This window comes from Nelumbo lutea, chromosome 4, assembly GCF_056320005.1.
Source record: "Nelumbo lutea isolate HS-2025 chromosome 4, American lotus-T2T, whole genome shotgun sequence".
NCBI classification, from domain to species: domain Eukaryota; kingdom Viridiplantae; phylum Streptophyta; class Magnoliopsida; order Proteales; family Nelumbonaceae; genus Nelumbo; species Nelumbo lutea.
The window spans coordinates 93,773,108-93,917,286 of NC_142687.1; the positions used below are offsets into that span (position 1 = coordinate 93,773,108).

Consider the following 144,179-nt stretch of genomic DNA (forward strand, 5'->3'; position numbering starts at 1 on the left):
TGGATTGGGCTTTCATTATAGAAACCATGAAAAAGATGAATTTCCCAACAAAATGGTGCAGTCTAATATGGCAATGCATAACCACACCAACCTACTCCATCTAACTGAATGGAAGTGCTGGAAGTTGCTTCAAAACCCAAAGAGGTCTGCACCAAGGTGACCCACTCTCACCATACCTTTTCATCATTGGCATGAATGTCCTCTACACTGGCATCGCATGAAGGGTCCCATGGTGAAGCGAATGAATCAGGCCAAGCCAGTAGTTTCCACAATCAATTCCAGTGTCGTATCAAGGTAAAGCTTCCTCATTTTGATGGTACAAACCTGGATGGATGGTTACTCCTAATCAAAAAGTATTTCCAGCTTCAAGAGGTTCTCAAGGAACAATGGATTGTAGTAGCTAGCCTTGGTTTTGAGAGTCGAGCCATCAAGTGGTACTGTTGGTTCAAAGATTTCCAACCAACACCCACTTGGCGACAGTTTGTAGCTGTGATTGATAGCCCTTTCAACCGGCCATTGGGATCTAACCATTCTGGTCGATTGGCAAAGTGTTCTTAGGCAGCTACTGTGCAAGCTTACATAGAGGAATTTCAATGTTCGTCTAGCAGGGTGAAGGGATTATCGGAGGAATTCCTTGTGGGGTGTTTTGTGGCAAGCCTTAGGCCAGGTTTGAGGGTAGTGGTAGAAAAGTTTGAACCAATGACAATTGCTTGTGCTACCTGTCTAGCATTATTGGAAGAAGAAGAGTGGTCTGCTAGGAGAAAACTCAGTCGAGGAGAAGTTACACGACCTAAGGTTGTTACTGTGATTGGCCAAAGCACGAAGATACTAAAGGTGAAGAAGTTAACTCAAATGAAAGCTAGAGAGCGCAGAGCGAAGGGACTTTGCTATACTTGTAATGATGAACCTTACCACCGTCAACACCAATGTAAACACCAGAAGTTGTTTTGGATAGTTGGACCACCTGTAAAAGAGCAACAAGCAGAAGGGGCATCAGACAACAGCGCCCTAGAGGAAGAGGGCCCAAAACATATACCTAAAATCTCTTTTCATGCCTTGATTGGATCAAGCTCATCCCAGACAATGTGAATGCAAGGTAGGATTCTTAACCATCCTTTGCACATATTAATTGACAGTGGATCCGCCAATAATTTTTTGGACCCTAGGGTTGTCGAGAAGGCCAACCTTGTTCTCTCTGTAGAGACCAAGCTTTGATGTAATGGTGGCCAATAGCCAAAAATTGCACGGGTTTGGTAAGTGTTTACAGGTTCCCATTCAGACTCAGGGTACCACCATAACAACAAACTTTTACCTCCTCAACTTAACTGGGTATGATGTCATGTTAGACACCTAGTGGTTGAGTACCTTGGGTCTGTTCTCAAGGATTCTTCAACAATGAAACTTCAATTCAAGGACCAGTCAAGCACCTACACTCTGAAGGGTATGTGGCCAATTGAACCCAGACTTATTGACGCTGAGCCAATAGCTAAGGCCCTAGGCTAATCCCCTCAGATTTTCCTCCTATAGATGATGCAGTAGGTTGAAGGCCCACTACCAGTAGTTAATGAACCCAGAATTGAAGCGTTGCTAACTAAGTTCGAAGGAGTGTTTGAAGAACCTAAAGGCTTGCCCCCATCTTAACACAGTGATCATGCTATCACATTGTCTGAGGGAACCGGACCTATTAATGCCAGGCCTTATGGGGTTTTGGCTTAACCCTTAATTCAGCTTCTAAAGAAAGGTAGTTGGGAATGGACAAAACAAGCAGAGCACACTTTTATTAAGCTAAAACAAGTTATGACAACCGCTCCATTCTTGGCACTTCTTGATTTTACAATCCCATTTATAGTAGAGTGCGATGCAAGCGGTTCGAGTATTGGGGCTATTCTCTTTCAATGAGGTCGGCCCATAGCCTATTTTAGTAAGGCCTTAAATGACAAAAACCTGAATTTGCCAACTTATGATAGAGAGTTGTTGGCTATGGTGTTAGCTATTTGGAAGTGGAAACCTTATCTAATGGGCCAAAAGTTCACTATTCAAACTGACCCCTGTAGCTTGGATCTTTTGCTTGAACAGAAGATGCATACACCATCCCAACAAAAGATAATAAGCAGGATATTTTTAGGCTATGTTTGGTTTGAAGGAAAGGAAGGGAAAGGTAGAGAAACCTTTACAAATCTTGTATAGGTTTCCTATTTTTTCCTTCAAACCAAACATATAGGGGAAAATCTATGATTCCAGAAAGACATAAATGCCAATATATATTTGGCTTCATGTCCAGATCAACATGTGAAAAACCTAATCTATTTATTTTCCCCCATTCCCCCCTCTCCATTTATATTTCTATCTCCACATTTTGTTCATCCCTTCTCTTGCATGTGACACTTAATTAGTACATTTTTCTATTAGCTAATAAACTCATGCAATGCATTGGCTGATGAATTAAAAAATTTAGGTTCCGACAGACAAGTTTGGGTTTTTGACATGGGTATAAGCCATGGTCCATGTTTTTGGTTGGTCTGGTCATTAACCCAACCCTCTAACTTCCTCCAATTCCGACTGCAAAACAAACTGACCCTTAATTCATAATCCGAATCTGAATCAGAATCGCAATCTATTGGAATTAAAATTGGAAAGGTCTATTCTCATAGTCTATTCGGCTCAGATAGGAATTAGAATTAATCTAAATGATAATTCATTCCCAAGGGAGAGGGAACCATTCCACCAGAATGAGATTCCGGTTCCACCCAAATAAAGAGTCGGAATAGGAATGACCCATTCGAATTCTGATTCGAGACCCCATTCCCATGAACCAAACGCCCAAAAGGCCATAGTTTTTAGTTGTAATACACATAATTTAATTCATACGCTTTAGCATTATTTTATGGCATTTATTAAAGGGCTTGATTGATATTCTTTAGAAATTTCCACCTGTCCTGTATAAAAGTAGTGCATTATTGACATTTTGAATTGAGAAAAAAGGTAAAAGTAAAACAAAGATCTCACTGTTAACGAGCTTTGGTCTATCATGGCCAATTTCAATCTTACAGAACATGGGCCGGATTAGGCATAATATTACAGCCCATTTTGAAGCAGTATTGGGTAAAGCTGAGAATGGCCAAACCCAAGCCTCATCATGTGAATAGTGAACTATTCTGGAACCCAGCTAGATATTCAATTATTCATTATTTGTTGTAGACTTGTAATCTTGTAGATGGTTTATGAATAAGGGTCCGTTTGGTTTGTAGTTAGAATTAGAATCGGAATTTATCCATTCCCATAGTGTGTTTGATTCAGACAGGAATGGAAATAAAAATGGGAATCAGCAGGAATGGGATTTCATTCCCAAGGGAGGGGTAGAGAATGGCCATTTCCTCACATGGGGGAATGCCATTCCAGTAGGAATGGGAATGAGAATGGGATTCTGACTCTGCCCAACCAAACAGTTGGAATAGGAATAGCCCATTCTAATTCCGAACTTAGACCCCTATTCCCACAAACCAAATGGGGCCTAACTTCATAAGCTTAGTGAGTCCTACACAAAATCAAACCTCAGCCTTTCCAAGCATGTCTTGAGTGTTAGGCTTAGACCCCATTTGGCATGTCTTTCCGTGCGGTTGTTCAACTGTTTACAAGTCGGACAGACCGTGCCATGGTCTTTTTTCTATTTGGTTCGTAACAGATCTAGTCGCCAAAAATTGATGCACCAAAAAGACACGAGAAGCCATTTTGGGCTAATTTCGGGAAGCTCCAAATGGAGCTTTTTGCATCTTTCTTGCTTTATTCTTATGCAGAAAGACATAGAAAGATGTGTGGTAGCCAAAATAGCTTCTGTCTATTCAGATCTTCATGCAAAAGCTCAATGCCTCTTTTGATTATCAGAGCTACCAGAAGATCTTCCCAAAAAGACTTATCAAATGTCCCCTTAATTTATTTAGGATGCAATTTTGTTTGACTGATGTAAAAATATGGGAGTGCAAATGAGTTGAGCAAAAAATCCTGTTCACCAATTTATGGGTTTTACATTGTTTTGTTTGATTGCATTGCAAATGAAGTAAAGCCTGAAGCAAAGTAAAACCCAAACAAAAAAAAGAATCAAAACTTGTAATCTTATCATTTGCACTCCCCTGTATTTTTTTGTACAAGTGCAATTAAATGGAGCCTTATAGTAAATTGTATTGATGTGTTTGTGTGTGGGTTGGTGAATTATATTATAATAATTATAGCCATTTGTATTACCACAAATCTTTGAACTTTTAAGCCAGAAGGATCAATTTGGAAGAACCACAATATGCAGAGACTCCCTCTGGATAAACTGAAAATCTTTGTAATTGTATTCTCCAACCACAGCAATAGAATAAAGTATATTATTAGAACCGTATTGCTTATACGTTAATGGAAGCAGAGAGTAGAGAATGGGCCCAAGGATCGTGACGTCTAAATGGGCAAGCTGGATTATGGTTATTGCTTACTGAGTTTGTGCTGGATTGATCGATTCCTCGAGATAATGAGCTGGGCCAGTCTCTGAGCATTTGGGGTTGGACAGCAGTGGGCCAAGCATGGTCTCATCTATCTTAGCTGACCAACTTGACTGACGGGCAAGTGACCATGGGAAGGTCAAAAACTTGAGCACAAAAATATTTAGAGAATAAAAAATTCGGTAGGTACTTCATCTAATAGTTCAAGTTTTAGGTTGAATGGCATTTTACAGAATCCTATTGCCAAATTGCACCCTCAAGAAGAGAGGCTTAAAAAAACAGTTTTAGGTCGATTGGTTTCTTGAAATAGTATTAGAGCTTGTTTGATTAAGTTGTCTAGTGTTCAGTTCCCGTTGTCTTTGTTATAATTGGTTATATTTTAGCACAAGATATGAGTGGGTTTATGATTGTTCACGCTTCAAGTCCCTTGGGCTTTGGTGTAAAGGGGCATTGTTAGAAAATAAAAAATATATTCATGGACCTCACCTAACAACTTAAGCTTTTAGGTTGAATGATTCATTCATATGGAATCAAAGCCTACTCAACATAGTGGTTTAGTATTCAATCCTTGCCACCCCATTATAATAAGTAGTTAAATTTCATCACAAGGTATGATGGTTTTGTGCTTGTCCATACTTCAAGTCCATTAGGCTTTTGCATGAGAGGGCATTTTTAGAAAATAAAATCCTATTCAAGGACCTCGCCCATCAACTTAATGACATAGGAGTGTCTACATACAAAGAGCGAACTTATCCAAAATTGAATTTGAAATCAAAATTCACCTGGAAACTATTTAGTCATGCAGGATTTTTGTTCAACTTTGCAGCCAATCTCATAGATATATCGCATTGAAGATGAGCATTTTGCATAGCCATATGAAAAGATTTAGAGGTCTACTTTCCAATAATGCACCAAACCGAGTTGGATTTGGAGTTCTCTAGGCAAAGTTATGGGCCAATTCTTGTTGAGGGTGCAGTTTGGCAATACGATTCTGTAAAATGCATAATTCCAGGATTTTTGAGTGTCTCTATGCTTTCTCTAGCTTCTAAATCTGAATCTTCTAGAGTAATTCATGAATCTAGTTAATTACTCAGCTTAGGGGGTTATTCCAAGCAAATCTATATAAGTCCTACAGTCTGTTGGGTAAGCAAGTTCAGAATTTTGGGTTGAAGACAAGTAGGTCTTAAGATTTTCTCAGAAAAAAAAGGAAGATTTTTTCTACTATCTTGCTTTTAATATAATTCTTTGGTGGATTCCTTATAGTGGCTAACTTCCTCGGTTCTCGTGTCTTTCTTCTCAGTGCCGTTTATAAGATTTTTCCGATATCACTTAAACTTTTAGATTGAATGATTCCTTGACAATTCTTAATCTAAACATTAACAAATCAAATTCAGGTCCAGGTATATTGTTTGATTGAATTTATTTACAACCAAGGTTTGAAAGACTGCAAAGTATCAATTTGTATGTTACAATAGCTGAACACCCGAGCTTGATGCTGTGTAAAATATTGCACCATTATTTATAACCCTTTGTTCATGGCATACAATATAAAAGTTATTTTTTTAATTCATTCTATATTAAAGAAACATCTAACATGATACCTGAAGGGTTTTGATCAATCAAAACCTTTGTGAATTTTGATAAAATTCCACCTGATTAATTACGACTTTTATGACGATGGATTTTTATGGTATCATGTCTTTGTGGCATCATAGTCAAATAATATGTAATAAAAGGGTTTGAATATGATACCAAAAATACATGATACGTGATACGGAAAAAAAAGCATATAGCTATTCAACTAAAACCATAAAAGTGATAATGTAGCAGATTACATTCAAAATGAGATATTTCAAATAATCAAATTTGAATCTAATCAAACACACCACCCTAAAAAGATTCCAGGTTGGCTTTATTTTCTAGGAAATTTAGTAGGAGATCTAGCAGGTATATACAGTACACTATTAATTTACTGATTCTCTAGGTCCAACCTTGTCTGTACGGCGAGGTATGAATAAAGTCAATAAACTCATTATTTACTATTTCCCTTTTTATTCAAGCAAGAGAGAGATTTGTTTAAAGATCAATTCTTACATGTGAACAGTCAGTACTCAGTATTGTCAAAGCAATTAGCTAATTTTCCTATTTGAATCCCCATGGCTCCAAAGTTTAGAAATCAAACGCGCCCGATGCAAACCTACTTATACGGTTAAACCAGTAAACAAAAGTGTCGTAATGGTCAATGGGGATTGGTACCAGAGGCCAAAATGCATATCAATATTGCAAGTTTGCAGCCATGTGTGGCTACAATCTCTTATTCTCTTGTACGTAAAAGAGATGGTTCTGCGAATAAAATCCTACAATGTTGTCTCATCCATTCAACGACCCATAAGTCATTGATTGATGGCAAATGAATCAATCCGCAACAAAAGACAAATACAAGTTATGTTTGTTTCATGTTCACGTAACAGCCCACAACACTTGTTCTTCACTTCCTCCCAAAAGAAAATCATCATCTTTCATCTATCAACCTTCTTTCCAAGTAAGAAGTGGCACAACACATAATAGATAAATAGAGTGAAACAATCCATATAAAAGCAATACCCAAGAACAGTAGAGTCCTATCATATCTTGTTTCTAAGATACACCATAAAAACAAAATAATAAATAATAACACCCGGCCAGTTGGAAGTAAATACGTGTTTACTTCTGAATATGTATTATTAGCCCATGTTACATATCTTTTTTCTAGCATATAGCAGCCCTAGCAGATGTTAGATAACCTTAGATGGCTTGGAGAAAGAATGCCACAAAAAACACCAAACGTGTGCTTTTGCAGTTTCAATTTCCAATGCCTGTCATATGTGTGCAAAAGTTTTTCATGTGTGTACAAAAGTAATGAATTCAATCCATTTTGACTTTGTCATTCTTGTAACAAAACCCGACACAAATTCCTAATCGCTCTGTAACTGCATGTCTACCATTCTTCTAGGTAAATAATTAAAATAACTAGAGAAGTCTCCATTCTTCCATGTAAATAATTAAGAGAGAGAGAGAGAGAGAGTGAGAGTAGACAAAAAGAAAAGAGTCTTCAAACTTTTATTGTGAATAAATTCAACAAGTCATAGATTCCCCAGAGCTCCAATTAAGCTTCAATTCTCCAGAAATAAAGTAATTAAAGTAAACCCCATGGAGATTTTCTTAATGGCCTCCCCCCACCCTCCCCTACTGAATTTCGATGCAATGTTCGTCGTTGCCATCACGGTATCGCATTTCCTATGTACGGATGCACCCTCACCCAAAACGTAGACTAAAAGAGGGAGTCCACGAATAAAAAAACACGAGACAACGTGCACACCATCTCATACCCCGCCTGCTACGTCGTCTCCTTTTATCTATCTTCCTTCACATTCTCACATTTTGATTGAGGAGCCTTCAACCCACGCAACATTTTTATATTCAAATTCACAGAAGTTTTCTATGTTACCGTTATTATCCTCCAGCAGCAAACCAGCGATATTGTCAAATGTACTCTTTTTTTTTTCTTGTTTCTTTTTGTTTTCAAAACCTTTGGGATGCTGAGACGTGGCGTCGTCTCATCTGAGGAGTAGTGACGACGGATACGAGTCCTCCCAGTGGCGGTCTCATCTTTGACCTGTAAATCATCACGTCGTATGGTCTCCGGTAGAATCTCAGAAAGGGCAGGAACGACTCACGGGCCTTCTCGGTCCTGTTAACACTGTCCTTCCGCAGGAACATGGCGGGTGACTGAAGGAACGACGGTCTTGGCGTCCATGGGTGTTTGACGCAGTTGTTGACTTTGGGTCTTGGTACTGGGGTCGAAGGGAAGTAGTCATTCTTCCGAGCCGGTGGACAGCTACCTCTCATCTCACCACGTGGCGTTCTAGCAGCCGGTGATGCAAAAGAGTAGGAGCGGGCTCCCGCATTCAGTGGGGAGATCAGAGCGGGACCCAGCAACGAAGGGGATGGGCTGGTGGGTCCCATCTTGGAGGCTGAAATCTCAGTCAAGCTTAGGTACCAAGGCTTGAGGGAGTCGAAGTGGTGGGACACGGTGAACGCAAACCGAGTAGACGCAGAAGCGCCAACCTTGGCCGTTGATGGGGTTGTCGACGGGTCGTATCGGAGGGAAGAAGCTCGTGGAGGGAAGGCCGAGAAGTCGTCGTAGTTCTGTGAGTCTTCGAAGTCTAATGTCGAGACCACCGTCGTCACGGTCGATAACTCGACGAACGACCGAACGCCCTGTTGCAGAAATAAACCGTTATGGGCCACCAGTTGGTTGGTCCACTAACCTTGGTTTAGAACCAAATCAGAGCGTTGAAATTTTACCTTCCAGAGGTAAAAGAAAAGCCAGGGAGGGTCGATGACGAAGGCCTTGTGGAGACGTCCTGGGTAATATTCCGATACGATCTTTAGTGTCGCCAGCAACAAGTTCATAAAAGCCGAAGCCGATCTGAAAAAGCCTGCATTTGCACGCGTTTGATATCAATAAATGAGCTCACTGCTCACCCCAGGGCCAAGAAATAAAGAAGATTAATTATAAAAAGAAGCTTTAATTTGTTAAATCGGGACTCAGGATTCAGGGATCAGGAGCTCCGGAGCTCCTACTTTTTCTCTGAAAATATTATCCATCTGCAAAAGAAAATCCCTTCTGCTCTGTAGTTCCGTACTGCTCGGGCGGAGAGTAAACACTCACCATAGTCGCGCTCGGACCAGAAAACTGACCTAACAGGAAATTCCAATCATACCCCTAAACGAGTAAATGCAAATGCCTCTCATTACTGTTAACTGAGCAATAAGCCAATAACACGGTGACACCTCGGGGGTACTCTGGGAAACATAAAAGTCATAGCACATGCCGGGTTTCCGACAATGTCGTACGTCTAACACGGTACACCTTGCTCTCAATTATCACGTTTTGACTAACGTGCGCTGAGGGAGTTGTACAGAAAAGAGATTCACTTCTCGTTAATCAGGAATTAAGCGTAACTGAAACTGAAAGAGATTAAAGGACGCTTTAGATCAGCCTATCGGGAATCTTTTTGGTCTTTATTTAATAAAGCAAGGTTTTCAGAGAGGCACGTTGAGAATTTCAGACTGGTTACCAGTTGAGGCACTGCTTTAATTACCGTCAGAGAATAAAAAGCTGCAGGTCTTATGAGGTTGAAATTTGATCGAACTAGACCAAATAACCAGATGACCCTGAATGTAACAAAATTGGATAAGCAGTGTTGATCAGCGCATTTGCGCAGAAAATCATTCGCGGAAGAACTGAGAACTCCCAGCCATCCGATCTGCTTTCTAGAATTAATTAAGAATCGGTGTTATGGGAGCCACTGACAATCGATACATGGAATTGGATCTGAATGTCATCTGAGATGAAAAGAATGGACGACTGTGCCAGGGCTAATCATGGTGCTTTGTGTGCGTATCATTTCCCACTATTGGATCTCTCTTTTTCACAAATCACAACTAATGTAATCAAAATCAGGAGGATATCTACACACTACACTTACTCGCATCGAAGAGGAGTACGAACTGTTCGACATTTCTTGGCATGGATGCGATGGCTACTTCAAGTGTAAAAACCAGTAGGCGTATGTACCTGTAGTGGAATAAACAAGTAATTTATCAAGTTACAGAAAACACATTCAAAATTTATTTTGCTTTTCTGTGTTTTCTTTAGGTTTTATCTATGACTTACAGTTTTTGTGAATGAAACTTTTGATAGTCTTGCTTAATCCGGAAAATCTGCAGGCACGAAATGTAAACAAAAATGTCTTGATTTGTTCTCCTTCCAACTTATATTTCTCGAGTAAGAGAAGCGACGAGAGAGAGAGAGAGAGAGAGAGAGAGAGAGAGAGAGAGAGTACCACAACAGGCCTCGATTCGTCATCGTGACCAGAAACGTAGGCGAAGCCTTCTGCGAGTTCAGCTGAGAACTCATCTGCTATTAAGTACTCTTTATTTACAAAGTGCAAGCAGATAAGAAAGCACGGATTATTAGTTTAGTATTCTTCTGAACAATAAATCAAAACTTAGTTCAATCTGCACGAGCTTTGAATCCTATTATTTTTAATGGTTTCTTGTTCAAATGAAAAATAAATCTTCCGACTTCTTTCAGCGTTTCAAAACAATATTCTTCTAGTATGGGGAAAAAATTAATAATAAGAAGAATGAAATACCAGTGCCGATACTCTCTCTCCAGGAGAGGCAAGCTCTCAAATGCTTCGCAGCCTTCTTCACGTTATCTCCTTTTGCTTTCAAAAATCGTTGCACACAGGCGTAGTTGCAGAACTTCTCCTGCAAGAGTAAGCGAGAAACATAAAACTATAAAGATCAGATAAAAAAAAAAGAAAAACAAAATCTAGTTTTAACACTCAACAGCTAGGTTGCAGTGAGAACTCAGAAGCGAGAGAAGTTCCTCGTAAATATCAAACCCTAATCAAGCTTCTCATAGAAAATACAGCAGGATCATGGACAAAGAAACCTTCAGAAACTATTCAACTGTAATGATCGTAACAATATAACCAACAATGAACAGTGGATTAACAAGATCTTAATGATTAAAAAACAGGTAAAAAGAATGTTCACTGTGTTCACAATTTCACAATCGGCATCATTTAAAAATTTAAAAAGAAAACAAGGAACCAGGAAAAAAGAAAACAACAAAGTAGAAGGTTCTTTCAAATCAGTCGGAGAAAATCGTTCAAATAAAGACTGTACAAAGAAGATCCATGACAAAAAGAGTCATGATTCAGCGAAGAAAACACTGTTTCGCACTCACTTGTTTCACTGTAAGCGGAGCTTGTTTCCTTAGCAGCTGAAGAACGGCATCGACTCTCTCCTTATAATCTTTGTCTCTTTGATCCCCACTCCCCATTCCGACAACAACAGTTTATCAGAGAAAAACAAATATTAAACGCTTGCTTCTTCTTCACTCAAACCATTCGACGTATGCCACTAAACCAACGGTAGAGAACGAGCGAAGACAGGGTAAGTTGCAAGCAAGCAGGATTAGAGCCTAAAGACTAAGAGCTCGCATTTATAGCAAAAATCCGGCAGCGATGACTGACGGAATCCGTTACATCACGGACCCACGAAAAGCCATAAAGAGATGTACGCCAATAGCGATTCGTAACGGAAAACGTCGCCTGGCTGGCCAGCTTTTCTAGCTTGAGGGCACGTTCCATCGATATACTTGACAGATTTCCATTTTTAACCTCATTCTTCACCTTTATAAAACTGGAGATATCGTCCAAATCGGGGTTGATATTGTCATGAGACCCATCCGACACTGTAGTTTATTTATAACAAGCTCACAACAGACAAGTTCACAACAGTCAAAACCTATTGTTTGCTCTGTTTGTCTGCCTCCGTTGGCATTTCCCTTAAATGCTATTACCCCTTATATTTATACATCGGATCGTTTCTTCATCGGGTAGTAAATTGGTACGGAATCGTAGACTTTGTTAAGCCCGACCCGCACCTTGCGTACACGAGAGCCGCAAGGGATTGGATGGACAAGATGTATAGACCTTGTTTGTTTTGGGTATTTTTTTTTTTTATCTATGCATTGTTCCAATTTCATGGGATGTATAAGAAGAGATGGATAAATATAGGTGGTGTTTGGAATTGATATTGATTTTTCAGAAACCGGCACTACATCAGACCAACATCATGAATTCGAAAATTGATGATTATTTTGGTCTTTGGTTGGCCGATTTATGAGAAATTTCATAAATCAATTTGGAAATGATTATTACAATTGGGTTGAAAAGAGAAATCATCAAATTCGATAATTTCTTTTTGGAGTCAATTCCAATTATTTGTTGATGATGTAGCATTTGACATAGATAGGTGAGATATTTCTTGTAAACACAAAAATCACTATCAAACAAATTCATAACCGATCTAAGAAATTCGTCTGGCATAACAATAATTGTATCAAATCAAACAAATAACATAATCGGAAGAATCATCATCCGTCCCAAACATCTCCATATTTATTAGAGGGAGAAAATACTCATCTGAGTAAGTGTATTTGTACTCTTATTTTTCGGATGGATTTTTTGTATTACCATTTCTATCTTTTAATCTTTTTATTTCTAAAATCACTCATTAATCTTAGCAATTTTTTTCTTTAGTGCTGTGTTTGGTTTGAAGAGAAAAGTAGGGAAAAGAAGGGAAATATAGGAAAATCTTGTATAGAGTTTCCTACATTTCCCTTCCTTTCCCTACATTTTCCTTCAAACCAAATATAGCTTAAGTCAACAAATAATTTATTCACCTATTAATATGAGATGGGTATCAGTTGCTGGGATAAGTGACATAGAACATAGAAGACTAGAAGAGAATGATTTTACTGTGTGACCTACATTTACCGAAAGGTACAAAGTTAAGAACGCGAAAAATTAAATTTAAAAACAAACACTCCCGTAGAGTGAGACCCAGCACGTGTGTGGGAATCGACAATCATTATCGTCATCACATACTAATGCTATAAACAAAAGCATGGATCATAAGTCAAAACATTGAAATTTACCCCCAAAAAAACAATGCAAGTGCGTAATCGTTACGGCAGAGAACGGTTTTACAGCACACAACAGTAACCCACAAACACGCGAACATTCTCCACGTGTCAAGTTACTGGGACTAAGCTATCTGAGATTTTACTCTCAAGTCTCTACCACGGCTTTGCTTTAAATAAACAAAACTATAAAAGAGCTTCTCGTTTGGAAGGGGGCTAGCCGTTTGTCTTCGAATTTCCAAAAGTCCGGAACCCGAAGTCAAAACTCAGAACCCAGAAGACCCAAATTTAAAAAAAAAAAAATGTTCGAAATGTGAATGGATAAATAAGAAATGGTAAAAGTGGGCAGTCGTCTGTAACTGAAAATAGGTTTAGATAAAACCAATCCGGATTTTAGCCGGGTTTCCCAATGCAGAAATGGGAGCTTCATCGTGGAAGCCAATATTCCGAGGTTGGTATTTAGTGAAATATAGGTTTCGTTTGTCACCATTCAAAATGGGAGAGATTCCGTCCATGGAGAGTTGGCGAATGGGCCACAGGCGACTTTGAAATTTGCTTCACCATGGTGTACTAAACAGGTGAAGCTGCACTGAATTTGTCCATCCTCCACCTAACCCCTTAATCTTCTAATCTCACTGAATTCAAATTTTGAAACCCAAACACATCCACACACTCTCTCTCTCTCCATGACTTTGGGGGTTACAGACACCTCACTCACACCCCCTCCACTAATATCAAACACATTATTTGCTAAATCATTGCCTTTCAAATTCAAAATCTTGCTTACCTCGCTGCTCAGCCTCTCCCTCTCTCTCTCTCTCTCTCCGTGGATTATATGTGATGAGGGCACATTGATCTAGAAACTAAAAGGGGTATTGATTATTGTTCCCAAAAGTTTGTATTTTATTTTATTTCTCATTGTGTGAGTGAATGATGAACCATTAGTTGGTCTGACCACATATTGTTTGCTTTTTGCGGTTCAGGCAGAGTGGGTGGGCTGTGGTCTGTTGAGGGCCGTAATATGGGCCCATCTATTTGTTTTTTTTAATCTTTCTGCAAGTGATGGAATGTACTGGGGTTGAGCTAAACCAAACTGCAAGGGGATCTTGTCCATATCAAACTAGGCCAAAAAACCGTACCACACCTGATATTGCTTTGCACAATTGCACTGATTTTGTTGTTTTCTCGAGTATTAAGCCAAACACGATTTTTCTCTGGATGCTGATGATTTGGGAAAATTCATTTTAATGCATTAATTGGCTAATACAAATAGAGAGATAGAGGTGTGTGAATTTAACAATAAAGGGTATGTGCCCAAATCAACACTTTTCTTGTATACGGATTTATTACTTTTCAGACTCCCACCTGCTACAAGCTGGCCCTGTACACAGGGGCTACGAGGTCCAATCAGAAGTAAACACGCAAGTAACCGGTACTGCTATATACTAGATGTACGAGCGACTGAAATGTTAATTCTAGCCCATTGTTCATGTCTTGTTTATATTAGATCCGGTGGGTGCCACTTGAAAGCTACTTTTTCAAAGGATTTGTCTTTAAAGCTACAAACAACACACATCACATTGGATTTCATTTATTTATTTATTCAATGTTGTATTATATTATATATTATATAAGAAAAAAAAAATGGGCTTTAATAAAAGTTTTTAAGGGTCTAGTTGGTTTACAGTTCGAATTGGAATTGCCTGATCCCCCACTTTTTTGGTTTGGATCCGGATGTAGTAAGCGCGTTAGATAAGCATAATGAGTGAGTACATAATAGTTGTATGACACATGTTCTAGTTAATATGTCTTTCATTCAAATGTTTTTATTCCGTTATACAAGAATTATCCATTATTTTATTATCTTTGTCAAAATAATTAAAAATAAAAATAATGAAAAAGAAAAACCTAAACGTGTTATGAGTTGGGACTCATTTACGTTTTCCTTTTTCATTGTTTTTTATTTTTAGTTATTTTGATAAAGATAATAAAATAATGGAAAATTTCTGTATAACAGAGCAAAAACGTTTAGATGAAAGGCGCATTAAGTAAGACATGTGTCACACAACTATTACGTGTTCACTCATTATGCTTACCTAACGTTTTTATTACGTCTGGACCCAATTGGTTTAGATAGGGCAAAAAGAAATAGGGTTGGGGGTCAAGTCATTTGTATTATTTTTACGGACTAAAATGGGGTGGAAGGGGGTGGGGGTGGAGGCAAAAACAGTCATTTCCTCGAATGGGGAATGTCATTCCACGACACGAGGAATGGAGATCGAAATCCCATCCTGTCCAACCAAACAGTTTGACCATTCTAATTCCGATTCTAGAACCCTATTGCAATGAACCAAATGAATCCCTAACTTGCCCCTCCTTTCTCTACCTTTTCTTTCAAACCAAATACAACATTAGCGTTTATATTTTCAAAAGATTTTTTACATCCATGTATGCTTTTGCCTTCAGAGTGCATTTATGCTCCTACCTTTTTTTTAAGCCATGCCCTTACCATTAAATGCAACATACAAATTTTAATTCAAATCATGAAGCAACAAAAGTATCCTAAGGCCTAGTTTGCTTGGTAATGGCAGGGCATTAAAAGCCCTTAGGCTGCATTTGGAAACAATGCAAATGGAGCGTAAATCCCAATTTAGGGTAAATTTGCACTCTGGTTCACTTTTGCCTGTGTTTGGTAATATTACATTTATGCATTAACAAATGACAGGCCAATGCATATTTACATTGATAATAAGATGTAAAAGTACATCAATAAAAAGAAGTAAATTTGCATTCAAGTGGGCTTTTGATAATAAAAAAAAAAGCTATGCTTTATTGAAATTCATGTTTGCATTCATTATAGCTAAAAGTCTATTTGGTAAGAAGGTAAATTTGTCAGTGAAAAACTAACCCAGCTGCAATTTAGGCTGTGTTTGGAGACGATGCAAATAAGTGTGAAAGCAAATATGTAGAGTGTAAAACGATTCATATAAATTGCAAAATTGGGTTAGTTTTGCATTGACAAACTTACCTTCTTACCAAACAGACTTTCAGCTGTAATGGATGCAAATATGAATTCCAATAAAGCATATGCTTTTTTTTTATCAAAATTCCACTTGAATGCAAATTTACTTCTTTTTTATTAATGTACTTTTACATCTTATTATCAATGTAAATATGCATTGGTCAATGCATAAAAGTAATGTTGCCAAACATAGGCAAAAGCAAACCAGAGTGCAAATTTACCCAGAACCGGGATTTACACTCCATTTGCATCGTTTCCAAACGTAGTCTTATATGAACCATTTTACACTCTACATATTTGCATTCACACTTATTTGCATTGTTTCCAAACGCAGCCTCAAGGGCTAGTTTGCTTGTAATACAACTCCATTTGTGCTGGTACTAAAGTATTGGAGTGTTTATTAATTCTTGTTTCTAACTTTTGCTTTGCTTTGTTTGTTTGCATTATAGATCAAGCAAAATAAAACCTAAAGCATAACAAAATAATATTCAGAGCAAAAGTGAAGGAGTGTTTGCACTCTTCTAATTTGTACTCTCATATTACTTTTCTAGTAATGCAAAAAAAAAAAAAAAAGCATCACAAACAAGAGGGCTTAAATCTCTCAAGTTAAAAAAAAGAAAGAAATAAAATCTATTTTATTTGTTTTACAATTTAGAACTCTGCCCTTTTTTTTGTTTCAACATTTCCATTTATTTGTTTAACATGGGATAAATAGTTTCAGGTTTTAAATTGGAAAAAATATGAATTTAAAGATTTCTAAACGAAAATAAAAACTAAGATAAATAGATAGTATTCCATTATGAATTTCAGGTAAACTAAAGGCAATTTTATTGCTTGATCATTTAAATTATTGGTTTTTATTTATGTAAAAATCCCTAACTTTAAATTAAATAATTTGAGTTTAGAAGGAGAGAAAAGGTGATCTGACATTATTTTTTGAAACTCATCTGACATATGGTTTATTAACAAAGTGAAAAGCTGCGTTTTGGTTTGATCTCGTGGGCATTCAAGTAAGGAATTCCCTATGAACTTGGAGGCACAACCCTCCTTTTTTGGTTGAGGTTGTGTTGGACACGACATTTCCATCGGGAGCATCACACTCTTACTTAAGCAGAAATGTTCCATCACCCTTCAGTGGACCATCAAGAATGACTTTGCTGCTCTGATGTGTCCAATCCAGAAAAAGTAAATAAATTGATTAAGACAAGGCTTCGTTTGTGTGAATTGCTTTATATGAATAACAACTTCGTTTCTGAGATCTAGAAGAAAGAATGGATTTGATGGTGTCACCATTAAGTACCATGTCTGTTTTGTTTGTTTGTTGATAAAATAGACTATGAAAATAATTGAGGTCCGTTTGATTTGTGCAGATAGGGATCTGGAAAAATTGGAATTAGAATTTATTGTTTGGTTGGATAGAATAAGAATCCTATTCTTATTCCTAGTGGAATGGCCATTTCCTCACCCCTCCTGAGAGATGAGAATCCATTTCAACCAATTCTAATTCTAATTCCGGTTTCAGTCTGAATCAAACAAGTGAAGGGAATAGGCCTTTACAATTTTGGCTCCAAAGAGTTCCGATTCCAGTTCTACTGTAAACCAAACATTAAAGCATTCCTTGGAAGGAATATAAATGTGAATATGTAGTCTAAAACCTTATATTTTGTATGTATTTATGTTGTACATATTTGCATTTGTACCCTTTCCAAACTAAGCTTAATTGTTTTTTAATGGAATTTGGCTGATGAAAATGCTTTTAAAATAAAGGATTATACCCTATGAAGTTTTCTTGGTTCGCACCAAAATATTGTCCAAATTACAAAGCATTTTCTATTAGGCTGCATTTGTTTTCAGTGTAATTTGTTGATGTAAAAATACATTGATTGACTTTAATACATGATCTGTTTTAAATGAGTGAATCATTATAAAGTAAAAAGGCATAATTGTTGATGTAAATAATACATCTATTTTATTTGATGTTGTATTTACAACAATGATTGATGTAAAACTTTAACATGAGTGAAGTTTACATTTATTTTTATATAAAATTATGTTCAAAATCAAGGAAAAATTTATGATGTGAAAAAGACATGATATCAAAAGAGTTTTGAATAACTTCTGATAAATAATACAGGAGATTGGCCATCACATCCATGATACTAATTGATTGGTCAAAAAATTTTTAGATATTATATCTTTCCGATATCATACTCGAACCCAACAAAACAAGCGCCAACAAATACGGATTGAAAGTGGAGTTTTACGCATATTTACACCGAAAACACATGCAGCCTCAAAGAGACCAAAGAGACCAACTGACCAAGAACCATATGTGTGGGTTCAGTGGTTGATTTGCGAGGAAAGGAAAGAAAAGACTTTTTCTTTTTATTTTCTTTTGTTTGTTTCTTTAATGACCTCAACTGCTACGAAAACCACAATGATTCATTACTGCACGAAAACAGAACAAAATACAAATATCCAAACAAAAAAAACTAGAAAACAAGCTACGGGATAACAGCTAAAGTATCAAACTCCAAAGACTTGTATAACCAAGATGGGAAGTCCCCCACCAAACTCAAAAAAAAAAAAAAAAACTCAGAAACCATGACTACCCAACACATTCTCAGAGGGAGCAATCACTGATCGGAGACGTCTGATCACACGAGGGTTAGAACTTAGAAGCATTTACTTGGGTTTTGGACCAAAAATCTGAAACTGCTTCATCGCTGAAAACAACCGAATCTAAATAAATAGCCTCAGCCCTCAGATATTAACTTCATCTTTATTCATTTTTTACTATTGCATCCGTGACTGGATTATCCTCTTCAATCACCCTTTTCCGTAACCTTCTCAGTACGTACCGAGTCTCCTGACAAAACTATTCTCCCTGGTACTGAACCACTGTATCTCCCTGTTTGATTTTCAATTTGTTATTGGTGATTTCTGTGTTTGTTTGTTCTTTGTTCATTCTGTCCTTGCTGCATAATTCGTGTCTGACCACACTTCTGTTCTTTCAAAGTTGCAATAATTATGGAACAATAATATATAATAGTAAAGGTGGATTTACTGACCTGATCATCTGCTCCTGTGAGCAGGAACCTACGCATAAAATGCCAAACTAGTCGATCAGCTGATTTTGATCATTCGATCCGCTGGGCCCCCGGTTGCTCGCTACCAACAAGTAACAACTCAATTTGGGCTCATCGATGCGATGCTCACTCACATCCTTGTACACACGGAGGGGTGGCGTCAAGGAAGGTTGGGTTAGAATGTCTCCACGAAACGGGCCCAGGTTCAGAATTCGGACAGGGTACTCCAGCTCTCATCATCTCATCTCAATTTTCGAACAGTCGGCACCGTTAGCCGGGTCCCCTTATACCAGGTCGAGAAAGAAAAGGTCAGATTTGGCCCAGCTATGTAGACAAGAGTGAGCGAGTTGACGAGTTGGCGAATTGGCTCATCTCTTTCCAGCTGAAACTTGAGCATTCAGAGTTGATGGTCGAGCAGTTTGATCAACTGTTAAAATTTGTTGATGTTTTTGTGCTGGAATGCATTTCATCGAACACTTAAAAGGCAAAAACTGTAGAGCCATTGAGGCTTTTGTCTCACAGTCCGCACACGTTTGGACAGTAGCAATGAAGAGAAGAAGAGACATGGCTTTGTTCAATCTTCAGTGTATATGTGTCTGCAATTGTACCAACATTAGAAGATATTTTGTCTGTACCCACATCTTTTGGCGGAGCAAGTGGGTGGTGACCGGTGAGCCGAGAGATTTTCTGTCTCTGGGTATATTTTGTTGTTAAGGTTGTTTGCTGCTTGGGTCCAAATTAGTTCTAATTTGTAAATAATTCACCTTCATGACAAAATCGTTGATCCAAATAGTTGGAGACTTCTAGTGTAATTTGATTTGATCTGTATAGACTACAGCTCAATAATACAACCAAATTAGTTTGATCAAGAAAAGAAACAAACAGCTATTTTGAGACCAATGTGTAGGCAAGAAAAGAATGGTGGTGTTTGGCGCGTCTTTGATGTATTTTTCGGTCTACAGGAAATTAAAAAGGTTAAAAAAATAGTATTTTTTCATTAAATATCGCATAGATCGACGGACCCAAAAACAAGTGTGTAAAGGCTGAAAAAAACTAAAAATCGGGAAACTTCAAATGAAACATATGCTCTTTTCATCTCAACTGCTTTTTAACAGACTGGTAGATCATGATGCGAATCAAACAGTCACAATATCCCAAAAGTTCAGTGTGCCTTCTCTTTCTACTGAACTATTAAAAGATCTACATAGAAATAAATACATATGAATAGGACTGGAATAATGGAAAACTAAAGGGATTAGAAGGTCTAGGGCAGACAAAAAGGACATAAATTTAGTAGAAAAATGATTTAGTTGCTCCTAAATTAACAATGAATATCACCATGCTTAGATGATCATGATCATACTTCCACATCACCCCGCAACTCTCCATGCCTCAGCCTCAGGCAACACTCGACCTTGCATATCCACGCCATGCAGCGGGAGGTAGACCGCAGAAACACTTGGACAGATAATACAAGCTCCTCTAGCCACTCGCCCTATAGCGCAAGTGCCCGCAACGTTGATCGTCACAGTGAGGACCCCAAAAGGTATCACGCAGATGGCAGATGGCCCGATCAGACTGTGAGCATCCCCAACTGTCACGAAAGTCCAACTCTTAAGTGTGACCTCGTAGTCACGATGCTCGCAGAAAATCCCACCACTCCGACACTAGAATCCCGACAAAAGAACAACTCAGCTCGAACTTACACTAGTCCCCTCTCTCAATAGCCCCGAAACTGGAGATGTTCACAAACATAGCCCCAGTAGACTTGGACGCTAAGATTAAAAATCTATGAGAACGATTGGCCGAACTGAAACATAGCTCCTCCGAAGACACGACCAACAGAACAATGCCACGGCCCACACCTCGCAAAAGAATCTGCCTTCATCTAGGAGATCGTGGACGATCTCCCTCCAACCGGATGGCGACCCCCTCAGCTTGAGAAGTATGATGGAACCGTGGACTTACTGATCACCTCGAAGGATTCAAGGTGATAATGATGCCGCATGGCTTGTCTGAGGGTCTCATGTGCAAGGCCTTCATAGCAACCCTTCATGGGGTCACCAGAACCTAGTATGCCTCACTTTTGTTGCGGTCCATAACCTCCTGGGAATAGTTGGAAGTGCAATTCCTAGTACAGTTCACCACTAGCTAGAGGCATTGGAAGACATTGGCTAGCCTCATGCAAGGGCGTCATAAGCAAGGAGAGACCTTGAGGGACTATTTAGCCAGATTCAATGCCAAGGCTCTTCAAGTCCAGGCTTTGAACCAGCCAGTGGCTATAGCCACTGTCATGAATGGGCTGCACTCATCTATGTTCATCTTCTCTCTATAGAAGAATCCTTCATATATGAACGCCAAAGAAGCTCAAATACTGCATTGGGAGGACGAAGACCAGCATGACCGAAAGTGGAGAGACCACGATGGTCGAAAGCCAGACTGAAAAGGTAAGAGACAGGACAGCAAAGCTGATAGCACACGTTATAACTTCAATCCACTCGACGCGTTATGGGCCGAGATATTGATGCAAATTCATGATTGTAGCTTCGTCAGGTGGGCCAAAAAGATGAAATCCCAAGGCAACAAGAGAGATCAAGACAAGTACTATGATTTCCACCGGGACCATGGCCACGAAACTGAAAGCTGCCACAACCTTTGTCACCACCTGGAAGACCTTGTCTAGCGTGGATACCTTCGACGCACCCCCAACCCGGGCTCCCCTCGTCAGGGTCATTGCTGTCATCTTGGGCGAGAAGGCGGAGAACATATAGGCATGGAGGACCCACATTGAGAAGATGGAATGTCGAGAAAATAAAAATGCATTAACAGAAACCCACACCAAGCTCTAATGGAGACCAAATAGCATAGTATAAACTCAAAATAAATAAAAAGTTTTCTTCAAGCTTGAACGAGCAAGCGCCCACACATAGTCCGATCAAATTTTAAATGGCCTAGAAACATCGATCCATTGCATGCACATGCTAGGCCGGGCAAACTCCAACGACCGAGGCCACTAATCCACTACACAGTGGTGTTACGTGCGGATGTCGCACGCTGGGGCCCACCATGGCGCGATGGCAACCTTGTCAAAGACCCGGTCGACCTCAAATGGCCGAGGCTTGAAAGTCACCACACGAAAGACTTGATCGACCACAAATGATCAAGGCTAAGTTATACCCCCAATGGGCACCATGAGAACAACGTCCCAACCATATAATGGCAAGAGGATGACCATTGAACTCCGTGCACCCAACCGGCTGGTAGTCGGAATTGAGCGAGTCGATGACCACAACTAGCCCAGTCAAAGAGCGTGAATCTCTCCAAGACTAGGTGCCACTGAGCTCCCCGATAACGTTGAGAGCTTGAAAGCACCTCGACCAGCATAAGACTGAGGCCACGAAGCCGAAAACCTTCGCCATCAAACATCAAGTCCGAGACTTCAAGCAGCATAAGACCGAGGCCATGAACTGAAGACCTCGACCATCTAGCATCAAGCCCGAAACCCTGGTTAGCATAAGAACAAGCTTGAAACCTAGCCTAGAAGCACTTCGACAACCGACTTACCAAATATAAGCACAGCCAAATGCATAAGAGTAGAGCAAAAATTCACATTTCATTACTTAAACAAGTTACACATAAAATGATCTCGACATCCTATACAAAAAAGGGGGAGTTCAGTACAATGCAAAAAGCCCAGCACACTGAGCTAGGAAACAAAAACAAGGAAAGGGTGAAGGATCGATGAGCAGCTCTCCGTCGGGAGGTCGTCAACCATCACAGTCTCGGGAACCCCAGAAGCCTCCTAAGAAGATTCCTTGAGCTCGAAGGGGCTGAACTCCTACACCACCCTCGCCACCTTCGAAAATCGGCGCATCACTCACCTTTGAAAAAGAGCAAAGCCCTCCTGCTAGGAGTTGGTGACTTAATCATCCAACTCATTCTTATGGGACTCTAAAGCCTTATACTCAGCGACACCCTCCTCCTTCGCTCGAACTACCCTCACCTCGACCTCCTCCAACCCCTTTTTCAATTGCTCGCGAGCCTCCTTTAGGTCATGAACGCGACTCCTTAGCTTGCGGACGGTCCCGTCCCTTTCCTCTCGACCTCCTTTAGGTCATGACAGCCCAACCTTTAGTTGAACATTCTCGACCTCCCTCACCTCATACAATTTCTACAGCTCTTGGAGATAGTCAACTAAGCCAACGTCCGAGCACACTGACTACAGACCAAGGTAAAGAAAGCAAAAGAGGAAAAACAAGATAGACAAAACAAGACAAAGCAGTGCTTACCCCCATGATTTGGTGTATGGTCGAACTCTCCAAGAAGCTACTGGTATGATTGTCAGCCTCCCTCCTAATGTTGGGGAGCATCACACCTCGAGCAAGTTGCTCAGCGACCCCCTCGGTCTCAAGGGTGTCGTTTGGCCAAACTGACCACTGTGACACGTAAACATTTTACCACCCTCGACCGAAGCATTTCCCGGGCCATCCCCCCTCTGCTATGGGTGAGAAAAAAAATAAAAAAATGAAATCGACTGAAAAAACTAAAAATAAAATAAAACAACCAAAACCAAACTGAAAAATCGGTTAACCAAACTGGTTGGTTCGATTTTGATTTGATGTTCTCAAAAAACCCAAGGTACTGGTTTGGTTTTGGTTAACCAATATAGAAAACAACGGTTAATCGAACCAATCAGTATACATATATTTCTACGTATTTTATATATATTCATGTATATTATATATTCTATATATTATATTTTTATATAAATTTATAAATCTGCATTATATATAAGTATATATATTTATAATTGATGCGACACGATCCGAGCACTCCTAGCCGGCTGCTGACTGGCAATGGACGGCACCTGAGAAGATGAAATGAAGGATTCCCGGGGATTTTACCCGGTGGGAATACTCTGATGCTTAAGTTAGAACGCAAGAAAGAAGGAAAAGAAGAGTCGGTAGCTAAGAGTGTAGGTCGTGCATTATCACTATACTCGAGAGATTAGAGATCTCCAGAAGAAGCTTCTCTTCTGCCCTGAGGGCTTTTATAGAGGCGCTCTTGTGAGATCGGACATAACCGCCACTGGGCCCCCGCCACAGCCATTACCTGCCAGGACTGCGCAGGTGGTCATTGTGACGTACTCCTCACCCGGGTTAGTGACACGTCTCCAAAGTGACAAGCACGCCTCCGCCTGCTGAGAGATGTGGGTGCAAACTATCGAAAGGACATGGACTACACCGTCAGTAAGGGACGTGGCACAGTCTAATCAGTACGGCTTGTCAGATAGAAGCTTCCCGAGGAATGCTCATGCGGCCCATTCGGGAGCTACTTTGTAGTGAGCTCGGAATACTTCAGGAGTACCCTAAGTAGAACTGGTCCTCGGGATGACTTGTCTGCTTGGGAGCTCGGGCGAGCTGGTTTTCTTAGCTTGCAAGCTAAAGTTGCCTTGGAATATCCCTTTAGAGGTAGCTCGGAGAACCCGGAGCTCGCGTTGGGGCGAGCTCCTCCCTTTGTGCGCTACGATGTAGCGAACTGCTTTATGGGCCCGTTACTTGGTTGTACTGAGCCTCAATGCTGAGCTGTCGCTTATGTTGAGTCAGTGTCTATGTGTCACCATTTCATAGGTTGGGTCAAATCATCCTTCATCAATTGCCCCCCACTCCTTGAGCTAAGAGTACCACCTTAGCACGGGGAGTTTATGAAGTGCGATGGACTGATTTGACCGAAATTCAAACTTGATTGACTGCTCATATTAAATGTGTGCGCGGGAATCAGGAGATTTCTGACTTTTTGAATACCGAAAACACGCTGAAGCAGCTCTTAACTCCGGATGTTGTGTAGCTGCCATTACCTCAATCATGGGAGATGTGCAGCTAGTCACATTTTGGTTTCAGAAAGCGTGCGGTTAGCTTGATTGCGAACCGTCAGATCTGCCTCAATATGGGCCATTAATTTGGAGGCGTAGTGGCTATAAATAGGAGAGCCCCCTAGGCCTCATTTTCCTTCATGCTATCTTGCTGTCTTTGGATTCTGAGGTCGCGTATCCATCTAGTTTACCCAAGCTCTTCCATTCACTTCGTTTTGTCTTTTCTGGTGAGTCTCAATCACTATCAATCATGTATGGGTATCCGTACCATACTTATTATCGGGGCGGTAACTAGGACAACGACGCTCCCTCAAGCTCAGGGGGAGCTTGGGAGCAGGTTCCGGAGGCTCGAGAGACCTCCGGTGATGTGGCCTCTACTTCCCGTGGGAGGGAGCCTGACACCTTCGGTCCCTCCTCTATGACGACGGAGAGACTCATGTCCCTAATTCGCTATTTTCACCTTCCTAGGGATCTTGTCTACAGTCTCCCCACTGGTAACTTCCCTTGGGAGCATGGTCCCAACGATATAGTTATTTTCTAGGAACAGCTTGAGGTTGGCTTGCATCTTCCCCTGCACCCCCTAATAGTGGAGGTGCTAAACCATTTTAAATGTTACCATCGATCAGCTTCATCCCAACGCTATCTGGAACATGGTTGGGACCATTTCTTTGTGTTATGAGTACTGCCTCCCCTTGGACCTTGACATTTTTACTTCTATTCTCTGTATAAAAAATGTTGCTCCTGGGGTTCCTTCGGAGAGGTGCTTTTATTACCTCTCTCCCCGTCGCAGCTATAAGCTCTTGTACGAGCTATCGAATAAGATTCCCGCCTGGAAGCGGGATTACTTTGTGGTCTGTAACCCTGAGGGGTGGCCCTTCCCCATTGCTTGGAGGGGCGCCATCTAGGACCCTGGGGTTGAGCTGGACCCTGAAACTCAGAAAACGATGATGTCATGGGCGTCGGTAGGCTTCCTTTGCTCGGACTACTTGATCGAGGAGAAGCTCGTGCAGGCAGGCTTGAGCCCGGGTAGGTCATCCTTTTAGGTCATGTAATGCCTTGTGACAAAATTGTGTACACATATATTTTGTTTCTTGTCGAACTAATATCTTGTGGTCTTTTGGCAACCATCATGTCCAGTACTGATTCGCGCCGCCTTCTCTTGGGCAGCCAGAGACACCATGCGAAGAGGACGTGCCCCGACCGGACCCCTCCTTCAGGAAGTACTAAGTTCGGGTCTGCTGAGCCGGTTCTACCCTCTCCTCTGCCCGAGGTTCCGATGCCCCCACCTGAGGGGGCTAGTGGGATTAATCCTGGGGGAAACGAGATCCCTCAGCCGGGGGAGGCTCCCTGTAATCCCCATCAGCCCCATCCTTACCCCCGGTTCCTAGTGGGAAACTAGGAAGGGGTAAAAGATTATCTAGTGGCTCACCGGAGGAGTTGGAGGGCGATCACTAATGACGAGATCGCTCAGTGTGGAAACATGGAGCCCGGGGACCTCTCTGCGTTCACCTCTGCTCATTGCATGGTGGTAAGTGACCTTTTTCCCTTTTTTCTCTCTTGTTTTGCCCTTTTCCACTGTTTCTGATCTTTTTTCTGTCGGCAAGTGAATTCCACCATCCATGCCATGGCTCCACAGACGCGCATTCATCGCGTCGACGCCCTCGACCAGCGGGCTGCCAACCAGAAGCTCTAGGGTGAGCTCGACTGGATCCGGGGCAAGCTCCATCACACCCGCAAGGGGAGCGAGTCTCAGGAGCTGCTCGTCCACGAGCAGGAGGCTCAAATCGTCCGGCTTTCTGAAGAGAGCACACATTACAGGGAGGAATCGTCGAGGATGGTGGCGGAGAGGGAGCTCCTCAGGCGGCAGGTGGGGACTTGGAGTCCACTCTTCTAAATCGGACTCAAAATTTTGATCAGATGGTGGAGGTTGAGCGAAAGAAAGCGGTCTAAGATTTTAAAGACTCCTAGGAAGTTCAGGACCTTCAGGCGAAGTACTGCTTAGGTTCGTACCGCTTGGGGTTTAAGCTTTGCCGGTGGCTGGTTCGGAAGAAGTTCTCCGGACTCAACCTCGATGGCATTACTATGAAGGGTCTGTCTCCTAAGACGGCGGACCAAGTGGAGGAAGAGGAGCCTAACTCTCTAGAGGCTGAGGAGGTGGATCCTTGAGGTGGCATTTCTCTGGGCTTCTAGTGGCTTCCGGGTGCCATAAACCCGGTCTTTTACAAGTCTTTGGTTGGGCGGTTGTGCCCTGTGATAGTCAAACTTTTCCTGAGCTGTTTAGCTCGTTTACCACACTTGTTATTTTTCTTCATTCTTTTCTCTTTTTTTCTTTTTTTTTTGAAGTGACAATGGGAGTTCTTTCCTTCTCCTGAGTATGATGAACTCCCTTTATTTTTGCTAAAGCGATCTCATCATTTGAGCTTTTAGGGCTACATGCCTGAAGCAGGACTTTTCGGTAGTCGCTATCCCAATCTGTCCTTTAACGTTTAAGGCATCTCTATGGTATACCACGAAGTGATTACCATGTATGCCCGAACTATGCATTTGTTGGTTACTCTTCAATTCAACCAATGTATTGAGACGAGCTGTGCTTCGTAAGGTTTAAACCCGGGCTGCGTACGCCTTTGATATTCTATACTTTGCCTTTACCACTAAAGTGCCTATGTCTTTCTTGATGCCGAGGTCTTTGTTAGCTCGGTGTTTTGGCCCTTAGGCTGAGGGGGTGACTTATAGTTTGCCCTTGAAATTTGCCCATGCCATGGAGGCGACTGGGTCTTATAGCGTCGAGGTTGTGTTAGCTCGACATTTTGGCCCTTAGGCTCTAGGAGCGGCCCGTGGCCTACTCGGTTGTTACAGGTAGTATTGTCTCAAGTTGACAATATTTCATGCCTGAGGTACTTGTTTCCATTCAAGGGTCTCGAGCTCGTACATTCTTTCCCCGAGTACTCGCTTCACTTGGTAGGGGCCTTCCCAGTTGAACCCGAGCTTGCCAGCGCCGGGCTCAGGTACCATAACTTTACGAAGGACCAAGTCACCAATACGGAGGTTCCGCCTCTTGACCCTGGCATTATAGTACCGAGCTAGTCTCTGCTGGTAGGCTGCGGTTCTGATGTACGCGAGGTCCCTTACTTCATCAAGTAGATCGAGGTTGGTACGTAGCTCATTTTCGTTCGTCTGATCACTGTATGCCTCTAGTCGCAGCGTGGGCACTTCGATCTCTGCAGGGATTACTGCTTCAGTGCCGTAGGTGAGATTGAAGGGAGTTTCTCCCGTGAAGGTCTTCTCTGTGGTCCGGTATGCCCACAGAACACTGGGTAGTTCATCTGCCTACAATCCTTTGGCTCGGTCCAGTCGTGCCTTTGATCCGCGGAGGATGGCTCTATTCGTTACTTCTGCTTGACTGTTTGCTTGAGGGTGTGCGACTGAAGTAAAGTTCTGTCGGATTCCCATGTCTTGGCACCAGTCTTGGAATTTGATGTCTTCGAACAGTTTTCCGTTGTTGGAAATCAATACCCGAGGTAATCTGAAGCGGCATACAATGTTTTTCCAAAAGAAGTTTTGAACATTTCGGGCTGTGATCGTTACGAGGGGTTCGGCTTCTCCCCACTTGGTAAAATAGTCCACTGCTACCACTAAGAACTTCCTTCCACCCATTGCTGGCGGGAATGACCTGAGTAGATCGATGCCCCATTGTGCAAAGGGCCACAGACTAGTGAGATACTTGAGGTCGGCAGCGGGTTGGTGGTGGATATTGGCATGTCTCTGGGATTTGTCACATTTTCTAACGAGTTCAATGGCATCTGTCTTCATTGTTGGTCAATAATATCCTTGTCGAAGTGCTTTTTAGGCAAGGGCTCTGCCCCCCAAGTGCCCGCCGCACAACCCCTTATGAGTGTTGCGGTGTACGAGTTTGGTTTCGATAGGCCACAAGCAATGCAGGGAGGGTCCCGTGTAGCAAGAAGCTCGCGAGCAGGTCAATCCAGCTCGGCTCTGCTTGGACGACGGGAGCGACCTCCTTTGCCCCCCTGAGAATGCTAGGCCGAGACAGGTTCTCTATGTATACGGTTCTCATGGTGATGTCGCTAGTGCTGGCTAACTTGGATAGAGCATCGGCCTCAACGTTCTCCAACCTAGGGATCTGTCTGATGAAGTGTGACTGGAAGTCGAGCCGGGCTTCTCTAACTTTGGTCAAGTAGGCAATCATGGTTGGCTCACGAGCTTCATACTCGCCGGTGACCTGGTTAACCACGAGCTGGGAGTCGCTGCAGATAACAATGTGCCTTGCTTTTACTTCTCTGGCTATGGCTAGTCCAGCTATCAACGCCTCATACTCTGCTTCATTGTTAGATGCCGCGAACTTGAAGCGTAGCGCGTATTCCAGTTTCGTATCGTTTGGGCCGTGCAGAACTATTCTAGCACCGCAACCCTGTTGGTTCGAGGAGCCATCTACGTGAAGGATCCAGGGCTCCTCATCCCAGCTCGCGGTTGGCTGAGCTAGGAGAGGTGCCACACTGGCTGCTACCTCACGGGGTTCGGACTCAACCGACCCGGGAGCTTCAGGCTCATCTAAGGTGGGAGCCTTGCGCTCAACCGACCTGGGAACTTTGGAGCTGAATGTGCATTCAACTATGAAATCTACTAAGGCTTGGGCCTTAATGGCAGTTCGCGGCTTGTACTGGAGATCGTACTCGCTGAGATCAATGGCCCACTTCGTCAACCAACCAGAGATCTCGGGCTTAAGCAATACTTGCCTCAGAGATTTGTCGGTGAGGACGATAACAATATGAGCTTGGAAGTACGGGCGGAGCTTCTAATCTGCGATTATCAGTGCGTATGCTAGCTTTTCCATCTCCGGGTATCTCGTTTCTGCTCCCTGCAATACTTTACTAACATAATAGATGGGTCGTTGGACCCGATCTACTTCCTTTATTAATACCGAACTGACCACTTCGTCGCTCGCCGAGAGGTACAGTTCTAAGACATCGCCCTCCTCGGGCCAGGTTAAGGTCGGCACACTAGCGAGGTATTTCTTGAGCTTGTCGAATGCGAGATGGTAGTCTTGGGTCCATTCGAACCCTTTGCTCTTAATTACCTTAAAGAATGGTAGACAGCGGTCCTTTAGACATGAAGCGGCTCAAGGCGGCTATGCGGCCATTCAACCTCTGAACCTCCTTCAACTTTCGGGGTGGTCTCATATCTAAAATGGCCTTAATCTTATCCGGGTTGGCCTCGATGCTGCGCCGATTAACGATGTATCCTAGGAACTTGCCCGAGGTCACACCAAGAAAGGATTCCTAGGGATTTTACCCGGTGGGAATACTCCGATGCTTAAGTTAGAATGCAAGAAAGAAGGAAAAGAATAGTCGGTAGCTAAGAGTGTAGGTCGCGCTTTATCACTATACTCGAGAGATTAGAGGTCTCCAGAAGACACTTCTTTTCTGCCCTGAGAGCTTTTATAGGGGCGCTCTTGCGAGATCGGGCATAACCACCATTGAGCTCCTGCCACAGCCGTTACCTGCCAGGGCTGCGCAGGTGGCCGTTGTGACATACTCCTTGCCCAGGTGAGTGACATGTCTCCAAAGTGACAGGCACGCCTCCGCCTGCTGAGAGACGTGGGTTCAGACTGTCGAAAGGACAAGGACTGCGCAGTCAGTAAGGGACATGGCGCAGTTTGATCGGTACGACCTGTCAGATAAAAGCTTCCTGAGGAATGCTCATGCGGCCCATTCACGTGCTACTTTGCAGCGAGCTCGGAATACTTCAGGAGTACCCTGGGCGAGCTGATTTTCTTAACTTGCAAGCTAAAGTTGCCTCGGAATATCCCTTTAGAGGTAGCTCGGGGAACCCAGAACTGGCGTTGTGGCGAGCTCCTCCCTTTGCACGCTACAATGTAGCAAGCTGCTTTATGGGCCCGTTAATTGGTTGTGTTGGGCCTCAATGCTGAGTTGTCGCTTATGTTGAGTCAGTGTCTACGTGTCGCCGTTTCATAGGTTGGGTCAAATCATCCTTCATCAATAATATATGATATATATAATTTATTATTTACAATATAATATTATATATATATGTATATTAATAATTTTTATTATATATTTAATATATATATATATATATATATATTAATATTTATGGTATATATTATAAAAATTAAAAAACTGAAAAATTGATGAATCGAACCAATGGTTAACCTAATTGGTCAACTGGTTAATTGATTGGCTTCAGTTTGGTTCCAGTTACTGGTTTTCCAAAACTGGTAATACTCATTCGGTTCCAAAAAAAAGCCCCACGATTCAGTTAATTAAACCATGATCACCCCTATTCTTTGTGACGACTACCTAACTTAAGTAGTGGCCTCCTCAAAATCGACCACCACCACCTCTTTTGTCGACCTTAGCCTCTCCACGGTTTGCATGCATCGAACTCTATCCTCAGTGCTAGCCATGTCAGGATTTGCACAAGCCACGACTACTAGTAAAAAATCAATCAAAAATTGAAAGAAGCTCACCAAGAAGGAACAACACAATCTACATAGACTAGACCGAGGCTAGTCATCCGATGGAATCATCAGCTTAACAAGGGTTAACATCCAAGACAATGTGTTCTCCCCAACATGTACCCGCACTACCCTCCTTATTGCAACCATCTCCTCCTTCGACAGCTCAGCCTGGGAAAGGCCCTTATCCTTTGTCCTCAGAGTGGACAGGGTCTAGGGAAACGATGAACCTCTTCGGCACTTGATAAAGAAGAAGCCCTCTTTCCAATGCTTGATGGAAGAGGGAGCCACGACGAGCACCTTGGTGTTCGGCCTAGCCAATAAGTAGTAGTAATGCTGCTTGTGCTTCTTTAGGTGGAGAAAATACCTAAACATCAGCAGGGTAATCTCATTTTCCTTAAGAGTGTAGTAGCATAGCAGCCTGACTAGGTACTGAAATGAGTTCGACATCAACTGAGTGGGCATGACACAATACCACCTCAGCAAAGCCATTACCCCAGGAACTAGAGGGAACCTAAGGCTAGCAACCAAGTTATGGACGCATACATAGACCTCTCTAGGATGAATCAAAGTGGCCCTCTCACCTATCCCTAAACACCTCAGCTCGAACTCTTCCAATATGCGGTAAGCTTCCTGAATTCGGACCATATTGGTCGAAGACAAAGCCAAGGTGATCCGCTCAAGTAATCTCCTCTTGAGGACTTGTCCTTCCGGCTAGGCTTCGACTTCGAAAACCTCATTGGCACTAACCTACCAAGCACCAATTTTTTGGACCTCAGCATTGCCCCTTTCATCATCCTTGTGCACGTTGGTGTCAATCTCCAGTGCCCTAACCTTGGTCGCTTCATGCCGAGGACTACCCTTGCTCTCATCTCCCAAAGTGTACCTAGTGAAAAGAGAAGAAAGGGAAGACACAATGGAAGATATATTACCGAGGAAAAAAGGAGCTCAAAACACTTGAAACACTAAGTAAGGAAATGGCATGAAACGCCAGCCGAACTCCAAGGCACAAACACTTTCCAAATGACAAAGAGAAATGGCTCGCCTACCTCCCTTTATATAAAAGCAACTAATGCTTCAGATCAATGGCATAGGTTTGTTGTTGCACTTTGCATGTGCATGACCTCGAGGAGACGAAATGACATGACTACCAACTCAGAATGGAAACGGTATGAGTGTTGAACCAACCGGTCCACCCATTAAGTCGGTCTAACCTTGGGCCAACTGGCTCAAACAAATTGGAGTTCCTCAGCCGAGGAGTTTCGAATTCTTCCATCCAGTTGTGATTGAGCACTATACTCTTCAACTTCGAAACTGGAGGAGTAGTGTTCGAGTGGTTGTTGAGCTGGGCAAGGGTGCCACGTGGTGGATTCCGTGGCCGCCCTCTTTGGACCGTGGCAACACCAATAGCATGATAGAAGAGTGAGACCAGGAAGGAGTGTCACACATAGACAAGAACACGAATACTCATCCCGATGACCCTGGAAGTCCAATTCAACTAGAACACAAATACTCAACTATAAATAGGTATTGCCCACTCGAGGTAAGGGACTTTTGGAACTCTCCACTCATTTAACACCTCTTCACACCATCTCTGCAGCTCGGTACTAGCACCATCTTAACCTGCTCGTCCCAACCAACTCTTTTACCCTACTAACTTGAGCGTTAGAGTGCCTACCCAAGGAATAGCTCATCAGGCCTTTGATTCTTCCTATGGTTGTGGATCTGGATGTGCAGCTTCATCCTTCTACCTTGGCGCCATCAAGTTGGTAGAACTATCTACCTCAACCTATATACCCCCACCAATATACTTGGCTTCGTCCTTGTGTGTAGACAAGAAAACAATGGTGTTTGAAGTGACTTTTTAATGTATCTTTCAGTCCAGGAGAAGTTTAAAAGACTGAAAGATGGTCTTTTCCATTTGATTTTATGTAGACAAGAAGACCCAAAGACAAGTGTGCTAAAAGACCAAAAAAGGCAAAAAATTAGGAAGCTTCAACTTCAAATGAAACTTTTGGTATTTTCATGCTGAAAATAGCCTTCTCAATAGTTTTTAACATATTGGTAGACTCTAGACCATGACACAAATCAAATGGTCATGATTTTTAAAGACAATACCCCAAAAGCTCAATGTGTCTTCTCTTCTACTAGGCTATTGAAAGATCTACCTAGAAAGACTTACCAAGCAATCATGCTAGCAATTATTAGCCTTATAGACATCTATACAAATATATACTCTTTTATTCCACTTGATAAAGCATCACGGGACTAGAATGGAGGAGAGGAAAAACAAAATAAAACTAAGGTGGCATTCAATAGTGTGTAAATATCATGGATGGGACTGCTTTAGTCCTGTTCACGGTAAGATATGGTGTTTGCTATGTGTGGATGGTCCCCATCCACAAAATAGCGTGGACAGGGATAGGCCACACTCCAATTTGTCATCCATAGTATTTTCTCGTGGATGGTCCACACTATGATGTGGACAATTTGTAGGAAGCTTTTAGTGTAACACACTTGCATTACATTGGTCCAAATACTCTCATTTCATTTAATCTTTTAATAATTTTTAAATTATATTTTTTTATATTTTATCAATAAAATAATAGTTTTTAATTTTAATTCTAGCACAAATCTAATGATTCTTCCTCTCAACTCTTTTTTCATTATTTAAATATTAATTTTTATCAAAAAAATAATATATATTTTTTATTTTTTAATATTTAAAATAATATTTTTAATTAGAAAATGAAATTATTGTCTACATATTGATGCCTTTTTTTTTCAATTTATTTACCATATAAAATAAAAAATTTAGACATTTATGGTCGACTGTGTAGATCTCCCATAAAATGTATATGAGATACATGGAATCAAAAGTGTGGTGTGGACTGGTCTGGTCCATACAATCTATCCATAATTCGGAACAACTGTGGAGTATGGTGTGGTGTGGATTTGTCCCTACCATAGGGTGTGGTACGGACTAGTCCACACCCACCACTTTCTCATCCATACTACAGAACACCCCTAAACAATAGCAAGTTGGAGGAGTTTGAAGTAGGGGTGTCAATTGGATTAGATTTGGTCCAATGTGAATCCATTATAAATGGATCAGGTCCGATCCGGTCCATTGAATATTTTGGACCAGTGCAATGCAATGTCTGGACCATCCAATATGTTCAAATTTGTTTTGAATTAGATTGGTTTCAACTCAAACCTGGTCCATTAACATCTATATTCTTATCTTATATCAATGAACCAGATATGGCTTAATCCAACCCAATCCAATATAAATTTATTACGAATGAATCTGGTCCAATCCAATGTAAAAAATATTTTGAACTGGATTGGTCCAATCCAATGTCTTATTGGTCCATCCAATACGTCTAAATTGATTTTGGACTGGATGGGGTCCAATCCAAAACCGGTTCAATGACACCCTTAATTAGAAGGAATAGAGAACGACAAAGGGAACATAAGTTGTACTAAAGAAATGATTTAATCGCTCATAAATTAACAATAAATATCAATAATTTTCATAATTTTCATACTTTTAATATCAATAATTTTGGGCCTAAATTGTATTTCTGGTCGATTCATACTTAAACTTCAGGGCCCACCAACCCTAGAAAGCCAGGCCTAAAAGATATGACCAAACCTGATCCATGGACAAAATGCAACTCATCTCAACTCAATCTATAGTGGGCCTGGCTTGATGTTCTGCCAGACCAAGCCAGGTCTGCCGGGCCTAGAAGAACAATGGATCCATGGGCATGGCTAGGATTGGACAGAATACCTAGGCCTAGGCCTGGCCCCTCCCCCCCACAAAAAAAAAAAAAATGAAGCTAAAAACACTGACCACTGACTTAGCATAAGATGCAGACATCCCAATGCAAGTATATCCGATGCTCTCCTAAAGCTGTGGGAAGTACAATAGTGCTTTATGAAGATATTGGTGAGACTTTCGGAAGAGCTACCTATTTCCATTTTTCAATCGAACATGATAATATATCTCTGTATAAAAAAGGGCAAACCAGTGCACGAGATTCTTACCAATGCAGAGGCTGAGGCTGAGGCTGAGGCTGAGGAGGGACAGATGTAACATAGCAGTCCAGTGCACGATGCTCTTGACAATGCGGGGTCTGGGGAGGGGGCAGATGTACCTGAGTAGCCTTACTCCTGCAGATGTACAGAGAGTTGTTTTCTCTGTTTTTCTTCTAATTTGTAACTACATCTGATGATTCTCCTATCCTGTGTGACCCATCCAGCTTCTTATTGTGATGAACCCATTTTATTTCTCTTTTGCAACTTTAGCTGACTATTCCCATGTGTAATGTAATGAAGTGATTATCTTTCTAACAGCACTAAGCTTACCATCTCACCGGCTCAACCATCTGACCGGGTCCGGCTCTGACTGAAATGGGTAGAAATGCTCACTCGAACTAACTCCCATCGGATATGCCATGCAGTCACTTGATGAGAAGCAAACTCTCTAGTTTCAGGGTCATCAAAATTGGACTGGACATCTATGGATGAATGATTGCAAACGCAAACTTAACACTAAGTAAACATACTGCACTAATTATTATATTTCTTTTATTGGGGGTGGGTGTTTGTTAGGGGGATTCTTTGGGCTGTAGTTTGGACGCAAGGCTCGCTTTGGAAGGAATACAAATGCAAATATATAGAGTATAAAACTTTTATTTTTTATATATTTGTATTTGTATTCTTTCCAAACTGAGCCTAATGGATTTATCAATTTATATAACCATTGTCATATACTCGCGATAAAGCTTGGATGATGATGATGATAATCTATTCTAATATCTTTTGGAAGATGACCCAGTTGTCTACTAGCAACTTACCACCCTTTCAGTGAATCGAGTACAATTGCTCACAGGCTGTCTAAATAATTGGCTTACAAGTGGGTCACATTATCAGAGCTTTTTTTTTTTTTGAATAATAAAAATCCATTTTAAATCGCAAGCCTCTTAAGAACGAACATGTTATAAGGCTGATAATTTGAAGAAATTATTCCAATCACATTCTCTTGCAAGTCTTTCGTGTCGTTTTTTAGGTTTTTCAAACCTCGGAAGATAAAAGCTTGGTCTTTTTCCATTTGGAAACGAAAGACAGAAAGTTGGAAAGACCTATTCCCTAAAACCTCATGAAAGTTGAAAATGACAAAAAAATTGAAAGCTTCTGGTCTTTCTGAGCTTAAAATTTTTCATTTAACAGCTTGGTAGACTATGTTGGGTTAGGATACTTATCAAATGGTCTAGATCTTTAAAGACAATAACCCAAAAGTTCACTTTCTTTTGGCCATTTGGGTTGTTTGGAGTAGGGGTAGCAATTTTTCAACCTAACCCGCTAACCCTCCCAACTCAACCTTTAATTGGTGGATTGGATTGTTGTATCCATTTAATTCTGGGTCATGTCAGGTTGGGTAACCCAATAATGGGAAAGACAATGGTTTGGGTGGGCCGGGTCATGGTTATCCAACCCGAAAAAAGCCGGCTTGGGTTAGGGTTAGGGTTGGGTTAATTTGTTCATATGCATGATAATTGTATAGCCACCACCGCATACTATCATTTATTTCTTTTAAGATAATCACTTCACTTAATCCTAATTAGAAATACTAAACCCTTAATAACATATTTTATGTTTTTGAATATTTTATTCTTTATCTCCTCTCTCTTGTTTTACCACCCATAGCTTGCTGCCCATAAAAGATTTATTACAAGTCATAACTCATAATAAATTATAGTCATTTCAAATACTTTTTTTCAGAATTTTATACTTAAACAACCAATAAAAACATCAACAAACAAATACTAATAAAACATAAGATTAATATATCTAGTGAAAGTTGAGTTAAGATATGAGATTAAGAAGTTCTGCAAGATTATAAGGGATGGGAAGAAGCCAACCCGGAGTTGACTTTGAGTTGGGTTAAGGTTGAAGGAATTTAGTTAAGGTTAGGGTTGGATAGGTTGGATTGGGAGTTTAGAACTTAGGGTTGGTCTCAACCCGACTTGCAGCCCTAATTATTAGGCAAATAGAAGGATCTATTTAGAGAGTCCAGATCTCCTGCCAGCAATACACCCTCCAACACCCTACCAATATGATTTGGCACCACATATCTTACTATGAAATTGGAACCCACCATATATGAGATGTACAATGTTAGATCATGTTGATAGGGTGTTGGAATGTATTTTCTTGGGATGAGATCCCAACTCATATTTAGAAAGGATAACTTTTATGAATGCAGCATGCCAGAACGCTTTTAATTTGAGCATTATTATACTTAAGGATTAAAAGAAGCTTCAAGGTATTCATACAGTTATATCAGTTAATATAATACAGGTGGTAGATCAGAGGATGTTCTTATCAAAGTTAAGCTCCATAACCCATTGATAAAGAAAGGATAAAAAAAGATGGTCAAGGCCCATTTCAAAAAAAAAAAAAAAAAAGAGCCGGAAGTAGGTCTAGTCTCCTGCTCTTAACTATCCAAAACATTTTCGCTCATTTTGTCAAAACAATTGAAATCATCAGGGAAATATATTATTTTTACATTGTTTGAAACATTAATACAAATATGCTTTTATTAGGAGACGTTTGAATTGCTTCGTAAACAGATTGCTTCTTGAAACAAAAAGAAAAAAAACATGTTATTGATTTTTTTTTGTGTGTTTTTTTGTTTTTAAAATTGAAACAAAGAACATGTTCTTGAATTTCTTATTTCAGAACATGTTTTCATCTGATTACTTAGGGGATATTTTACAGCATGAATTTTTTTCCTTATTGCTGGTTCTGAAAACAAATGAAAACCATCTTGTTTGAAAACAGATTGTTTCTTAAAACAAAAATTCAGGAAACGTATTTTTGGTTGTGTATGTGTTTTTTGTTTTCAAAACTGAAATCAAAAACACGTTTTTGAATCTGGTTTCAAAAACATGTTTTCTTTTGGTTATTCAACAAAATGTTCCATAAATCATATAATTTCTATGCTAGAAAAATTGTTGTTGTTGTTTTAAAAAACAAAAAAACAGAGTTCAAGAACATGTTTTTGTATTTTTTATGATGTGATGATTCAAAAACAAATGAAAACAAAAATGTTCATGTTGTAGAACGCCCCCCCTAATATCATGCTTCATTAATCATACAATTTATTACACTACAAAATTTGTTTTTGTTTTAAAAATTATTATATCAATGGTTCCAAAATAGCATGCTTTTGCCTTTCAAAATAAAAATAGAGTTCAAGAAAATGTTTTTGTTATTTTGCTGATGCAAGGGTTCTAATCAGGTTGGCCCGAGTTAGCATTTTACACTGCTTTGGCCTTTGGACTTGGAACATTTGGGCCGGCCCATTCAAATTATGACAAATACTCAACCCAAGCCCACTCAAGCTACCCCTACCTGCCACATCTATGTTTCGGAATTCAGACCCACATAATAGGCATAGCAGCAAAGTTTTCCATTATTAACACAAACACATTCACATAGGATAGGAGAAGAAGACCGATCTGGCACAGCTTTCACACATGGAGACATCATTAGTGCTAACACATGAACTTCTCTAGAGACTTTCGTCCACCAAACCCAAATTTGGTGGTACCACTCCCATCACACCCACAATGCAAAACATGAAGGATATATAGATTCTATGAGATCAGAGAGTCCTTGCAAGAGACTCTTCTGGCCTGTTTACTTGACACACAAGAGCCAAGAGGTGGACAAAAAAGGTGAAGAAGGAACCTAGGAATGGATGGGTTTCAATGAAAGAATAGTAATAAAGAAACCCATGTGGCTTGAAACAGAAGGAATGTTGTAGGGGAAGAATACAAGTGTATAAGAGACTCAGGTAGGGTTTTGCCTACTTCTCTCACAAGGGAAAAAGGTATGACAGAGACATCGCACCAAGAGACAAATGTTTGCTGCACGATTGGCCTGCAAGGGAATGAATTTGTGTTAGGAACAGTCATCTAGACTTCACCCTTGTCTAAGCAAACCAACAGTTTTTGCCCTCTTAACTTCTCTCTGCTTCCTTCCATTGTTTCACCTAACATGTGCCACACCCACTTCTCCAAATGGGGTGGCTGCAATCCCTCATCTCCCCATTGAAGAAGCTCTGGGATCGTCTACACTCGCCTCAAAAAAAGAGTAATGTCCTTCACACCCATTTAATCTTCTTTTTTTTTGTTCATCATATGTTCATCTCTGCAATTGCAGTGTTTTTACTTTCCTTTTTTCAAATGATACCATTTTCTCTCCTTCTAATAGCTAGTAGGAATCGTATGCCATTAATCTGATCTCTCTGAGTGCTTCTTTTCTGTCCTAGTTTTCTTTTCTTCTATTCTCTGTCCATGGTTTTCATTAAAAAGGCTTCTCTCCTTCACACCCATTTAATCTTCTTTTTTTTTTGTTCATCATATGTTCATCTCTGCAATTGCAGTGTTTTTACTTTCCTTTTTTCAAATGATACCATTTTCTCTCCTTCTAATAGCTAGTAGGAATCGTATGCCATTAATCTGAGCTCTCTGAGTGCTTCTTTTCTGTCCTAGTTTTCTTTTCTTCTATTCTCTGTCCATGGTTTTCATGAAAAAGGCTTCGCATTCAAATAACTGAAGTGATGACTCTGTGTCTTCATTGTTGCCTCATTGAACTAAGAGCTTTTAATCAAAACCCAGCTTTGAGTACTCATGCTCTTCCTGTAATTGATGTTGCTAGTGCTGTATCCATAGCATTGTTTTCATTGGTGCATCTCCAATTTTCATCCCTTCTTTGCATGTTCCCTCACTCACTGTATAACTGGGGGGAGATCATCAATAGTTTCACGAGTTAAGGAAATGAAGTAGTTTCATCTAACAACCAGAAGCTACTCCAGTTATATTGTCTAAACTTCTAACCATTTGAGGGTGGTTTTTAATTTATTTGGTGATTTGCAGGAAGAGGGATATACATCCTGTATGAAGACGTCAAGTCATGCCCTTATGAAGATGTGCACGTCCTGTGGTCGATCCTAGTGGAGTCGCATACACCATCCTTGCCATCCAAACGAGGCCTTATAATAGGCCCATAGAGAGAGAGAGAGAGAGAAGAGGCTAAAGGAACAATTCATGAGAAGCTTTTCTATCATGTACATAATATATAAAGCAAACACACACAGAATCATCACAGAAACAAATCAAGACATTTTAATATGCACTCATTCACATAGTTTTACTCTGATTTGTAACTAGATTTTTCATAGAAGGATGGCCATGGCCTTCTTGTAATAGTGTTAACTCCCACCTAACTAATCCCCAAAACAATCTTTTATTCTATGTGCTCGCATGTGTGTTAACGTTGGGCAGTTGGGGTAGTTGTGTTAGTTCCTTTCAACTGCCTAAACAAGAGGGTTCTTGAGGTTTTTGTTACTTTGTCATATTCGGATAGGTGAGATATGGTTTTTAATTTCATGGAAAAGATGGGATGCCAACTTGATTGACTGATGATTTACATGAATTATTCAAACAACTCTTATATATATATATATATATATATGAACCCTTAAGCTACCATAACGATGATGCATGTTCCTTGGCTTTTGATAGTATGATTCTTCCCTAGCTACCCTTTTATTCTATTAATTAATCGAACAATGGTAAACCAATCACAATCGCATACTCCCTGATCACTACTCACGATCCCAAAAAGTATTCTCTTTCTTTAATTTTTCTTCTTCTTACTTCAGGGACATTCTAAACGTGAATTGTTTTTCTTGTCGTTATTCTAAAATTAAATTAAAGGGTTCAACCAATCAGATCAGAGAATATTTATACCAAAAAAAATTATAGTCAATCAACCGATATCATAGATCAATTGGGAGATATTCATCAAAATTCACACGACTACTTTGATTGGTCAAAACTCTTTTGGTACTATTCATATCATAGATTACCATTTAGTTTGAAAGCAGATTGTTTCTCAAAATAAAAATACAAAAAATATGTTCTTGAATTTCTGGTTTAAAAATCCATGTTTTCATCAGGTTATTTCATGTCCTGTTCCATGAATCATAAACTTTTTACCCTATAGAATTTGTTTTTGTTTTAAAAACCATAATTTGATGGTTGCTAATAATAAAACCAATTTGTTTTTTTCCCTTAGGCTGTATTTGGTTTGAAGGAAAAAGTAGGGAAAGGTAAGAAAACTTTTACAAATCTTGTATAAGTTTTCTTGCCTTTCTTTTTATTTTTCCTTCAAACCAAACATAGCCTTAAGAAATAAAAACAGATTCAAACGCATATTTTTAATTTTTTGCTGATGTGGCCGTTCAAAACAAATGAAAACAAAAACATTTATGTTGTGCATAATATATGATATCTAATCTTAGACTAAAAAAAAAAAACAAATAAAGAAGAGAAGAAATACTAATCACTGCAACAATAAAACATGGACAAGGTAGAAGTCCACACAAGAAGGAGAGATCGCCCAGGCGTTTTAAATTTCAGATATATGGAGATTGTCCGTCTTATATTGGATGAACTCAATAATTTGCAATGATGGTTGATGAATCAATTTTTGGTTATGTATCAATTTTTGTGCTAAGTACCTTGTCATTTGGTCTACTTTCAAGTGGTCGATGACTCAGAGGCCGAAGTGAACTTTTGTTGGATGAGGACCTGGATGCCGAGTTGACCAGGTTGAGCTGGGGGCAGATTAGGTGCCGAGTTAACAAGGCCGAGCTGGGCAGGTTAGGTGTTGAACTGACTGGGCCGAGCTAGGCAGGTTAGGTGACAAGCTAGCCAGAGTGTCGAGCTGCCTATTAGGTGCCGAGCTACCTATTAGTTGTTGAGCTGACCAGAGGGCCGAGTTGCCTAGTGGCGAGCTAGATTGATTGTTGAGCTTCATAGTTTTTTAGAGACCTGCAAGGAATCAATGTCAGAGAACTCGGGGTGGCTAACCCAACGAGGTCGCTCCGATGCTTAAGTCAATACTCTCATAGTAGTCTGCGAGCTAAAAATCACAAAGTATGAGAGCTACAATATGCTTACTCGCCCCCCTCATGTCATTGGGGTTGGTGCCTTTATATAGGCATTGCTTAGCGTGGACTTCACGCACCATATCCGAGATTTCCGAGAGGTCACCTAAGTGGTCCGAGATTCCCAGAGGCAACCGCCATGCACATTGACCACCCTCCAGATCGTTCGGTACGTGGGCCAACTCCCAAGGATCGTGGGAGTGTTGGGATATGCATGCCAAATTTGTCGGCGAGCACGTCTCGCAGGTCGTCAGGTCGACGCCTATGCCAGGTCGCCAGGTTGGCGCTTGTGTTAGGCCACCAGTTCGGCGCCTGTGCCAGGTCGCCAGGTCGGCGCCTGTGCCAAGCCGCCAGTTCGGCGCCTGGGCTAGGCTTTTTGCTCGCGCCAGGGCCAGGCCGCCAGGTCGTGCCTGGGCTAGGCTGCCAATTCGCACCTATGCCAGGCTGCTAGGTCGCGCTAGGACCAGGACGCCAGGTCGCGTTTGAGCAAGGCCGCCAGGTGGGACACCATCAACTTAGCCAAGTTGTTGCCTAAGTGGTTCCGGGTGTCACCTACTTGTTCTGAGGTGCCATGTGTCACAATATCATTTGAGGGCCAAATCCGCCCTCATCAGTTGCAGCTGATGTGATAAGGCTACAAGCGAATCGATTCAAATTTGGATAAGGGTATATCCAAATCAGATTCAACAAAAATTGATAAATCTAAATTCGATTCAATGTCCAACAAATATATAAAATATGGAATATAAATTTGCATATATTTATACCATTAGACCCCAGAGGGGGGGGGGCATAGGCCCCTGTAATTGACTTGATGGCATTAATTTCAAGAATTTAGAACTAAACCCTACTGAGTAACAGATTGAATAAGGTCGGTTCAAACGCCTGTTCACGATCGGTTCCATTCAGTTCTGGGTAGAACCTACCATTTTCCCACTCCCCTACTTTCTCCTATTTCGATTCTCTCTCTTACAAAGCTGGGGGCCATATAATCTTGGTTCCTATTTCACTCCCAAACAAATAACTCTCCTATCTATGCTCTTTTACATATAAGGTGGGTTTTACTTCTATCATAAAGTAAACCAGAATTTATACTAAACTTATTTGAACTCCCATGCATTCACATCGGTGCAATTTTACTTTGCACTGCTGCAAATAGAGCCTGACGGACCAAGGCTCAAGGCAAATATCTAAATAATCCGATCGGCTTAAGGGCCGGGTCATATGATCATATCTTGAAATCCAATTCAAACCGATTATTGCTTAATAAAATTTATGCTGAACCATTTACAAGCCTACTTAAATGGGGCAAACAACGGGGGTGTTTGCCTACCTAAAGCAAAACTTTAACTATTGAAAGTTCTTGAACACCAGTAGCTTTGCATCCCATTTTTACCCCTCAAAAGAAAAAGTAAAAGAAAAAACAAAAAAAGAAAACAATTCATTTTACCAAGGGTTTGTTTGATAACAGTTGAAGTTAGGGGCAAGGTTCAAAATATCGATACGTTGGTATGGGTGTATTGGGCGAATCAATACTGTTTTTTTAGTTTTTTTTCTAAAACCGGTTCAGGGGGGTCGGTTCAGGGCTCCTCCATCGCCTGAACCAGTTAGAACCCCGATACACTCACTATAGGGACATATCGGAGGGGTCCCAGAATGATACGTACCGGCCGATACGGGCCGATATGTGTCAATACTTTGAACCTTGGTTAGGGGTGGCCACAAGCCAAGCCTTTCACGAGTTATTCGAGACTAGCTCGGTTTAATCCGAGCTTCAAGCTGAATTCGAGCCTGATATATAGGTTCGTTTGCTAATTGAGCCGAGCTCGAGCCCAATGAAGTTCCACTCATGAGGCTTGCGAGCCTAGTATTAAATAAATAATTTTTATTACATACATACATACATACATACATACAAGCATACATATATAACAAATAATTTTATTATATACATAATAATATTTTTATTTTTTATGTATAATAGTAAATAATTTTTATAATTCTTATTCTCTTGTATGTAAAATAAAAATAATATTAAATAATTTTTATAATTCTTAATTTTTTGTTTGAAAAATAAAAAATAATTTTATACTATTCCTACGAGCCAAACTTGAATAACCAAATATTCGGTTTGCCCTAGCTTAAGTGATTGAACCTAAATAATTCATTAACTAAGCTGTGAGCTCCTTAATTTATTTTTTCTTTTTTTTTTTTTTTTGAAAGCCGTGAGCTCCTTAATGACTGATGCCAAAGTTGAGTTGATTAATATACCTGAGCTATGAATATTTTATTTTATTTGATAATTTTATCCACAAAAAGACTTAAGTAACAAGTCTGTCAGTTCAGCAAGCCATTATAAGGAAAAGGTAAGGAAACCTTTACAAATCTTGTTTTGGTTTCCTTGTCTTTCCCTTCCTTTCCCTATCCTTTTCCTTCAAACCAAACATAGCCTAAGATTTAATAATTTCCGCATAAGAGCGGTACTTGCAGCAAGAAGTTAAAGGACTCAATCTATATCGGCATTTAAGAGCTTCTAACATTTTAATTTTTCCAAAATTTACTCGTGGTCTTTTAGAAGTTAGAACTACCCATCAGTGTTGGGCAACCCATTTGTACTATGGCTGGTGTCTAGGGCTGTACCAAGTCCAAAAGTCCAATACCTAATTCGACATCCTATCCTATCCAATTAAATTTTATATATATATATATATATATATATATATATATTACATACATACATACATAAGGATATGTATATGGATAACGTATATAATCATATAAATTTATAATTAATAAATTTAATATTTTTAATTTATATAAATCTATTTTAGATATATAGCATAAAATATATTTATTTTTTTATTTTTTATATTCTAAAAATAATGAAACAGACTTCAATTAAATTGAAATTCGATCCGAAAAGTGAAAACAATTCCAGCCTCCTAGTTTGGATTTGGATTAAGTTTTCAATAATCAGATAGAATGTGAATTTGCCGGAACCCAATCCAAATCTAACCCGATTACAGCTCTACTAGTGTCTTCTCAAGTTCTCATGGATATCTTGAAAAAGAAAGCTCCCAAATCCAGCATTGGGCTATTCCCCTCACAAGAGGATGAACATGGTGTAGGTTTTTCTAAGGCTGTGTTTGTTAGCGATGTAAATCCCATATCAATACTATATTGTACTTCAATCCAGTTTTGCAGACATTTGGTAGGGAAGTGTAAAAGAATAAAAAATAAAAAAAATAAAACTTTGCCAGTCAATGTAAAACTGTAAACATGTCTGGACAATTTACATCAATTTTATGATGTAAAGTTTTCGTCTCTTCTCTATCGAATATGGATGGCACTCGGTATTTGTGCTGTTTCACGCCAAACGAAAAGAGTGTAAAACAATTTCAAACACCCAGTCCTATACATTCAACTGAACTGGTGCAAATATATATTTACACCACTACCAAAAGAAGCCTAGGCATCTTAGCCCATGTATGTAGGGTCTCATGGACCAAGAGAAAAGGCCATTTTTGACATTGTATAAGCCCAGACATTACCCAATCATAGTCTCAGCATTCAAGATTGCTGGGAGGGTAGACTGGATATGCCATTTTTTTTTTCACAATAGGGCAGCACTGGGACTACCCTTGGTGAAATCCATTTTTTTTAATCCTATCCTTGGAATCAAAAGATTGATTCCACCACAATGAAATGGAACTTTTTTTTTGGTAATATAACATAAACTAGTTTGAATTGCCTGTTGTCACTTCGCGATTTACAATTACAGAGTTACCGGATCTTGAAAGATCAAGGTGGTGACTCTTACCCTTGATCTTAGAGTAAGAGTATGATTCTCAAGTTCTTTATTTTGCAGGGCTAATTGTGAATTTGGTATTATCTTTTTCCCACGATTGGCATATCAGGAATTGGTATTATAGATTTATAATTCTGCATTAGCTTCATGACAATGCTTCAATCTTTGTGATTTCTAGTTCTAGGCTGGATAACCTACTATATTGAAGGGCAGAGTTCACTGGTCAGGTAAAAATGATTTTCTTTGTGCATTTATTGAAACTGTAACTTTTGTTCTACTATAAGTTTCTCTCTCTCTCTCTATATATATATTTTTTTACGGGTATCATCATCTCTGTGATTTGTAACTTCATTTGGTAACGCCAAATATTTAAATGTTCACTGATTCTATACATAAGAAGCATTATCATATAGCATGTAAGGATGCGACAGATTGGACAAGTAACATAGTAAGAACTGAAGTGCACATCGGGAGTCTTATCATACAGGGTAAAACTTGGCTTCACGTGATTGTTTTTCTTTTCAATTCAATTCAACCCTGTTCCAACTTCTAACTTCTAACATTTATACGTCAACCAAGAAATCTTAATTACCCTCCTCCTTGTTAATTAATAAAATAATTTATGCATGTGTACTCAATAGAAGAAGATGAGAACTTCGAGTTCTGACCATGTTCATCCTACCGCACATTGTGAACATCTCTTATATTTTATATCGCTGTTATTCCCGATGTGCAGCGGCCAGCCAGCCAGCCAGCCAGCAATGTGTCGTGGTCAACAAAATATGTGTCTAGCTCCTTAAGGAACATGTTTTTGGCAACCACCTGACAAGGGAACGATTAAAGTAAACGTGGACGGTGGATTTTGGGATTATGGGATTATGAGAAAGCAGCTTGTGGTGTCCGGAAACATTTTAGAACTTCTGCCCGCCGCCACCTGTCTCCACCAACGTTGCCGAAGGTGGAAATGGAGGTGAGCAGAGGTGGCGCCATTGGACAGATAAACCACTTCTGCCTCCGGCCACCGCTGACAAGAAAAAGAAGATGAACATTATTTTTGGCCCTTTATTGATATTACTTTTAAAAAATTAATTTATTTTTTATTTTTATTTTAATATATTACTTTTATTGAAATTAAATCCCAAAAATTACCCCTTACTTCTTTTATGAAGCCTTGTTGCAGCAAACTTTGATCAAAGTGATTGCATAGCCAAGAGTTTTTTTTTTCTTTGAAGCTGAAGGACGTTTTAGAACTTCTCAAAAGCTACTCAGTTTCTTTTCAGTTTACTTCTAGTTCAAATAACGAAGCACCGCACATGGCAGCCCAGGTAGGGTTTAATTCGACGTGGGTTTTTCTTTCTTTTTTTTCATTTTTTTTTTAAATCCTCTACATTGACTTTCTAAAAGAATCTCTTTAGATGCCCTTTTACTCACGCTACTTGAGGAACCGGGGTATTTGGATGATATTTATGTTTGTCTGTGTTTATATTTTCTTTATATAGTGTGTTGTTTTAATGGAATTTTCTTACCAAAAACAGTGCACATGCACACACAAAAAGGTTGTGACTTGTGAGCTCCTTAGGCCCTAATGGCTGAAGATGAAGTTGAATAGATAACTATACCCTTAAATATTTTATTAAATTATTTCACCGATTGAAGACAGCTGTAATTATTTAGCTTAGTCACTCCAGTCATTACCAAACGACTCCTAGGTTGTTTGAATTTATTGATGGGTTCCACCGACCTACTTAGCAATTGGAGTGAAAATAACTGTAGTGAATCTACTTATAAACAGGATGACATGTCACTTACCATTTTTTGTGATGTATAAATTTTTTGGCTAAGTACCTCGTTATTTGACCCGGTGGTGACATGTCTTGGTGATGAGCTACTTGGTGGCGAGTTGCCTGGTGGAGAACTGCTTGGGGGCAAACTGCCTGGTGGCAAGCTCCCTAGTGGCGAGCTCCCTAGTGGCGAACTGCCTGGTGGCGAGCTCCCTAGTGACGAACTACCTGGTGGCGAACTCCCTGGTGGCGAACTCCCTACTAGGCGGCCTATGACTTAGAGAATGGTGGAGCTCCCTGGTGCAGCGCAACCCGACTGCCCTCTGCATGATGTGGTCTTCTTTCCTTTGTAGGCAGTGGGAGCTGAGGGACCTGCGAGAACTCCATCTTTTCCTCCTCTTTGTATGCGGCGGGAGCTGAGGGACCTACAAAAACGGAATCAGAGGACCCGAGGGTATTTTCTCGGCATGGGCTCTTCGACGCTTAAGTTAGCATTCTGATTGTAGAGAGCTTTGAAGATGATATTGGAGAAACGAGAGAGCTAGAGAGCAGGGATTACCTCCATTTTTTCCATCCCCTTCCCCTTTGGGGGGTGGGGTCTTTATATACCGGAGTCTTCGCGAGTTAGGTGGGTGAAAAGCCTCAAAATGGTAAGACTCGTCACATCCCGTCAGAACCGGGGTATGGTGGTGAACTCCTCGAGGTCGTCAGGCTGGCGTTTGTGTCAGGCGGCCAGGTCGGTGCCTGGGCCAGGTTGTCAGGGTGGTGCCTGCGTCAGTCGGCGGGTTGGTGTCTGGGCCAGGTTGTCAGGTCGGCGCCTATGTCAGTTGGCGGGTCGGTGTCTGGGCCAGGTTGTCAGGTCGGCGCCTGTGTCAGTCGGCGGGTTGGTGTCTAGGCCAGGTTGTCAGGCAGGAGATCTTCCTGCGATACGCCAAACTACTCCTATACCGAGCTACCCTACAAGTGGCGAGCTGCCCGGGGGAGCTATGCTAAGTTGCTTGTGGCAAACTCTATCAAGCTGCCTAGCTCTTTGGTGAGCTACCGAGCTCCTTGGTGAGCTCCTTGGTGAGTTACCGAGCTCGTGGGATATGCATGTTGAGTTTATCGGTGGGCGTCTTATGGGCGGCTAGGTCGGATCATGTGCTAGGCTGGTCCTGGTCGGCCAGGTCGTGCAGGCCGCACGCAGGTTGCGCAGGTCGCGCCAGGTTGCGCACAGGTCGCGCCAGGCCGCGCCAGAACGTGCATGCCGCACGCAGGTCGTGCATAGGTCGCGCCAGGCCGCGCGTAGGCCGAGTGCAGGCTGCCCGTAGGTCGCGTGCAGGTCATGCCAGGCCGCGCCAAGCCGGCCAGACCTGTGCTCGGGTGGGTCACCAACTTCGTAAGTTGTTGCCTGGGTGTTTGCCTAGTTGTCACGAGGTGGCACGTGTTGCAATTTCACTAGAAGGCCAAATCTGCCCTCATCAATTGCCCCCCACTCTCGAGCTGAGAGTAACTCAACGAAGGGAGTAGATTTCTTCTTTTGGCCCGTAAGTCGACGAGCTAGTAAGTGTTGGTACCATTCCTTAGGCTTTGGGAGTCGCCTGTATGTGGCGAGTTGCCAGTAAGGTGAGGAGGTCTCCGCCAGTTCAATAGTGTATCCCTTAGGCTCTGGGGGCAACTTATAGTTCACTTTTGCTGATTTTGCTCCTGCTGAGGAAGCGACTGGATATTTAGCAATAGTGTGGCCCATAGGCTTTGGGAGTGACTCGTAGTCTACTCTTCTTTGACTTTTGTCCGTGCTGGAGAGGCGACTGGGACTTAAGCAGTAATGTGGCTCGTAGGCTTTGGGAGTGACTCGCTGTCTACTCTTTTTTTTTTTTACTTTGCCCGTGCCGGAGAGGCAACCGGGTCTTAAGCAGTAATGTGGCCCGTAGGCTTTGCCTGTGAGGTGTCGAGCTATGATTGTGCTGCATCAGCTTCATAATGACGGTCACCCACTCCTACAAGAAGCTACTAGGAGCTCGACCTTTAGGGGGCAGCACTACTAACTTTAGGTCGCCAGCTCACACGAGAGCCTTGGAAGGCTCGACCGGTAAGGGCACTTATGTAGTCTGTTGGCCGCCAACTCCCGCGGAAGCCACGAAGAGCTCATCTTTGTAGGGGGACCTTGCAGAGAGGACTGATGAGGCATTATCTGAATTGAAAGTAAGGTTGGTAGAGCTACTTAGTCTGTTAGCTCCCTGCGTAGTCTTTGAGTTCATAAAAAATGTAAACTATAAAGCAATAGCTTCAATTTCTAAAAAGTGAGGACTTAGCTTTGGTAAGATGAGAACTTAGCTTTTGTAGGATGAGAACTTAGCTTTTTGTAGCGTGTTCCCATAGATGGCGCCAATTGATGTAACGGTTTCTGGTCACGTACCATTTTTTGTGATGTATAAATTTTTTGGCTAAGTACCTCGTTATTTGACTCGGTGGTGACATGCCTTGGTGGCGAACTACCTGGTGGCGAACTGCCTGGTGGAGAACTGCCTGGTGGCGAGCTCCCTGGCGGCGAGATCCCTAGTGGCGAACTGCCTGGTGGCGAACTCCTTGGTGGAGAGCTACCTGGTGGCGAGATCCCTACTAGGCACCCTATGACTTAGAGAATGGTGGAGCTCCCTGGTGTAGCGCAACCCGACTGCCCTCTGCATGATGTGGTCTTCTTTCCTTTGTAGGCAATGGGAGCTGAGGGACCTGCGAGAACTCCATCTTTTCCTCCTCTTTGTAGGTTGCGGGAGCTGAGAGACTTGCGAGAACTAAATCAGAGGACCCGGGGGTATTTTCCCGGCGGGGGCTCTCCGACGCTTAAGTTAGCACTCTGATTGTAGAGAGCTTTGAAGATGATATTGGAGAAACGGGAGAGCTAGAGAACAGGGATTACCTCCATTTTTTCCATCCCCTTCCCCTTTGGGGGGTGAGGTCTTTATATACCGGAGTCCTCGCGGGTTAGGTGGGTGAAAAGCCTCCAAATGGTAAGACTCGTCACATCCCGTCAGAACCGGGGTATGGTGGTGAACTCCTTGAGGTTGTCAGGCTGGCGTTTGTGTCAGGCGGCCAGGTCGGCGCCTGGGCCAGGTTGTCAAGGCGGTGCCTGCGTCAGTCGGCGGGTCGGTGTCTGGGCCAGGTTGTCAGGTCGGCGCCTGTGTCAATCGGCAGATCGGTGTCTGGGCTAGGTTGTCAGGTCGGCGCCTGTGTCAGTCGGCGGGTTGGTATCTAGGCCAGGTTGTCAGGCAGGAAATCTTCCTGCAATATGCCAAACTACTCCTGTACCGAGCTACCCTACAAGTGGCTAGCTGCCCAAGGGAGCTATGTCGAGCTGCTTGTGGCGAGCTCTGCCGAGCTGCCTGAATCTTTGGCGAACTCTTTGGTGAGCTACCGAGCTCCTTGGTGAGTTACCGAGCTTGTGGGGTATGCATGCCGAGTTTATCGGTGGGCGTCTTATGGGCGGCTAGGTCGAATCATGTGCTAGGCTAGTCTAGGTCGGCCAGGCCGCCAGGCTGCACGCAGGTTGCGCAGGCCGCACCAGGTCGCGCAGGCCGCGTGCAAGCCGCCCGTACGCCACGTGCAGGTTGCGCCAGGCCGGCCAGACCGGTGCCCGGGTGGATCACCAACTTCGTAAGTTGTTGCCTGCGTATTTGCCTAGTTGTCACGAGGTGCTACATGTCGCAATTTCACTGGAAGGCCAAATCTGCCCTCATCAGCATGAAAAGAGCAATAGGCAGGAAAGTACAACTATATGTGCGATACTGGGAGGAACTAACAACAGATCACTGCCAATGAAGCTCAAGATGTCATGGAAGCTGGAAAATCATTACCCACGAGTTGAGTTGGGTTTAAGATATTTCATTTCATTTGTCAGGTATCAACAGCCTAACCGAAATGCTTGTTGACATTGGGGCACATTATTGGTGAAGAATTCATTCTAGTAATGATGGTAACCTTTTGTTACCTAAGCCCATGTTTCCAATGTTTCAATGAAATCATATAGAAATAAAATTTGTAGGCTTGGAGCTCGCGTTTTCTGAAGGTCTGCTAGTGTCAAGACGTAAGCAGCAATTTGATAGTAGAAGGGGATTCCAAGGTAGTAATGGGCTGGCTGACAAGTCTAAAAACAGCTCGTTGGGACTACAGGGATCTATTAGACTCTGTTTGGTTTGTGGAAAGATTTGGGTGAGATGAGAAAAAATGAGATGAGATGGGATGCGATGGAATGAGAAAGTATAAAAATTTAACTTTCATCCGTCATTTGATTTTCCTTCATCATTAGTGAATGCCTTGGTGGGGGTCATGCAAGACTGGAATCCCTCGTGCGAAACTAGAATCCCGTGTCTGCAAACTCAGATCTAAGTTCTACCATGGCAGAAAACCTCCAATCTATGTTCGTGTCGATCTAGGTTCTACCATGGCGGAAACCTCTTCAATCTGTGTCTATGAACTCAGATTTAGGTTCTATGATCTATGTCTGCGAGCGCTAGAAGGTGGAAAGGAGGAGATTACCATCAACGGTGGTGGCGGCAGAAGGTAGAAGGATAAAACAAATTACCAGCAACAATGGTGGCGGTGATTACCAGCAGCAGTGGTGGCGGTGATTACCAGCAGCAGTGATGGTGGTATTAGGTAGAAGGGCAAACCCAGTAGCAACAGTGGTGTAGCAACGGCAATGGTTACCAGAAGGGAAGGAGAAAGTGAAGGTGGGGCATAGGATGAGGATGAAGAAACTCGAGTTTTTCCACTGGGGTCGCACTGTTTTGGTGCAACCCCGATTACACAATTTTGGGATCTTGCATCCCACTTTTTTCTCATCCCATCCCCCTATTTCCCTCGAAACAAATGAGAGAAAAAGAAATATTTTTAGAATATTCCCTTTTTCTCATCCCCATCCCACAAACCAAAGGGAGCCTTAAAGAAAGTTAAATGGCTGACAAGAAATATGACTGCCAGGTTTCAGTGGGTCAGCAGATCAGCAAATATAATGGCTGATTCTCTGGCCAAGCAAGGGGTGTCAAGGGGAGATCTGATTTGGGCTACTTTGTAATTGTGTTTCAGCTTGTGTATGTTTAGTGTTTATGGTTCAGTCCTCGGGGGAGGTAACACCTCGTGCCTCCTCCTAGGTTGACTGTACTTTCGTTATGTGAATTAGTAAAACTACTCTTATTTATCAAAAAAAAAAAAAAAACATGCTGTGTAAATTTGTAATATAGTGTCCAACATATGGCATGGGCTTTCCAACTCTTCTGGAATGAGAACTAAGATCCATGATATAGTCTGCACCCTGCATTTTTTCATTTTTTTTTTTTGTTTTTGGTAGTCTTGATATCAAATGGATTATCATCTTAGAAATTGCTATGTGACAGTCACATTTTTTAAACTTTTTAAGAAGGTAATGTATTGTATTGATTAAAAAGAGAATAGCAAACCCCTGTACAACTAGGGTCTGTAGATTGGGAATATACAAGAAGTGACAAGTATTGCTATGATATTAGTCCAAAACTGTTTACAAAACAAAGATCTTCATATTAAAAAATCAAATTGTAGTTCCTTCCTAAAAAGTGTTTGTAAGTGGCCAGCCATGAATGTACCTTTCCTACTAGTCTTTTAGTTACCAACTCCTCAGAATTTGACAGTTGATATTTTTAATTTCAGGAATCAGGATTATATTCTGCAGGTTTGTAACACTGAATTTACATCATTTATATTCTAAAATTTATAGTCATTCTGATATATCGATGCAAGTATTAATTATCCACAAGAGGATAGAGTCTGTTTTGGCAACAGCAGTCCGGTACCAAGTTTCTCATGTTTAAAAAGAACATCAATGCCTGTAGATGCTGTTTGATGTCAATTCAATAAATTTTATCCAAAATCCATTGGATTTAAGTGAAATCATCTGATTTTTAATTAGTCATTGCTGGACGTGCAATGGAAAAGGAGATTGTGTTTGGGGGGAGGGGGGAGGGGGGAGGAGGGTGGATGTTGGCCAGTCCTTGTACCTAAGATTTGAGAGATGTTCTGTTAGTTTTGTAGTTGAGCTTCATGGAGCTTTCGTATGCTCATTCCACTTTTCGTTTTACAAAAGAGCTCTAATACCAATATTAGTTTTGTTGAAGAGGACATCAACAAATGACACACAACAGAAGCCTTGAACACTTGTTTTCAGGGATGCACTCAAACATAGACTCCATTTAATGCATAATATGATTACAATTCACAACATCAAGAGAATTAGGAGCCATGGAGATGTACGGCTGCAGAAGCCCATATAGATCTCCCTCTATATTCACCTAATCAACTCTCAAACCTTCCAGTTTTTCTTCCTTCTCTTGTGTCTTTTTTCTCTCTTGTTCTCTCCTGTGCCTTCTATCTTGTGTCTTAGACTGAACCGCTACAGCACCTCATATTTATAGGCATAATTGTTTGCCCATCACTCAATCTATCATGAATACATTTGCAACACCAATGCCCAGGTTTGTCACCTAGCTACTGGGTAATGCATCCACAATAACTCACCACACACACCTAGTTTCATATCTACAATAACTCACCACACGCCTAGGTTCACACACAAGATCAATAGAATCAGCTTGTGTTGGTTCACATTCATGTATGTTCAGAGCTAAGACCACATATGCACATGAAACCCAGATGATGCAGCAAACCACCCAAACAACCGCTAGTTAGGTAGCTGAAGTGGATCCTTAAGCAAGCTGGAAGCAAGCCTACAAAACCCTAACCTTGTTGGTTGAAAATTAGTTTTTACTTGCTTCGCAAAGTAGGCTGGACAGAACTGAAAGAATGGGAATAATCATTAGCCCAGTGAAACAGAAATGGTAAATAGGGTGAAAAGGAGTTCAAATGGTGATTGCAGGTTTGGAGAAATAAGATAGAAATAGTGAGAATGGCTGCTGTACTTATTTAGAGAAATTGCAGAAACTTAGTAATAGAGAATTTCAAAGTGAAAGAGTGAAAAGATAGATGAAAAGTAAGAGGCTTGAAAACAGTTGAAGAGATAATCCAGTTTGCAAGAAAGTAGAACAATAACAAAAAAAAAAAAAAAAAAAAAAACTTGAAATCTTGAGATAGAGATATAATAGAAAAATATTCAGGAGAGAACTAAGCTAACAACAGTAAATAAGAGAGAGGTCCTAATTAAGTCAGCACCATTAGGTTCCTCTAGGAATTAGCACCTTCATAAGCTTGGACCAAACCATAAAATTGCAGGAGCAATTCAAAATTCATTCATCCATCCTCTCAAAGCAGTTAATACAATGGTATATATAGATGAGCAATTAATCCTTTTTGAAATGTACAATATAATTATCTTCCTAATTAAGTGTAAATAAGCAAGGAAAGAAATAAAAATCTAAGATTAAGATACTCTCCCACTCTCAGTCAAACTAAACAAAGAAAAGAAACAATATAAAATATCCTTTTCAATCTTCGATAGACATGGTGCCAAATCAAATCTTTGATTGAGAGAATCTGTAAGGGCCCAACTTGAGATGGTCATCACTACTGGAATGGGCCTAGTGCATGGACTGTCTGACATGTGAGCTGCAAATATAGGCTGCTCGCCCGTGTTCTTATGGCTGGGTCTTTTTCTTGGCCCATTTCTTTTTCCTATCACTAACAGAAGCTATGCTAGACTAGCAAGTTTCTTGAAAATAAGAGGAGAGAAAAGCTTTCCTCTTGAAAACAGAGAATGGGAGAAGAAAATAATCCATCAAAATATTTTGTCAAACTTTTTTTTCCTTCTACAGTTTAATATATCTCCATGTGTTGATCCTGTTGGAGATATATTTTCAAGAAAATATATCTACGTTTTTTAAGAGATTGTTCAGTCAGAATTTGGTCAGATTTTCTATGTTTTATTTTCAAGAAAAACCTTCATTTGATGATTTATTTATCTTATGACAAAGAATTTAATGATTTAATCCCTTGATGTTGGTAGCCTGCAGTAGTGACTAGAGAAGATTGCAGCGTGTTATATCAAACTAGGTACATGATTTTTTCCAGACTATTCTCATTTCCTTCTTGTTGAATTGGTTTCCCGTTGTCTTACTATTAATGATCCCCAGATACCTTATAAAAAAAAATCCTCAGATACCTTAATTATCAAAAAAAAAAAAAAATCCCAGATACCTGTAAAAAGGTGTCATTTCATGTCAGATAATTCAATTGTCAAGGTAAACTGTGTATCCAGCACCTTGTCCAGCCATGTATTCTCATTGGTCTAATGGTCTTGTTTCTCCATTTGGAGATACCCTCACTGTTTCCTCTTTCAATTCAAAGACTTCACATATAAGTTATCTTGAGCAGAGGCCTAACCAAATGCACTAAAATCTTACCCCCCCCCCCCTCAAATGAACAGATTTATATTTCTCATCCTTGCCCAACTCTATATGGAGTTCAGTTGCCACACCCAATGATGGAGCAGATCAGAGGCCTAAACCAAATGCATCAAAAGGAGAATAATTGCTTCTATGGTTAGTTTCAGATATAAGGCCATAAGGGTGATACTTCAGTGTTTCAAATGCCAAATCTCCCCTCTCAATCAGTGGTTTTACATTTTTCCCTGGAAAACCCTACACCAGCAACTGTGAAGTCCAAAAAGGAAAAGCACTGCAGCTGCTAGTTGATTATGAGACTAATCCAACAGCAAACCAATTCTTTCTTTTCTAAAATGACGATAAAATGCAACATATCACCGTAACTACAATTCTAGTTTGTTTTTCATATGTTCTGTTTAACATTGTCAGACCATATATGATGATGTAAGATGATCAAACTTCTTGTAAGCCAAACCAATTTCGAATCAGAATATCATATATTAAATCCATACCAGCAACTAATCCAAACCTCACAAAGGATTTAATTTAAAGCAAATACAAAAAGAAATAACTGAAAAGGAAGCGTCGTCTAATATGGGGTTCTTCAATTCAGCTTCTGCTACACGCACTGTGACACTTCCATAACAAACCCTTAGAACTACCTTATTCGACACTTCCATAACGAAGCCAAAGAACTACTTTATTCCAAGTAAGAAGTACATATACAACAACAGCTACTACAACAGAAGTAGCAGAGAAGAAGAACTTAGTAACTAAAGAGACACACCTTAATCCTTGTCAATGGCAGCTCGAGCGGTCTCCAAGTCCTCGTCCAAGAAAATGTCCCAGTGCCCATCCCATCGAATGAAGAACTCTGTATCTTCAAAATACTTCACTCGGTGAACATCGCCGGTTGGCGTAAACAAGAAGTCCCCAACTCCCAAATCATACTTCTCATTCTTAGTCAAGTTCCAAACTCTCTTACTCCCTTTCAACACCACCAAATCATGACCAAATGTGTGGTGATGTGCCGGCTCCACGCTCCCCGCCTTAAACCTCACGATCGCCGATGTCGGGCTCTCACGTACAATTTTCATAGACCCGCCTGGCATTATATCAACCGGAGCGAATTCCCTATTCTTCGCCAGGCAACATATTGCGCAAGTATCGAATTTCTCGCTTTTGACCTGATCGGCTCCGATGCTGGACATTTCGGCAATCGAATTGTCAAAGAAATTCTCGATATCCGAAGGCCAAGGCTTGTTGCCGGAGGCCGGGCAGGGGGATTTGAAAGGAGTTTCAAGCCACGTCTCGAGGATTTTGATGCCGGACTCTGGGGGGGTGGACATTCCGGAGACGGCGAGGACGTTGCAATTGTTGATGGATCGAGTGTTACGGGCTTCGTCGACGGAAACGCAAGTGGTGGCATAGACACCAGGGAATTTGTTGGCGAAGATGGCGACGCCGACGCCAGTGCCGCATGCAACGAGGCCGCGGGTTTCGGTGTTGGTGTCGGCGGCAGCGGAGCTGACTCGTCGACCAATTTCTTCGCCGACGGAGTAGTATTTGCCGGTGCCGAGATCTTCGACTTCGATGTTAAGGGATCGAAGGTGAGCGATGAGAGAGTCCTTAAGAGTGCAACCAAAGGAGTCGGCACCAGCTATGATTTTGAGGGGGCGTTTGCCATCTTGCGCCATTTGAGATGAGATGATGACGATGCTGCAGAGATGAGACTGTGCTGCTTTCTCAGTGGCGAAGAGTAGACTGAAGAGTGAAGACAGAGGAAGTTGCAATGTTTCATGTGTGTGGGCAGGTGTGGTTTGAGCCTTTGAGGGGAGGAGAATCGGGAGACGATAAAAATGACCAGACTTGTAAACTAGAATAACAGAACTGCCATTATATGGATTGTGGACGAGATCACAGGCAGGAGCAAGAATAAGAATTCCGTTTGATGGTAGGCTATAACATCATTTCATCCAATTAAAGGTAAGGGGGCCACATCAACACATTGGCGTTTGTGATTTATGGTTTTAGACATTTATAGATTTTAGCCCAAGCTACGCCAAGAAGGCTACGTGGAACTATGGATGGGTAAAGAGCTAAACACGTGGCACATACATTTCATCCAAGATGACTTAGATTTGTAAGCTAATGGAATGGACCATGCTCCATGTGGTGGATGAATGAAGTCGGAGTTTTCTTTTGAAGGCGACCCTAAAATAATATCCGTGAACCTGGAACATCAGCTTGGAGTTGTGGGCCAGCATGAATTGTTCCTCTGTGGCTCTGTCACTCTGTGCGATGCCTGAGCTATGGTGTAAGGGCGAAGGCCAGAGCTTTCCTTTGTTAGGGATGGGCCTTTTTCCTGTTGATAAGGATAATCAATTACCCTAGTTTTAGGAAATGAACGCATCCCTTAAAGCACCTTGAGCAGGAATAGACAAAGACCTATTTACAAAAACAAATTAAACCCCCTACTAAGGCTTAGATTTTTTTTTTTTTTTTTTTTGCCAAAAAGAAACATAGAAAAGATCAAGGAACTTCATTACAAAACGGTCTTTTTCTACTACTATGCTATACTTACATGCTAGTTCATCAGCAAACCTATTCATATCTCTACTTACATGGTTTTTACAAACTATATTAAAAAAAGATAACAGATGTAGAGCTTTCTGCGTTATAGGCTGTATGAGCCTGTCATCATCATCATCATCTCTGTAGAAATTACTGATTAAGCTTTCTGAGTCAAAAAATATGGATAGAGATTTTAAATTCAAATGGTGGGCATATTGTATGCCATGTAGGAGGGCCCACCATTCAGCTTGGAGTGAGTTGGATGCAGCAACTCTTCTGCTTCCTGAGAATATTATAGCATCATCTATCGAGAGAATTTCTGCTCCTGCTCTTGCCATTACAGATGTTGATATAAACAAACCATCAATGAATATTCTACATTTTGTGGATGAGTTAAGAGGACAAAGAACTTGGCGATGAAAACCTGCTTATCCTCTTTGTTTATTTCTTTTAACTTGGATTCTATCCATTCAAAAATGAAGACGTGTAGCACCTTGTTCTGAATTTGCTCTGGGTTTATGCCCAAAGAAGCTGATATCCACACTGCATGAGAATAAGTACAACCAAAGAAAAGATGCTGCCATGTCTCTATGGTCATCTGGCACAAGGGACATTTCTTTTCTTCTTCATTTAGAAAGTGCAGTTTATCATGCCATTCCACCTGGCCTTCCACATAAAGATTTGGAATCTCATAGGGACTTTGCACTTCAATATGAGACTCCAAGTTCTTTGCTGCTCTGAGGAATATGCTTGAGTTGACATGAAAAATCTGTAACCCATCTTTACATCATACTCACCAGACTTGGAAAGAGTGTAAATATTGTATGATACAAAATTCATATAAAATACAAGGTTTTGCACTCTACATATTTCTATATGTACTCCTTTCTAATTGAGCCTAAAACTTTAAAGATAAAATTCTGTCCATAATTTCTTTATGGAGGATATTCTCTAACTATATCTTAATTCTACCTTCATTGCCCTAATACCAAAAGTCAAGAACCCTGAATTGGCCTCCCATTTTAGACCCATCAGTTTCTCCAACACTATTTACAAAATTGTTACAAAAATCCTATCTAATAAACTAAAACGCATTCTCTCCAAGATAATCTCGATGAATTTTAGTGCTTTCATCCCTGTCAAAGCAATTACTGATAATATACTATTGGCTCATGAGATCATGCATTTTATAAAGCACATCAAATCCCCAGCATGACACATGATAGTAAAACTTGATATGAGCAAAGCTTATGGCAGAATTGAATGGGTTTTTCTAGACAAAGCTATGGAGAAGATGGGTTTTGGGTCAAAGTGGAGAGGTTGGATTATGAAATGCATAACTTCAATATCTTATCAATTATTGATTAATGGGAAGCCTACAAAAAGGATTAGACCTAGTAGAGGGTTAAGAACAAGGGGACCCTCTCTTCCCTTACCTCTTTCTCCTTTGCTTTGATGTTCTTTCAATGTTGTTAAATTGGTTGGTAGAAGAAAAAAGGATCACTAGAGTAAAAATTTGTGGACAATCCCTAATAATACCTCACTTATTCTTTGCAGATGATAGCTACATTTCATAGAAGCCAATCTAAATGAAGACAATGCTTTAATGGAAGCCCTAGCTCTTTATGAAAGAGCCTCAAGATAGCAAGTCAACTATTTAAAGTTAGACCCAATTCAAACCTTCATCCCAAACTAAAAAAAAAGTAAAAAAATAAAAAATTAGTGGCCAATTATCTCCACTTGAAAAAGGTAGACAATCCCTCTATTTATTTTGGTTCTTACCTGAATATAGGAAGGAAAAAATGTTAGCTCTTTGACTACTTCAAAGAGAGAGTGGAAAATAGTGGAGTGGTATTTATCTTTCCCAATTTGGGAATGATGTCTTGCTAAAGTTTGTTATCACTATCGACGTAGCTTGAACCGCCCAACTTCATTGCTGGAGGACAACTCAAATGTATGGATGTTGAGGTCAATATACCGATCTATAAGACCCGGGCTAGGCACTTTGATGTTTAAGTTAATCGAGTTAGAGAACAAGAAAGCAGAGAAATTTAGAAAGTAAGAGAGCTAACTTGCATGTAATCATGCATACCTTGTGAAGGTTTGGAGGTGCCTTTATATAGATATCAGGGCCCGAGTGACTTGTCCGAGATATTCAGGAATAATAAGCCTTATTAGCCCTTATATCCAGGGCATGCTGTACCAGCATTGTGATGATTGTCATATGGTTCCTCCCGAAGCAGACAGAACTAGGTTCATCACTTGCTAGGTAGGCAATGTGTTGCAGTGTGCTTCGGAACTGATAGGCTAGGCGAGTGGAGGAGGTTGGACATGTCATGTAGGTCAGCTAACCACACAGGTCGTTAGTTGCCTAGGTCGAAGAGATAGGTCAGTCGCTTGAATCATCAACTTAAGGTGGCATGCTCTAGGCTATTGTCACCTTGGTTAAGGTCCAATTCATAGAGGCTGGTTTTAGGCTGGCCTAGTCGGACGAGGTCCAACCACATGTGGCGTTAAGGTGTCGGAAAGCGATTCGGACTTGCCATGTGGCATAATATTACTAGAGGGCCAAATTACCCATCATCAACTACCATACCTACACATGTCTTGTTTCTTGATCCCAAAACAAATTTGTAAGGACATTGAAAAAATTAAAAAAAAAAAAAATTGTTGGATGACAATGAAGGAAGAAAAAACAAACTCAGTGTTAACTCTTTCAATCTTGCTCTTCTAGCAAAGCTAGCTTCGAGACTCTATAATGATGAAGAAAGCTTATAGGCTAGAGCTATGAAAGCTAAGACACCATTTGGCTCGTCTTTTTGCACAGTCTTTCAGCTGTTTACAAGTTGGGAAGACCGAAAATCGGTCTATAACCATTTGGCATGCGGAAGATTTAGCCGCCAAAAGATGCAACGCCGAAAAGATGCGTGAAGTCCATTTTGGGTTGATTTCGGGAATCTCCAAATGAAGCTTGTTACGTCTTTCATGTTTTAATCTCGCATAGAAAGACCCAAAGCGACACACGGAAAGACGCAAGCCTGCAAAGCGGTCTTCAGGCTGCCTAGATCTTATGTTAAAAGCACAATGCATCTATTGACTGTCAGAGCTACAATAAGATCTTCTCAAAAAGACTTACCAAGCAGGCCCTAAATATTTTCCTTAATGTCACTTTCTTGCATGCTTCTATGAGAAATAACCCATCTTGGGGTTGGAGAAGAATAATGGAGGGCGGTAAAGTCCTTGAACAAGATCTGTTGTGGAAAACAAACAAAGGGGATTTGATTGATCTTTGGGTCCTAGGCTTGAAAATTTTCAGACAGTATGGACCTAGACCTTGAGTTTGAAGTACAAAAAATTAGAGCAGTGACTGATTTAATTAAATAGGGGGAAAGATATTGGGATATGGAAAATAAATAGTTTGCTCCTTGAGTGTAGCACAAAAATTTATTTCACTCAATATAGCAAATAATTCTTGGGATGATAAATTACATGGTCTCTCAATGAGAGAAGTCAATTTTTAGTCAAATCAGCCTACTTCTTAAGTATTTAAGATGGTGTAATGAATGATGAATATCAACAGTTTAGGCAAGGAAGATTAGAAGGTAATTTGGAAATTGCCTGCAAAACAGAAAATCAAGCTCTTCATTTGGAGATATTGCTTCAATGGCCTTGTAGTGAAGAAAAATCTTTTTAGAAGGAAAATCCCCCCCTCCCCAATTTGTGACAGATGTATGATTCAAGAGGAATCAGTCACCCATGCTCTAGTGCTCTCTGAGAAAGCCAAACGTACCTCGCTAGCATCAGGATTATGCGAAGATGCTTACCTTCTCTTAGTTATCTCTTTCATTCACAGATCAATAGCGGAGTCATCTCAGCACTTGCAAGTGAAATTAGAAAAATGTTTGCAGACTTCAAATTCGTCTAACAAGAAGATTGGATGGGACCCGCCAGATGCTGGTTTATTTAAAGTAACATAGATAGTTTTTTTTTTTCTTTTTTCTTTTTTTGCATAGCTCTAAAGCTTCTTTTGGGATGCTGATTAGAGACAATCCTGGTTTTTTGTTGAGGTCTGAAAGGTGAAAGCATTTCTATTAACTCACCTTTAGAAGCTGAAGCAAAAGGCCTATTCGAAGCAGTTTCTTTTGTTTCTAGTTTGGGTCTAGAGAAGGTGCTTTTTGAGACTGTTTGTTAAAACCTTCTGTTTGCGTGGAAAGGAAGAGTCTTGTTTCTCTGATGTGTCGTCGTCAAGCTCTTTCTGTAGGGAAATGTTTACACCTTCAGGTGGTGCTCCCGACTCCCGTCCATCAAATTTCGCATCTCTTGCTCTCGCTATCTCTTTGGATTTTTAGTTCATGGAAGCTTTTCTGCTGTGGAGCTCTAATATCATTAAATCTTATTTATTTAGCCGTAGTAGTAGATTTTCTTAGTTTTTTTTTTTTTCGTTTCTCTGTTTTCTTTATTATCTGTTTGTGTTTGTTGTTTGTTTATTTGTTCTTTTCTTGTAGTTTGGTTCTCTTTAATGAAATATTTTCTTAAAAAAAAAAAAAAAAAAGCAAAGCCAAGAAATATTGGATTGTAGTTCATTCAAAACTTGCACGGTAACCCAGTAGGTCCGACTTTACAACTACAAACAAAAAACCCTTTCGAAGAGCAAATTCTGACACTTACCAAATAGCAAAAAACTCCACTTCCAAGGCAACAACATGGAGACATACAAATAAAACCAAAGAAACCTAAGCAATCCAATATTATTCCACCATCACAAATCAAGGAAAACAAGGTGTCCTCCCGCGAAACAATAGGAGCAAACTCCCTAGAATTACCTGAAACAACCGAACCACCCAACCTCAGATCATGCTTGAAGCACTCCAAAATGATAGACTTAATTTTAAAGACCAAAGTTCCTCAACTTCTTGACAAAACACACAGGAAGAGGACACAATAAAACCCCTAGAAAGAACAACGGAATTAACTGAGGCCTTGTTTGGTTCACAGGAATCAGAATTGGAATGGGCTATTCTAATTCCAGTTGTTTGGTTGGGCAGAATCGGAATCCCATTCCCATTAATGCTGGAATGACATTCCCCCATTTGAGGGAATGATCATTCCCCACCCCTCCCTTGAGAATGAAATCTCATTCCTATTGATTTCAATTCCCATTCTCATTCCTATCTGAACCAAACAGACTGGGAACAAGCCATTCCGATTCCGACTGTAAACCAAACGGATCCTGAGATAAGGGCCCATTTGGTTCATGTGAATAGGGGTCTGGAATTAGAATCAAAATGGGCCATTCCGATTATAATTGTTTGGTTGGGTGGAATCAAAAGATCATTCCCATTCCTGGTGAAATAGCCATTCCCTCATCCCTCCCCCAATGAAATTCCATTTCAGCTGATTTCAATTCCCATTTTGATTCCTGTCTAAACCAAACAGACTATGAGAATAGACCATTTCGATTCTAATTACAATTAGACCTCTTCTTGGGCTGGGCTTTTACTCTTCATAAACATGATTTTGTTAGGCTTGAGCCCGAGCCCGGCCCAACCAATGGGCCTACAACATGGGCCCGAGCCTGACCTTAATAAAAAGCCCAAAGCCTGAGCCCGAAGCCCGACCTAACAAAAGAAAGAACTCACTGCCGGTGTTGAGTTCGTGTCTCTAAGAGAGAGAGAGAGGATTCGTCACCACCGCCGATGTCTTTGTTCGCCACCTCGCCGGTGCCTGAGTTCACATATGAGATTCTGAGAGAGAAGAAGTGAGAAGAGGAACAAGAGAGAGAAAATAGAGAGAGAAAGAGGACTCACCGCCGTTGTTGGTGCCTATGTTCACCGCCTCGTCGGTGCCTGAGTTCACGTCTGAGATTTTAACTTTCTAGAAGAAGTGAGAAGAGGAACGAGAGAGAGAGAGAGAGAGAGAGAGAGGACTCACTGTTGGTCCGCCAGAGTTCACTAGTTGCGTCGGTGACTGTTCATCGGTTTTGTCTGCCTGAGAATGTGAGGTTGCACCGATGAGTTTTCCACTACTAAAATGAGAGGTTCAGCTAAAAAGAGAAGAATGAGAAGAGAGGAGTTAGGAACTTATGATATTTAGGGTTTTTTAGTTAACCTAAAAGTCGGGTCGGGTTGGGCTTTTATAACAAATCCCGAGTCCGACCCGTAAAATAATCGAGCTCAGGCTTTTAGGCCCAAGGTCAAGCCCGCAGGCTCAAATCTGTGTTCAAGCCCATTCGGGGGCCTGGCCAGGCCGTCGGGCTACCCGGCCCATGAACACGTCTAATTACAATGGATTTCAATTTCGATTTTGACTACAAACCAAACAAGCCCTAAAATTTCTAAGAAGCCTCTGAAGGAGCAACCTGTATTTGGGAAGTACACAACTTCCAAACCTTTCTAAGAAGACCAAGAAGATTAACATTAAATCTCTCCCAAATATAAAAATAAGTAGCATTAAGAGTGAGGATCCTGGACTTTGCAAAGGACCAAAAATGTTAACAATCTTTTCCATGTCCCAATGGCCTCAAGAATATTTCTGAAATTTTTTTAGGACAAAATTTACCCCTTTACATTTAAATTTTTGATAAAAAGTAAAGGCATAGGGCAATCAGTTATTGATATTAAATGAGTTGAAAAGAGGTAATTTTATGATATTCAATGCATTCAATAATTTCCTCTCAATAAATCCAATGTTTAATTTATTAACTTGCATTCATGTTCAATGAATCTTATATTTAAGTTATTTTTGTTTCTTCTCATCATTAAGTTCTATTAATTAAATCCATACTTAATACATTAATAATTCCAATAACATAAAAGCTTATACTCTTAAAATCTACATAGAAAAAATAGAGTTTTCATCTAGGTGATGGTAAGAATTTAAACCATTTTGTGTCAAATGGGTTAATCCATGTTTCCACGATTAAATAATAAAATTCAAAGAAAATATTGAAATAAAAAATAGAAATTAAAAAAAATGGAAACATTTTTAACATACATATTAAATAATAATAAGTATGATAAATAAGAAATGTTTTTATTAATGATGAAAATTGAATGCAAAGTTTAAAACCAATTGAAAATAAAAATATTTTCCTATTCTCTCTCATTAAATCCTATATTTAATATATATTTTTCTCATCATTAAATTATTGTAATTAAATCCACAATATTAATTTTAATAGTATAAAATAAATATTTTGAAAGTAATTTGAAAACAAAACCAATTTCTTCCCTCCCGGTGGTGGACAAGCAATTCGATCATTTGGGGTCAAATGGATTAATAAATAATTCCATAATTAAAAAATAAAAAAAATTAAAATAAATAAGTATGAAATGTAAGAAGTATTTTTATTAATGATGAAAACGGAATGCCAAATTTAAAATCTACCTAGAAATGAAATGATGTCATAGTCAAATAATAAAGTTTTTAAAAATAAAAAATACAATGAATCAGAAAATTAAAAAAAAAAAAGATAGAGAAATTATTGGGCACATATCTAGTGTTATATATTTATAAAAAATAGAATATTGGGTACATCTCTAATATTATGCATTCATTATATTAAACAAAAATAAGTATTATACATAAGAAAAAAATTTTCAATGATGGAAATGTAATACAAAATTTAATGTCAACCTAGTTATCAAACTATTTTTCTTTTTGGGTGGTGTGTTAGTGGTTTGGGTCAAATGATATCGTAGACAAACAAAAACTAAGTGTGATAAGTAAAAATTATTCATATAATGTAAATGAAATATATAATTTAAAGGGAAAATTATAGTAAAATCCAGTTATACATTTAAAATTAGGTTATAGGTTGATCCAGAAACCAATAAAACTCTAACAACCGACTCTACATTTCAAATTATAAAAAACCTTGACATGTCATCAGAGGCTTATGTGGTTGTTGACAACATGGGACTCTTAATCCATGTTGAACACAAAAAAAAGCCTACACTTAAAATAGGCTTTCAATTTCTCTCCCTCTCTATCTCTCGATTTCCCTACCTTCTCTCTCACTCTTGCAAGCATCTCTCGATCTCTCACTTTCTCAGCTTTGGTATGTAGCTAAATCAAAACCTCAATTTCTCTCCCATTCTCTCTCTCTCTTTCTCTCTCTCAATCTCTCTCATTATTCTTTCTCACTCTCCATCTCGGTTAATATCTCCTTCTCTCTCATTCTTTCTCCTGCTACTTCTCTCATTTTTTTTTATTTTTTCTTACAAACTTTTATAATACCAATTAGACCGTACAAAATAACTAAAGGGACCAACCACTTGTACAATAAAATTATAAATTTCTATTAAGTTGGTGTAAATTTCATAACTAAGAGTTTCTTATGAACTTTTATCAAATTGGTGTAATGAATTTTTAACTATACCAAGTTGGTCTCATATTCTTTTATACGGTCTGATTAATACCATATAAGTGTGTACGAGAAAAAAAAAAGAACAAGAGAATGAGTGTGAGAGAGACTGAGGGAGAACGATAGAAATTACGAGAGAATGAGAGGTTGATCGAGAAAGAGAATGAAAGAGATTTGGGGAGGACGATAGGTAGAGAAAGAATGAGAGAAATTGATAGAGAAAATTAAAATACAGAAACCGAAAACCATTTTTATTTGTTTTCAAATCACACAGTCGTTGAGCAAGGAGAGACAACTTTGAGAGAGAGAAAGAGATAGAGAAAGAGAGGGAAGGAGAGAGAAACAAAAAACAATTTTCTTATTTTCTAATCAACTAGTATTGAAAGGGCAATTTCAGTACAAGCTTTTTGTTGTGTCCAACATGGATTAAGAGTCCCATGTTGGCAATAGCCACATAAGCCTCCGATGACATGGTAGGGTTTTTTACAATTTGAAAGGTAGAGTCCAATATCAGAGTTTTATTGATTTATAGACTAACCTGTAGCCTAATTTTAAATGTATAGCCGGTTCTGACTATATTTCCTTAATTTAAAACTAATCCGAAAGCAAATATATTTTCTTATCTAAATGGTGGGTCAATGATCCAACTTTTCTAAGAAACCCATGATGTCATAATTGAATAATAAATATTTAAAAAAATATAGAACACCAAAAAATGAAAGTGTATAGAATTTTGTCAAGAACATTTGAGAACATTTCTAATGTTATATATTCATCATATTAAATACAAATAATTGTTAAAATAAAAGTTATTTTTATTTATGATAGAAATGGAATACAAAATAATAATAATAATAATAATAATAATAATAATAATAATAATAATAATAATTGTTATTTGGTACAAGCATTTAAGTTTATTTTTAATCATATTGTTGCATTTGTTAATTTTCAATTTATATCTTAAGTATGATATATCTAAAATTCAAGTCATTAATATGAAGAAAAACTTCTCATGTGCAATGCATGCGCTTAATTACTATTATATATATTAAAGGAAGGTCTTAGACCATAGCCCCCCACCATTCAAACATGTGGCAACCTCAACTTTCTAGAAAAAGAATCTTAGAAGTTGGTTGTTCACATTTTCAAAGAGAAAACTCATTAATTCCTCATATACATATATTGCTTTTAACCACATTTAAAATTTTGAACTCAGACATATGGCACTCTAAGACAAATGTTATACATTCAACAATAGTTCTTTAGAAATACATGAGAAGTGGGAAGCTCCCATTCTCATTCATTCCTAAAAAACTTCTGCCTACAACTACTTCAGTCTATGGTCTGCAATTTCAACAGTTAGTTTTATTTGAATTTCAAATATAAATATAATTATTAGATAAATAATGATACTAAAATAAAATTTTCTAAAAAAAACTCAAATAAAATAATATTACTACCAAAAAAAAAGAATAAAAACCAAAATGATACATATGTGACTGCCCTATAACAAAGTCACATACTACATAAAATATGGTAAGTCTCTTAAATCAAATAAAAATCTATCTAAACAACAAATGAAAAACCTAATCTAAGTTTTTAATATAAATGATTTAAAGAAATTGAAAATTTAAATAGTTAATGGCCCCGTACTGAATAGGGGAGTCATGCTTAGTAAATGATGGGAAGAAAGATAACTTAGCCCTAAGAATCTTAACCCATAACCTATGATCATCATTCAAAAAAACTCAGGCAAGCTTCAAGAGAGCGCTATCTGTTCCTCGGGCGCTTCACACGCACATCCTACCATACATTCGGAACATCTTCCCAATGCACGGTTAATTTGCATGTGAGGCGCCCAAGTGTGAGTCCTCAGATAGGGCGCCTCGCACGCACATTCTACCATGCACGTGTAGAGACGACATCACGTGTACTTTTTGCGAGATTAGATGCAGATGCGCATACAGAATCGCGCGATTCACAACTCAAAGTCAAGTAAACAGATAAAAAGAATCTTCCTCCAACGAACAAGGAACGTGCGAAGGGAAATGGCGGCAATCTGTTGCGTCTACGCGCCTCAGACTTTATATCACAGCGTGAGCTTCGCTTAAAAAGAATAACGATTACGAGATTTAGCAAATCGTTTTCGGGGTTTTGTTGATGAACTTCGTTACCTCTCACTCTACCTGTTTAAAATGATTGCAGAGAGTCGGGAACCTGAACCTCCGTTGCTGCTCCAGTGCAAGGGATAAGAGGGAAACGCCACGGTGGTTAAAGGTTGCAGTTAGTGGAGTTACAGAGATTCTACGGATTTTTGCTCCAGGGAAAGAGAGGTTAGATTTCTTTGGATTTGTGGACTTTGAATAAGGAACATTAGTTCGATCACCACTCGTCGTATAGTACTAGGTGTTTCTTTTTCTTTTTCCTTTTTGGAGATCTTGCAGAATTTTTTAATGTTGTTTAAATGGATATGATTGGGGAATTTGCAGGAAAATAGCTTCTTGTTCTGGAGATTGAATTATGAATTTTTCTCTTATTTGCTTTATTTTGCATCAAGGAGTTCCACTATTAAATTTGCATTCTTTTGATGGATGAATTGTTTTTCTTTTGAACTAATTTTGATTCTTCTCCTAATATTTTCTTTTTTTATTCATTTTAATATCTTCTTTTCGTAATCATGTGTCGCAGATCAAATAGGATGGATTACACAAAGAAGGATGAACTTTCTATCTACAGTGTAGATGATGTTCTCACGATCCTTAAATCTGATTATGAGAATGCTTATTTTGTTACGGGTAACATGGGTTTTCTTTATTTTATTTATTTGGTCTAGTTTTTCTATAGTGATGGCAACCGAACAGTGAAGTAGGCTAAGCAAATCTGCAGCCATTGGTAATACAAAAGTAAAAAAAAGGAAAAAAGCGGATGGTTTTAACTAACCTTTCTGTCGAAGGACCATTATCCAATGTTAGTGCTAGCTATCCAGGATCTTCGGAGGGATGGTCTGGATATTGATCCAATCTTCTGCATTTACTTGCGGGAAGTGCCCACTCTCAGACTTGAACCACATTCTCAGGCTTGCCAGCCTGAGATTTTATCATTGCACCAAACAATTGCCCCCACCTTAACTAATCTTTCTGTTGAACATGTTAAATAATATGTCACTTTGATTTTTTTTTTTTTCCTTCCTGTGACTTCATTGATAACAGAAAACAGTTAATAAATTCACAGAAATGAAAATAAAATCCAAAAATTGTTCCAAAGATACAAGCATTTAGGTCATATCCAAAATTTATTCCAAGATAAGGTACAAGGCTAGGTGATAAGCTATCACCCAAGGAAGAGAAATCACACCATAACAAAAATCCCCATCCCTCCAACAACTACCTACCAACAAAAGCAATATATATATTTCTTTTTAAAAAAGGTAAGGTAAATTTATTCATGATGAAAGAAACATACAATAAAGGGGAAGCTCTTGGTACAAAAAGTCCCAAAGGGACTGATCAAGCTCTCATAGATTGGCAGGATTAAGCATCATAAACATGTTCTGGCTACAAAAAACAGGGGTAACAGACAACCACGATGCTAGTTTGGCTACAACACACTGGATCAACTCCTCCAACTCTTTCCTCTCATTTCTGAATATTCTGTCATTTCTCTTAGACCATATAGAGCTGATCACTGCAGCTGGGATGGCGTTTTAAATGTATTTTCCTTTGTTTGATAAGCCCAGCAGGTACCAACAATGCAGCAGACTATTCAATGTACCTGGCATTACCCAACTAATACCAACAGCATTGAAGAAATGAGACCAGATTATCCAGACAATCGTGCAATGCGTACAGAGATGCTCAATAGATTCTTCTTCAAGGCCATAGATTCCACATCAAATATCATTTAAACTCAAACCTCTTTTTGCCAGATTGCTTTTTGTTAGGCATTTCCTTCATGCCGAGGCCCTTATCAAGAAATTGATTTCGGATGGAACTTGGGGAATCCATATCTGTTTATGAGGGAAATCAGTAGTTCTTCTAACATTCACTTTATCAACCAAAGATCTCACTGTGAATTTTCCATCAGCAGACCAAATCCAGACCCATTTGTCAGCTGAATGGGGGTGGAAGGCAAATGTATTCAGGCGGTTCAGCAGATTTACAACCTCCTCAACTTCCCAATCAAGGAAATCCTTTCTGAATTTAGGCTTCCATACCACTTTCCCTGGATAATTTCAAAATAATCAGCCACCCTTGCCTTTTTATCAACAACTACAGAGAAAAGACGAGGAAATTTCTCTTCCAAAGATGTCTCATCTAGCCATCTGTCCTTCCAAAGCCGAATTCTTTCTCCAACACCTACTTTGAAGCACACTCCTTTTAGGATATGAGGAAGAGTCCATATTATAGCTTTCCACAAGGAACATCCATAAGAAGGCAACTTGTCAGTTATCCATCCCCCTGGCTGCAGACCATATTTAGATGCAATGAGCCCACCAACCATTTTCTTCAACTCCAAATCTCCCGATCCACTTTCCCAATAAAGCAGTATTGAAACTTTTTATTCTTCTCAAACCTAAACCACCTGAAAACCTTGGATTACAGATCTGATCCTAAGCAATCACATGTATCTTTTTTTCATTTTCCACCCTCTCAACAAGAAATTCCTTTGCAGCCTTTCTATTCTCTTAGCTATTGAACTAGGAACGGGGAAGCGAGACAGATAGTAGGTAGGCAGATTTTCCAGAGTACTTTTGGTCAATGATACCCCACCACCTTTTGATAGATACTTTGCTTTCCACAAGGCAAGTTTCTTTTCTAGTCTTTCTAATATTGGTTCCCAAATTGTTGAAGAAGATCATTTAGCACCCAACGGAAGGCCAAGATAGGTGGTGGGGAGCTTGTCCATTTTACAACCCAACATTCCGGCCCACATGGCAAAATCCAACACATTTCCCACCAGAATCAGGGATGATTTTTCCAAGATTCAATTTTAGGCCTGTTACTACTTCAAACCAAGGAAAGATTCCCACAAGAGTCTCTATTTGGGGGAAAGAAGCATCTATGAAGCACAATGTATCATCCGCAAAATGAAGCACATTAACCTTTTCACCCCCCGGAGTTATTTCAAAACCCTCCCAGAGGCCTGCCTGTCCTGCCTGATTGATGAATTGGGTCAGAACCTCCATTACACATAGGAAGAGTAGAGGAGACAGGGGGTCTCCTTGGCGGATGCCTCTGGAACTCTTACAGAAGCCAGAAGAGTTTCCATTAATTATAACCGAAAATTTTGGTGATGAGAAACATACCTTCATCCAATTTCTCCATTTCTGACTGAAGTTCATCGTTTCCAAAATAAAATTTAGGCATCTCCAGTTAACATGATCATAGGCTTTTTCAAGGTCCACTAGGATTCCTGGTTTTTCCAACCTTATCGTTGAGTCGATCACTTCATTAGCAATAAGAGCACTGTCCAAGATTTGTCTTCCTCCAATAAAAGCACATTGGTTATCTGTTATTACACTTCCTAATTGCTTCTTTAGACTTTAATCTCTTGGCCAACACTTTTGCAAGGAGTTTGTAAAAGCTATTCAGCAGGCTTATTGGCCTAAAATCTTTGATATTTGTTGCTCCTTCCACCTTTGGGATTAAGGTAATGAATGTGGCATTCAAGCTTCTAACCAAAGAGGCAGAAGCATGAAAATCTGGAAATGCCTTCAGAATATCCTTTTTGATAACAGTGTAGCACTTCTTATAGAATAGATTTGTTAAGCCATCAGGGCTCGGAGATTTATCCAACTCCATTTTCTGAACTGCCGCCCAAATTTCTTCTTCTGAGAAAGGTTTAATCAGATCATCCTTTTGTGATTCACTTAAAGATTTAAAATGCACACCTTCAGGCAGAGGGCGGTTCTTCCACTGCTCCAAGAACAGAGATTTATAGAAGTTTGTAGCAATGGCCTGAATCTCAGTTGGTTGCTCCCCGATCCTATCATCACATTCCAGCCTGTCAATATTATTAATTCTGAAGCGTGCATTTGCCATCTTATGAAAAAATTTGGAGTTCTTATCTCCTGCCTTCAACCGCTTCACTTTTGCCTTCTGATGCCAACTAATTTCATCTTTGTATGCTAGTTTATCAAAGATGATCCTTGCCTCCTCTCTATTTCTTCTCTCCTCTTCAGACAGTTGTCTCTGTTCTTCTAATCTGTCCAGTTCCTTAATCAGCTCCAGGCAATCCAACTTCTTTTGCTTGGTTGAAGAAGCTTTACCTTTCTTCCAGTTTCTTATGACAGACTTGATTGCCCCCAATTTCTTTGCCAGCACATAAGAACTCATGCCTTCCACCTGGATATCATCCCATTTTTCTGCAATTAGAGTCTTCAGCTCCTCCTCTTCAATCCAGCTATTGTCAAGTCTAAATGGTGCAGGTATCTTGATTTGTCTACCCATGACCAATTGAATAGGGCAATGATCTGAAATTGGACGCAGTAGAGCTTCTGGTTTAATGCTTGGAAAACTATCTTCCCAATCAGCTGAAACCAAGAACCTATCCAGCTTCACCAGGATTGGGTCTTCCTGATCATCAGACCAAGTATACTTTGCACCTAAAAGAGGTAAATCAATAAGCTCAAACCTGTTTATAAAATCTGAAAAGTCCTTCATTGCTCTCGTTCTATGTTGACTTCCTTTTTTTTCTTCAGCACATATGGTTACATTGAAATCACCCCCAATTATCCATGGCAGTGTTAAATTACCCCTCATCTCAACCATCTCCTCCCAGAAAATATGTCTTTCCCTATCAGTGTTAGGGCCGTGGAGGTTCGTAACTTGGCAGCAAACACCCCTTTCAATTCCAGGATTACTGTAACTGAGAATTCTCCCACTTTATGAGAGATCTTCGTAAACTTGAGGGGATCCCACATTGTAAGAATTACTCCAGCACTTCCCATTGCAGGCTTACCCACCCATCTCACCTGCCCCTCCCCCCATACATTTCGAACAATTTGCGCACTAAGTCTTTCAAATTTTGATTCTTGAATAAGCACCACCCCTGCTTTCCATCTTTTCAGGGCCTCATTCACCACCACCTTCTTTTTTCCCGACCATAACCCTCTCACATTCCATGAAAGAAAATTACAATCCATTTAATTTTAGAACAAAAAAAAGAACTCTTACTGCCTCCTCCCCTCCTTTCCTCTTCCTCCCCCTTAATCTCCTCCTTCAACCAACCCCCATGAGAGACAATGAGTCGCCTTACTCTTCTTTTCCTGCCCTCCTGTTTTTGCATTTTTTTCCCTTTTTCTTTTAAAATCCTATTTTCTATCCCCTCTAGGAACTCTATGGTTTCGAGTTCCAGGCCTTCTATCTAGACACCCAAGAACTTACCCAAATCTAATAACTTCGAAATTCAGATAGAAGAAGACTCTAGTCGTCTGTTTATTTTTTTCCTCTGTAGAAACACTCACCTCTCTTTGCTCACTTCTCTCCCTCTCCTTTGATCGCTCTCCTTCTATTCCCTTTGGCACAAATCTTGAATCCTTTTCCGAATGTTTCAACGGGCTCTCCCCTCCCCCTATGCAACCCTCCAACTTTGTTTTGCCCCTTCTTGCTTTAGGTGTCGATGTCCTAGGCATTAACATCAACTCCAAAACGATCTCCTTTCCTTTTGGCATCCCCTGAGATTCTTCGTTATTCCTTTCTTGTCACTGAACCTGTAAACTGCTACCTGAAGTTTCTTCTCTTGATTCCATGCTTCGATGATCCTGGATCGAATGAAGGCCCAAAGGACTTCTTGTCTCCTTAAGAACCGCTGGTTCGTCTGGCATAGTCTTGGGTTGAGTAACCCAGTTCAGTCCATCCAAAATGTACAACCCATCCTTTTTTTCCTTCGAGGCCCACCTCATGCGACATGCTTGCCATTTGACACGACACACCCAGGCTTGGGTTAGGAGTCCCGATCTGCTTGCCCAACTTTTGAGAATTTTGGACATAAATGGAGCCTCGATCGGATAAGCTTTTAGCCTCACCTTCTGGGAAGGTTTTCCTTGGAGAAGGTGTTTTAATGACATTTGGACCCTGGTTAGGTCCCACACCTAACTCTATTAAGAAATCTTTAATAAGATTCTTCAAAGCCAACCTTGAGTCACCTTCGTCAATCCCCAGATTCAGAACATTAAAGGATTGTTGTTTTTGAGGCACCCGTTCCTTGTTGGAAGCCACATGAATGTCTGGAGATTGTTGCGGGTCTTGGCATGTGTGTTCCAACTGAGTTTGTTGTTGGTGAACCTTATGAGTCGTATCTGATCTGATTCCCTGCAAGTCTCTCTTCCTTTCCTATGGCCACATTCCATTCTTGGAGACCCTGTTAGCTGGTTTTTTAATTTTTGACATTTCTGGATCTCCGACATCACTCTCTGCTTCCTGATTCACACAACTCTCCATCTTCCTTCACAGGCTAACAGAGGGTCTTATATCTTGCCAAATCCCTATCTTGAACACCACATCCCCCACCGCCATCTCCACTACCTCCGGTATGTTTCCCCCTTTTTCAACTTTGATTCGGACCCATTCACAGGTTCGAAGTTCCTCCAACGTATCATCAGTTTCAATAAAACCTCCATATAAATCCCCTATGGCCTTCATAACACTTGGGCACCACAACATCAGCGGTAGGCCATACACCCGCACCTATATTTCCTTCGGCCGGTCCTCTTCGTCCACCGTTTCTGGGAAAAAAACAACTGGCGCTTGCTCCCCACCAATCCAGAAGGAGGGAAATTTCTTCCTTTTTCCAGGGACCTTGATTCGGAATCCTGGCCTCTTCCCAGTTAGATGGAAGGATGAACAAGAATAGGCCTTGGATCAATTTCTTCACTCGAACTCTTTCACTAAGGTCCATGTCTGACGCACCCAATTCTCAATATCCTCTAAGCCCACCAAACTTTCAAATCTCCCCACCAAACAACCCTTAAGGAATTCTTTCCTTTCTTCCACTCCTCGCTCTTCTACTTCCAAGAAGTATCTTCCTCCTTTTCGTACCACAGTCTCTCCAAATCCCGGCCAAGCCGCGTTACTAAAGGTATAATTTTCTCTCACCTTGGCGGAAGCCATTAGTTTATCATACCATGCTTCCGATCCCCAACGCCTATTACCCCTATAAGCTCTCCACCCTCCTCCTCTACTCCTTGATGATCTCAGTCTTCCCTTCATTCTCAACTTCTCCTTAGCAGCGTCTCATGTAGCTCACTTTCAGTAGAAAACATGAAAGCCAGTTACTCAAGAGGGACAAATTTTTCATCTTCACATTGCCAATACCAAGACCCCCTCTTCTTTCCTTTTCAAGCAACATCTAGTCACACTAAAGAGAAACCCAGCCACCCTGGAAAACTTACATACTCCATGCCTACAAAATTCATCCATCTTACAACAGATGAACAAAAAAAAAAAACCAAAGCATCTCTATAAATTTTTACCACATTTCTTCCACTCAGAATGAACTTGTTCTCCCTAAAAGCCATTACCCTATGTTGGTCCGCTGTCTTGGGAAGGATGAACTGGATACGGGCATAAACTTTGGCGTTCTTTTTGCAAAAAGTGATCACTCATTAACATGCTTTTTCACACTTGTCAGCCCTTGTCAGACGGAGGTTTTGCCATTACACGAAGCAATGGCTCCTTCTCTGTAGATAATATGATAGACATATTATCAGTTGCCAGTTGACTGTGCTTTCAAGCAATGACAGGAGTTTTTTGGGGATGAGCATTAATTTCATATGGATTTTAGAATTTTTTTAACACTTCTATAAGGAATGCAACTTATGTGTAGACAATGCAGCAAAATAAAATATTATATTGGCCTTTATTTTCACATATCAGATGAGGTGGCAAGATCTATGTGTTTTTTTGGGAAAAAACATATCGTAGCTGGTTTTTCCCCTAATTAACTTGTGGGAAATATGTTGCTAAGAGAATTGGACTAGATTTAAGTGATTTCTTGAACTTCTTCTTAATGTCATCATGCTGAATGCTAAGAGCAATTAACACAATTATCATTTGAAACAGGGGATTTCACTTCTGCAATCTATGCTGAAGATTGTATCTTTGAAGATCCAACTATTAAGTTCACAGGTAGGACTTTGTTCTGTGTGTAATATGTCTATCCATGGCTTGTAGTCTTTTGTCCTACTTTTGTTGCTGAATCTTATGTATTATAGATGCATATTTGCAGTTTTAATACAAAATCTGTGCAAAGGGAAGTTTTATCTTGTCATACGTTTTAGGGCGATTTATTGTGGTTTTATTTATTAATTAGGACATCTAGAGTAAGTTTAAATCAAAATTTTGTTGGAAGTGTCTCTATCAATATATGCCTAGAATATCAAAATATGTATTTCTAGAATATCGCTTTACTACTTTTGTATTTAAAGAATGACAAGAGGGCCCTTCTAATGAACAGCTACAGTGTTAACAATAACATAGGCTGGTATATACTAGTTTCTGTTAGTTACAAAAAAAAAAAAACCTAGTTTCCGTTATTTCTAATTTGTGTAGATTTCAATAAAATTTATGCTTCCTTAGTTCATGTTGATAAGTTTATTTGTCTTCTATCAGTATATTTCTGCTTTCTAGCCCTATCAGACATTAAGACATTCTATTGCCTTTACAGACATGGTGAATGTGGGCAATTGCTTTCTTAGTTTGGAAATAAGAAGTCCATATTTCCACCGCTTTGCTCTATGCTTTCAATTTTTTTTTTTTGGGTTAAGAAAAGATTCATTCCAACACAGAACAGAGCCCAAAGGCATACAACAGAACAGCACCAACAAGAAGCAAGAAACTAACAAGACTACGAACTAAATAAACAGAGAAAAAAGCAGATAACTATCTAAAAAACCAACTCAGATCAAAGAAGAAAGCCAGTCTGGAAACACTCCATCCAAATTTAGGGAAGAAGAAAAGCAAATCTTGGCTAACTCGTGAGCTGCAACATTTGCACTGTGGGGGCACCAAAGAAACTTGATTTCTAAGCCTTTAGAGACTAAGAAGATCTTCCTTCAGGTAAGCCAGATCAAAAGGGCAAAAATAATCAGAGCTGTTTAGATATGAGATCAAGGACTGACAGTCTGATTCTACAAAAAAGCCCTGTAAACCACTTCTCTTTGCAGCTTTAACAGCTTCTAATAGAGCTAAAGCTTCTGCCGTTAAGGGAGAATCAGCCACAAGAGGGCCACAAGCCGCCCATTTACATAAACCTGAAGTATCCCCTGCAATAGGACCAAACGATGCTTTATTTGGAGCCCTGAAACCTGCATCCACATTAATCTTCACAAAACCATCTAGCGGTGGGCACCAGCAAAAAAGGGAGGGTCTCAGATCCCCTCAGCTGAAGAGTTTCCCAATCTCAGCTGCAAGAACAGAGATATCTCTGCTGTCGACCTGTTGATGGTATTGAGAACTTCTGATGGGTTAGTAGAGCAACTTTCAAAGACACACCTGTTCCTATCTTTCCAAATCTCCCATAGTCCTATTGAAATTTTTACAACAGCATCCAAATTTCCAACATAAAGAATTTTCAGAGTTTGAGAAAACCAATCTGCAAAAGGGACAGACCTGTCCACAAGATCCACAATAAGACCCAGACCTGTCTCAAACCAAATGCATCTACTCTTTTCACAGTGAAAGAGAGTATGCATTACTGATTCATTCTCTCTTTCACATCTGCTACACAAGGGAGAAGGAATTATTTTCTTTTTAAACAAGTTCTCATTCACTGCAATGCCACTTCTACAGCATTTCCACAAGAAATTTTTTATTTTTGGTTCAACGGGGATATGCCAGAGCTTCTTCTAGAAGGATTTCTCCTCCACAGAGTTGTTTCTTAACGGGCTTGAGTCACTCAAATCCATAGTGGCAATAAAATAAGCTGACTTGACCGAGAACTGTCCTGAAACAAAACCAGTCCAAATTGGTTTGTCATCCCATGAATTCAAAGGAAGTTTGATTTTTAGGATCTTATCAGCCACTTCATCTAAAAAAAAGGCCCTTGATCACCTGGGGATTCCAGGTTCTGGTATGACTGTCTATAAGATCAACAACATTTTGATTTTGACTTATCCTTGGGCTGGTCCCACTGGTCTTAAATGATCCATATCTGGAATCCAAGGGTCTGACCAAATTTTGATCGGGTTCCCATTTCAACTTTCCAGATTAAACCCTTTTCTTAACATATCTCTCCCTTTCAGAATACCAGTCCAACCCCAAGACCGAGAAGTCCTCTTGTTAGCACTAAGAAAATGAGTGTTCGGAAAATATTTAGCCTTCATTACCTTTGTCCACAGACTGTAAGAGTCATAATATTTAGCCTTCATTACCTTTAGCCTTCATTCCTTTGTAATTTGGAAATGTCCTCACAAACTTTCTTGGGCAGCAGAAAACTGGACATGCAGTAGGAGGGGATGGCAGTGAGCACAGATTTTATCATGATCTCCTTTCTTGCTTGAGAGAGAAGAGAGTCCTTCCATCCTATAGTTTTTGAGGCCACTCTTTCGTTAGTGTGATTGAACAATTGACACTTCCTTCTGTCTATCAAAGGGAAAGTTCCAAGATAAATAAAAGGATTGTTCACTTTTTCAAGTGACCCCTATCTAGCTTGACTTTTATATTATCCTTGCCATCCCTTCTATTATTCTAAGTGTGCTTAGTGCCATAGAAAGGTATTTCTATTAATTTCCACTATCTAAGAAGGTTTATTGTCTGTCTAATGTAACTCCATTTGTACCTCTTCCCCCCTTCTTTTTCATCAAAATGGAAAGCCATATTGAGGTCACCCACACAACACCAAGGGCCAAAGGATTGATCCACAATTTTGGAAAATTTCTCATAGAAATTAGGTCTTTATTTTTCTTCTCAGATTCTCCATAAATGAAAGAGCACCACCAAACTAGACCATCTTTTCCTGTAATTCTGGTATGAATTACATTTTTGTTTGCAATTTCTATTTTGAGACCTATCTCTTTTTCCCAGAAGAGTGCCATACCCACTATTCCAATGGGATCAACACCCCAACAATTCCACTGAATTAGATTATTCATCTTCTTTTGGCAATTAACCAAGGAGCACTTTGTTTCATTGAAAAAAATGATATTCGGATTGATGAGGCAAGAAAAAAAAGAGAAATGTGTGTATGTATTCTGTTTTGCATGTTTTTCTTGTAGTAGGATCCCAAATTGTTGTTTTGGGTAGCTTTGTTGACAGTTTGGGACCAGGGGTATTTTCGTCATTCTTAAAGTCAGATTTTTGGTCAGGGGCAGTTAGTTAAAATATTTGGTCTCTTGGTTCTTTTTGTAACAAAAGTAATCTTTTAGGGATTCATTTGAAGTTAGTATTGTTCTTAAGGAGTTGTTGGTGAGAGGGAAACATTCTAGGGGCTTATGTGTAAATATTTTAACTAACTTGTCCAGCAAGCCAGTGAGTCTTATAAAACAGAAAGGGGCTGTTTTTGTAGGGGTCTTTTGGTTATTTCTCTTGTTTGAGCTGTAGCTCAGCCCTAGCTAGGGTTTTCAAGCATTGGGAGCTTGGGTTTTGAGGAGTTGACCCATTTTGGCACCTTTCAATCCCTTCATCGCTGTGTGTCTGTGCGGGAGGCCAGCTTGCTGTCATTGTTACTGTAGCGGAACTGTTCCAGGAGGAGTTTTACTTCAAGTTCAGGTCTGAAACCCATAAAAATTCAACTTATTTTGTTGTTTTCAGCTTGGTGTTTCTTGTGCTTATTGTTGTATACTTGAGGTACTGCATGTAACTTGTCTTACTGTCCACATCAAGTGGTATTAGAGCAAGTTCTTTCCTTGGGTTTGCTTCAATCTCCTTCTTGTGTTTTCTATATTATCATGGCTGCAAGGGGTGGACATGGTAGGGGTGGTAGAAGACCAGAACATGTCACTATAGAGGTTTTCCAAGAGGCTATAAGAGGACTGCAAGAACAGATTGAACATGTTGCTCAACTTGTAGCTCAAAATGCTGCTAGGGATGGTGACATAGCAAATGATTTGGGGCTAGGAAGAACAAGACAAGCTCCTAGAGTTGATGAACAACTCATTGACATTATTAGTGAAGAATCAAGTTAAGACATTGAGCAACCTGAATGTGATCAGCATGGAAGGAATAATAACCAACGATGGGAAGACCGAATAGTGCAAGTTTTACAATCCCATCAAGGTCATTGTGTTCAACTTCATATTTCCGAGTTTGATGGTGAGTTGGAACTTGAAGAGCTTCTAGACTGGTTGGACAGCATTGAAAATTATTTTGATTGAAGAGAAATGAATGAAGAAAGAAAGGTGAAGCTTGTAACAGAAAAGATGCGTGGGATAGCCTTAGATTGGTGGAAAAATTACCGAAGGGACAGAGAAAGGAAGGGGAAAAGAAAGGTTAATTCCTGGGGAGGAATGAAAGAGAAGTTGAAATCCCAATTTTTGCCACCAGACTATGAGCAAACTCTTTACCAAAGGGTGCAGAATTTAAGGCAACGGGAAAAGAGTGTGAAGGAGTACACAAAAGAGTTTAATAGATTAACTCTTTGGAGTAATATGTCAGAAACTGAACAACAAAAAGTTAGTAGATATATCAATGGTTTGAGGTTGCCAATACAAGATCTAGTCGGCCTACATTGCCTGTATCAAATAAAGGATGCATATCAGCTAGCTCTAAAGGTTAAAGCTCAATTGAGTCGGAGCTCAGGGCGGAGGCTGAGTGCTGTCCAAGGTACATTTCCATCGGTAGGTCGAAGTGTTGGGGCTGGTAGGGGTTGTGTGATCAACCAAACACGCCCTACAATCCAAGGGACTTCAAATGCAACAAAGAACAGTCAAGGGCAGCGGCCTACTATTAGATGTTTTAGGTGTATGGAGTTGGGACATCCTAAGAGAAGGATTAAAGGTCAAAGACATCTGGTTAATGAAGTCACTGATGAACAACAAGATGATATAGGCCATGTTGAGGATGGGCAAGTGGCTGAAACTATTGAAGCTAATGCTTTAGAGGAAGAAAACTTGGATGGAGATATTGAAGGTGAAACTCTAGTGATATGGCACTCTATGGTTGCACCTCAAGAGCCACTACCAGGGGATTGGTTGAGAAAGAATATCTTTAGAACATGTTGTATAGCTTGCGGGAAGTTGTGTAACCTGATTATTCATAGTGGGAGCAGTGAGAATCTTGTTTCTCAAGAGATGGTGGATAAATTACAGCTCAAGATTGTTCAACACCCCCGACCATATTGTATTTTGTGGTTCAACAAAGGAAATGAGGTAAGAGTTTCTTCTAAATGCCTAGTTACTTTTTCTATTGGTAATACATTTGAAGAATCGGTATGGTGTGATGTTGTCCCAATGGGTGCATGCCATGTTCTCTTGGGTCGCCCATGGCAATATGACCGTAAGACCATTCATTATGGGGACAAGAACACATATAGCTTTGTGAAAGGCAATGAGAAGATAACTCTTAAACCAATGCAACTTGATTCATTTCCAAAGAAGGAAACAAAGCCAACCACTACACTCTTCACCTCAAATAAATTGGATCAAGAAGATGGGAATTTGGATGTTGTTTACGTTTTGGTTACAAAAGAAGTTAGCAAGGAAACACCTGTTCTAGAGTTGGTGAAGGAGCTACTTCATGAGTATGCTGATGTGATGCTTGAAGAATTACCCAATGACCTTCCTCCCCTAAGAGATGTACAACATCATATAGATTTAATGTTGGGAGCAGCCTTGCCTAACCTACCCCACTATAGAATGAGCCCTAAGGAGCATGGGGAGCTCCAAAGACAAGTAACAGAGTTGTTGAAGAAGGGGCTGATCCGTGAGAGCTTAAGCCCATGTGCTATTCCAGCTTTGCTCACATCAAAGAAAGATGGTGACATATGTGTGTTGGCAGTCGTGCCATTAACAAGATTACAGTTAAATATAGGTTTCCCATACCTCGCCTTGATGACATGTTAGACACATTAGTTGGATCACAAGTCTTTTCAAAGATAGATCTAAAGAGTGGATACCATCAAATTCATATCCGAGAGGGGGATGAGTGGAAGATTGCATTCAAGACTAAGGAAGGTCTTTATGAATGGCTGGTTATGCCATTTGGGTTGTCTAATGCTCCTAGCACCTTTATGAGGTTCATGGGCCAAGTTTTAAGGCCGTTCATGGGGAAGTTTGTGGTAGTTTATTCTGATGGCATACTCATCCACAGCAAAGATCATGACAGCCACTTAAAACACTTGAGAGCAATCCTAGAAGTCTTGAAACAAAATCAGCTATATATAAATTTGAAGAAGTGTAATTTTATGACAGATCAGTTGGCACCCATTACTGAATGCTTGAAAGGAGGTGAGTTTACTTGGACTCCCGTAGTTGAGAAAAACTTCCAAGAGCTAAAGATGAGGATGACGAAGGCTCCGGTATTGGCTTTACCTGATTTTAACAAGCTCTTTGAAGTTGAATGTGATGCATCGCATGTTGGGATTGGATCTGTACTTAGCCAAGAAGGCCGTCCAGTTGCTTACTTTAGTGAGAAACTCAATGATGCTAGAAGGAGGTATTCCACTTATGATGTTGAGTTTTATGCCATTGTGCAAGTGTTGAAGTTTTGAAGGCTGTTACAGACTGTATAATTAAAATAGGAAGATGTTACAGACTGTATAATTAAAATAGGAAGTAAATACTAGGGAGATATGATGTTACTGACTGTATAATTAAAATAGGAAGTAAATATTAGGGAGATATGATTTACCTTGATTGTAGGAGTGATTTGTAGGAATTTGATTAGTCATCTTTCCTAATATATTCTTTCCTAACATAGAATTTGTAACTTGTATATATACATACGAGATTGATGAATAATACAACAAATTCTTCTTCTTCCTCTGTTTACTCTTATTTTACATGGTATCAGAGCATCTAGTCTCTGCCTGCCCTTTTGTTTGTTTGTTTGTTTTTTTTTTTTTTTTTAAGTAAACAGTAGGTAGAGGAAAATTTCTGGATGTTTCGGGTCACCTCCTTGGAGCAGTCAGAGCATCTAGTCTCTGCAAAGTCCGGCAGTCAGCAGCCCTGTGCGTGTGTCTCACGCACCGCCTGAAGATTCTGCCAGTCACACGCGCCGGCACGTGGAGGCGCATCTGTCGCCAGAAAATTTTTTCGGTCGTTGTCTTTTAGCTCGCCTCGTCCTGTATAGCACATATTTGTGCTTCGTTACGTGCATATCCATTCCGGTGTTTTCAACAGGTGTGCTCTGTTGATTTTTGGTGTTCAAAATATTCTGTTTATTTGAATTTTGAGATTATGACAGACAAGAAATCAATAGTTATGTCGGATGTTGTTCCAGTGATGTCAAAAATAACTGAGCATAAGCTTAATGGCTCTAATTATCTGGATTGGAGTAAAACTGTTCAACTATATTTGATGAGTATTGCTATGGATAACCATTTGACTGATGACCCTCCTAATGATGACTCGAGAAAGTCTTGGTTGAGGGAGGATTCCCATTTGTTCTTGCAGATACGCAACTCCATTGAAAGTGAGGTGGTTGGTTTAGTCACTCACTGTGGATTTGTTAAGGAATTAATGAACTCTCTAGAGTTCTTGTACTCCGAAAAGGGGAATATTTCCTGCATTTATGATGTGTGCAAAGCCTTTTACAGGGCGGACAAAGGCGATAGATCTCTTACAAGTTATTTCATGGATTTCAAGAAAACATATGAAGAACTTAATATGTTGCTTCCGTTTAGTACTGATGTGATTGTTCAACAAGCTCAACGAGAAAAGATGGCTGTTATGAGTTTTTTAGCTGGCCTACCTTCTGAATTTGAGACTGCTAAATCTCAGATTCTTTCCAGTTCAGAGATCTCTTCTCTACAAGATGCTTTCAGTAGGGTCCTTCGTACAAAATGTTCTCCACCTGTTCAGCCTAGTAGTGCCCTTGTCAGCCGCAATAATACATCTGAATTAGGGAGACAACAATACAGGAGTGGTAGTGGTAGGTCAAGTAACTATGACAGGAATACTAATACTCGTGGACAAGAGTTAGGAGAGATAGTGTGTCATTACTGTCATAAGCCAGGACATATGAAGCGGGATTGCAGGGAGTTGTAGAATAAGAAAACTCAGTCAACCCATATTGCATCCACCACGGATACTTCTGAGAAGTCTGTTATGATATCTGCAAATGAATATGCCAAATTTGCTCAGTACCAAGAATCATTGAAACCTCAATCTACTCCTATTACTGCCATCGTCGAGTCTGGAAAACCCAATACATGTCTTCTTTCCTCTTCAAAATGGGTTATTGATTCTGGAGCTACAGATCATATGACAGGTAATTCAAGTATGTTTTCTACCTTTTAGTCACATAAATCTACCTCTCCTGTTACTTTAGCAGATGGGTCAACATCTTGTGTTATTGGGTTTGGCACAATTAGTCCAACACCATCACTTCCTTTGTCATCTGTTCTTAGTTTACCTCAGTTATCATTTAATTTAATTTCTGTTAGCAAACTCATTCGTACCCTTAATTGCTGTGTCTCATTTTTTCTTGATTATTGTTTATTTCAGGATCTTACGACGAAGAAGATTATTGGTAAGGGACATGAGTCTGGAGGTCTCTACATCCTTGATACACAAGTTCCAAGATCCATAGCCTGTTCTAGAGTTGTAACCCCTTTTGAAGCACATTGTCGGTGAAGGGATATGATATCCATCACATGGACGCCCAAAGATTGTGGAATAAGGGGGCGAATTTCAAAAATTTTTCTCTCCCTTCAATTGAGAGTCGCATTCCCTATTTAGAAAATCATATTTTCAATGATCATTCTTGAACCATAAACTGAACCAGATCTGAACCAAAAGGAGTAGGGAGGGATTATACCTGATACGGAGAAACAATATCTCCCAATGGAGGTGTTCACACCCAATGAAGGATCCAAAATCTGCTCCCACTGAAAATGGCATAGTGCAGGGTGGAGCAGAATCAGTAGTGTTCTTCCAAAAGAATTTGACCCTTCGCAAGAATCAACTGGATGGCTTGTGAATACAGCTCCAACCAATCTTTTCTCTAAAAGATTGGTATCAAGATCAAATCTTGATTTCTCCTAAGAACTAGAGATCGAACTGCTGGAGGTGGCAGCCGCAGGAAGGAGGCGGCAAGAGAGTATTCGTAGGGTGCAGAATTCCCTCTTCTTGTGATTTTAGCTTTGAAGACAAGAATGTGGATTGCATGTCAAAAGGCTACCGCCCCCTTCCTCTTTTGTTAACCTAAAAGATCAGCTCCCAATCCTATTAGGAGCTGCTTATCCAAATCTTATTTGGACCAGCCTTCTCTTTAGGTGATAAGGATAAACCCTTATCTTATCTGCAGATCAGATCAGCCATCTCCTAATCTAATTAGGAGGCTTCCAGATCTAAATCTTATTTAGATCTTGGACTTTCTAAGTGGATAGGGTTTGGGCCCAATCCTATCAGCTAATCCATCTAAGAATTCACCCCTTTAAGTGACTAATCAAATTAGCACAGTTTGAAATGGGCTGAAGGCCCATTTAAGGTTATGTATTCATTTAGCCTTCCAAACTATTGCCCAGTTGGGCTTCCTTGTATGGCGTGGGACCCAAACATTGATCTACACATCAGCCACATGGGTTCGGCCCAGCCTCTGCTACAAGGCTTAGCCGAATACACTGTTAAGGACAGTGTACCCCCTGAAACCCATCTCATGGGCTCTATGGGCCCAACACTTGCCCTAAGTGGTCCCTGGGCCAAGCCACCATGTAACACCCAGGGACTGTGGGCAGATGCAAGATTAGCCCATCAGGCATTATCCTCAATGGTCGTACACTTAACCTCTCAGCCCATAATGATCATACACTGCCCGACAAGAGAGGACCTCTCCCTCGGCTGTAAGGAACAGTGTTGCACTCCCTGCTTATGTGGATCCCGGGAATTAAAACCTTTTGCAAATCATTTCGAAACCATAATATATATATACTCTCATATAGAATATATTTTGCAAAACAAATCTCAACGATTGAAATCGACTGCTGACAGTCTTGGTTTCCATCAGTGAGAGTGCATCCCCGATCATTATCTTTGTCCGACAAAGGGGCTGATCCTGTCACTATGATCACTCACTCAGATGAATTTTTAGACTGTCCCAACATACCTAGGTTTTGACCCCCGCTAAGGATCTCACTGATTGGTACATTAAAGACAGCCTAATCCGACACCCATTGCAGTATCATAATCGAGTCTAGGGGTCGGGTGTAACTTTCCAGTTTTGCCCATCAATCTCCAAGGTCCAACGCAATACTTGAAATCTGGTCTAGTTCAAAGATTCAATTAATCCTACACTGTATGTGCCTAGGGTCTCACCCTGGCGGCTGAGACAGGCCACCCCAACCGACTTGGTGGCACCACAGTGTCAGCCTTGTCAGGATAGGTCTCTCCAAACCGACCCACTGGATATGAATATTCTAAACTAACACGAGTCTCATTAAGTGTCAAGTTTAAGGGTATTACACAGAAACATACCAAGGGAACATGAATCAAATATGCACTTTTATTCATTTATAATAAACTCATAAAGTACATCATCTTGATTGAAGCTAAGGGCATACAAAACTATCTAACAGTCGGTTGGGCCACCCCTCTCTCCATGTGTTAAAGCAAATTTGTCTTTAATTTAAGAGTTTGTCGTCATTAAATTGTGAGTCTTGTCAGTTTGCTAAACACCATTATCTTAGTTCGAGTCCTAGAGTCAATAAACGAGCTAGTGCTCCTTTTGAATTAGTCCATTCAGATGTTTGGGGTCCGTGTCCAGTTGAGTCCAAAACTGGGTTTAAGTATTTTGTTACTTTTGTTGATGATTACTCTCGTATGACATGGTTATATTTAATGAAAAATCGTTCTGAGGTGTTTTCTCATTTTTCTGCTTTCTGTGCTGAAGTTAAAACTCAATTTAATGTTTTTGTACAAATATTGAGAAGTGATAATGCTAAGGAGTACTTGTCAGAATCCTTTCAAACTTACATGCTTCAGCATGGCATTCTTCATCAAACTTCTTGTGTAGATACACCATCTCAAAATGGGGTTGCTGAACGGAAAAATAGACACCTTGAAACTGCAAGAGCTTTGTTATTTCAAATGAAGGTTTCTAAACCTTTATGGGCTGATGTAGTTTCCACAGCATGTTTTTTTATTAACCGTATATCTTCATCTGTCCTTCAAGGTAAGACTCCTTATCATGTTCTGTTTCCAAATAAAACACTATTTCCTATTGAGCCTAGGGTATTTGGGTGTAAATGCTTTGTTCGGGATGTTCGTCCTCAGGTTACCAAACTAGATCCAAAATCTTTGAAGTGTGTTTTTCTTGGGTATTCTCGTGTTCAAAAAGGGTATAGATGTTATTGTCCTACTCTTCACAGATATCTTGTGTCAGGTGGCGTTAATTTCCTAGAAGATACACCTTTCTTTCCATCTACTCATTCAAGTCAGGGGGAGGATGATGATTTGTTAATCTATACTGTCACATCATCTGGTTCACATCCAATTGAATTTGCTCCTGCCAGGCCTAAGCCACCTACAGTACAGGTTTATTCTCGGCGACCAACCCCTCTGGATCCATGTCCTGCACTAGCTCCTTCGTCGGCAGATCCAATCTCAATTGATCATGTTCCTTCGTCATCAGAACCAGTCTCTAATGATGATCTTCCTATTGCTCTTCGTAAAGGTAAGCGTAAGTGTACTTATCCAGCTATGATTGAGGAGATGAATGCTTTAGAGGACAATGGTACTTGGACCTTGGTAAATTTACCTACAAATAAGAAGGCTATTTGGTGTAAATGGGTATTTACAATTAAAGTCAATCCTGATGGGTCCATTGCCCGATTGAAAGCCCGTCTTGTTGCTAAAGGATATGCTCAGACTTATGGAGTGGATTATTCTGATACCTTTTATCCTGTTGCTAAACTTACTTCTGTCAGGTTGTTTATTTCTATGGCAGCTACTTATAATTGGCCCCTTCATCAGTTAGACATCAAGAATGCTTTTCTTCATGGGGATCTTCAAGAGGAAGTTTATATGGAGCAACCGCCTGGCTTTGTTGCTCAGGGGGAGTATGGGAAAGTTTGCTATCTTCATAAGTCTCTGTACGGGTTGAAGCAGAGTCCTCGCACCTGGTTTGGAAAGTTTAGTCAGGCAGTCGAGAATTTTGGTATGAAGAAAAGTAAGTCTGATCATTCTGTTTTCTTCAAGCACTCTGTTGCCGGCATCATTTTGTTAGTTGTGTATGTGGATGATATTGTCATTATGGGGAGTGATACTACAGGGATTTCATCCTTTAAATCCTTTCTCCACACTTAGTTTCATACCAAAGATTTGGGAATGTTGAAATACTTCTTGGGTGTTGAGGTAACAAGAAGCAAGAAGGGAATATTCTTATTTCAAATGAAATATGTACTTGACTTGTTGTTTGAGACGGGAAAGTTGGGAGCTAAGCCATGTAGCACTCCAATGGTTCCTAACTTGCAGCTTACAAAAGATGGTGAATTATTTGAAGATCCTGAGAGATATAGAAGATTGGTTGGAAAGTTGAATTATCTTACTGTAACTCGTCCAGATATTGCGTATTCAGTTAGTGTGGTGAGTCAGTACATGTCCTTTCCAACAGTTAATCATTGGATAGCTGTTGAACAAATTTTGTGCTACTTAAAAGGAGCACCTGGGCGAGGAATTTTGTATGGCAATCATGGTCATACTAGAATTGAATGTTTTTCAGATGCTGACTGGGCAGGATCCAAGGAAGATCGAAGGTCTACTTTAGGTTATTGTGTATTTGTTGGAGGGAATCTAGTTTCATGGAAAAACAAGAAGCAGAATGTTGTCTCACATTTGAGTGTAGAATCAGAATATAGAGCTATGGCCAAATCTGTGTGTGAAATAATGTGGATAGATTAGCTTCTAACTGAAGTAGGTCTTAAAACTTCAGTACTAGCCAAGTTGTGGTGTGATAACCAAGCTGCTCTTTACATTGCATGTAATCCTGTTTTTCATGAACGAACTAAGCATATCGAGATTGATTGCCATTTCGTTCGTGAAAAGATTCAGCAAGGTTTGATTTCCACAGGTTATGTGAAAACAGAACAACTGGAAGATGTCTTCACGAAGGCTCTTAATGGGGTTAGGGTTGATTATCTTTGTAACAAGCTAGGCATGATTAATATCTATGCTCCAAGCTTGAGGGGGAGTGTTACAGACTGTATAATTAAAATAGGAAGATGTTACAGACTGTATAATTAAAATAGGAAGTAAATACTAGGGAGATATGATGTTACAGGCTGTATAATTAAAATAGGGAGTAAATACTAGGGAGATATGATTTATCTTGATTGTAGGACTGATTTGTAGGAATTTGATTAGTCTTCTTTCCTAATATATTCTTTCATAACATAGAATTTGTAACTTGTATATATACATACGAGATTGATGAATAATACAACAAATTCTTCTTCTTCCTCTGTTTACTCTTATTTTACAGAGGCATTATCTTATCCAACGGGAGTTTGTGTTGTATTCAGACCATGAAGCATTGAAACACCTTAACTCCCAAAAGAAGATAAGGGGAAGACATGCTAAATGGGTTAACTTTCTACAAAAATATAATTTTGTTTTGAAGCATAAGGTTGGACAACAAAACCGGGTAGCTGATGCTCTTAGTAGGAGAGTTCACTTGGTGTCAACAATGTCTACTAATGTTGTGGGATTCAGCTCCATCAAAGGCCAATACCAAGATGACCCTTATTTTGGCCCTATTTGTAGAAGCTATACAGCAGGTGACAGGGATATTCAAGTCAAGTTTGTGTGGAATGATGGTTACTTATTCATGGGCAATAGGTTATGTATTCCATCAGGATCCTTGAGGGCACTACTCATTGCTGATTTGCATTGCAAGGGAAATTTTGGTCGCAAGAAGACACTTGAAATGGTGCAAAAGGTACTTTTAGCCAAGGCTACAAAAGGATGTGTTCTATTATGTTGATAAATGTCACAAGTGCCAAACATCTAAGGGGCAGCATCAAAATGCAGGTTTGTATCTTCCCTTACCCATACCATAAGCACCGTGGGCTGATATTACTATGGATTTTGTGTTGGGGTTGCCAAGAACAGCTAGGGGTAATGACTATTTTTGTTGTGGTTGATTGTTTTTCTAAAATGACCCACTTTATTGGTTGCCAAAAGACTTCTAATGCTTCTCATGTAGCTAACTTGTTTTTCAAAGCAGTTGTTCGGTTGCATGGATTGCCAAGATCTATCACATTAGATCGTGACACAAGATTCCTTAGCCACTTCTGGAGAAATTTATGGAAGCGTATGGGTACTACCCTATAGTACAACAACACATTTCACCCACAAACAGATGGACAAACTGAAGTGGTTAACCGAAGTCTAAGCAACTTGTTGAGGAGCCTAGTTAGAGACTACTTAAAGCAATGGGATCTCATCCTACCCCAAGCTGAATTTGCCTTCAATGGTTCAATTAATAGATCTACAGGGAAGACTCCTTTTGAGGTGGTGTATGGTAGGTCACCTAAAAGTATTGTTGATCTAGCTCCTATAACAGGGTTGCGGCGAGTGAGTGATGATGCCAGAGCTTTAGCTGAATCCATTCGAGAGATTCAAGAAAATGTACGATAGAAGTTGAAAGAAAGCAACCAAAGGTATAAAGAAGCTAAGGATAAGCATCGTCGGATGAAAGAGTTTCATGAGGGTGATCTAGTCATGGTTTATTTGCAGCCTGAGAGGTTTCTTGTTGGGACCTACCATAGGTTGAAGCAGAAAAAGATTGGTCCATGTCAAGTGTTGAGACGGTTTGGTGACAATGCATATGAAATTGAACTACCAACTAATTTGTCCATTTCACCCATTTTAATATAGCAGACCTCTTTGATAACCATGGGGACCTAGAACCATCAACAAAGGATGGGTGAGGACAAGCACAAAGGGCCAAAAGTTCTAATGAGTTTGAACAAGTAGAGGGTGTAGAAGATGTCTGAGTCACCAACACTCGAAATGGGGCCTATTTTAGGTTCTTGGTCAAGCGGAAAGGGAAACCATCAATTGAGAACTTTGGATTAGTGAAGAGGAGTTTGTGAAGCTAGATGGAAACATGTGCAAGGCTGCTAAAATTGCTGCTAGTACGGGGTCAAGCTCTTTTTAACCTGGTGGGAATGATGAGGCAAGAAAAAAAAGAAAAAAGAGAAATGTGTGTATGTATTCTGTTTTGCATGTTTTTCTTGTAATATGATCCCAAATTGTTGTTTTTGGGTAGCTTTATTGACAGTTTGGGACCAGGGGTATTTTCGTCATTCTATAGTCAGATTTTTGGTCAGGGGCAGTTGGGTGCATTTCTATTGGGTCTTTTTGTAACAAAAGTAATCTTTTAGGGGTTCATTTGAAGTTATTGTTCTTAAGGAGTAGTTGGTGAGAGGGAAACATTCTAGGGGCTTATGTATAAATATTTTAACTAGCTTGTCCAGCAAGCTAGTGAGTCTTATAAAAGAGAAGGGGGCTGTTTTTGTAGGGGTCTTTTGGTTCTTTCTCTCATTTGAGCTGTAGCTTAGCCCAACTAGGGTTTTCAAGCATTGGGAGCTTGGGTTTTGAGGAGTTGACCCATTTTGGCACCTTCCAATCCCTTTATCGCTGCGTGTCCGCGCGGGAGGCCAGTTTGCTGCCATTGTTACTGTAGCGGAACTGTTTCAGTAGGAGTTTCACTTTAGGTTCAGGTTTGAAACCCATAAAAATCCAACTTATTTTGTAGTTTTCAGCTTGGTATTTCTTGTGCTTATTGCTGTATACTTAAGGTACTGCATTTAACTTGTCTTATTGTCCACATCACGAATTCTCTTTTCTTTTGGGTCAACTCCCGCAAACCCTTGGATACTGGCTTGAATTTGATCTTTGAGACAATCCTAAATTGGAGCCCTAGCTTTCACTCTCTTCAAACTTTGATTTCCTAGCTGAGACATCTTAGCTGCTAGTGTCCCACCCTCTTGTTCTAACTTGGGCATTCTAAACTCCTTGTCATTTACTGTCACTTTGGATTTCACCAGTAATTTGGGGAACAATCTCCTTGTCTGACTACAGGCTCGGTTTTGTCTTCTTCGGATGAACCTCAATCTTCTTTTTATCAACAACAAATGTTCACCATCCTAAGAAATTTTTCTTTTTATTTTTTTTTAGCGCAAACCATTGGGATCTGACACCTGGGTTAAATCCCTCCCAGAAACCGTGAGGTGAACCTTGGACATCATCCTTGCTTTCCCTTCTTTTTTCCTTTTTTTTTGTCTTAAAAAACAATTTTGATGATCGACTCTCCAAGTTACCAAATACAGATTTACAAAAACAATAACCTGGGTTAATCTTTAACTGACCAGGGCTCTCTGTCCAACACATCCTCCAGATCTTCTGCATTGTGAAATTTGATCCACAACATTTCACCTTCTACCAGTTCTATCTTGTACTCCTCTGACGTCCACAATCAAATCCAATATAACCGTTGCAGAACTCCTCCAGTGTTAAGCAGTTTATCAGATAAAATCCTTCCATAACAAATTGCACGTTGCAATGTTCTTCAACGACTCTGTTTTCTTAAGCACATTCACCTTCTTAATCTTACTCTCTTCCATATCCTAATTGATTTCGTTTTCTCCCAAGATTTCGTCGCCTTCTTCTTTGTTTCTGTAGAGATGTAGAACGATAATGTGGTCCCCACTACTGCATGTCTATTTATTGTTGTCAGTATGTTAGCTGGATTAGTTGGTAGTTATTTTTTATTATTTATAGCTTATAGAAGCAGTAGGGGTAATACTGATTTTTTACCTTGTTTTAAATCATTAGTATAAATAGTTGAGTGGGGCGACAATCTCAGCCATGACTAGACCTGTTCATGGGCTGGGCCGGGCCGGGCCGGGCGGGGCTCGGTCCGGGCTTTCACTCTGCATTAACAGAATTTTTGTAGGCCTGAGCCCAAGTCCGACCCCACCAACGGGCCTACAACTTGGGCCCAAGCTCGGGCCCGAGCCCAAAGCCCAAGAGAGACAGGGAGAGAGGAATCGACTTACAGAATAGAGAGAGAGAGAGAGAGGAACAGAGAGAAATCTGTTCGACTTCTATGAGAGAGAGGAAGATAACGAGAGAGAGAGAGAGAGGAGAGGACCTGGTCACTCCACTCGTCAACACTCAAACGACAAACAATCTTACCTCTTTCGAGAAACCCATTTCTGTGAGACCTGTAGAAACTCTCTTGTTTTGTTTCCTGCTTAGATTTTCTGGGTAGTTTCATACTTTTTCTTCTAGCTTTTTCTCTTACCCAGTTCCTACACTTTGAACTCTTCTGGCTTTAGCTATTGCACAGGTTCAGAAGGATGAATATTACACTAGGACCGATGTTGTTTCTTTTACTTTTCCTTTCTCTGTTCCTTTCATCCTCTGCTTTGCCATCATGGACAAGTTACACTTTCTGAGAGTCTTTCGTTCTTGCAATGATCTTCCCGTTTTGAGTTCCTTTATTCACTGGAACTACAACCCATCTTCACCGTCAGTCATTGGTGGCACCGATTAGAGTTGAAAGTGAGAAAGAATGAAATATGAGAAGGGTTTGGTTTAGGAATTTAGGGTTTAAAAGCTATATATATATATATATATATATATAAAAGTCGGGCCGGGCTTTTGTGACAAATCTCGAGCCCGACCCGTAAAATAGTCGGGCTCGGGCTTTTAGGCCCGAGGTCAAGCCCGCGGACTAATAACTATGTACAAACCCGTCCGGGGGTCGGGCCGGGCCGGGTCAGCCTGTCGGGCTACCCGGCCCATGAACAGGTCTAGCCATGACCCACACTCTTCTCTGAATCTTCTCCTCTTCGTTTCTCTCTTCTTCTTTTATTCTCTAAATTATTTATTGTTTAATTAAGATCTAAACTAAGATTGATTGCAATCTTACTAGACAACTTGGTATCAGAGCCAGCCTAGGGCTTCTCATGCGAGTTTAATCAGGCTGACTGCATGAGAACTTCCTAGGTTTGGAAGTTTTAGAAAAAAAGGTCAATCAACTAGTTCTTGGAGATTGCTGGTAGAGTGCAACAAATGCTCAAGGGATTGTAGAGCCTTGGAAGGTGTCCAGTGATAAGGAAGAATCAGAGGAAAGAATAAACATATATTGGAGGTGGCTAGAAGCATTATGCTTAACTAAAATGCACCTATACGTTTTTGGGGAGATGCTATTCATACAACTGTATATCTCATCAACCGAGTTCCTTCACGAGTCCTAGACATGAAAGTTCCATTTACCTTATTATATCCTAATAAGGAGATGTTTACTATTCCCCTTAAGACTTTTGGATGTACTTATTTGTTCAGATCCTTGAGCCTCATCATTCCAAATTTGATCATAAAGCCTCAAAATGTATTTTACTTGGGTATGCACAAACTCAAAAGGGATATTGCTGCTATGAACTTATCTCTAGGAAACAATTTGTTTCTATGGATGTCACGTTCTTTGAGGATGTACCCTATTATCCTAGAGTTTCTTCTCAGGGGGAGAGTAGTGAGATGGGGTCCCATTCATCAGAAATCTACTACTTGTCCCAATCACTGAACGGGAGTGTAGTGAGGAGGGTTGTCAAAGGTGTTGGGATTTGAGGGTGTATCACAGGCGATGGAGGCAGGTTGATTTCGGTCATCAACAGTCCAAGCCAATTCCAATTTCCTCTGTGGCTCCAGATCCAGGTACCACAGTTCCTTTATCCCCCACTACAGATGAAATACCTTCTATTGTTGAGCCTTTTCCTCCTTCATTGGATGATCTTGATCTTCCAATCGTAGTCCGTAAAGGGAAGCACCGTTGTACCTCATCTATAACTCATTGTATTTCCAGGTTTCTGTCTTATGATCATTTGTCTCCATCCTACAAGTCTTTTTTGGCATTTATTGCTACTATTTCCATTCCCAGAACAATGCAGAAAGCCTTGTCAGTACCTGAGTGGAAGGATGCAATGAAGGTAGAGATGGATGCTCTTCTAAAGAACAATACATGGGAGTTAGTTGATCAGCTTAAAGGGAAGAAACCGGTTGGGTGTAGATGGGTGTTTACAATGAAACATAATGCTAATGATTCCATTGAAAGGTATAATGCCAGATTAGTTGCAAAGGGGTTTACACAAACATATGTCATAAACTATTTGGAGAGTTTTGCACCAGTAGCAAAAATGAACGCTATCAGAGTTTTACTATCCATTGCAACCAATTTTCTCGTGGCCATTGTTTCAAATGGATGTTAAAAATGCCTTCCTCAATGGTGATTTGCAAGAAGAGGCATGCATAGAGTTACCTCCTAGATTTTATAGTGCAGAAGCAGGGAAGAAGGTCTGTTGACTTAATAAGGCCTTATATGGACTGAAGCAGTCTCCCAGAGCCTAGTTTGATAGATTTAGACAGGCCCTTGAAAAATTTGGCTATGTGCAAGCTCAATCAGAGAACACCCTTTTTATTAAGAAAATGAATTCCTCCTTAACTCTACTTGCTGTATATGTGGATGATATTGTAGTGACAGGGAGCAATACTTGTGAAATTGTCTCTCTTAAGCAACTACTTCATCAAGAATTTTAGGTCAAAGACTTGGGAGAACTATGCTATTTTCTAGGCATTGAAGTAACACGATCTAAACATAGGATTTTTGTTTCCCAAAGGATGTATGCTCTTGATCTTTTGGAATAAATTGGGAAGCTAGGTGTTAAACCTGCTGACACACCTATTGAACAAAATCATAAGATCAGTGTAGAAGGTGGAGAGCCACTTGAAGATAAAGTTATGTTTTAACGGTTGGTTGGTAAACTACTCTATCTTTGCCTAACACGGCTAGACATTTCTTATGTAGTCAATGTTGTTAGCCAGTATATGCATTCTCTCAAAACCACTCACCTACTTGCAGTTGAGAGGATACTGGCTTATTGGAAGAGATGTCCATGTAGAGGTATACTCTTCAAGGATAATGGTCACATGAAAAAAGAAGTTTACACAGATGCTGATTGGGCTGGGTGTGTTGATGATAGAAGATCTACCTCTGGGTATTGTGTTTTTGTAGGAGGAAATCTTGTCTCTTGGAGAAGTAAGAAACAAAATGTTGTTGCTCATTCAAGTGCTGAAGCTGAATTCAGATCTATGGCAAATGGTGTGGCTGAAGTGTTATGGTTGATATCCCTATTTGAGGAGCTGGGTATTGCTTATGAGAAGCCCCTGATGCTGTATTGTGATAATTATGCAGCTATTAACATTTTCCACAATCCAGTACAACATGACAGAACTAAGCATATTGAAGTGGATCGACACTTTATCAGAGAGAGAGTTGCTTCCCAAGAAGTGTGTCTTCCATATATCGCCTCCAATATGCAGCTTGCAGATCTCTTCACCAAGGCAGTTACAAAGACCAAATTGGAGACTGACTTATGCAAGTTGGGAATGACTAATATCTACTCCCAACTTGAGGGGGAGTGTAGAGATGTAGAACAATAATGTGGTCTTCATTGCTGCATGTCTATTTATATTGCTGTTAGTATGTTAGCTGGATTAGTTGGTAGTTATTTTCTGTTATTTATAGCTTATGTAAGCAGTAGGGGTAATACTGGTTTTTTACCTTGTTTTAAATCATTAATATAAATGGTTGAGTGGGGCGACAATCTCAGTCATGACCCACACTCTTCTCTGAACCTTTTCTCTTCTTCATGTTCTCTCTTCTTCTTCTCCCCTTCTTTTATTCTCTGCATTATTTCTTGTTTAATTCAGATCTAAACGAAGACTGATTGCAGTCTTACTAGACAACTGTTTCCACCACCAACTCTCCTAACTGAGCACCACCAACTCTGTAATTTACCTAATATCTTGGACATATGCATTAAGAATTAAATTTCCAGGCTCAGTTTGGAAGGAGTACAAATACAAATATGTAGAGTGCAAAACTTTACATTTTGTATTATTTTATATGTATTTATACTGTTCATATTTGTATTTGTACTCCTTCCAAACTAAGCCTAAACATCTACATCTGACTCTTAGTACATCCCTTCTGAAGTGACATTTGATGATTTCAAAGACAACTGAAGGTGCTTAGTGTGTATAAGAGAACACATAAGATTGAGATAAATCAGCTGACTTTTATGTTCTTCTGCCCTTCAGGTAAGGATTTGTATGCACGCAACTTGAAATTGCTTGTTCCTTTCTTTGATCGTCCATCAATTGTACTACGAAAGATTGAGAAGGTATCCAAAAATGTGAAATCTTATTTAGAAAAAACAGTCTTGCCTTTGACTTGAACTAAAGTGATTGGATCTCAAAGTCCATGTTATAAATATGCAGCAATGTTGAGAAAGAGAATGGAACAAATTTTCCCTGTCATTTCATCCAGAATTAGGAGTGAATCAACAACAATAACTTATGAAAATAACTTATGAAAGACAAAGGGGAACCTTGAGTGAATCAACAAAAATAACTTATGAAAATAAATAGTTTTCTTTGAGATTCATTATAAATGGAAGTTGCAAACTAACAGAAGTCTTTAGGATTAATGCAACAATGCAGATCTTTAAACCCTTTATTAGGAAGGTTATCCACCTTCATATGCTTCCATCATACAAGTTGGATTGAACAGCATGTACATGGATTTTTTCCCTCTTTTGAAACTTGTTCATAGATGAGGACAGGAGCTGACATTTTTTTTTTCTTTTCTTTTTGGTTCCATGGGGCTACACAACAGTGGATAGGCCATCCCCCAAACCCATAACCCCTGTTAGAGAATAAAACCTATTCAAGGACCTCACTTAACAGCTTAAGCTTTTAGGTTGAATGGTTCTTTGAGATGGTATCAGAGCCACTTTGACCAAGTGGTCTAAAGTTCAATTCTCGTCACCCCATTATAATTAATTTTCAGCACAAGGTATGGGTGGGCCTGTGCGGTCCATGCTTCAAGCCCAATGGGCTTTCGTGTGAGGGGGCATGTTAGAGAATAAAACCTATTCAAGGACCTCACTTAACAGCTTAAGCCTTTAGGTTGAATGGTTCTTTGAGAACCCCCAACCCAGGTGCAGGCGGGATTCGATCCCAAGTCTCCACTACAACCAGCAGGAGACCTTACCAACCAGCCAGTTTCCACCTTGCAGGAGTTGGCTTTATTTATGATATGGAAAATCTTTCATGGACCATTCATCCTATTTTATGCCCATATGATCTCAATAGTAGATTGTCCTTCCACCATTAGAGACATTACGTTAATATCTCTAGATGTTTTCAGCCCTTGTAAGAGGGTAAGAGTCAGTTCCAGTTTATATGCCCAAACAAGCTATTGCATTTTACTTCATGGTTTCCTAAAATAAATTGTAGAAGAAAGGTTTGTAAGTGGTGGCTAAGATGATTTCTGGGTCAATATTCAGCTTAAGAGTCCCTCAAATGGTGATTTCTTTTCCCTGTCACAACCCTTCTTTGAACTTCTAAATGATTAAGCGACGTTGGTATCACAGAATGTGGTAAATGATATTTTTTATAATTTTTATGGTTTTATCAGTATTGGTAAATTATTAACCATATTAATACTTTGCCTCTTGTATGCAGGGTTTTAAATATGAGTCGAATTTTGTATTGGCAACATGGAAACTAAGGTGTTTAGTCAATGTTTTTTTTTTTTTTTCATTGTATACTTACCCGTCTTTCTTGCCTGTCCTTTCTTTGTAAATCTGTAAATGGGCCAATTAATCTTTCTTTTCAACATAAAATTTTCAGCTTTTAGGAACTCTAAATTGAAAAGGTAATCTGTCAAGAATTCCTTTAGGCTCGGTTTGGGAAGAGTGCAAATACAAGGCTTAGAAATACAGTATACAAGGCTTTTCACTGTACATATTTGTATCTGTACTCTTCCCAAACTGAGCCTTAATGTCAAAAATGCTATGTTAAAAGAAGCATCTAAGTTAGTAATGTCTGAATAGCACTCTGTCATTCAGCACAAGGGTGGCATCCTAGTTGGACATTCACCTCTGGCTTTCATTGTTAAATGTGTTCAGATCACTACAGTTGTCCCCTTCCCCAAGTTCTGTGAGTAAAGCAAGATATCTTTGGGAACTTCAATTATTATTCATGATTAAAATTATTTATATAAATGAATGGCAATGCTTTTACTTCTAGACTTCTAGTTGTTTTAGATATTATCGCATAGAATAAATAATAAATGGTTGGTAAACTTGATGTTTCTATTAGATAATAATGATTAATGAAACATATTGGAAATCTATTATTATGCTATTGTGGAAATTGAATCTAGTATCTTTTCCTTGAATGCCCATTATCAGACAATACATCATTTGTGAAGCTGGAATAAAACTAGTATAGAAACTAATAGAATGACACCTGTTGGAAAATGTTCACTCAATTTTCTTATAGAAAACCTGCCAAATAAAATCCATAGAGGCATCTTATCCACTAATACATCTTTCTGAATATCCAGAAGATGTATCTGGTGTCAAAATTCATCATATAGCTATTAGCTACCTCATGTCATGTGGTAATGCTGTAATGGAACTCCACAACTGTCCATATCCCATCATGAGTTCGTAAGGGGAAAAACCATATGACTCTTCTGCCACGCTTTCTTTTTAATGAACATCTTCACTTGACAGACTAGCTGAATTGGTTATCTAACCCCATTTTCTCTCCCTAGAAAAAAGGTAAGTAATTTCTTTTTAGTTACAACAATATTGAATTGTATGTGTGGTTTTTCTGCTGGATTACCTCAAGTTCCTTGCATTCCTGTTCGTTGTTACCCATGTGTGTGTGTTGTTTTCTGCTGGATTACCTCAAGTGCCTTATATGCTTGTTTCTTGTTATCCCATAACTGCCATACTGGTTAGATAACAAGTTAATTTGCAGGACCTACTTGAAACTTCCTTGGAGACCCCTTATTTCAATAGAAGGAAATACAGTCTACGATTTAAATGCTGATTTCAAAGTAAGAAAAACATTTCCCAAGCAACAAATTGTTTTGAGTCAATGTGCTGTGTGATTTACCATTTTACATATTCCTTTGTTGTTGATATCATCATTTGGCAGATTGTTAGACATGTTGAGAGTTGGAATGTGTCCGCACTTCAACCAGTTGGACAAATATTTACTCCTAGTTTTGGAAGGCATGGAGAGTGAATACTATTCTGCAAAAAAGTTGTATAATGGGATCTAGAATGAAACACTACTGAACTGTGCCTTAATCACAACTTTTTGGGGTTGTCTAGAGAAATCCTTTCCTGCCATTGTTCTCTAAGATCTAGAGTGAAATGCTGGGGTAATGTCTGTTACCACCTTTACTGCATGTAGCACTTGGAGCTGGGTCTTTCACGGTTTCACCCATTGTTTGTAAATTCTAATTGGTAGTTTTAGCAACCTGTAAATTATGTAATCCTCGAATTCATAGAAAACTGACGTATACAAAAATGACTAGATCAAGTGTACTGGCCTTTCACTGTGATAGATAAGCTATTTATGTTTCTTGTTTTTTCTTTCTTTCTTTCTTAAGTTATTTGACATTATTACTTCTAGTGGGTCCCCCCGCCCCCCTAATTTGCACATAGCACATTGATAAAAAACAAAAAGGACAATGCTGAAACCAGTCCTGACTCCTGAGGTTGTCAGTTTTGGCCAGTTACTAACCTCAAACCACCCTTACATGTTTGGGTACTTGTGTATGGTCTTCAGGACCGGACAAACCTTGCTGAAATTCAACTGTAAAAGGTTGAAAGATACCAACTTGGGTTTGGGACATGTGGGACCTGGTTAGTGTTTCATAAACCAAAAGCCAGATCTCCTGCGTTGCATCCAGTTGAAAAGATTCAATGGTTTTAATTGGTGGTTTGCAGTCTGCTTAATAAAATGCTGACCCATTTTTAGAGTGGTTAACAAAGTTTGTTTGGTATGACCTTCCAGGGTTCCAATTTGGTCCTCCGGTATGTAATACACTGATTTGATTAGTTAGCTAATATAATTCTTCCTTTATTTGTGTGGGGAAATTTTCAATCTGTTTGAGATTTGAACGATCTCGGATACGTGTAATGCCAATAGAGATTAGACCTGGCCCAGGCACTGATTCATTTATCCTGCCAAGTTGAAAAAATCCAACTGGTCCAACCAGGTTTGACAGTTAAAAAAATAAAAAAATAGTGCATGAACTGCATCCTACGAAAAAAAATGTGAATCACTGTTAGAAGTATAGGAGATATTTCCCATAGAATGTGCCCTATGGAATGTGAATCACTGTTTTGGTAGTAAATTTATCTCATGAAAATAGAACACGGGCTCCCTATAGAATGTGCCCCATGTGCCTCACAACACATCCCAACGGTGTATTGAGAACATCTCCCCATGACAAGTATAGGAGATACTTCCAATACACTGAGATGTACATGTGGGGTGTCAATCTGAACTCACCATGTGGTAACCAACCGAGGGGTGACTCATTGGCATGTTGGCTGATTCATTTTAGAATCAATTCTTGTAGCCAAGGTTTAAAATATCGATATGTCTGATATATCGGTAGGGGCATATTGGACGAATTGATACTATTCAGGGGGTCGGTTTAGGGCTCCTCCACCCCCTGAACTGGTCTGACCCCCGATATACCCGCTATAGGGGTGTATTGGAGGGGTCTCAGAATGATATGTATCGGCCAGGCTGTGTTGATACTTTGAACATGGCTTGCAACTACCAATTTAGAGAAAAGGGGAGTTATTAGTGGTGTGTGACACCAAACACAAAAAAGAATCACCATGTAACTAACATGTTGATTTGATATGTCATAAATATTCATTAAATCAAAAGTAGTTGGACTTGTATTTATTTATTTTTTAATCCTGAACGCTGATTTTGTTAAAACAAGACTAAAATTGTAGGTTTTACTTTACATTTTGAAGACATACATGTTTAATATGTCTCCTATACAAAATTAATATTTAATAAATACCGTAAAATTCTCAAACCCGGTTGGTTCTGGAGCCGGTTTCCTTTCCACGTGATTTTTTGACCGTCCACTAAGGGTGGTGCAATAATAATAGCTTGAGTTGGCTAGTACCATCGTCATCATATATGCAAGGGAGCTATAGGAATATGCTTTAATTACCAGAGTTATGACCCGCCAAAAGATGGAGAAGGATCTCTACAATGAAATAATTATTTCTAGTAATTCATTAATTATTTTTTAAACTGTTTGGCACCACTACTCTCAACCATCTAACCTCCACAGATTTTACCAGAGCATATTATAGAATCTATGATATGTTTGACGTTCATGCTTGTGCTCGGAACTTGATAGAGTAACCCGTTTTTCTGTATCTAGAACTCCTGGGCTCATAACTCATTAGGTCTTACTACTGGAAATTGTTTTGTTCGGATTAGGAAGCTTGATTCTGTGCTTGACCGAGTTCTTTAGGAGTTAATTAGGACTAAAATAAGGCCTTCCCACCTCTCAGCTTCCACTAATCACAAGTTCAATTCCAGTTTCCTTCTTTCAAGTTTCAAATTGGAGTTTAATGGTAAGGCCTCTATTAGGCTGACCACCATAAAGATTAACCTCTCAAGATAGTATTTGGTCTGTACTGAAGAACACTAGATCCATCATGAAGAACACCAGAGTCTAGTGATAAAAACACCAGAGAGTCCAAACAGAACAAAGACCAAATCATGCATGTTTCTGGCTTTCTGCTATTGGTGGTTGTGGTGCCGGGTCTTCCGGCCTTGCTTTCTCAGAACCGGCCCCATTGGTTGCTATAATTTAACCTGACAAAGAGTTGATCAAACCTACAGGCTACAGCATTGCTGTTCCTTTATCAGGCTTATTATAAAGGTCAAGTTTCACTTTAATGATGATGGCGTGGGCCTTATTATCTCCATTGTTCATTTATTATCTTGATGAAAGCTGGTAGAGAGTGATGAGAGCTCCTCGTGCTATCTGGAATGAGATTCCTGCCTATGCAGAGGCTACCATCCAGCCTCAACTGGCTATAACTGATCCCTTTTATAAAGAGAAGAAAAAAAAAGCTCCATTAACAACCCAAAAGCAGGAACTATGCATGCGCGCATGGTTTGCCTTGTTGTGAGGGTTTCTAACTTTCCATTACAGAATACAATATTAATTGTAGGCTGTCTGACAATGAATTTTTTGAATTGGGTCTGATCGGTAATAGTAGTTTTTCCCTAAGAATCAATGAGTAGTGGCTGACTGCAGTGATGGAGAGAAAAGTTGGACAATAGACTTATGGAGGTTCCTTTGGATGCATGGCTAGCTTCACACAAAACTGAATTTTCTGAGAATAGAATCTGAATGAATGTATACATAGATGATATATATATATATATATAGTTGAGAAATCGATCTGCACAACATCCTTCATAATAAAGAATCCTCCTTGAATTCGATTATAATTTGTTGAGATAAAAGATATATAATTGGCAAAGTGGCATGCATTTGATGAATTCAAACCTTATAATATTAATCACTCCTCCATGCATACAACAGTAAAGAGAAACCTCCACTCCCAGAAGACCTTGTGGATGAAGAACAAGAGCTCCTACCTCCGTCACTGCTCTCCTCTGCCCACTGCAAGACACTCGAACACGACGGAGAAGGCGATAACGACAGCATCGATGACGAAGATGACATGCTTTTCCTCATCAATTTCTTCTCTGGACCCGCCATCTCCGGCCACACCCCACCATCTCCCACCTGAAACACAAACACTCCATGGCCACTTCCATCTCTTCGGGACCGAGTGACCCAGTTGAAAACATCCCAATAGAATTCGACTTCCGACATTCCAACCAGAATTCGCTCGTTGCCTCTAAAGTTCCAGGCTAATCTCTTCACAACCAAGGCTATCTGACCATCCGCCTTCACTCTCAACACCCCACCGGCGCATTCGATCACAATTTCATGTTTCGACCCCGAGAACTGAGCTGTAGTAGTAAAACTCCGACGCCCGAATACGTGCTCACGACGAGACAGCAGCAACGCAGGCTCGGCGGACGGACACATTTGGACGGCTCCAGTGCGGCGAAGTGCATCGTCTCGGAGGTCGCCGAGGATGAATTCAATGTGGGCATTGCATGCAATAGCGACGTAGAAGCCTGAATCAGGCTCGGCCGAGTTCCTGTTGTACTGAGCCCGAGTGAAGTCCCAGTAAAGCTTCACTCTGTGGTAGTGGTGGCGGTGGCGACTGAGGGAGATGGACTTTGAGCCATGTCGGTTTCGGAAAAATGGGAAGACTGATGGGAGGAGAGAGAGAGTGACGGAGAAGGAATCGTTGGCATGGATGGTCAAGGAGTGGGAAAAGAGAGTCTTGAACCAGGTTAATGTTATAAAAGTAGGGGAGTCGGAGAGTTGAGTTTTGTAAACGCAAGTTATCAGATGTTGTGGCATCTGGGCGTTGAGGGTGAGACTGTCTGGGTTGGTGAAGCAAGAAGGAATCATGATTCCTTACTTGTGCTGATTCTGCTCAAGTTTATACTTCAAAGGTTATAAATTGAAAGGGGTTTTGGGGTTTCAAGTTTAGAGTTCTTCTCAGAGACGAGTTTGAAGTTTGAACTCATGGGGTGTGTTGAGTTGAGGTGGTGGGTGTTTTCCATTACTGGTTCTTGACTAGTTGTTCACTGAGAGTAGAGAGATATGATGGTGGTGCTCTAGGGTTTGATATTTGATGAATATCTTGGTGTGATCGTGGGTTATACTTATTCTGCTGAGGTTGGTTGTTTGGAGCAGTGGTGGGTGTCTTGGATCCTGCGTAACTGAATGAAAGAGGGCTACCTACGTGTGGGTTGTTCAGGGCTTGATTTGCGCCATTGACAGATGGAAAGAGAAGAAAAGTGGAACTAAGAAAAGATTGGTTCAGTTTCTTCTCTCATTAATGCCATGAACGTGAGCTGGGCTGCACTGAACCTGGGTCATCTCTCACCTGTTCCGTTTTTGGACCTTTTCCCTTATTGCCTCCTTTAAAAGGAAGATGGGGCCTTGGAAAACCACTTTTCTGTAGCCTGTAGGGAACGCTGGTCGCTGCACCATGTGGTATGTGGTGTTGTTTACTACTCTTGAGTCTTGACGAAGAGAAGAATGACTGAATGAGTGAGCATCCAGGTGGATGTTTTATTTTATCTTAAAGCTTTAAGCAATCAGACTATGTCGGAAGTTTTACAGACAGTAATTAGTGTTCACAATCGCATGACAATCACATTCTGGCCCGATCGTTTTTTAATCCAACTCTTTTTTAAAATGATTATTAAATTTAGAGCTATCGACTGGTAGGGGTGTCAATGGACTGGTTTTGGATTGGATCCATCCAAGCCAAAATTAATTTGGATGGATTGGACGGATTAACAAGACATTGAATTGTATCATTTCAGACTTAATGATTCAGAGTATTTATTGGATTTGACCGGATCTGGCCTATACCATCAGTAATGAATTTTTAATAGATTGGGTTGAGTCCATTAATAGAACATAAGAATGTATGGATCAGGTTTAGGTTAAGACCAATCTAAATTAAAATAAATTTGAATAGATTAAATGATCCAGACATTGAATTGGATCGGTCCAAAATATTCATTGGATTGGAATATTGATGCTGGTCCATTTGTAATTGACTCACATTAGATTGCATCGGATTGGATCAATTTCAGTCCAATTGACACCCTTGTTGACGAGTCAGTTCTACTCAATAGATTTATCGAATTGATTATATTAGTTCTGGTTCTTTGATTTTATTCTTAGGTTATTACTTACTCCCAATTAAGTCACACTCAAACCTATTATTTTTTGGACCAATGGAGGGCTGACTCATTGGTGTATTAATTGGTTTATTCTAGCATTGACGTAAAATCAAATCCCACAACCAACACTTTGAAGAAAAAAATGTCAGAAGAAGGGCAGGGAATGGCCATTCCAACAAAATGGGAATGAGATTTTGATTCCGCCCCACCAAATAGTTGGAATTCTAATTCTAGACCCTATTCCTGTAAAGCAAACATGGCCTTAGCTTTTTTTATTAATTTAATAAATAATATACAAGATAATTTTGATTAAATACACTTGATTTATTATATATATATATATATATATATATATATATATAAATAGTTTATTATTTTACTGCCATTTTTATCAACATTATATTATCAAAATCCAAATTTAGATTACTATTTTATTTAAATAATTATAGCTATCAATATCTCCATTAATAATCGAGATGTACAGGATGTCCCTTAGCCGACCCCACCCGTTGACGGCCCTAATCAAAATTGTAAGCATTGAAATTTTACCATGTTATGCCACGCATCAGTCACATCGCAATAATGTGTCACAGACGCATGATGTAAGGCTAACTAATACAAGCTGGGAGGAAAAGTGGAAAACAATTTGTATGTTTGGTGTTTGGTATTTATACAATTATTCTTTAAGCTGCTTTAATTTGTGTCAGATTAGAACTGGATTAAATAGTGTTCAGGAGGCCAGATATATATGTATAAGGGTTGATGTGAAAATGCAGTCCAATTTTGTGCTCCAAACAAACACATCCTTAGATGGTCCTGGAAGGTAGGGCCAAGAATTGCCACCCTTTTTGGAACCAATAACAGACAACAACTTTTGAAAATGTGGCTTATGGTGCTTTGAGTTCTGACTTCTGACTTCTGTTCTGAATATCTGTAACTGTAAAGTTTGGATCCTTTAGAGGACCAACTACATCTCTAATTGAAGACATTTAATGTACATAACTACATACGATCTTGTACAATTTTATTAGTATGTAGTTAGCAGCAATCCATCGTGTTAACTACTTAGAATCCGTTTGATTTATAGTTGGAATTGAAATGTTTTGGAATTAAAATTGAAATAGTCTATTTTCATAATCTGTTTGGTTCAAATAAGAATCAGAATGAAAATTGGAATTAGTTGGAATGAGATTGATTTCATTCTCAAGAAATGGTAGGGGTGTTCAAATTTGGTTGATAAATAAAAAACCGAACAGAACCAAACGAAACCGAATAAGCTAATTCAAGTATTGGTTCGGTTTGGTTTTTGTTTTTCGTTTTCTATAAAAAACCAGTTTTTGATTTTGGTTTGGTTTGATTGAAATTTTCAATTAAATCGAACTGAACTGATTTGAAAACCGAATTAATGTTGTTATTTAACCAAGTATATTACATATTAATGTTTTATTTAATATTTTATGCTAATTAATTATTATATTTCCCAATGAACAATTTGTCAATTCCATTAGGTTTTAGGACCATTCTATATTTTAATTAATTAAAACCTACACTAATTATTAATTGTTCACTAGTCATTATATGTTTATTAATCATTAGTTATTTTTGAAAATGGCTAATTGGCCAATTCTCCATTGGCATAGGGCTTTGGTCCTATTTTAACTTTTAATTAATAATAGCTAATTAATTAAAACCATTGGGATTTGGGTCATTCTAATTTTTAATTAATAACACTTATTAGATGCTTATATTTTTATGTGGAATCAGGGCCCAACCAGACCGAAAACCGAACCGAATTCAATTAAGGTCGGTTTAGTTCTAAAATATAATCTGGTTCGGTTCAGTTAAAGGAAATAATAAAATCGACTAGTCGGTTACCCACAGTGACCCGAGATTAAATGGTTACAACCCAACCCGTCAATTAATGGTTGGGTTGGGTGGGTTCCTGGAATGGGTTGAAAAACTGCCACTCCTAGTCATTTCTTTTTCAATGGAACTAAAATGGTTTTGAGCACACTTAAACCCTAGGGCTGTCAATGTCCAAGTAACATGGGCTTGGATTGATTCAGTCAAGACCCATTGGATGATCTCAGATCTCCCAGCTTTGGTCTAAATTGGATCAGATCCATACTAAGTAAACACTGCAGCAAGACAGGGTGAGATCATGTTAGGTGTCTACTAATCAGATAATCAGAAGAGTTCTTCAAGAGGAAAAATGTTGATTTATCAGGTGAACTATTTCTTTAACCCCCAAATTTTACTCCAAGTGGAGGAGCAGTCACCTTAAATTTCTTTTATTTTTTTTGCACGAAATCCACCATAATTTAATTCTATCCAGGATAAGCGAGAGCATCAAAAAGAGAACTAAAACGGTTTCCTACCTTTTTTGCCATTACTCCCAAGAAAGTAATTAAGTGGTTAAAAGTTTCAACCTGGTCCAAACCACAGCAACAACATTTAGAAACAAGAGTAATACCTTTCTTAGTAACCAAATCATCCATGGGGAAGCACCATGCATAATTCTTCACATGAAAAAGCAAATGTTATGGGGAACTTAAGGGGGCATTATTCTACAACTTCAATTGTTTTTTTCTTGTTGCCGTTTGCCCTTCGGGTTTAGTTTTTTCAAATTAGATCATCATCATCATCATCATCATCATCATCATCTTCTTCACTTAAAACAACAATTTGAGTGGTGAGCAATCCACTTGGCATTCTCGGGTATTGGCTCAACACTCTGGAAATTCTAAGAACCATCATGGTGAAGCACTTCATAAAAACTTTTAAATCACAAGTCCGTTTCAAAGAAAAGTGGACCATTAATAAGAGCTAGGTTTTTTAAGTAAGGGGATGGGCTTTGATTTTATGTATTTTGAAGACATAATCTTAAGCCCAAAGACTATGGACCTTGGAGAAGATTGAATCATGTTTTAAGCCTGAAAACTTTGGAGACGTCAAAAATAGACCTAATGACAATGCCACCTTTTTGGATGGGTAATGGGTTTACAAACCTTGTTCCGCCCCACCCAATAAAAATCTTTGACCATACTCATTAGAACCCCAAAGAAAATTAGCAAACATTTGATAGAGATTATATTGATGACAGCTTTTGGAGAGGGGACAATACTAAGCACCTGGACCACCATACTTTGAAGAACATGATCAGCTTACCTCCAAAAGTCAAAACCTTAGCTTTTCAACCATCAATCTTCCTTTTTGATTTTTTTTGGATGATTTGCTTAAAACCTAAGGTTTTATAGGCACACCAAGGTATGTGAATAGCAAGTGCTTCTGAGTTAATCCTGTGATATTCTTTATCATATTAATGGTGAGAGACCTAACATTTTGAGGGATAATGAAACATGAGCTGATAAGTTTTCAAAAACTTTCTCATATGCTGAAATGAATTTCATCAGAATTTTCAAGCCTTTTATCGTGGTGTCATCAACGAAAATGGCCAAGTGATCATAACACTACCCCATGTGAGAGCACAGAAGCGAATATGATCATTCAAAAAAAAAAAAAAATAGTGTTAAGCCCTTTATTAACGACTTCCTCTGCAATTATGAAGAGACTGAGTAGTGAGAGAGAGTGGGTCTCCTTGTTTAAGACCCAAGACCCTTTGTACAAGCACTGATGCACAACCAGATCAAGTCAATCCAAATGTTATTGAAACCAAAACTTTGAAGAACAGTAAGAATGAAATTCGAGTTCAACCTATATAAGGCATTAGCTAGCCATATCCAATTTAAATGTTCTTCTCTCTACCCTTCTCAGGGGAAATAATCTTAGGGCGAAGAGGTGTCAGTCTATCAAACAAAATTTTTTATAACAGGCCTGAAGTCTACGGAGGTACTAGGAGCATCTTTATTTGAGATTACTTAAGACAATAAAAGTAGAAGTGTAATATCTTCAAAGGGATTTATTGATTTAATATAAGTTATTAAACAAGTGTGGCTTTGTCATCTTCAGATATCAAGCGAGGAATAATTTGATAAACATATTGATGATGACTCTCAACCTTACCATTAAGAATGCTTTAGAAATATTCCACCATTTGCTTTTTAATTTCTTGGGATTGGGTAATTCCCACACCATTATCCATGATTTTGGTAATAGCAGCAAACTTAATTAGAATTAATTTTGATGGAGGTATGAAAAAACTTTAGTAGTGTTCTGCTCTTCTTCCTTTAACCACTTTTCTCGATCGAGATTTTTGCTTAAACAAAGAGTTCTTCTTGAATGAGAATTTGATGGAGGTTAGAGTTTTCTTTTTTAAGAATCTGCTGGTTAGACTCAGAGTTAAGCTCAAGAGATTTTTGAGTTTCTCGGTAAGAACATAAAGAGAATTTCCTTGAATATTTACTTGCCAACTGCGGCTAGCAACAATGGTCAAGAATTTAGGGCGTAGCGTCCCCATCCTTTGAACTTTTGATAGATTTAAGACTGAAACACATGCCAGTATCAATCACCACTAAAAGTGGACAGTGATCTGAGTGTAGCGACTTTAACTACTGAAGCCCAAATCCAAAGGGCAAGGGAAATTTTCTATAACTCACCATGTCATTAACTTCACATTAAACAGATTAGCGGGTGTTAATATATTACCTTTTTAACCTTCATAGAAAAATAAAAAATATATACAAAATAAATTAATGGGCGGTAATATATTACCATTTTAATATTTAGACATGAAAAAAGGGAAAAGTTCAAAAAAATATTTTCAAATATAAAATACATAAAAGCATAAAAATTACAAAAACTATAAAAATTATAGAAATTTCAAACAAAATAAAAAAATATTTTCAAATTATAGAAACTATAGAAATTGAAAAACAAAATCAGAAAATAAAAATTGTAGAAAAAACATCAAAAATTATAGAAAAACACAAATTGTAAATAAATAACAAAAATACAGGAAAATTTATAGATTGTAGAAGATATAAAAATGTAAAAAAAAATCGGAAATTATAACAAAACACTAAAAATGAAAAAAAAAAGAAAAATGAAACTAAAAAAGACCATTTTTCCTCTAACTCACTATTCAAGGGTAATTTGGTCATGAAAATTGTTATTTATGCTGACATGGATACCTCTGTTAAGAAGCATTAACGACACACTAAGGGAATGTGAGTTTTGGAAAATAAAAACTTAGTGACATTGTGAGTTTTAGATATTTTGAAAAGTTGTGAGTTTAGGAGAAATGTTGAAAACTCATGGTGAGTTTTAGACAATTTCTCTTTATATATATTTATATTGAAAGAAATGGTTAATGCAATTTATGCCGGCAGAAGGGTGAATTTTAGTTCCATGGTGATGTAGTGTGATCTAGCTGCTCCCTTTTGGAGGTGATTTGGCTTCTAGACGGACGACGGACTGAACATGCAAGGATATCAGAGAACTCGGGGATGCTAACCCGACGAGGTTGCTCCGATGCTTAAGTCAATAGGCTAGTAGCGAGATAAAATTGCTTTTGAAAGTAGAGAGCTTGAGAGCAGGAAAATCATGCATACCTTGCACCCTTGGGGGGTGGAGCCTTTATATAATGGAGTCATCGCGGGTTTTGCGAAGTGGTTTCAGGATCCTCATCATGATGAGATCCGTTTTCACATAAGTTGGGAGATAGTGCTGCCAACTGATAGGATTTATCGAGTCCGCCCGAATCAGTCGGGGGAGATAACGTTGGCTGTTACGCGGCGTGATCCCATGAAGTCCGGGAACCGTCGGAGGGATTTTCGAGATCCTCACAGTGGCACGTCGGTATCCCCGAGCTGACGCCTTTAAATCCTAAACTGGACTGAGTGTCGATGTGCTTTGGCACCAAAGTGTTCTTGTTGCGATCTGGTACCAAGGTGATCTCATTTCGAGGTGACCTTGTCTCGAGGTCACTTTAGCCCGGGGTAGATAGGTACCCGAGATTGTTCTGTTGCAGGCTGGTCATGCTGAGATGTCATCTATTAGTTAGGTCGCATCCACGTGTCCCCCTATTACGAGGTCAAGCTAAATCACCCTTCATCACCTGGTAATGCTAATGCTAGGTAGGGGTGTAAATTGGATCGTATTTGGTCCAATCCAATCCAATATGAATCCATTACAGATGGATCAAGTTCAATTCAATCCAATGAATGCTTTAGGCCAAATTGATTTGGCCTAAATTGATCCAGTTCAATATGTCTACTGGTCTTTCCAATCCATCCAAATTGATTTTGACTTGGATGGGTTCCAACTAAAACCGGTCAATTGACATCCCTAGTGTTAGGGATTTGCGTGAGACCAACTAAATCCAATTTTCCTTCTGCATGGGTTAGGATTGGATTTTCAAGTTGTCAGTTGAGCCTATGTCTGAAACACCAGGCGTGACATAAACTTGAACTGGACTCAGATTGAGGCCATAGGTAACCAAAGCCCAAGCCAAGCCAACCCAAACCTGACCCAGACCATGGTCACAGACTCAAAGTATATGGCGAACTCTACCAAATCGGTGTAAAATAGGTGTAATTCAATCATCAAAAACATTAACTATACTTTTATTTTGATTGCTTACTTATAATAATGCAAAATATTTGTATGACCAAACCAAAGTCATCTTTACTATTTTACACTCAGAACGATATGTTGGAGAATTAATAACCAGAGAGGTCCCGTAGAAACTGAACTTGGACCTAGTCCAGTTAAACCCGTCATACACACTCTGAGAGGATTGCATTCAGCCACACGTCGGGAATTACATCATAGATATTCATGATGTGCGACTGAATGCCGTTCTCAGGTACGCATGCGATTTTTGCTTTCAGGAGATCCCACTTCATCAGATTGCGATTCCTTAAAAGTAAAAGTGTTTAAAACGTTGCAAGTCCAACTACAAATAAGAATAATACCTGGAATGTCGGTTGATACATGCTTCGGATGGAATGATCTCAGACTAAATTGGTAAATTACGGCTTGAAAAATTTTTAAATCGAACTTGTATGGAAATTTAATCAGATCAAACCATTTTATTACGGTTTGGTGCGATTTTTAATATGGTTTGAGAACTTAGATTATTTTATGATTCTATTAGGCTTAATTCAAATAGAAAGATCAAATAGTTTTCCCAAAAATTAAAATTTAAAACTTTTATTTTATTATTTTATACATCATATATTCATTTTATATATTTTGGTTTACGGTTTCATTTGGTTTATGAAATCCAATAAATCAAACCTAAACTGTAAATCATAATTTAAAAAACTACCAAACCACAAATTTGGTTTGGTTTGGTTCGATTTTACCGTTTGAACGATATAATGAATACTCCTACGTTGATCTGTGCCAACGGTATCAGCTATGGATCACACATGATTAATACATTTGCCTAATTTTCATTTTTTTTTTTACTTTCTCTTATCAGTATTATATCAATCATACGATTAGGCTCAGTTTGGAAAGAGTATAAACACAAATATATAGTACATGCAAATATATACAAAATACAAAGGTTTTACTAGGACTGTTAACAGGTTGGGTCCAAGTAGAATCAGAACGGATACAATAAGAAATATTAAGGATCCAGAATCAAACCAGAACCAGTATGATGGTTTGTAATTTTAGACCTAGAACCGAATTGATCAATTCTCGGGACAATTGGATCTGACCTGATGAACCTGATTAATTTATTTAATATATATGTATATATTAAATATATATATATATATTATATTATTTATATATAACTCGATCGGATCAGATTTAAATTGATTCGAAACTGGGTAGAACCGGTCCCAGTTTCAAACCAATACTAATCAAGACAATAATACATTAGGAACCGGAACCAACCCAATTGGTTCCGGTCATCGGGTCGGACCTGTCCCATTGGAAGTCCTAAGTTTTGCATTCTACATATTTGTATCTGTATTCCTGACCAATCTTTTCCACAAACATTTAACCGTACTGAGCCGCAGATTTAGTATTCTTAATGAATTTGTGGGTTTTTTTTTTTTTGAGTTATCTTATTTATTTGTATCTTAATAAATTTCCTTTTCAATGAACTTTCCGATGCCGATACTTTGAACCTAGTTTAAAATATAAATCAAACTCCATGCTTTTATTATGCCGATTAATGGAGGAAAAAAATATTAGAACTCCTATGAGACTCTCAAAATAGCATAAAATCATATACTTAAAAAGTCATTTGATCACGTTGGTTTGTCCTGAACCCTAGTTATATGGGATTGGCTACATGAATTCTATTTTATCATTACTTTCGATTAATGTCATTTAAGCTCAGTTTGGAAAAGATACAAATGTAAATATGTAGAGTGTAAAACTTTATATTTTATATTATTTTGTATGTATTTATATTGTATATATTTTATTTGTATTTGTACTCTTTCCAAACTGAGCCTTATTCTTTCAAATGATGAGCATTTAAATCTTTTTTTTTTCTGGTTTTAATGTGTAGGTGTAGCAATCATTCCCGGAGAACACCCTAACATGAATACAAAATGATATATAATAAAACAATATAATTGATCTATTTTTCAGTTAAACCTTATTTGAAACAAGGCTCAGATATGTAGAATGTGATGAGACAAATTAACGAAACCTAATTCACAAGAATATAACAGTGATGGTTCAAAGAGAAAGAAAGATCCTTCTATCTTCACAACTGATTCACAACTGATTGGCTTTAAACAATCAGAATACACATGGATGAAGAATTTGCATGGGCGCCCTACAGTACATTCCAACTGTGTATTGAAAATATCTCTTTATGACAAATATACAAGATATTTCCAACGTGTGGTGTCAATCTAAATTCATGAATGAAAACATGATAGGTTTATAATTTATCACCATTCACTTGGAATAAAAATCATTTTTGGCCTGAGCTCGGTTTATACTTTATAGTTCCTGGTTCATGTATTCGATCAATAAAACTGGTGTTTCTTATCACATGATTGCATTTCACTCGTTGTTTCTTCAAATTATACTTTTTCGATTTTTAAGACATGATCTAGAGTAATGTTTTATTCTAGAAAGCAATGTCAAATAAGAGACCATTTTTTCAAACAACTTTTTTTTTTTTTCTGACGTGACACCAATATAGCGCCATTTTTTTCAGAAAGCAGCATTGATGCCAAACGCTATCCAAGTTGTTCACTATATTGATGACCTAACTTATATTGCCAGAACGCCATTATATAAAAGCCCATGGTCACTGAATCCAATGGGTTCCGGCGGTTAAGACTCAGGAGAATATAGCCCAAATGGCTGTCTGTCATGATTGAATGGCCCAACCGACAACATTTGGATGTAGCATACTAGCAAGTCCATATACTCTTTGTAGACATATTGATGGTTGGCTTCATCAAATTTAAACCGTTTGGGCGTTCATACTGTTGCTTATGACCAAGGTTCAAAATTTTGCAATGTATCAACTCGTATTAATAATGTATATCATAACAGTGGAATATTGATATGATACTTGAAATAATATTTCAGGAATTGACTCGTTTTAGTGGATAGACAAGTCTTATACCGACCCCCCTAACAGGTTTGAAAAAAACTAAAAAAAACCTCAAAGTACCCAAAGATACATACTGATACATTTCATCTGGCATATCGATCTCTATTGATATTTAAAACCTTATTTATAATGCAATAACTGAGATGGTCAATGGACATCTCTCCAAAATAAGGTCCATGAGATAAAGCTCGTAGATAGCTTGATGGGCCTCACTCTCTCCCCACCTCTACATTGAATAGTAAGTTTAGCTTCTAATCATGTTCCTTAATTAAAATGAACTCCATATGAAACATGTAAACATTAATTTTAATCCAAGAACCTCCAACGTAGTCCAGCTTGCTTATGGTCCATTGTCATCAGTATAGATACCCCAACATAAAATAAATTGCTGAATGTGTATCTCTTTTGAGGGAATTCATATTAGATGAAGGCTTTAATTGTGTAATAGGTTGTGGAACAAGTGCTCCGCACAGTGAAAAAATACATGAAACCCACTCCGAGAGGTTGAATGGTTATGGGCCCTATGTATTTTATGACTGGCATGGAGTGTTATTATTGGTTCCACAGCCTGCTAAACAGCTATTGCATTCAGCTAACTATATTTATTTTTCAAGCCCTTGTATACTTTTGACCAGATGCCATAAATAAGGGCATAAGGCAAAAAGAGAGGTCTTTGTCGGAAACTCAGCTTTGTCACAGTTTATAGTTAGAAATGGCAACAAGGTGAGGTGGGGACTGGGAGCCGTTTCCCATTCTCATCCCCATCCCTGTCAATGGGGATAGGGTTTTACCCAACCTTGTCTCCATGGGGATCTGGCAGTCCTTACCAATGTTATCAACCTGTCATTGACCCAGTTGGTTGAACCGTTTGAATTGTCACCCGGCTAGTATTCTGGGTTCGGTTCAATCAAGACCCGTCAAACAATAAAAAACTGTTGACTTGGTCAAGAACAATTCGACTCGTTTGACCCGATGATTGGGTTGCTGGTTGCACAATCAATGCATGCAAACTTTTAGAGTCCATAACTTTGCACTCCGATGTTTGATTGGCCTCAAATTACAATTTTTTAAATTTTGTATAAATAAAAAAATTTAAAACTGAATTTAAAACATAAATTAAATATAAAATTATGCATATAACTTATCTAAAACATATTTATACATTATTTATTGCTAAAATATATATTTATACACACATACACTTAATACATATATGCATTAATGTGGCATGGTCATAACCATTTGACCCGACCGGTCAAACCGGTGACATGCGACCCAGAGGCAAAAATGGTTCGACCTCCAGGTAGGTTTTTAAAACATTGTTCCTTACCATTTTTTTGTGTTGCTATTTTTTTATTTTTATTACATTCCATTTTTTATAAAATAAAGTAAATACAATTTACAATCCTAACAAAATAAATTCAAATGTATTATCCAAACATATTTAACTATATCTTTAAAAATATTAATATACATATAGATCTCTCCTCTTCCCACCAACAGTGGTAGAAATTTCCCCATCCTTGTTCCCTTGGAATAGGGGGAATGGAAAAAATTGTCATCCCTAAAACCAACATACCAGCCATAGAAAGGAGTTAGACTTTACACGATATGTTGGGATTTTTGCCCATCCTTGAAATGGTTATCATAAAGGACTTCGAAGCGGAACTACTTTGGCCACTGATTCATAGGTCAAACAGTCCAATTGTCCAATCCAAACCCCGGTCAAATGGTCTTGGGGTCCAAAACCAGACTCGGAACTATGATTTGTTCCTGGGTTAACTGGTCTGGTCGTCCAGTCCAGTTCGGTTTTCAAAACCATAATGGTTATTACATAATAAGTTTGGTCCAACCCTTTTCATTGGTTGGTCTAATTCAAAGGACAGATTATATGTTGACGTTGTGTTTCAAAATCCAAATTTCAGAACTCCATTTTCTAAGATTCTTTCTTTCCTTTTTTTTTTAATTTATTTGAGTAGATATCACATTGTCACTTTTAATACATAAATGCATTCTTATCAAATACCATCAAAACTCAACCAGAGTGCATTATATATAAACTGAACCCAAATTTGTATCGACCCTACAGCTTATTCAAATCTGTTTTCTCTTTCCTTTTTTTCTTTTTTTTTTCCTCTTTTGAAGCTTCCCGTGGCAAGATGAGACTTTAAATTCTTTTTTTCCTATACGTAACAAGTAAATACAGCAAAGCATATAACATTGGTCAACTTTTCAAATACTGTTGCCAAACATATCAGGCGATCGAACATGTGCTTTGTTACTTGTTAGTACATAAAAATTCAATTACCTTCTGCTATATGCAAGAGTCAGTCCAAAAGTAGTGTATGAATACGGTCAGTGTCAGTGTGAATATGTTTTGAGCTGATCAGTAATCTTTATTGCTTTCATACTTCAATCAATTACTTATAATTGAAGCTCATCTGGACATGCGTTGGTTATAACATTCACCACTGATCCTGATTAGGGTGTAATCGAGTCGAATTAAGCCGTTTTATTTTGAGTTCGATTAAGGGCTTGTTAATTTGCTCTGGAGTCTGATTTCTGAAAGTATAATAATTACATTAAGAGATATATTGGTATACGTGAATTTTTTTTTCCTCTAAATTATATGAGAATTTTTGTTTTTTTTTTTTTTTTTTTTAGTATCATTGGAAAACAAAAAGTTGTATGATTGTAATTTAAGAAATAAGAGATAAGAAGAAACAAACAACCATTTTTTTTCTTAAAATTAAAAGATTCCTTTTAAGAGATGAGAGTTAAGAGGAAAGAACTCGATTTGACTCGATATTAACAAGTTATTCAAGTCGATTATAAATAAATTAGTATTAAAAATATAAATAAATTAATATTTAAGTATATTAAAAATAAAATATTATGAAAACCAATTATAAATGTATTTATTTACATTATAAATAAGTTAATGCCAAAAAAATAATGTTTGTTTATATGAAAAATGCAAATATATTTAAAAAAATAGTACATTTTTTATGAGCTTGATTAAGCTCACGAGCCATTCAAGCCAGTTATTATGAAAGTTGAACTCAACTCAACCAAGTACTTTACTCAAGTCGAGCTTGACTCGAACTCCATTAATGTGAACCAAGTTTGAGTATTTAACGAGCCAAGTCTTAAAAGCTCACAAGTAGTTTGTCTTCTTACATCCCTAATCCCAATGGTTCAAGTGTATCAATGCTTCAACAGTTCAATTGTTGGGCCAATTTCAGTTTCAGCCATTAAAAATTCACAACCTTCTTAATAACTTATTAGCTAAAGACCAAATGAGTAAATTCAGTTCAGTCACTTCTCTTTTTGGTAGGTAAATGGGATACACAAAAGCGTAGAGTAGTTCTCTCCAAATCCCATTGAAGGAGGGGTTAGATCTCAAGACTCCACAGCAACTAGCCAGAGACGTACGTTACCAGCAAGGTATCAGGCACCTTCAGCCACTTCATTTGTCACCAAACGACACCTAAATTTGTCTGAGAAAGAGAGAGAGACATGGATAACTCAATAATGACACTCAAACATCTAAAGCATGGACCACATATAAACGTAAGGGGCCCAATCCGGCCCAGAATTGAACTGCGACTAAGCAGACGAACTGAACAGCAACTTGCAGATCGATGGGGGCATGTGCGCAACATGTGAACGGTGGGGCTCATTTAAGTGTGCACCATAGCTGATTAGCCCGGTCCATTAACTATTTTGGCAAAGCCCAGCTCATTGATAATTGATCGACTGAACTTATCTGTTAGAACAAAATTAAAAAATAAAAGGAGGAATCATACGGTGAGAGTACAGCAGATGAAAGCATACAATTTACGCCACGCAACAGGTACCGTACCGTAAGATCTAGCCTCCAGGTAGTTGAAACCGTATAAGAAGGACAAATGAGGTTTTCTTTTTATTTCCTTTTTTTTTTTTCTTTCGAAAAGTATGGATAGGCTCATTGTAGATTTATGAATTTTAATATATTTATAAAAATTTTAATATATTGATGTACATGCAATTTAAGTGTTTAATAGGTGTTCAAATAAATTTCATTACTTATCAATTGATTTTTTTTTTTCCAAAACTAAGGCCGTGTTTATATGCAGTGTGAATATGGATGAGTGTAATTAAACACTCTGATCCAATTTTGTCAGAGTTTGGATGAAGTATAATTAAACATAAAAAATTAATATAAAACTCCACTTACATCGAGTTTTACATTGATAATTGATATAAATACAATTTTTATAAAAAATAATATAAATATTTAAATTAAAAATCAAAATTTCCAATTTACAACGATTTATTAAACCAATCCATGTGCAATTCTATTGGTCTACAGTTACATTGTATTCAAATGCAGCCTAAAAGAGAAATCACTAGGAAGAGTTTAAATTACATTTCTATACTGAGTTAGGGTTAAAGAAGTGTCATGGTTGGTACGATCTCTGACTTCTTGTGGTGGAGGCCTAGGATTAAATCCTGCTGTCACCCAGATTAAGAGATTACAGAATCAGGTTGTTAGTCCCATGAAATGAAAAAAGACAAAAAAAAAATTCTGTTACTCTGGTATGTAATATGTACGGGTTTTTAGGCTTTATTTGTTTGTAGTGTGTAGATTTAGAAATTCTTGATCTCCCAGACTCCCATTGGAACCATATCCATATGTAAGAGGATGAGATGTTTCCTATATGTGACTGACATGTTATGTGGGTAGGTATAGATAGAATTGTCACGGGTAAAAAATCAGGAATCAATTTTAATCCGGTCTTAACAAGGCATATTCCTGGTTATATTAAAAATTTTAAAATATGTAACATTTTGTGTATCGGTGCAGGGCTAATACGATAAAATAGGCCCCTGGAATTTGGTAACTATAAATAAATATTAATTAAATTAATTAAGCTTCCCCCTTCCAAGCCAACATGAAATTGGATGGACGTGTTACGGGTGGCCAGATATAATCCACGTATGCTTTAGCGATTCGGGATGTAATTATGTATGATTTTGTGAGACTGGATCTGCTCCTCGTACCTGGCGCCTCACAGGAGCCTCACAAATACATCCTATTATAAATTGGGAATATCTCCTATATTTATTTATTATTATTTACGAGAGATGTTTCCAGTACACGGTGGATACGCTTGTGAGACACCCATTTGAGGAACAGATCCAGTCACTGATTTTGTTTTTATTGGTACTGTAATTGCAGATGCCCAAGCCACGTTGGTGAAACGAAACGATGCATTGGTACTTGGTAGCATTTTCTCTTGGACCCACCCGCCCGACAAATAGCAATTCTGTCATGACCCGACCGACGCCATGCATGTGTGTTTGTTCGTTGTCCCTGAAGCGATTTTTACGAGGAATAATGAGATATTCCATATCCCCGTCAAAATGATGAAAAGTTGAAAACCACCTGTAAAACCCAACGCCTAAAGGTCTCATTCTTTTTTCGGTAAATTATTTATCTGATAATTTTTTATTTAGATAAATGCTTTTTTAGAAAAATATTATATTTATGTGAATAAATGTATTTATCCATAATTTTTTAATCTCTTAATGGGTATTTTTATCCCATCCAAATGTTAGCAACTTTCTTCTGACTAAAAAAATTTATTTATCCACCGAGACCCAAGTAATGATATCTAGTAAAATAAACTTTGCGTGATCCCTATACAAATTTGAAAAGAAAAAACATGGGTTTTATTGGTCAATAGAATTCACAATCCCATTGCCCAACTTTCCCCCTTAAATGCCACCAAAATGGGATTTTGATTTTAATGAACAAGTAAGAGATCGTAGATTTGTTTGATCATATGTATTAACCACTTTAGAGTACACATAAATGAATTCTGATAAATAAATGGTGTTTAGTATTGGTTAGTACCACATAAGTGTTTTAAACCAATCGAGATCTCCTACCCGCAGGACACTACAGCTATACATTAGAAACATCTTCACATGAATGGTAATATGTAAATAGAGAAGATGTTCCTAATGTACATCTATATATAGTGTCACTTTTCTAGAAATTATATTTTTTGCATTTTACTTATTAAAAATTATTTTCTCCTGTAATGTTTAGTGGCACCTATACATGTTAAAATGGTAATAAATAAAAATAAACAATATAACTTAAAAATTTGCATTGAATTCAACTATTTTTCTGATTTTTTAAGTGAAATCAATATTATCTTAAGCAATGGCTTCAATACCAATCACCTAAGGTTCAAAGTATCGACATGTATTGACCCATATTGATTAATACGTATTGTTCTAGGACCCCTTCAATACGCCCTTATAGTGGGTGTATCAGGGGTCTGACCGGTTTAGGGGGTGGAGGAACCCTAAACTGGCCCCTTGGACTGCTTTCAAAAAAAAAAAAAACTGTATCAATTCGCCCTAAACCACCTGATTTGACGCTTGAATTGTTTTTAAAACATAGAAACCAACTTATTTACAATAAGGCTGCAATAAAAAAATTCAATATTAATTGAGGCATTTTAACAGAAAAAAGAAGATAAATCCATAAAATAAGAAATGCCAAATGCTGGCTGAGACATGCACGACTAAATAAGTAGATAGAGGCAAGAGCCTAATATTTACTATTTGTCAGTGAAAGCAGCAGCGAATTGGATGTATGAGAGGGACAATCGTTTTGATCCTTGTACTGTAAGGTGCTTACTGCATGGATATTGATCAGATAGTTCCCTTTTATTTATTTATCAATGCACACTAAATTATATTAAGACAATTTTGTTTTTATTCTTAGGGTATTTTATTTTATTTTATTTTATTGGTAAATTCCCTTGTAGGTTGGGTCATGGTTCAAGGCATTCGGCTATATAATTTAAAAACCAATTACATTTAATTTGATAGCTGTTTAACCAATAATAATAAACAATCCTCACAAAACCATCCTTATACCATCCTCAGTCTTTTACAGCATTACATCGAAAATATTTCCAGACTTGTATATTTTTATTCATATAACGATATTCCCAATGCACATAGTCAAAGGGTTGTGAGGATGGCACGAGGATAGTTTTGTAAGGACCAAATCAATTTTAGAGACAGGCTACTAAAGTCCACAGCTTTATTGTTTCCAATGATTCTAACAGCACTCATCTCGTTAGGTTTATTATTGTATTTGGATTCATAGATTGGTTAAAATTCTCTCTCTCTGGAGATAATCCATTAGGAATGCACCCCCTTTTGTAGTATCCTTTTTATGTTTCCAACGGCCGGAACCTCTTATCTAACCATATCCTTGACTATTTTGACTAGTTGAACCAATCATCCAAGCATGCATTGGAGGTACATATTTCTGTATTTTCTTGGAATTCCAGGTTATATTTGGTAGGGGAGTCTAGATTATCTGCTAATAAAACACGTTCCAATTCTCTACTAATATGATCTTACACTGCATATCTCATACGAGGAGGATTCCACTTGCATGGTGGGTCTCAGTCTCATGATGAGATATGTGGTGTTAGATCAAGTTGGTAGATGGCTAAGACATGTTTTGTTGGTAGATCTCAACTCTTGGTAGGGTTTCTGTTCTTAACTGAAATGTACATTTTGGTTTGAACAATACAAATTGATACGAGATAAGTAGAGTCACTTCAGCTGCAGTGATTAAATTTTACCCCTCAAACATCAATTTGACATTTCTACATATAGCCTCTCGATGGCAGTTGTATGCAAAGTTTTTTAAATTGGAATGACAATTTTGGCCCCAACCTATGTGATCTACTCAATTCATCCACCTTGGAACCCATCCATTCTATTGGCTGGTCAATATGGGTCAAGTAACCCATTAGGGTCAATGGAAAATGATCAAGGTGGGTTGGGTTGAAGGTACACATTAGGGCCAGGATGGGCTAAGTTAAAGTCAAGTATCTATTTATACTAATCAAATCTCAAAAAACAATAGTTGAAGTCGCTCCTACTAGCACATCCACACCTCGTTATAATTCCAAACCACTATGTCACATTTCATTTTGTGATTAAAAATGAAATAAAACAGATTTTATTAATTTTCGTGTCTACGTGCAGTGAAAGCACATTACAAAAGTAATTATATGAAATAAAATAGGTTTTCTTTAATACTAGTGCTAGCAGCAATGTTTTCAACATTGATCTTATTATCCAATGTTTAAGATAATGCCACATCATTGCATCGTTGGCAGCAATACACCGTTTTCTCAGAAAACATCAATTTAGCGTTGCTTCAGACCACACTTTTCCGATTTTCCAAGGTGTCGCCTGAAGCAACGTTTTTTCTGAGAAAACGATACCAAACAAGAGGGCACTGCTTCCAGCACCGTTTTCTCTGATGTGGCACCTATATGACACCATTTTCTCAAAAAAATGACACCGATGCCAAACACTGCCTAAATTTAAAGAGGTGCATCCTAACATTTGGATCGATACAGTTTTTGCAATGGCCAGGAGGCCCAGGACTGCTCATTTGTGATCTCTGCCGATGATAATTCAGTCGGATCCTAGAATTTGCATCTCCATTTTCCAAATTCTAACATATCCTAATAGTTAGGTATAAGGTTGTGGGACCCGTACAGTTGTATAAGTGTATCTCCACGTGGAGAATGAAGATAAGGTGCATTATCAACACTGTACCCCTAACCTCCAGCCATTCACATGACTAAAGAGCATGCTTTTTCAGATTGTTCAACCATTAGGGTACATAGGGTCCAAAAATCGGTTGGAGGGATCTCCTTCGAAAATAAAGGGTTGGCATGCACAAGGTTGAAAGCAAAGAAGGATCAATAATTAGGCGCTGTTGGTTTATCAGTAAGTATCCGGAACTAAATTGGTTGATCAGTAATTTGATTACAATACATATATTTATTTATCACTATTTTGGGTTATCGATACCCTCTTGTAAGGTGGATAAACAATTTGTCAGTCCACTTGGTGAAGTCGATAAGCGCTTTCTGTCCCTCTCATCTCTCTCTATACCCAAGTAATTGGTAATGTACAAGAACGCTGGAAATTTGTTTATCCAGACAAGTTTTACCTAAGAAATACTTGCTTAGATAAACATAGGCCATGTTGGTTCATCATTCTTTTAATTCTTATTTATTCTAACTAAGAATGGATAAGAATGAATAACATTAGAGTACTTGGTTACAAAATTATTGTCATGTGTTGCATTCTTTTTAGAATGAAAAATCAGCCCCATAGCACAAAAATTGAGTAACATGCACTATGAAAAATAATCATATTTTCATTTTTTGAGGAAACGCAGTCTATAAAACTACCGCAATATATATTTACTTTTGCGAAGGCACTTTAATAAAAGTACTTTTACTAAAACACTTTTACGAAATTACTTTTGTCAAAACACTTTTATAAAAGCATTTTTATGAAAATGCTTTTATAAAAACACTTTTATGGAAGTACTTTAATGGATGAACTTTTATGAAAATACTTTTATAAAAATATTTTTATAAAAGTAGTTTTATAAAACATCTATGCCAACAGTTTTGGAGACCTAGGCTAGTGGTTTATGAATACCAACAACTTTTTTTTTTAATGAAAATGAACAAACATAGGACACTTGTCAGTCTTAAAAGAATTCATTTTTAGAAAAAAAATGTTTGATTCATAGCAATATTTTCTCATGGCTGTACTTACCCAAATAAATAAAAATGAACCGGGACTTAGTGATATTGATATAATTCAAGTTGGGTTAAAGACAGGGTTGAGATCAACAACCCTAACCCAATCCCACCCTCAATTAGAAGCAATCAACCCTAAATCTATCCAATCCAAGGTGTTAGACACCAACTTGACCTTCAGATAATGCAATCAACAATAACCTAACCTTTGTAAATCAAGCTAGAAAGGGGTTGAAGAGATGACAACCCTAATTCAATCCCAGGTGTTAAACCCCCAACTCATCTCAGCCCAATCCAACCTTAGATTAGATACTGTCAACCCTGACTAACCCAAGGTTGAGTCAAGTTTATTTTGGGTGGGCCTAGGTTCCGTCACCTTTTCTTCCTTTTAAAAAAATTAGCATCCATTAATCCATAATTCCATCAATACATTGAAGCATCTTACAAGTTACACCAATGCATAATCACTATTTAACAATATAATCATCCTTTTACGGTTTTACTAAAAAAATGCATATCTAACATATGCAACAGACATAATTAATTATGATATAAAAGAAACGGATTAAAACAGTAAAAATGACAAAGAAATCGAAATTTAGGCTCTGTTTGAAAGGAATACAAATATGTTAGAATGCAAAGCTTTATATTTTGTATATATTTGTATTATGCAAATACAAATATTTGTACTCTTTCCAAACTAAGCCTTAACAATTGACACGGCACTAAAAGAAGGAAATCATCAAACGTGATTCATGGTTGGTTCGGATTGATTTCAAGTTAATTGGGCCCAAGTTTTTTGTTTTTTTGGGTGGTGGTAGTGGGGGGTGTGAATATCCGAATCCATGATAGGGGCCGTTTGAATAGTACAGTACCATATATACCCCCCCAAAATTGTAATGCACTTATTAATGAAGGTGGTGTTTGGTATCGATGTCGTTGTTCTACAAAATGGTGACACATTAGTGTTACATTGAAAAAATTGATGCTCTAAAAAGCGATAACATATTTAGAACAATTTTTTTCATAAAAAATGGTGTTCCAAGCCATGCCTTGAAAAACGAGAATGTGTGATTTAGAGCAATACCGAATTCGTCGTTTTCTCAGTTTAGAGTTCGTTACTGCCAACGAAGACACAATATAGACTTCTTATAATGAGTACCAATGCTAAAAACAGATATGGAGCACTGATACCAAACATAAGGTATTATTATTGCCCCAGAAAATGTTCTATCTAACTATAACAATTTCAAACAAAAAAAAGACACCGTTTTTTAGAGAACGGTGCTTCTAATCCATACATATACAACACCGTTTTCTGTATACGAAAGCGAGCTCAATATATATAGGGAAAATGATGTTGATCGATGAAAATGAGATCAACCATCCATCAGAAATGCCTCTGCAGGGTAGGTATAATTTCATTTGTTCATGGTATAATTTTCATTTTCGCTGGTTAGTTAGTTACTGTAGAAAATCTGGTTACCAAACTTGGATGCAATCAAAACTTGACAAAAGACGAGAGTATCAATGGCATGGACAAAGCACAAAGCTTTAGTTTTGTTCTTCTATGATTTGGTGGCCCCCACAGCGACGCGGATGAAAATTATGAATGAACGGCAAGGGCCCATCCCCATTGGACATATCCTTTGAATCACGCGTCGGGTCTGGATCATATACCGTCCGACATGGTACATCCCGTTGTACGTTGCCTTACGATCACGACACTTTTGCAAGTTGCAGAGCATCCACAAATTATTGAAAAGAAAACCATTGGAAAAGGCCAAACAGTCGTTGCATGCCAAACACAAACACTCGTGGACTCGCTGCAATTGTAAATCCAAACGAATCGCCTTTTTTTCTTTGTGATAATTCGATGATTTCCAACTCTTTTTTGTATTGTACGAACGGATTAGTTTGAATTGGGTTTTTTCGGTATATTATATACTTTGATAAAGTATGATACATGATTTGATCCACTATCATATGTCATCAAATCACCTCTCTGTCATTGAGTTGATCTAGACTGGCTTGTTTCGCCATCTTGTATATATACAGGCTGTAGTACTTTATAAATGATTGCAGGTGGTGTTTGGGTGGTGAATAGTGCTTACTTTGGTCCTTCATGGGCTCTTTTAAAAGGTGTCAATTAGGTCAATTGGTAAAGTCTTTAGCTGATTGTAGTAAAGAAATTGAAATAAAACCATTGAGGGAGTTATTGATTTGAGAGATGACAATGGGCTACCTCCATTGTATACTCCCATTAAGCCAGAAAAGTTAAAAACAAAAAGGTGAATTTAAATACACCTTGTAAATTAAATTTATGGTTAAATTCATACAAAATAAGAGAAGCTGAAAGTACGGATGGATTCGAGCCGAGTCAGATATTTGGTTATTCGAACTTAACTCGTTGAAACTGTGTTAGGTTCGAGCTCGAGCTCGGCTTAATTTAAACCTCATAAGTTTGAGCTCGACTACAAGTCAAGTTTTTTTCTAAAAATTAAAAATCATACATATAAAAAACTAAAAATATTTTTAATACAAGCAAAAAATTAAGAATTATAAAAATTATTTATTATATATATTATTTATTATACTAGGCTTGCGAGCCTTATGAGTCGAGCTTCACTAGGCTTGTGCTCGTCTCGATTAACAAACGAGCCTATATATCAAGCTCGAGCTCGGCTCGTGAAAAGCTCGATTCTCGAATAACTCATGAGAAGTTCGTCCCTTGGCCACCCCAAGCAGAAAGTTAAGGGAAGGTTTCTCACAATTCAATGAATCTTGATTCATTAATTGGTGGCTCCAAGCCTCCTATTCCTATGGTATCACAAATTTATGGTTCATCGTCATAATCTAAGCCTTGTCTCAACTATATGGGGTCGGTTTAGGGGTGTGATTTGGGTAGGCTTGGGCTGTACTTTTGTCAAAATTTGAATAGGTCCAATCAAAAGCTTAAGCCTAAAACAATGTAAAATGTTTACTCCGGTCAACGAGAGTTGTACTCTATGCCAGCTTCAAAAATCTTGTTTCGTCATTCTATTCTATTTAATGCTATATCCATTTTCTATATATTGGTCCATCAAATCCATAGATCATGATGGGTTATGTTGACACTCGGATTGGTCGAGCGCAACAAAGTAAACTCGCTCCCAAGCTTTGAAGGAAGGCCAGAGGCTTTGAGAGTCCGGAGGAGATGAGATGAGGCCGAGGCGGATTGTTCCTACGAATACCGTAGAGGCCGAGGGCTTGTACTAAGAAGGGGGTTCGAGGAGAAACGAGATATGGCTGCTCACTTGCACGTGTAGGGGGTCTGGAGGAGCTTTCAGTAGTGGCTCTACAAGGAAGAAGGTGTTAGAGGCTTCGGGTGGGAACCCGGGGCAAGGACTCCGACGATCAAGTTAGTATATGCACAAGGCAAGTAGTAAGTCTGGAGTCAAGGGGTCCAAACAGGGGCTCAGATAATGCTAGATCCTCAGAGGAGAGAGTATTAGAGATTACTGAAGTTCCGAATCCTTTACTTTGTGGGGAGTGCCTTGTATTTATAGTTAGAGTAGCTAGGGAGTAGTTGGGCTCGAATGGTCCAAATGTGAGATATACGAGGGCCTGGCAAGATGTTCTGCCATTACCTCGCAACACCCTATGATTGGGTCCACTTGGTCCGCATCGGGTAACCCGAGCGTCCTCATGACGAGCCTATGCTGGCGCCCTCTAGTCGACACGCATCAACCTTATATAGGCCAGCCTAATGCGCCTACATCAGGTTATTTGGATATAAACTAATTATCCTTCCAAGTGACATATATAGCGTTGGACATGTAAAAAAATTTCTTGGTTTGATAGCTGATAAACTATTTTACCTTTCTTATATGGAAAAACATGGATTATAATTGAATTAATTATTAATAATTATTATAAACTAAATTATTTAATTATTATTCATCTAAATATTCATAAATAATTCAATAAGGCTTTTACTATCATGTGATTATTCATGCCAAATATCTTTTTTTTTCTTTCTTTCGTTTTCTTTTTTCTTTTTTCTTTTTTTGGTTTTCTTTCTTTTCCTCCTCCTCCTCCTCCTCCTCCTCCTCCTTCTTCTTCTTCTTCTTCTTCTTCTTTGTTTCATGGGGATACACAATGGGAAATGGCATTTACATAATAAAACCCATGCATCTGATGGAACATGCCATAACATCAGTATTCAAATTCAATCCAACTAACAAAACAGATAACATTCTCAAATCTGATTCGATCCATTTCCCAAAGGTTGTGTTTGGTTACAATGTAAACGTAAATATGTACATTGCATATTTACCCTTTTTTTCAATTCATGAATACAAATGCGGTTCACATTTTAAATTATTTTTATACTCATCTTATTTGTTTGAAATCCGTACAAAGTATGGACCCATCATTAAATGCTCCAACTATCTTATGTTCCAATGTCTTAATTATCAAAAGAACACAAAATTATATCCAAAAAATAAATACAACAATATTCCTTAGAATACAAAAATATTAAAAAATACATTTTTAATCAAATAACCATTACCTTTTTACATATTAAATAAACGCTTACAAATGCAAAGTTAGATACATACATACATACCTCGGTTCGACGTTTATATCACAAACAAAAGTAGCCAAAGAGACATTCGAATCCGACTTAAACTAATTTAATTGGAATGGAAATAGCTGGTGAGTGGTGAGCCGGTAGTGTTATGTGGAATGTAGCTAGCGTCATATATAGTTGATATTTCAATAGCTGTAATATCAGTATGGGCAATATCTATGAAGTTTTACAAAATATTCTGTGAAGGATGAAGTCAAATCCACGAGGACTGACTACGGTTTCCCCAAGTCGTAACCTAGGGGTTAGCTTATGCGTTCAAGTCCAAGTTGCCCACAGATGGAATGTATTAAAAAGGAACAAATATAAAGTCATGAGGAGAAAGCGTGGAAAAAAAAATCCTCCTCCTTTTTCCCTTTTCACATCTAAAAGAATATAGCAAATGAAAAAAAGTTCCACGCTTGTCCATCAAAGAAAAGACCTTTTAGCAAATCAAAGGAGAGAGAGAGAAGCAAATCAAAGGAAAGAGAGAGAGTCACTTCAACCAGGACAATTTGCCAAGGACTCTCGTCAACAAAAGCCCTGAACTTGAGTATGAAGAAGTCACCGGGGCAAATTATTGATTATATACTTCAACCTAGAAAATTTTTATTATTTGTAATATTGACTGGTGTGAGAATTTGATATAATACAAGATATATATATATATATATATATATATATATATATATATATATATATATATATATGTGTGTGTGTGTGTGCGTGTGAAAATTATATAAACTAAAATGAATAAGTAAAAATTCATGAAATGGGATAAATTATAATTTTCATTTTTTGTTTGATAAATGGACACCAAGGTTTAAAATATTAATACAATTTGATAGGGAAGAAAGGGTGCAATTAATTCCTATTTTAAACCAAATAGCTACCCTTTTTTAGGTTTGTCTTTCAAAATTTGGGAAAGGGGTGGTAGTAATATTATTTAATATTTAAATTATATATATATATATATTTTTTAAATGTATCAATGACTAGCTGATACAATATATATCGACTGATACGGTTTGATACATTGCAAAATTTTTATCCTTGATAGATATTAATCTGATAGCTAAAATACTTTTATGATCAATACTTTATATATATAAAGCATGCCAACTATCACAAGCTGCGATCCCTATCTCAATTGCATAGTTCAAGGGTCTGGTTTCTGGGTCGAACGATCTATTGGACGGTTCAAATGGTTCAATTGTCTGGGTTTGCTGACCAAATCAACGATTTTTTGCAAAATAATGGTTCTAGGTAAAACGGAATCGGTTATCTGATCGGTTTCCAGTTTTTTCAGTCTAGCGGTCCGGTTTTGAAACATGGTAATAATCCCTTTGGCTCAGTTTGGAAGGAATACAAATCCAAATATGTAGAGTGCAAAGTCTTATATTTTATATTATTTTGTATGTATTTGCACTGTATATATTTGCATTTGTACTCCTTCCAAACTGAGTCTTTACCTAAACTTTGGACTATAAAAAGAAACGAAAAGAAAATGCATGAAAGGAATTTATCAGTTTATTTCTAAAACTTATTTCTTTTCTTGTTCTTTTCAACAGAAAAGTCTCCAGAAATACAAACAACTAAGGATTTAAGAACATTTGCCATACTTACAGAAATGGAATGAGCACAATTAGCTAATAGTTCGCAGCTTTGTTGGCTTCCCGATAGTTCAACACTAACTTTAATTCGCTTTTGCAGTCTTCAGTTTATTATTGTTATTATCTTTTACATGAATATTATTCAATATTCTTAGGGTTGTCAATTGATCAGATACAATAATTTAGATGTGTATTTATAACTGAATTGGATAAACAAATATCCTAATTCAATCCAACTAATAAATGGATCGAGTTTCCAAATTGGATCCAATTCCATTCAATAATTGACCAATTGGAATCTGTCCCTTGAGAATGAGAATCCATTCCTGTCTGAATTCCCACCCCAATTCCAATTCAAATTAGGCTAAATATTCCAACCCGGAAAAAAAACGCCACCTAATAAATAAATCTCTATATAAACATGGAAATCTAACTAAAAATAAAATTAAACTGTCTTTTCTTTAATTTGTCAACCATTAGAAGTAGCTGATATAAGAGACTTACAACTCAAATCCCTATGGGAAGAATCAGTAGAGCTCAAAAATTTCAATTCCGTTTGTCCCACGGTGTTCTTGTCTCCTTGGATTAATATATAGCTTGAACAACAGAAATTTGTTAATAGGGTGGAATCAACTGGATAGAGACTTCGATAGCTCGAAGACCTCAATATTCTATATTTTGACTGTTAGAAGTTAAACCCGGAAGGAAGACTTTTATTATCAAAATGCCTTCTATGTGTAATTATAGTCATGTAAAGCCACATTCCCTACCAAATATGATGTGCTATTTTTGTTTTTCTTCTGTTGATGTGATCATTTGAACAGAATGAGAAGAAAACATTCCCTAGTTCCTTTAATTTGTAAGGTTTGACCTTGACCAATTAAAACCAACACTAATTCCAACATCCAGTCGATGTGTCACAAATATAATTAAGCCCTTCTCGAAGTTAACCAATGGAGAGATGATTCGTGCATGGTGCAGTTGGATGCGAGTTGAATAGATTCGAATGGAGTGGTTTAAAAGAAGGCTTCATAGTAGCGGGTCAACTTTTTCAAACATTTGCAGAATAGGAAATGCGGGGAATTGGGAAATTTTCCACCTAATTTACTCAGTCAAGGTTTTTAAAATTGGACCGGATAGGCAACCATTATTCGGACCGGCTCCTGGGTCAAATGGTTCAACAATTCGCTTTGAATGGATGGCCTATTATGACTTAAAAAATAAAAAATTTAAAAAAACAGCCAAAATCATTGTTTGGGTCGACCGTTCAACAGTTCAATCACCCGGGTCAGTGGTTCATTGACCAAATCAATGGTTTTGGCCAAAAAGCGGTTTTAGGGAGAAACAGAACCTGTTTTTTCTGGTCTAACCATCCGATCTGATCTAGTTTTGAAAACCATGTACTCAGTTTTACTCAACTTCTAGGCCAGCTCAAAATCTTAGCATTTGAAGACGTTATTGGCTTTCCTGTGTGAGAGTTTCTTAGGCTCCATCCGCTTTTTAGGAAGTTACTTACTTGGGTAAGGGCATGTTTGTTTGCTCTAAAGTCCAATATCTGAAAGTGCAATAATTACATTAAGAGGTATATTGGTACTGGTGAACTTTTTCTTTCTTCTAAACTCTGAAGGTAGAGAATATTGTTATAAATTCTGAAAATGATCAAATATCCATTTTGATCACATATATGAGAGTTTTTGTGTCTTTTTAAGAGTATCATTGTAAAAGAAAAAATTGTATGCTTATACTTTAAGAGATAAGAAATAAGAGGAAACAAACAACCATTTTTCTCTTAAAGTTAAAAGATTCCTCTTATGAAGAGATAAGAGTTAAGAGGAAATGAACAATCCCTAAGATTAGTCATGTTACTCAAATAAGTGCATTTATCCATGCTCTTATATTTCCCAAGTAAACAAGACAATGACCATTTTAGCCATATAAAACCATTAATAAAATGGACAATTTTGTCCCATCCAAGTGTTTGAAACTTTCCCCTAGCTAGGTGGGAAAGTTACTTACCCACCACTAGATATAATAAATTTTCCATGAATCCCATATAAATCTGAAAAATGAATATGGGTATCTTGGTCAATGGCAACCAAAATCCCATTGACCACCAATTTTCCCCTCCCAAAATCCAAAAAACAAATGGGTCCTTAACGTTTTTCTTTTCTGATTGTTTGGGTGGGGCTGAGTCGTTTAAGAACTTATTATTCTTGGGGTTTGGGGCAAGGTAGGTTACGTCCCCCCTAATATCTTTCTATACTTTTTTTTTTAGTCCGGATATCCTGCACAAATTCTTGCACTCCCAATTGCAGGATGCTATGTTAGCATCGAAGCATGTGTGTATTTCACATGTGTAAGAAGATTAAGATTATCAAATGTCCTCACTATCTTATTCCTTCATTGGCTCAAGGTTTTCCACCTCCTCTCCAGCTTCACCTGAGCACTAGTAGACCACAACCAAAGCAATTGTGTAGGACATTGACTGCTGGCACCACCATCTCCTCCTCCACTTTTGTCGTCCACATCCAATTGTCCAGCACCACCACCATCACAACCAAGTGATGGCACTTACCGACCCTCTCCCACCGATTTTTCACATTAATCTTGTGAATCAACAATCTATGGAGCTACCCCTATTCCATACTTGTCTATTTCTCTTTCTAATGCACACTCAAGATCAAACCCCATTCTCAATTTCTGCTCCCACTCCGCGAATTACACCTTCGACAGCCCATTCAAGAAAAATCTGGTTAACTTTCTCCTCTCCCTCGTCTCCATTGGCTCCCGTAATGGCTTCTTCAACAACAGTTCTAGTGACAACTACAACACCATCTATTGACTTGTTCAATGCAAAGGCGAGATCTCTATGGTTGACTGTCAGAGTTGCTTGAACACCTCTAGTGTACAAATCACCCATAGATGCTCAAATAAGAAGATTGCGTCCATCCGTTACAATAACTGCCTCTTACGCTATTCCAACCTCAATTTCTTGTTTCGGACCGAAACTATCATTAATCTTCTTGCACATGTGAAATACACACATGCTCTGATGTTAATGTGGCGTCCTGTAATTGGGAGTGCAGGAATTTGTTTAAGACGCATTGTGCAGGATATCCATATTCATTTGTTTGTAACAGTTAATAAAATTTTATGGTAGTCATCCCTCCACCTAGAATAAATTTTGGGTTAAAAATTTGTTTTTCAAATACATATATGAATATATTATTAACATTTAGGGAAAATTTCCAATCAGTTGCTTGTACTTTGAATGTAGTGTCATTTTGGTCTCCAAATTTTCAAGCCTGGCAGTCCAGTACCCAAACTTCGAAAATGCCACAACTTAATTCCTGCATTAATGGACTGTCAATCAAAGCCATCAAGTGAATTTTAAAATGGAAAAATTACCCATTATAATATTAGTCGGATCATTTTACCTTTTTTCTTTTAAATGTTAAAAAAAGAAAAGATTCTTTTTTCTCATCAATCTGTATTGAACGAACAACAAAGAAGACACAAAAAAGAACCACTAACAGAGAACAGAAACAATGAGCTTGCGCAACTAGTTGGTTGTCCTATCTTTATTTTTTTTTATCCAACTAGTTGCGAAAAGAACTTGTTTATCCAAACAAGTATAAGACATATTGGACTGACACACACCACCACAAACTTGTTCTAAAATCTAAGGGAACAAAGATCTCTTTTGTAGTTTTTGGATTTATCATCCGTAGTTTCTTCATTTATTCTCTCACACATTCTTTTGTCTCTACATCAAATACCAGACATGGAAGTTAGCATCCCCAACCGCATATCTGTATTTGAAGTTTTACTTGCAGCTTGGAAATTCTTTTGTTACACATCTGTATTTGAAGCTTTACTTGTAACTTGGAAATCTTTTTGCTCTTTCCCTTTTGATCATAAGCAGGGGTGACAATCTTGACACTAATCCATTTGACCCATTGGAACCCACCCAAACTATTGGTGGGTCAATATGGTTTGAGTAACCCATTAGGGTCAATGGAAAAGGGTCAGGGTGGGTTGGGTCAAGGGTACCCGTTAGGGTCGGGATGGGTTGGGTTGTACGAGTCAAGATGGGTTGGGTCAAAGTCAAATCTATCTATACTCGCTACCATGGCCACATCTCATTAGGCTTCCAAACCACCATATTGCATTTCATTTTGAGATTAAAAGTGAAATAAAATAGACTTTATTAACTTTCACGATCACATGCAATTTTATACAAAAAGCAACTTTATAAAAATGACTTTTACGAAATCACTTTTACATGAAAGCACTTTATGAAAGTACTTTTCCAAAAACACTTTTATAAAAGCACAAAAGCACTTTTATAAAAGCACAAAAGCACTTTTACATGAAAGCACTTTTATTAAAGTAATTTTGCGATAACACTTTTATGAAAGCATAAAATCACTTTTATAACAGTACTTTGACAAAAGTACTTTTACAAAAGCAATTTTATGAGAGCATAAAAGCACTTTCGCAAAAGTGCTTTTATGAAAGTACTTCTATGAAAGCACTTTTATAGAAGTACTTTTGTATAATTACTTTCATAAAAGTTCTTTTGCGAAAGCACTTTTATAAAAGTTTTGCAATTTTTTGTATTTTTCTACATTTTCAAAATTTTTCTAGTATTTTTCTACATTTTTTACAATTTTTTGGTGCTTTTCTAGATATTTTTTTGGCTATTTTCATGCATTTCATACAATTTTCTAGTATTGTTTGCATATTTTTTGTTTTTTTTTCTTCAAAAGTTCTGAATTTTCTTCTTTTTTTTTTGCATTTTTTGGTATACGGGTTGACCTAACTCATTTTTGTCACATGGTAGTCTTGAGAGAGATTATTCTCTCAAAATTTATTATTTTGAGTATACAGGCCATCTCAACCCATTTTTGTATTTTTAAGTGAGGGTAGATGGGCTGGTATGGGTGAGGGTGGTTAAGGGTCAATATGGATGGGTCAAGTGGGTCAATATGGGTGGATCAAAGTGGGTTAGGGTTATGGTGGATTATGACCCTTTAACAAGGATTGATGATGGGTCATGGTGGGTTTGTGGGTTAATATGGGTGGGTTGGTACCCAACCCTTACCCAACCCAACCCAATCCACCCATTTGCCACCCCTAATCATAGATAAAAAGAGAAAAAAAAAAGTCAAGCAAATTGAAACCACGAGTTTGGCAAGAAATGATATAAAATCAACAAGTGCATCGTCACGCTTCAGGATCAAGACCCCATTTCCATATCCTACTTTGTTCTTCTGTGTCAATTCTCACTATCAAACATGTAATGACAATATTCCATCAGTAGATCAAACCATTGATGAATATAACTATAAAACCAATGCATACAAAATATTCATGAAAAATATCACCCTGTGAAACCAGAGTTCAAACTAGAGTCAGTGCTCTCTACATGCATCCATATTGGAGAACTCCATGTATACTACTGGAGACATCTACATCGGTGGACTCTTCTTTGATTAGGATTGTTGCTAGATTAGGATAACAAGTATCCTCTTATCTTGTAATCCTTTTATCTCTGTAATTCCCATCATGGTTAGACTTTTGTCTCTATAGAACTCTTTTATTATAAAAAGAGCAAGGACGATGGACTCAACCATCGATCCATATTATCGTTAAACTTGTTACTTCAAGTTGGTGTCAGAGCCTTACAATAGTACATCAAAGCCTCCATCAACTCTCATGGTGTCTAGCGGTTTCAGCTCTAGCTCTCAAAACTCGACAAGTGTTTCAGCCACCAATAATACTTCAGGCCTGAATTCTACTCATTCTAGTGGAGTGCATTATCTTCCCATCAAGCTCAGCAATGACAATTACTTGCTTTGGAAGGCTTAGCTTTTGCCAATTCTCTACACAAATCAGTTGATGGGGTTTGTAGACGAATTGATTGCTGCCCCGCCAAAACAAATACCAAACCCGAATGGAGGTGATCGAATGGTTCTCAATCTTGCGTATTCAGATTGGTTTGAGAAAGATTAACTAGTTCTCTCTTGGATTATTGTGTCGCTCACAAAAAGTGTATTTGCACAAGTGGTCAGTCACCACTCTTCTCACAAAGTTTGGAATGCTTTTGCCAAATCTTTCACCAACTATTCTTGATCCAGATTGCTCCAATATAGGAGACAACTCCAGAGTCTCAAGAAAGTGTATTTGCACAAGTGGTCAGTCACCACTCTTCTCGCGAAACTGGAATGCTCTCGCCAAATCTTTTGCCAATTATTCTTGACCTAGATTACTCCAATAGAGGAAACAACTCTAGAGTCTCAAGAAAGGAGGTATAACTATTTCTGAGTATGTTCGAAAAGCTAGATTTATAGCTAATAGTTTATCTGTGGTAGCCAAACCTATCAATGCAAGTGACTTAATGCTTTATATATTTTTCGAACTTGATCCGAATGTGAGTCTATTGTCACCGCAATTACTAATATGTCCGACCTAGAGGACCTTGATGTTGATGATGTTTTAGGCAGTCTTCTTGGACATGAGGGCTGGTTAGAACAAAGTTCAAGAACGAAGAGACTGAACCGACCGTCTACAACAATGACACTACATCTATGTCTTCTTCGTTTGATCCAATCTGGTATCCAAATAACGGTGCCACACATCACATGGCACCTGATATTGAGAATTTGCAGAATTGGTCTAAGTATGGAGGGGCCAATCAAGTTAAAGTGGGAGATGGTTCAGTTTTGGAAATTAATCATGTCGATTCATCAGTATTAATACTGCTACTAATTAGTTTGCTTTAAATAATAATTTTCATGTACCAGAATTATCTAAAAATTTGTTGTTTGCCCACAAGTTTGCTCACGTCAATAACTTATATTTTGAGTTTAATGGTGATTGTTTTCTTGTGAAGGATTATAAGGGGAGAACATTACTATGAGGACCCAGTAGAGATAGGCTTTATTAGTTCCCAAGGAGTGTGCCCAATGCAAATAAGTCTTTGGGTCTTGTTGGTGAATGTGTTTCCATTGATGATTGGCACAAGTGGTAAGGACATCCTACTATATATATGTGACTTGTAAGGCAAGTGGTGTCATAGTTCGGTTTACCCTATGTAGGCCATTTTGACTCTAGGTCGAGTCTAGTATGTAAGTTGTGTCAAATGGGCAAGAGTCATAAGTTATCATTGCCCTCGTCATCTTCAGTGGTTTCTAGTCCTTTAGATTTAACTTATTCTGATGTATGGGATCCAACCCTAGTTTTATCCAATGTAGGGTTTCGTTTTTATGTAATTTTCCTAGATGCTTATAACAAAATTTCTTAGTTATTTCTGTTACAAAGAAAATCAGATGTTATTGATGAGGGCGGATTTGGCCCTCCAATGATATTGTGACACATGACATCTCGAAACAACTAGGTGACACCCGAAACCACTTTGGCAATAACTTGAGTTAGCCAAGTTGATGGTGTCCCACCATGTGGCCTAGCCCAGGCACCGACCTGGAAGCCTGGCCCGGACACAACCTGGCGGCCTAGCATGGGCGCCGACCTGGCGACCTGGCCTAGGCACGAGCTGGCGAGTTGATAAAAAATCAGCTCTACATAAGACTCAGTTGCCTCTTCGGCATGGGCAAAATCAAAGATTAAGGAGAGTGGACTACGAGTCGCTCCAAGAGCATAAGGGCTAAAGTGCCGAACTGGCAAAGACTTCGGCACCACATAAGTCCCAGTCGCCTCTTTGGCAAGGGAAAAATCAAAGATTAAGGAGAGTGGACTACGAGTCGCTCCCAGAGCCTAAGGGCTAGGGTGTCGAGCTGATAAAAGACCTCGGCACCCATAAGTCCCAATCGCCTCCTCGGCATGGGCATACAAGTCCCAATCGCTTCCTCGGCATGGGCATACAAGTCCCAGTCGCCTCCTCGGCATGGGCACATAAGACCCAGTTGCTTTTTCGGCATGGGCAAAATCAAGGGTAAGGAGAGTGGACTACGAGTCGCTCCTAGAGCTTAAGGAATTGAATCGATGCTTACGAGCTCATCGAATTAGTCATTTCAGGCCAAAATGAGCAATCTACTCCCTTCGCTGAGTTACTTTCGGCTCGGGAGTGGGGGCAAATGACGAAGGAGGATTTGGCCCTCCAATGATATTGTGACATATGGCATCTCAGAACAACTAGGTGACACCTGGAACCACTTTGGCAACAACTAGCCTTAGCCAAGTTGATGGTGTCCCACCTAGCGGCCTGGCCTAGGCGCCGACCTGGAGGCCTGGCCCAGGCACCGTCCTGATGGTCTGGCACGGGTGCGACCTGGCGGCCTGGCCCAGGCACCGTCCTGGAGGCCTGGCCCAGGTGCCATCTTGGTGGCCTAGCATGGGCGCGACCTGGCGGCCTATCACAGGCGCAACCTGGTGGCCTGGCCTTGGTGCGACCTAGCCCTGGCATGAACTGGTAACCTGGCATAAGCGCGAGCTGACAACCTGGCATTGGCGCGACCTGGTAGCCTAGCACAGGCGCGACCTAGCAGCCTAGCACAGGCACCAACTTGGTGGCCTGGCCCTGGTGCGACCTAGCGACCTGGCATAGGCGCCGACTTGACGACCTGCGAGACATGCTCAATGACAAATTCGGCATTGCATATCCTAACACTCCCATGATCCTTGGAAGTTGGCCCACATGCCGAACGATCCGGAGGGTGGTCAACGTGCATAACGATTGCCTCAAGGAATCTCTGACCATTTAGACGACTTCTCGAAAATCTCGGATATGGTGCGTGAAGCTCACGCCAAACAATACCTATATAAAGGCACCAACCCCAATGACATGGGGGGGGGGGGGGGGGGGAGTAAGCATATTCTAGCTCTCATACTTTTTTATTTTTAGCTCGTAGTCTACTATGAGAGTACTGACTTAAGCATCAGAGCAATCTCACCGGGTTTGCCACCCCGTGTCCTTTGACATTGATTCCTTACAAGTCTCTAAAGAACTGCGAAGCTCAACAATTAATCCAGCTCGCCACCAGGCAGCTCGGCCCTCTAATCAGCTTGTCACCTAACCTGCCTAGCTTGACCCAGTCAGTTCGGCACCTAACCTGCCCAGCTCAACCCAATTAACTCGGCACCTAATCTACCCCCAGCTCGGCCTTATCAGCTCGACATCCAGGTCCTCATCCAGCAAAAGTTCACTTTGTCCTCTGAATCATCGACCACTTGGAAGCAGACCAAATGACGAGGTGCTTGACCAAAAATTGATACATAACCAAAAATCGCAATATATATATATATTTGCCTTTCAAGCATCATGTTGAAGTTTTATATAATACCAAAATCAATGTCCTACAATCTGATTGGGGTGGAGAATACCAAAAACTTTCTCACTATCTAGACTCTATCGGCATCACTCACAGACTCACATGTCCTCACACACATGAACAGAATGGCTCAATTGAATGGGAGCATCGTCATGTAATTGAAGCTACTATGTCTCTATTGGCCTCCTCGTCGTCTCATTTTCCTTCTGGGCCGATGCTGCCCTCACAATAATCTACTTGATTAACCAACTTCCGACTAATACATTGAATGACAAATCTCCTTTTGAAGTTCTCTTCGGCTCCTCTCTTGATTATATCTTACTCAAGGTCTAGGTCTTTGGATGTGCATGCTATCTCTTGCTCCGAACCTTATAACCGGCACAAGTTTGATTTTTTATAAAGCAATGCATTTTTCTCGATTACAATGACAAACATAAAGGTTATCAGTGTTTGCATCCTCCAAAGGGACGAGAGTTTATTTCATGGCATGTATCTTTTGATGAACATCTATTTCCAGGGATGACTACAGCTACTTCGTCTGCTTCTCTCTCACCATCTGGGGTTTATATCCAGTCTCCTACTTTGGTCGGAACTGCACCCAAACATTCTGAACCAGCGGTTCCCTCATCACCACCTTCGATTCACTCATCTAGCTCTCATTCAACTGGTGCTGCTCCCACTCCACCAACGACCAGTGACCAGCCTGATTCACTGCCTGTCTCGGATGTGTCTTCCTCCCCCGGTCTGCAACCCGACGTGCCCCATTGGGACAGCAAAGACTTTAATGCATACTAAGCTCTTGGGGAATCCTTCTGGTACATTGGCGCCCACTGAGCGGTTGGTGGAAATAATGGATTTAAATAAATTATCAACAATGAAGCAAAAAAAAAAAAAAACATCAGACAAGTTCCAGTCTTCGGTGGGGTAAGTTGTTGGGTTGTCTAAAACTTTAAATAGTGGATTTAAACAGATGTGAATGAGGTAAGTTATTGAGGCTACTTGATTAAAATGTATTATTGAAGTAGAGCAAGCATGGGATAACTAATATGCGTCCTCAAAATTTAATGCCAAATAATGGACCTAATGTTTGTCCTGATCGATGAGACTGTAGTTCAAGTCTGGCCCGCTCTGCTCCAATTGGGGCAGTTTTTTTTTTTTTTTTTTTTTTTTTTCTTGTTCATTGAGTTTAGGGTAGGTTTTAGGGAAACCCAAAACTTTGGTGATTGAAAATGGGGCAAAGATGGTATTTATCCACTCTATCTAAAGCCAGTCAAGCCAAGAATTCGTCCCAATAGATAATACATTATAATATGTGTACATATAAAATAAGTTTTATACACATATTATAATGTATATGATATGTTATTCTCAAAAAAGGTATAAGAATGGTTGAGACAGGGTGGGGCAAATTCGAGGATCCTCATTCCCGGTAAAGATGGGGATGGGGCATTTTCACCCCCGTTGGGTTATAGGCACGGGTGGGGGATAGGGTGTGGTTCATGTGTTTTGGGTCGTCAACCAGTCCTGTGCCCCTGCCTCACTACATTGCCATTCCTAAGTAGAAGACCTTATGAATCAGCAATAAAATGAAGGGTTGGAACTTGAGAGAAAGAATCAAAGATGATGAGTTGCCTCTCCTTTGCCCTTAGCATCATACTTCTCAAATGGTGGTTATTGATTAGGTTTATGGTTCAAAGTGTTGATATGCCTCTGTGTATCGGCATAGATGTATTGGTACTTTGAACCATGCAGAAATATGTTTTTTTTTTTTTTCTAATTTGATTTTTGAATAATTTAATACCTATATTTATCATTAAAACCTAGTGGAGTCTCCAAACACCTGTAAACAGATATATTGAGACCCAACAGATACAGATACGATACAATACGTCCAATCAATTTTTTGAACCTTGGTTAGGTTGGGTCAAGTGGCTGATGACTATGAAGCCACACTCCATGCCATTTCCGATTCCATATGTACGTATAAAGTTTTTAAGATCACCAATTAAATAAAATTAATTTAGGGTCTGTTTGGTACCATTGGCATTTCAAGTATAAATACTATCACATCATATTTGATTAGAAAAGTCATAAAACACTTCACGTGAAATCTGTGCTAGGGTGTTCCATGAAACATCCTACCATGAAAAACAAAGTCTCAAACAGGATATGATTCAAGTACAAACATTAATGATATTTTGCTACATGAAACATGG

At 39.0% G+C, this 144,179-nt stretch overlaps 4 protein-coding genes and 1 long non-coding RNA gene across 5 annotated transcripts; 2 read left to right on the plus strand and 3 right to left on the minus strand.

Moving 5' to 3' along the window:
- Window positions 1–7,555: 7,555 nt before the first annotated feature.
- On the minus strand, window positions 7,556–11,633 carry LOC148861886 (uncharacterized). The gene is made up of 7 exons (XM_088986026.1): window positions 11,284–11,633; window positions 10,682–10,799; window positions 10,370–10,458; window positions 10,201–10,247; window positions 10,013–10,101; window positions 8,826–8,959; window positions 7,556–8,738 (listed from the first exon to the last, which is right to left on the minus strand). Exons 1-7 carry the CDS (start codon window positions 11,377–11,379, stop codon window positions 8,040–8,042), a joined length of 1,272 nt encoding a protein of 423 aa, XP_088842152.1. The 5' UTR covers window positions 11,380–11,633; the 3' UTR covers window positions 7,556–8,039.
- Window positions 11,634–39,502: 27,869 nt separating this feature from the next.
- LOC148861887 (uncharacterized) lies at window positions 39,503–40,832 on the plus strand. The gene is made up of 2 exons (XR_016112769.1): window positions 39,503–39,671; window positions 40,457–40,832. It is a non-coding gene; the product is annotated as an uncharacterized LOC148861887 (long non-coding RNA).
- A 13,456-nt stretch (window positions 40,833–54,288) lies between these two features.
- DRT102 (DNA-damage-repair/toleration protein DRT102) lies at window positions 54,289–58,283 on the minus strand. The gene is made up of 2 exons (XM_088983709.1): window positions 57,256–58,283; window positions 54,289–54,925 (listed from the first exon to the last, which is right to left on the minus strand). The coding sequence occupies exon 1, from the start codon at window positions 58,163–58,165 to the stop codon at window positions 57,257–57,259; it is 909 nt and encodes a 302-aa protein (XP_088839835.1). The 5' UTR covers window positions 58,166–58,283; the 3' UTR covers window positions 54,289–54,925; window position 57,256.
- Window positions 58,284–69,385: 11,102 nt separating this feature from the next.
- LOC148861889 (adenine phosphoribosyltransferase-like protein, putative (DUF2358)) lies at window positions 69,386–102,030 on the plus strand. Its single transcript, XM_088983710.1, has 8 exons — window positions 69,386–69,506; window positions 69,616–69,743; window positions 70,099–70,205; window positions 77,472–77,537; window positions 98,672–98,754; window positions 100,100–100,146; window positions 101,408–101,486; window positions 101,588–102,030. Exons 1-8 carry the CDS (start codon window positions 69,459–69,461, stop codon window positions 101,675–101,677), a joined length of 648 nt encoding a protein of 215 aa, XP_088839836.1. The 5' UTR covers window positions 69,386–69,458; the 3' UTR covers window positions 101,678–102,030.
- A 2,981-nt stretch (window positions 102,031–105,011) lies between these two features.
- Window positions 105,012–105,989, minus strand: LOC148861890 (uncharacterized). Its single transcript, XM_088985078.1, has one exon. It carries the CDS (start codon window positions 105,987–105,989, stop codon window positions 105,012–105,014), a length of 978 nt encoding a protein of 325 aa, XP_088841204.1.
- Between the last annotated feature and the right edge of the window lie 38,190 nt (window positions 105,990–144,179).

Bases quoted from the DNA above. Each gene is read 5' to 3' on its own strand.
- LOC148861886 (XM_088986026.1), bottom strand. From the start codon at position 11,379: ATGGGGAGTGGGGATCAAAGAGACAAAGATTATAAGGAGAGAGTCGAT. The intron at 10,800-11,283 runs GTGAGTGCGAAA...TTACTCTTGCAG, and splicing joins CTCCGCTTACAGTGAAACAA to GAGAAGTTCTGCAACTACGC. The intron at 10,248-10,369 runs GTACTCTCTCTC...TCGTGCCTGCAG, and splicing joins ACGAATCGAGGCCTGTTGTG to ATTTTCCGGATTAAGCAAGA.
- DRT102 (XM_088983709.1), bottom strand. From the start codon at position 58,165: ATGGCGCAAGATGGCAAACGCCCCCTCAAAATCATAGCTGGTGCCGAC.
- LOC148861889 (XM_088983710.1), top strand. From the start codon at position 69,459: ATGGCGGCAATCTGTTGCGTCTACGCGCCTCAGACTTTATATCACAGC. The intron at 77,538-98,671 runs GTAGGACTTTGT...TCTGCCCTTCAG, and splicing joins TCCAACTATTAAGTTCACAG to GTAAGGATTTGTATGCACGC. The intron at 100,147-101,407 runs GTGTTTAGTCAA...GTTAATTTGCAG, and splicing joins TTGGCAACATGGAAACTAAG to GACCTACTTGAAACTTCCTT.
- LOC148861890 (XM_088985078.1), bottom strand. From the start codon at position 105,989: ATGATTCCTTCTTGCTTCACCAACCCAGACAGTCTCACCCTCAACGCC.